Genomic DNA, 142032 nt, shown 5'->3' on the forward strand with positions numbered 1-142032 from the left:
TTGAGTTGAAACAATGGAAGTCGAACTCGCCTCAACTGTTAGAAGCACTGGGCGAAGTTGAACCAACAGAAGACATGGAACTCTACAAGCCAGAAGAGAAGACAGAAAGGGTGCTGGGTGTCATTTGGAAGCTCAACACAGACGAACTCACCTTCAACCTCAACTTGGCACGCGTCGCACCAACACTCATCAGTGGGAAGACACCGACGAAGAGAGAAGCGCTGCGAGTGGTCATGTCACTCTTCGATCCGCTCGGGCTCGCATCACCTGTCACCATAAGAGCGAAACAGCTGCTGCAAGAAGTATGGCGAAGAGGCACGTCGTGGGATGACGAAATAGATGAAGACCTGGCTGAGCAGTGGCAAGACTGGATGAATCATCTGAAGAGCCTCAGCAGCGTGGCAATCCCAAGGCGTTACCTACAGTACAACGACGCCACTTCAATCCAGCTACACGTGTTCACCGATGCAAGCGAAGCAGCCTACTCAGCAGTCGTCTTCTGGAGGACAGTGACACCGGATGGTGAAGTCAGCCTATCGCTCATCATGGCCAAAGCGAAGGTTGCGCCGCTGAAGTTGACGTCCATCCCGAGGTTGGAGCTCCAGGCAGCAGTGATGGGTACAAGACTCGCCGAAACAGTCATAGAAGAGCACGAGAGAAAACCAGACTGCAAGGTGTTCTGGACAGACAGCAAGACCGTACTCACCTGGATCCGAACAGGAGCACGCTCATACAAGCCCTACGTAGCACATCGCCTGGCTGCAATAGAAGAGTCTTCCAAAGTCAACGAGTGGCGCTGGGTGCCAACGAAGCTGAACGTAGCAGACGACGCTACGCGAGACGTGCCAACATCATTCGACGAGAAGCACCGCTGGTACAAGGGACCCGACTTTCTCTACGAAGCAGAAGACCAATGGCCCGTCGAAGTGTCTACAGAAAAAGAAGAACCTTCTGGCGAAGAGAGAATACACCATGTCATAGACAGAAGCAAGCCGAAGCTTTCACAAGCCTTACCCGAGGTGTCTCGCTTCTCAAACTGGGACAGACTCCGGTACACCACAGCTCGAGTTCTGCAGTTCATCGAACTCTGTAGAGCCACCAAACAGAGTGTCAACTACAGAAGGACAAGAAAGAACACAGAAAAGGACCCAAACTGGAAGAAGACGAACAAGCCTGCGACGAAACAGAAACAAACAGTGAAGACAACAGCATCGTCCAGCAGGAAGTTTCTCCCAGTCACTGCAGAACATCTCCGAAGAGCCGAAGAACTCCTGATGCGCTCATCTCAAGAGGACTCCTTCGGAGAAGAAATAGAAGTCTTGAACAATAGCAAGACACTTAACAAGGAGAACCGCCTACACCAGCTGAGCGTCGAGTACGTCAACAACACCATCAGACTGAGAAGCCGAATTCAAGCAACAGAAGGCATAACAGAACATCTGAAGAGTCCAATGGTGCTCGACGGTGACCACTCGACAATCAGACTCTGGGTGAATGCAGTGCATCAGCAGCTTCACCACGCCGGCGTCGAGACGACAGTGAACGAGTGCCGACAGCAGTACTGGGTGCTACGCCTGAGACCTGTAACAAGAATGGTCATACGACGCTGCCTTTTCTGCCGAATGAAGACTCAGAAGCCGCCATACCCCAGGACTGGAGACCTGCCGGGATGCCGCCTAGCTCATCACAGACGTCCCTTCACATTCACCGGGGTAGACTACTTCGGGCCTCTCTCCGTGACCGTCGGCCGAACAAGACAGAAGAGATGGGTGGCCATCTTCACCTGCCTGACTATGAGGGCCATACACCTTGAAATCGCCGGCTCACTCAGCGCAGACTCGGCGGTGATGGCACTGAGGAGAATGATGGCGAAACGAGGGTCTCCAACTGAAGTCTGGTCGGACAACGGCAGCAACCTGAAGGCAGCAGACAAGGAGCTGCGTCAAGCACTCGACGAAGCAACAGCAGAGGAAGCAGCCAAGAAGACAATCTCCTGGCGCTACATTCCACCCGGGGCGCCGTTCATGGGCGGAGCTTGGGAGCGACTGGTGCGCTCCGTGAAGACGGCGCTGACAGCAACACTCCACGAACGCCATCCTACAGAAGAGGTCCTCTCCACCCTGCTGGCCGAAGTGGAATATACAGTCAACAGCAGACCACTGACTCACGTCTCAGTCAGTCCAGATGATCCAGAAGCGCTGACACCGAACCATTTCCTGCTGGGAGGTCCAGGACGTGTACCGCTGCCAGGTACATTCGACGAAGAGGATGCGGTCTCCAGATCTACGTGGCGAGCTTCGCAGCGATTGGCCGACATCTTCTGGACGCGCTGGGTGAAGGAGTACCTGCCGGAACTCCAAAACCGGCGGGAGCCGCATGGACGAGGCCCAGCGATCCAGAACAACGACCTGGTGCAAGTCGTCGACGCCAACCTGCCCCGAAACGTGTGGATCCGAGGCAGAGTCATCGCAACGTATCCAGGACCAGACAACGTCGTGCGCGCAGTGGACATCCGGACCAAAGGCGGAGTGCTGAGACGGCCGGTGAGGAAGCTGGTGGTCCTGCCTGTATCGACGGACGACGCGCCCGCACCGACAGACAATGCGACATAATCGCACGGCGGGAGGATGTGCGGGACGATATAGTGCCTAGTGTGTGTATTGATTGACAATTAATAGTTTAACAGTTATTATAGGATTTTATATAGTATAGATAAACAATGCTTAGCAAAGTCTTATGTATAGTATATACTTAAATAGCATGTAAACAGTAGCATAGTTATGATAGGATTTGTTAAGATTTTACTATGTAAATAACTTAGATTTAATAGCCTTTGATAAAGATTTAATAAATAGAAATAAACAGAGATAGGAAATAAAAAGTAGACAGAGAAAGCAACAGTGATAGAGCGAGATAGTTGTAGAAAGGGATAGGAATAATTATAGAGCGAGAGGCGCGGCTCTCACTACGGTATAGCCCGGAGTCGAAAAGACCCCTCTGAGTAGGCCACACCTCTCAAGCTTGCTCTCTCCTGATTGGTCAATGTAAAGATCCTCTGATTGGCCAGCCAATCAGATGGTCTACTTTTTTATGGGATTTTCAAATAAATACTGGCCCGGTTTTGTATGCCGGTACAGTTCTCCTCCAGACCTAGCGGTAGCAGTACCTAGGAAATAAAGAAAATAGTGCTTCAACAAGTGTTTTCCTGAAGAATTCCAACCAATCCAGCATAGTGAGATGTGCAGAAGCGCACAAAAATGGTTATCAAATTTTTTAAATAACAGAAAGTTTTATGTTAGTTATAATAATATACTTCATGGACCTAACTCAACAGGTAAAGGCCTTATGCAAGGTGCATCATTATCTCCAATTTTATTCAATTTATATACCTCTCAAATTGAGAAATATGTAACGACAAAGGATGTAAAAATTTTACAATTTGCAGATGACTTGTTATTATATAGTGTAAATAAAAATGTAGAAATAGCTGTAAATAATGTTAATTCAGCATTGACTCAGGTGCAAGATTATTACCAAAACACTTTAAAATTAAGTATTAATACCTCTAAAAGTTCATGCATGGTATTTGGTGGACCAGTAGATGTAAACATTAAATATAATTACTTAGATGTTCCAATTGTAAGAAATAAGAAGTTCCTAGGAGTAATTTTTGATACAAAACTAAAATTCGATGCTCACATTAACTACATTTGTAAAAATGCATTAAAAAGCATTAATTTGATTAGATGTTTAGCTGGTACATTTTGGGGTTCAGATCCCAAAGTTTTGACTTTGTTGTACAATAGTATGGTTAGAAGTCATTTTGATTATAGTTGTCTTGCGTATATGCAAACTAATCCATCGTTGTTGAAAAAATTGCATGTCATTCAAAATATAGGTTTGAGAATAATAAGTGGAGCAATGCGGTCTACACCTATTAATTCAATGGAAGTAGAAACATGTATCCCTCCTTTGCCGGTGAGACGTGTTTATTTGGCTGAAAAGTTTTGTTTGAAGCAACTATTCGCTAACTCTAACTTGGTAAACAAATTATTACTTCCACAGGATTTATTAAAAGTTACTGAAGCATCAATTGAAACTCTACAACCTACAGCGGAAGCACCACAGAATACATTTACAAGCACTTCTTTGTGTAGGGCGATTGTCTAAAACCTGCATCAATCATTATTACAATCTCAATTGTTCTGATTGGCTGAATTTGTGCGATTCTTTTTGCAACAATGCATTGTGGCCAATAGTGAGCGAGCATTAACCAATCAGAGATGATTGCGATCGTGACATTGTAGCTGTCAAACAACCGCGGTAGGGCCACCGGTAAAGGACCTACTATGTCAATGATTATGACTTATATGCTTAGTATTGCTAGTAAGATAAATGTGAATGACGTTTGGCCTATGTATGATTGCCACTATGATGTAATAAACCTCGGAAATAGAATACACATCACTGATATTAAATCCAATTTAGACTTCCTATTGTTCATTGAAGAAAATTGTAAAAATCATTATAGGATATATTCAGATGGTTCTAAAAATGAGAACTTTGTAAGTTCTGCTTTCTATGATTCACAGTTAAAAAAATGTAGATCATATAAATTAAACTCTGACTGCAGTGTGTTTACTGCTGAATGCGTTGCCCTGTTCAAGGCATTGGAATATATCAAAGAAGAATTAATGTGTAAAATTAATAACAGACTCGAAAAGTGTTCTTTTAGCTATAAATAATTTTAATTTTAGTAATTATAAATTAGTTTATATTATTTTCCAAATTAAAAATGTACTACTTAATTTAAAACAAAGGGGAATTAATATAGAATTTGTTTGGGTACCCTCCCACAGAGGCATAACTGGAAATGAAGTGGTTGATTCTGCTACAAGAAGAAGTAATTTTTATGAAGATTGTTCAAGTAGCATCAAAGTGCCATTTACGGATTTATGCAATACAATTAAAATAAGACAAAAGAAATTGTGGAGTGAAGTGTGGGATGTGACTAAAGAATAAAGGAAAATGGTATGCGGAAATTCAAAAGGAAATACCAATACAACCATGGTATTTCAAAACGAAGTGTGAATCTAGAAAATTTACATCATTAATGAATAGACTGAGATTTGGTCACTGTCTGGTGCCAACACACCTGAATAAAATAAAAATACTAAACAGTAAAAAATGCAACTATTGTGAATATGAGGAGGCTGATATTAATCATATGATACTCAAATGTCCAGCTTTTGGCATACAAATACTTATATTAGCAAGTGATATAAATACACTATAACACTATAAATATGGAACAAAAACAAAAAATTGATTTTCCCCGCCATGTAAACAGACTAATTAGTTATAAGCAATTTTGTATTTTTAGTATTTGTAAATTTTTGAAAGGCCTCAAAGGACTGTTATCCAGGGCCGTAAAATAAATTAAAAAAAAAAATTACGTTTACGACGGTGACTTACGAATCTTACGATCTGTCATCTGTAAATTGTAATAAAATTGTTTGAAATAGCGTCATATATTTGTGAACTGTGTAGTCTAAATAATTTGATCAATTAATAAATATGGGCGTGATAAGAATAATTAACACCACAATACGATGGTAAAACGATAGTTTGCGATGTAGCGATTTTTGTGGCTTGCTTAGTGGTTAGTTGAGGTTGAGGACTAGTAGAGGTTTAGTAGGTCGATTAAGATAGTAGGTCGTGTAGGTGTTCAATCGATATGTGGCACGAGCAGGCTGTGTTATGAATGAGGAGGCTCTGTTGGCGCGGGCTTCCGAGGAGCGGGAGCGGATCTTCCAGAGATACGAGAGGGGGCGTGAGAACCTCGCTGGTCAGATCGATCCTTGGGAGGATCCCGAGTTTGAAGATTACCATAAAACTGATCGGTAATCCATATTTATTTACTCTTTAATCACCTATCTTTATATTTAAAAAAAAGTAACTGACTGACATAAGAAACGCGTCCCAAACTGCTGAGTCTACAAACTTAAGATTTTGTATGTAGGTTCTCTATATAATATGTACTTTCACTAAGGGAGGATTTTCAGAATTGCCACATGAGGAAGCCTTACAAATATTTTAAGATTATAAGAGGTCAAACCGACTTTGACCTTGTTTGAAAACCTAAATTCACATGGACAAAGTCATGAATAAAAGCTAGTCAATCATATAAAAACCAAGTCTATTTTTATAAAGCTTTTGTGGCTTGATTGACATTTATGTACATGTATATTGATAAAATGTTACCTCTATCTTATAATACCTATTATACTTGTGGTTCCAAATGTCCACTCAAGCTTTAAAATATAGGCTTTATTCCCTGAATCACCTGAGAGTACATTATAAGTATATATGCTAGGTGATGCCTGCAACTTCGTCTGTGTGGATCAAGGTTTTTAAAAATGCAGTGGGAACTCTTCTTTTCCGGGATAAAAAGTAGCCTATGTCCATTTCCGAGATGTAAGCTAACTGTTTACCAAATTTTATCAAAATCTGTTAAACTGTTGGGCCATGAAAAGCTAGCAGACAGACAGACACACTTTCGCATTTATAATATTAGTATGGATAATATATTATAATGTATGTTTTTATATTTTACCTAAGTCAAAGCATTTTATCCTTGTTTCAAACAAGTAAAGAGAGACAACTTCCACATGTTTTATATTTTTATGGTGAATAATATAAACAATTGTTATTTTTTAATATTAAGTAATAACAAGTAAAAGAGTAGGCAGATCAGTCGATGTTAAGTGATTACTGCTGCCTATGAACCTGCAGCACCAGAGGAACTAGTAGAGAAGTTTGTTTATCTGCCCCTTGAATAGCTCCATATTTTAGTTTTGAGGGAACTTAGTCGATGTACTTGTTATTAACTCTGCTATATGATGATGTAAAGTTGAGTGAGAAAAAATTCCTGATTCCTTGCACTGCGATTGAAATTGCAAAATTATTGTGATCATTTGTAGTGTGAATTTATTTGTTTAATTAAGGACTTGATATAGCAAGCGCCCAGGACGCGTACACAGGAGGCTATGAAGACAAAATGTATGGTACTGTATATAACAATATGACTGTGCTTCATTTATTTTACTAGCTTATGCTCGCGACTTCGTCCGCGTGGACTACAAAATTTCAAAACCCTATTTCACCCCCTTAAGAGTTGAATTTTCAAAAATCCTTTCTTAGCGGATGCCTACGTCATAATAGCTATCTGCATGCCAAATTTCAGCCCGATCCGTCCAGTAGTTTGAGCTGTGCGTTGATAGATCAGTCAGTCAGTCAGTCAGTCATTCAGTCAGTCAGTCAGTCAGTCAGTCACCTTTTCCTTTTATATATATAGATTACATACATGTATTTCATTCTATACCTAGAGCACCATACATTTTATTTTCATGAGACTATTTACCATGGACGCACACCCTAGGTACTTGCTATAACAAGTCCTTTAAGGCCATTGCGATTTTGCATTGTAGTTATAATGAAATATTATGTGACGTCAAATACTAAATTAAGTGTTACTTACTACAACTTCAACTTCACTTCAATGAAAAATATTTTAGACTAGCTGATGGCTGCGACATCTTGTCCGCATGCTTATAGGTTTTCAAAAATCCAGTAGGGCGATTGTCTAAAACCATCATCAATCATTATTACAATATCAATTGTCATGATTGGCTGAATTTGTGTCATTCTTGTTGCAACAATGCATTTTAGCCAATAGTGAGCGAGCGTCAACCAATCAGCGGTGATTGCGATCGTCACAGTGTAGTTGTCATTCTCCCGCCTGACTTTAATTTTCAAGTTAAGCAGTTTTTTGACTTAATATTATAAAGAAAGAAACCAAAGGGCTATGGATTTAATAAAAAAATGCCATACCCCTTCCAGGTTAGCCCGCTTCCATTTTAGATTGCATCATCACTTACCACCAGCTGAGATTGCAGTCACAGGCTAACTTGTATCTGTATAAAAAAATATAAAAATATTATTATAGTATATTTATATATATATATATGTGTATTTGTCATAAAAATTCAACAATATTCTAAATTTACTTTTTGAACTATTAAAAGGATGTTAGTAGCATGGCACACCATCATCAGGTAGCTAGACAACTTGAATCACACCTTTAGAGTTATATATGTAGATCTAATTCAAAATTTAAGGATTTCAAGTTTGAGTGGTAAAATGACTTTGGATGACCGTTTCTACTGACTCATAAAAAAATTACCCATTGTAGTATAGAAAAAGACAAATTTTGTCTATTTCTCTCTATACTATTTTATTATGAGTTGATGGAAATGGTCCTCCAAAGTCATTTTATCACTCAAACTCGAAACCCTCAAATTTTGAATTAAGTAGGTCTCTATAATTTTATTCTAAAAGTGCATTCTAATATGTTGCAGTGTTGCATTGTATGACAAGTTTCGATAAGTTTGCAGATCACTGAACAAGCATGCTATTTACGCTTGTTCTGCAAACTTATCGAAACAGGAAACTCTAACTATAAACAGTTAACATTTTAAATACCACATGATTGAACTAAGTAGTATTCCTGGAAGAGAAATTGAATAAACTAATTCTCAGCAAAAACATTGCATTGTATAGGAACTTAATAGTAGATTCACATCACTTTGTGCTTGGGTCATCAGTCTTTGAAAGTAAAAAATATTCAATTATTTAACTAGTTTTTACGAATACAACCTAATGAAAATGTTATTTTTTTTCCAATTAAGTACTTATAATAATATGATGATGATGAATAAAATACAACCCTAAGGCAGTGGTCCGCCCGCCGGCGATGAACAAGAAACGATTAGAACTAGAAACTACAAACGAGTTGGCGATCAGCGGGAAGCGAGTGTGTAGTTTCGATAGTTTTGTCGCCGGGCTATAAGCGAGTGTGCAAATGCGACGAGCGATTACTCGTGTCATTCGCCTGCGGTCGCTCAGGCTAACATCTGTAGACTAAAAACTAACTAACAATTACTTATAAACTAACAACATTAAACTAAATGTAGGTAGGTAAGTAAAAAGTTCGTTATAGCACAGGGGTGTACATAGAGTAGTAAAGTAGTAATTTATTTGTTATCAAATTCAATAATTGACAATCAAAAAGTATGGGTACAATGATAAAATGCTTTGATTTTAGTCTATTTGTTTCAAGTATGTTATGACCATTTTCTTTGCTTGTAAGATGGTAAAAAATAGTAAATCAAAATTTGACCTTAACATTTCTATAAGAGTAGGTAAAGGCACTTACCCATAAAAGTACATGCATTTACCTAATATTTTTATGTACTTTGAATACCAACAACTTATGATATTTCAGATATGGCTTTATTCATGATGAGCGACTCCCACATAAGACTGCACCACAAAAAATTAATGTGGAAGTTGAGAGGGAGAAAAAATGGGTTAAGATGCTCGGATCCTGGGATTCCCCCACCACAAAGGAAAAAATTCATAGAAGAATATACAAAGGCATTCCAAACTCTCTACGAATAAAGATATGGTGCAAGCTTTTAAATGTTAATGGAGCGAAGTCTGAGACCCCAGGAAAATACCAGGAAATGCTAAAGCTAGCAAAGCAGTGGTCTACAGATGTTAGACAGATTGATTCTGATGTGAACAGGCAATTTCGTGAACATCAGTTCTATAGAGAAAGATATTCAGAGAAACAGTGCTCATTGTTTAACGTTCTGTGTGCTTACAGTATGTACAACTCTGAAGTAGGGTATTGTCAAGGCATGTCTGGCTTAGCTGGTGTCTTACTTATGTATATGGATGAGGAAGATGCATTTTGGGCTCTAGTGATACTTTTATCAGACAAGAAGTATGCCATGCACGGGTTATATGTCGAAGGATTTCCCAAGTTAACAAGATTTTTAGAACATCATGATAAGATATTGTCAAAGTTCATGCCAAAACTAAAGCATCACTTCGACAAGTATGGCCTTGATGCTATACTCTACTCGCTTAAATGGTTCTTTGTGTGTTTTGTTGAACGAGTGCCATTCAGTTTATGCTTAAGAGTGTGGGATATATACCTGCTCGATGGAGAGAGGGTTATAACTGCTATGGCCTACACGATTCTTAAACTACACAAGAAAGCTATTATGAAGTTGAATGACATGGATCTGATCGTTAATTATATTCAGGTAGTCATTATTTAGCAGAATTATAGCAGATTTTCGAATGAGTTGATTCTCACCCATGTGTTTTATTATTTAGGTTAAACTGCACAAGGATTTTGGTTACGAAGATGACATTGTCATTTATCACTTGGAACGGTCTATGGACGAGCTGAAACGAGCAAAGCTTGATTACCCGGGACCGCCACCGTCGACCGAGCTACCGCAACGGCCTCTAGGTGTATTTGTAGAACCAGACAAGAAATCAAAAATTGGTCAAAGAGCTGAAAATTTTTCAGAAACTGAAAAACAAGCTAGAGCCACAGTGATCTTAAGGTATGTACTCTATCAGCAATAATTAAGTGCGTTTTTCAAAATCTTAAGCATTACCAAATTAGTTTCAATTTCTTTGTAGAGAAGAGGAGATTTTTGTTCCTAGTGACAAATTAACATATAATATATCAAAACTAACTCTGAAGGACACCCATAGTACAAGGTATGATTTTTCTACAATGTGACTAATAAAATGTACTTATTTATTATTGCAGTCCGCTCTGCTAGAGAAACTAAGTTTTCAATAACATAATATGGTAATGGTGCTTATTCGATTGTACACATGTGACATGCTTTAGAACACAAAAAATAATGTGGTCAAATTGTTCGCAGTCAATGGTGCCAGTAGCCACCGCTTTCAATTAATTTATTGTACATCCGAATCAGAACCAATAGAAATATAAAACATTTAAAATTTAGAATTACAGAGCTATTGTTAAATACTCGAAATGATCTTTTTCGATGTGTCCCGTTTAATTTAAAATACTTCAATATTTATTGAGAGATGGGTTTGCGCTTTGCGACAATCATCTTCAGATGTTCACGAATTCAGCGTTATTAAGCTGCGTTATTCAAAAGTAACATAGGCTGAAAATTAAACATTATGTACCACGGATGAAGTCGTGGGCAACAGTTAACGCTTGTTAAAAAGCAAGGATCAGGTCTAGGTTGGAGTGCGTTTGCCTAGAAGATGCCTATTCACTCGTTACATCTATCGCCTTTTGAGCGCTGAGAGTTGAGCGTAGGAGTTAGAACGCGTACGGTGCTGGCGGCTTGTGCTGTAATGAGAGATCATAATAGCTAGATAAAATGATATACATTTAAATAGACGGTGTAATTGTTCCAGGCGTGAAAAGGCGGCACTTGATTTGCAGGAGTTGCGAGTCTCGCAGAGCGATACCGTTTCAGGTAATTTGGAGGCCTCGCCCTCAACATCTCGAACCACATCCAAAGATAGTCTCGACTCTGATCAATTCACGCATTTATGAACTTGTCTATAACATAATCTTTTATTGCCATTCATCATTTCTCGCGCAAATATACTTTGGCCTTATATACTTACTTATCTCTTTTCTCCAAATAGTCTAGTCAAATTAACCGGATTTTCAACTATTTTGGGAAATAATTTCTTAAGTTTTGAAACTGCAATATTGTTTGTGAGGTTTCCAAAAGTGCTGATGGATAGGGGATGAGCGCTAAAGGTGGGATAGAAAAGGTACCATTTTTTGTTTCTTTGTTAATATCTCGCAATCTATTTTGAACCTACCGAAAATTTACTTGAAACAAATATAAAAAAATTAGAGTCGTTACATAAGACGACTATTCATTTCGGTTCTCCAACAGACTTAAGCATATATTCCAATCCAATCCCAAATACGTAATATAAGCATTTTTCATTTTTATAAGGTTTAATTAATAAACAATGGCATTTCTTTCATTTACCTGACCACAACATTAATTAAGTTGTTGAAGCTATTACTTACCTACAAAGTAAATTCCGATGAACTGCTCTCTGGCGCTGATGTGACATTTGCCAATTTAATTCGTTTTAAAAGCATTGATCTCGAAAACTATGATTACCAGATAATAAGCAAAGAAACCAAAAAATATACGTTCATGTACTCTCCTGCTCCTCTCACTCCCCGCTACTCTCTCTCGCTCTCCCTTTATCGATCAGGACTTGGTATGTTCATTATCAAACTCTGGGAGGGTTGGCAAAGGAACATACCAAGTACAACAGTATTTCAAAGTTTCAAAACTTTCGGAATTAAGTCTAAACAAAATATAATATGACTAGACTATACATTTTATTATAATATGATTAGAAAAAAAATATACATAACTGGATTTATTAATATCATGCATGCCTCGTGTAATTAGTAACCATAGACCAAAATACCAAGTATATTACTATTATTCGTGTATTGTAAGTAAAAACTCCTCATAACATACAAACCAATATTACATACAAAATCATGACAGAAGCCTAGATTACCTGCTTATTACTATTCTATACTCAAAATAATAATAATTGTTTATAATACATTGTGCGACTACATTTCCTTTTTTGTTATCATTAATATATTATTTACCTACAAGTACAAATTAATTCGATAATCCCTTTCGTTTTCAACATTTGACATAATTTTTCGATATGAACTTAAATCTAAAAAGACTCAGATTATATAAGTATATGTTGAAAATATTTGTCATTTTTACAGGTTAAAAGATCATTGTAGACAATAGTAAGAGTTAAGACTAATATTAGATATTTTTTGAAGTAATTGTAATATTATATCTTACAATTATAGGTTATTTTAATACTCGTAAAAATTTAACAAGGAAAAATTAAACTGATTAAATTAAAATTTGAACATATTATAAACATAATCGTACGCTTTTTTATTCTTTATAAATATATGTTATACCTACTGGGAAAATACGCATATGTAATAATCCTTTGAATAGAGTATACTTTTATGTTTTAATTAATGTGGGCTGAATTATTTTAGGGAGTATTTTATTCTTTGAAATTTAGCCAGCGTGGTTAGGTTTAAAATTTATTCACGTGGATTAAATTTTTCCGGGAATAAAAGAAACTTAGTTCACTCATTGCACCGCTATCTACCTGCCAGTTTCACCAAAATCGGTTGGGCTGTTTCTTTGATCGACCTGATAATTATATTTATTTTATTTATGTGAAATACTTGTCCATTTTTTAGGTTATTTGATAATTCTAATAATTAAGATCTGCCTTTGTCCATAAATATTTAATTGCAAAGTTGCGCTCTTGACGGTGTGGCTTTCTCATCAATGTTGATTATTTTCTTTATAATATCACTATATCTCACGTTAATTTTCTACTAAGTCTTCACTATATGTATACTCGGCATGATTTATATGTATTAAACTATTAAATCCGGCTTTAAAAAAATATTATTTGCCCTTTCCTTTTTCTTCACTTTGCCCTCTATTATGTGTTAGTAAAATAGTTATAATACCATAAATCTGCCTTTATTAAGAAGAAAATGGTGACAACTGAATTAAATTCAATAATTTTAATTTTGTATTTGTGTGTATATTCGTTTTTTTACTCTTAAATGTAGAAAATGGTGATAAATTAGTTAAGTAGGTAATATCAAATTTAAAAGTGTGGCTAGCCAAAGTATTGCCTTATACGAGTTAATGTGAAACGTTTGTATCAACCCTATGCAAATGTTCGGTACGATAACAAAAAAAGATTATAAATTATATTTGCCAAGAATATTTCGCCCACTCAGTCTCACTAAACCCACGCTACATATACCTACCTAAAAATGTAGTGCAATATTTGTGCTGATTAAAATATATATAAATAAATCAGATAAATGCCACTCAATAAAATTTAAACTGTTTGAATGTTAGACATTTACAGTATTTAGATTAAGTTTTGTTTGAACTTGATCTGTGTAGATGTTTGGATAGAGTACTAGACCTACCTCATGCAGGGTTTTTTTTAAATTTAGCATTATTTACTGTATGCCTCTCACTAATTCACAATATTATTATTAGAGTTTTTTCTTATAACACTTTTTGATAAGTAGTTCTAGATTTTTACTAGTAGTCGTTTTTGTAACTATTTCATATTTATTGTGATTCTGTATATAACAAATCACAATAAATATGAATTGCTTGGAAACATGACTTGACTTTATACTCGTATAAATTCCTTATCAGTGAAAATCTTTTAAAAGGAAATTAGTTTGCCCCTGAACGAAGTAAAACTCAACTCGAAATCAAGGAAAAGGGGTTGCTCTCAAAAATCAGAGTTTTTCCGTAACTATATTATAACTAAAAACCGTTCCATAGTTTTATCAATTCATAAAAGTTTTATAAATAATATAGTAAGCTAATATATACTTATTATTTTTAAGAAAAATTGCAATACAAAAAAACCCCATGTCTTGTGTGTCTAAATCACAGTTTTGGGGAAACTTTGGACTTTTGTGTTCGGCCCGTTTTCTTTGTTTATGAGCTTATTATCTATTCTTTACGCGCTAAACGTACGTATAGCCTGACCAGTGACCAGAAATACAAATAACTTGCTCTGGAGGCGCCACTAGTATAAACATGGTCTATGGTCATAAAGTATTTTTTATACATGGTCTTATTGATATATTATGGCGAGGTATTTTATTTTTCTGGCCAGGCTTTAACTTACGTAAGCTTAATTTATATTGGAGTATCCTGTGATTGCTAAAGTCTGAAGTCGATGGTAAATAATTGTATTTATTAGACAACATTGACACTGCATATTGCTTGCAAGTTTAGGTCTGACATCCACTAGGTTGCCGAATCGAATTGCAAGAGATTCGCTTCCACATGCTATTACTATGAAACTGAATTGATTGAGCAAATCGCTCGCGCATTGTAAATATCGGAGGCGAAATGTGATTTGATACAGCTTGGTGGACGTTAGCTTTTATAAGTACCTATCCCACATTCCGCACAGAATTGACTGAATAATTTTGTGTTTGCGATTAGTTTATGTGATTTGTGCACTAGCATGTTATTATTGTGGTACGGAGGTGGGTTTATGTTATTATTAACAATGTGCAGATAAAATACCTTTTCAGCTTATAGTTGATGGCGACTTACTTTTAACCAAAATTCGCACTAATCAGCAATTTTCCTAATATTGTACATTTATTAAACAATTAAGGATGGTTCTGGTTTAAAAAATACGTTCTTCATACATTAAACTATTATTGTCATTAATCTATTCATGTACTTATCTATTTCATTTATTAGCTTTATATGTCATCCAATTATTGTTGAAGCTATATTGGGCAAACTTACTTCATTTTCATGTAACTTGTATATACCGACCTGGTGTTACTGGTATATTACAGGAACGGTTTTAACGTAAATCTCTGCTCAAAACCTGATTGATGTCTTGGCTTTCTGTACGTTGCATAAACCCACCCCCTATCATCACATATTATTACATTGTTGCTTTTATGTAATGATATTATTTATATTGTGTCATTACTTGTAACTTGTAAGTTATAATATGCGAACTAAAACAATTATCATGCAGGTAAAATTAGTTAATGAAGACAATAATTCAAAATAAAATGATTTATATAATTGATTATGTATTTTATTAGTAATAATTACATCACTAACATTACTATAGTTAACATAGCCAAAGGGGGCACATTAAATATATTTTCTAATTTTAGTGTTGCCGCCCGTTGTGGTATGAAGATATCCAAAGTAGTACAAACAAAATATCTAAATTATGGTATGTCTTAGAAGTACCCGTAGGTACTTTATTTAGTTATCACATAGAGTATGTGTCATGCGTATACAAGCACTGCAGTGTATCCTTTCGCTTTTCTTTAAAATTAGATTATACCGTGTTAAATAAAATATCATATTCATGTATGATTAAAATACGAAAAATGCTTTTTTGAAATATTGTATGTCCAAATTATCCAGTCGAAGCAAACATTTACATTGTAATTTGTTTTCCTTCAGATGAAAATGAGACCTACGCCGTTCCGCTTCACACATCCCAAGCATCGATGAATATCCGACAAGACGTTCCTATCCCTTTTCCAATTTATGCGGCCGATAGCGATGCTGAAAACCAAACTTACCTCGTTAAAATAGATAAGAAACGAAAAAAGAATCGAAGAAAACATTGATTTATGATATGTAAAAATGCAAAAATGTAAATAACAAAAGCAATAAAGTTTCTTTGAGTTCGTTTTATTATCAGGTTAAGAGCAGAGATTTTTTGTTTTATACATTTGCATGTGGTGCTTTTGGCACGATGTTTGCTTGAGTGTGTGTGCGCGCAACATAACATTAAGGTAAGTGTACCGTCTTTTTTGCATGTATTTTGTTTCAATTTGCTCACACGCTAGATGTCATTGTTAGGATTTGAATCACACAAATTGGGAGAATAATACTAATCGCACATCAAACCACGCGCCACGAGCAATGCATTTTTCAGTACTGAAAAAGTGAAAGACGTCTTAAATACAGGTAGATCAAGACAAGAGCGGATTTGCGCGGGTAGGTACTATACGGAAAGGCTGAGGAAAAGTATATCAGTGATCCAAAATATGTCTTCCTAGTTTGGTTTATGACTTTTATTAGTGACCTATGTTAGTGACACATACTGATGACAGAGCTCTAGATGGCACCACCACAATGCACTTCGCCAATGTTGCGACGCGTGTTGTGACTAACTCCTTAGCAGTCAATAAGTTTGAATCCTACAATAAATAGGAGAGCATCCGCTGAATTGTAACCTACTCAACCATGCATTGCATTCGGTGCGTGCAAGTTTAATAATTTATATGAATATTTGCAGTTTGGAACCACCTCCTCCTTTTATTTGCGTTATCAGATTTTAATTCGCTTCATTATACCTAAACGATTATATTTCAAAAATATCACCACAGTAGTAGTAGTAGTTTAGAATTTATTTTTGCTGTCATATCCGCCGCATTGGATTTGTTATGATGTTATTTCATCTATGATTCAACCTATGAGAGACAAAGTCAATAATATCGTATTTATCTATCGATGTATTTATCAAAATGTAATGAGCAGTTTGAGAAATAGGTATAAGTCCGATAAAAGTACATACAAACAGACATATTATCTTCCTCGACCTCAATTTCTATTAAGCACGGCTGTCGCGGCATAAGCATTTCTGGCAATAAAAAAAGTTTGCCCCGCTAAGGAAAATGGTGACGATCTTATTAGGCGGATATACAAGCGTCCTGGTAAAAATACAGCCTATACCTAATGTTGCGGGCAATTTGATAACGGTGGTGCGTGCCTGAGATAGTAGTCGATTTTTGTGCTTAATTCATGTATTTACAATTTTAACGGTATAAAATTGTTAAAATAGTGTTATGTTCAGATCACAGCGGTGTGGCCAGTGCGGTCCGATGCGAGGACTCTGTTTCGGCGCTGGGGTCGAGGCGCTCGCTGGCCGACACGAGCGTCACAAGTACAGCCGACCTGAGCGTGTTCTCGAGCGGCCGCTCCCACGCGCCGGACAACTCGCTGGACACCCACAGCAACATCAGCGACGACGGCACAGGGTCAGATGGGTGAGATATTTACGTAGATGCACTCGTAGACAGAGCCAGCGCGAACAAATAGAGTGGATCGGAATCGAGTCTTTTTGTCCCCACGTTTCCACTAGCCTCTACAATAAACAAAAACCATGTTATAAAGCAAAGTCTGTTAAATATTATATCACACATAGTAGGGCCCTGGGTATCTTATTTGTATACTAGTCGATGCCCGCGACATCGTCCGTGACTAACGTTGCACTGCCCGTTCCGCGCGACACTCCACTAGATTGGGAACTCAGGCCTACATTTATAGTGATAACACATAAACTCACACGTGCATGTGCATTGAGGGTAAATAACGATCCCATTCACAATTTGTCGTGTCTTATTATACTGAACCGAACAAATCACAACAAAAGGTCTAAATGGTTTTCGGCTTTACTATAGCGTATTTATTGACAGAAATAAGTCTATAAAAATCGGACTGCCAGAAGTGGGTTATTTTCACTATAACAGGCAAAATAGTTGACAATGTGTGGCAGTATACGAGTATGTAAGTAAATGAAGACTGCGGATATACTCTTTATGGGGTAATCTCTGTTTTATTGTCCTCTTGGAAGTGCGGCCAGTAAACACCTGCACCTCGATTGCGGGAAACCTGCATAAATCATTATTACAATCTCAATTGTTCTGATTGGCTGAATTTGTGCGATTCTTGTTGCAACAATGCATTGTAGGCTGTAGCCAATAGTGAGCGAGCGTCAACCAATCAGAGGTAATTGCGATCTTGACATTGTAGCTGTTAATATCCCGCAATCGCGAAGCTGATAACAGTCCTCCTGTAATGAAATCTTTTCTTCGGTAAAGTAGCCAATTTCGGGCAAGTGGGAGAAAAAAATGCTTACAGATTTTTTGTTGGGATTTGTTTTAGGCAAGGTGATTTTTTCCACTTAATTGACTCGTCTATGCCTTAAATTACAACAACCTCACACCCGTTTGTAATCTGCATCGCATCTATCCTCGTTTTGTGTGCGATTCCGTTAATTTTACTCCAAGTTTTATGACATTTTATTCACCAGTAGTAGTTCAGTAATTTTAATACTAGGTACTATCAAGTTTTTAATATCTCTTATATTGACAATACCACCCTACTAAATATACCATATATTTCCAACCTATATACCGATGGCTCCTATGTATAAGGGTCAAAGTGAAAATCATTATAATAAACGAGAGGCCCCCTAAATTAAAAATTGATATATATTTTTAAAACTATGTACTCGAAGCTTATGAAACATCGCAGATTATTTTAATATTATGATATTGAGACTTAGTAAAAATATTTGTGTTTTTTGTATTTTTGACTTTTAGTTATTTGCTGTTGCAAAGTATCTAAGGTATCTAAGGTATCTAAGGTATCTGTATCAAAGGTGCTAAAGAAATATTTCTGTTATTACAGCTTAATCATTGCTCCATTTTGACTAATACTAAGTATTTACCTGACATATGGTTGTCGATTGAGAAAAGAAAAACGCGTGTATTTTTGTAAGTGTAAAGTGAAAAAAAACACGATGTTAGTTTAGCCCTTATGAACATAGTATCCATTGATATATCTAGTTACGTAAAAATTGGAGAATTTGAATGTTTGTGTTTTTCTTTACAGTAGTAATTCTATAATAGAACTAAGCGAGAGTAAGGTCTAATATATCAAATGGATTGTCCCAATACATAATAATTTATTGCTATACCTCTTTAACAAAAATTATGAATATTATTAAAAAAACACCAAATACATAGATAGACAGACTGACTGATAAACTAGCTTTCTTTTGTGTAATATTAGTACTTATAGCTTTGTATAAATAATTTGTGTACTATAATTATTATTCGTAATGGACATACGGCACTCAAGGTGGGGTCAAAGGGCCCGCAGCAAAGCGATCCGGTGGCAGAGTTGGCGGTCTCAAACTAAGACATATACTTAGCCACTGGGACTCCAACGAGTTAAATAAGACTGAATCTTTAGCAGAAGCCGTGGTAAGGGTAAGGTGGGTTATTCACTCACTACCCTAAGCAATCTACAACATTACTCAAGCTAGTTATGCCGCAGCGTCTCTAGTACGCGTTCATATCTCGCTACCGATTGCCTAGTTTCAGTTGTACGACGAAACTGTTATATAAAATATTTCATTTTGTATAATTTATAATATTCGTAATTTGAATTTAGGTTTTTTTAAAATCCCTTCAGAACTCTTTGTTTTAACGGGACAAAAAGTAGCCTACTATGCGTATCCGCGGGATGTTTAAGCTAACTCTGTACCACATTTCGTCAAAATGGGATTAAACAGATGGGCCGTGAAAAAGTAACACACAGACAGACACAATTTCGCATTTATAACATTACCATAAAATTTCTCTTAGATAATTTCAGATTTATAATGTCAGCTCATTACAAAAAAAAATACTTATTTATGCGTGATAAAGCTGTCAAATTTTCTCGATAAAGAATAATTAACCGTAAATAGCTAGATTTTACATTGCGATTTAACTTCTTGCCTCGTTATAATTTATGATATTAAATAATTGTTTTTGGCCTTACTTTACAGCCGTCTAATTGTAATGTAAATACTTTACATTTATCAGTCTCTTGGAAAGAATTAATTACAAAAAATACTTGTATGGTAATTACTTTGAATCCCTTGAAGTCGTTGGCGAAAAATAGACGAATACATCCTAAAGATCATTGCCATATTTTACTAGTATGCTTTGCTCGCAGCTCTTTATTTATTAGCGCACACTATGCTTATGTGCCATTTTCCGTGTATTTTATTTAGATCCTAGAATAGATAGTATTGTTACGAAAGTTGCTATAATAGTAAATGCGAAAAAGTGTCTCAATTAGCTATTTATAGCGGCATAATCAGGAATACAAAGCATAAATTAGCATACACTTTATACATGTTATGATTAGATAGCTATTGCATTGAAAACTAGTTCAGCATTATATATTATCTTCAGCATATATTATGTTTAATAATCTCGCTAGTTATGAATCAAGTTTTTAAAATTATTAAGTCTCCTAAGTAAGGAACTCCTAAATTTTCCGGGATAAATAGTAGCCTATGTCCTTCCCCGGGTTGCAAGCTACCTCTGTACCAAATTTCGTCGAAATCGGTTGAACGGTTGAGCCGTGAAAAGCTAGCAGACAGACAGACAGACACACTTTCGCATTTATAATATTACTATGGATGTGTAATTTTGTTATGTGCACATTTTTTATGTTAGCTATTATTCTGGTGGTTTCAGATCGGGGATTTGTGGTATGAGTATACAAAGAGCGCCGTCGACCGCACATTCCACTCCGCGAGGCACGCCGCACCCGCCCTCCGTGTCGCCCCAGTCTGAGGACGTGGTGCGCATCCACGTCACGTACAACCCACTGACCGCTAGTCCCTCGCACTTGCAACCGGTTAGTCCATCCTACAAGTCCTATGCCGACGAACACCACAAGCCTGTGTCGCTGGGGTTCTACACGAGCAATGGCGCTACCAACCTGTCCTCTGATAACAGGATCAGGATACAGGTCTCGTCTGATGAGCTTCTGACTCCCGTTGTCGACTCCGGCCGCATTATAACTCAGCGCTATATTGAATCTCACTCGGGAATCTACGATATAAAGTAAATTTTGATCTGATATTGTTTTATAATTAGCCTTAAAAAGGTAATATTATAATAATTCATTTACTCTTGAGATTTATACTAAAATTACATTGAAAGTGATTTTCAAAAACATAAATACCGAATGTTGTTTGATGGGAGAAAAGTTAAAATTTATTTTTATAACGTTAGTATACTTACAGTATAAACTCTATATAGCGAAATTAAAGGGACCGGGTATTTTATTGCGTTATAAAGAGTTTTCGTGCCGCGTCGTTAAGATAACGTGAAGACAATCCATAGCAATAAGACAATAGTAGAAAGTACAGTAACTAAATCCGTGTGAGGCAATTACAACAAACAAATGAACACATTTCTAAGAGTTCCAATATTTGACTATATCAGTATAGTCCGTACAAAATAACTCCAGCGCCATTTAACTTTATGGGTCAATGTCATGACAAAAGTACGCTTCACCTTTAAAATAAGGACTAAAATCGTTCTTTTGACATGAAATTTGACATAAAAAGTTAAAATGCCGCGTGAGGAGTTAAATTTTACGCGTTATATTGTGTTTGAAGGTCAGTGATATTAAATTTTAATGACGTATTGTTTCGCTATATAGTGTTTTTCGATATAAGGGTAACAATGTAAACCAAACGAAGCTTAGGATTTTATACGTTTTAAGGAGCTTTTTGTTAAATAGAAGTTCGCAATATAGAGTTTACACTGTAATTTTATAATTTTATTATTATGTAATTTTGTCTGGTTGCTGCTGCTGCAGTAATGCCATATTTTAAGTACAATGGCACTCATTCCATTATTGCGTGTTTGTTTAGGTTACGATAATTCCTGAAGTAATAAAGTTGGTAATTGTTCATAGATTAAAAATAATTATGTAACCATATCGTGTGTCTAGCAAATATTGTTAATATTTGTTTGTACAGTAATAGATCTCTGAAACATATTCACTAAAATATTTTAACGTACGTAGTTCATTATTATCTATCAGAAGTATTGTGTAAAGACATGTTGCGAATTATATTAATAAATCTTGCTTATTTATTGCTTTTTAATTGTGATTTCAGAATCTCAGTTCGTTAAGAGAAATCTCATTTTAGTAATCACTTCTTTGTATGCAAAGTCAATTAATAGGAATGTAGTAGTCGTTTTACCGCCAAAAATAAACCTTTAAATTGTAGCGCACCAAAAAATTACAAAAATTTGTATTGGTTTTTGTATTTTAGTTTAAATTTTAGCGCACCAAAAAATTACGAAAATTTGTATTGTTTTTTGTATTTTACTTTTAATAAATACCATATGAGTTATTTTTATGTACAGAATTTTGTTATAATTCTATTACTGTTTACATTTCTATTACAAATGTGCGCAATATGATAAGAGTTAAGTATCCAAAGCAATTCGAAACGTTGCAACTGTTAATGACATGAATGTATAAGGTATCATCTAAATGGCCACTAACACGCACACAATGGATACAAGGTTAAGATCATACAAGTTCACATTTTGAATTACTTAGATGAAAATTTCCAGTTAATAAAATAGTAAGTGAAAGTACAGTAAAATGTTGTAGATCGCTTTTTCTGTGGTTTAGGCTTCTAAATGTACAGTATTACCACGTATATATGTTACAACGATGTACCTGCCAACAATGGCTTCGCTAGACCAAACATGGACGTCGGCCGCCGATCTCAGCTTTGCGAGGCCCATTTGCAAGTCAAAAATCCTAAATTCTGACTATGAGTTTTATGTTGTAAAACTCATGTTTTATTACTAATCAAATGATGACAAAAAGGCAGATAAACAAACACAATTTAAAGTAGATGAACTTTTCGGCTTTAGCCTCACTGAATTGTTTCAAGATTGTGGCATAACTACCCACTAGCCGCTATTTACGCTTCAATTTATAGAACTGATATTTATAACTTGCATAGTCTTGCCAGACGACTCTGCGACTCTGAATAAATACTACTCACGCGTACAGAAATAATTTATGAATAACTAAAGTTTTAATAATTTGTGAAACACATTTGCGAGGCCCCCTTAGGCGCGAGGCTAACGTCGTCGCCGATGCCTAACGCCGCCATTGCTCGCAAAGTTGTAATTTTACTAGGTAGTCGCTAAAGCATATTGCATTAGGGATAATTCACACTTACCACTACCACACCACATCGCAGCGACAAAAGGGGTCAGGCTTATTATGTCGCTGTAGGTTTTTGCAGTTGTGTAACCACAAAATGTTGATTGGTTGCGTTGTCGCTTGTATTTGCTATGTGGCATTGTGGCACTGTTTGCAAAGAAACATACGTTGTGTTTGCGATGTGGCCGGCCACTAGTGCGTGGTGTCGCTGGTGGTTGCGTTGTGGTTGCGATGTGGTCGATGTCGCGCACACATTTGAATTTGGCGTCAAAATGTTCGTGTGAATCGAACTATTTTGTTGTGGTTGTATTATAGTTGTGAATCTTCCCTTACAGCCGAATTTGGAATACGTGTACGCCATCGTTGCATCCGTGGTTTTTTCGTGCTTGCTTCGATTCATTCGAACAATCGCTTTTTCTTTTATTTTTGTAACCTGACTTACAGTTAACTAAATACGGAAACGTACCTTATTAAGATAAGGTAGAGCGTCTCAAACGCTGTTTTTACATTAGTTGTTTGGAAAAAAAATTAAAAATCTGTTACCTTTCTGTATTCCGCCTTTAATGCAGAAACGTCTTTTTATTAATCTTAACAATGACTTTATGAGCCTTGAGGTTTCCACTTGCTATGCATGCAGACGAATTTTGCCGACGTAACTTATATTCGTGGTTCTAATATTATGATCATACGATTGAGCTGAAAGCTAGTTATAGAATAAGATCAATATCAAAATATAATATTTACATTTAACTAAGCTAGAAGCACTTCATTTAGGGTTATATACAATATAATTATATTTATAATTAATAGTTGTTTGTCTTAATAATAATTGTCAAAGTGCCGTCACAAACTTTTTTGGTTGTGTTTATTTGAAAACCAACAGTGAGAAATGCAATAATATCCATTGAATAATTGTATTAAGACATTTAGAGATATACACTATATTATAGATATACAACTATAAATAATTATTGGTGTATTCTGACTCCTGAATGTCAAACGCTAAGGCCTGAATTCCTCCAACCCTGACGTGTGTACTATATTGATTGCTATCAAGCTTCACAATGCGACGCTGACATACGTATAATACGTACTTCTACGCTTGATTTCACTGTCGAAGAAATTCAGGTTTTAGTGGATGCGTAAACACAATAAATGAATTTCACTGAATTTCGAATAAAAGAAACCCCAAATGTTCATATAATTGTGACCATTGTGTCTTTCTGTGATTTTGAACTACATAGTTTGATAATATTATGTTGGTTTAAAAGCTGTTATTCATAATATTACCAAGTAAAAATATATATATACCTATATGCTATTTTTTTATTGGTTTGAACAGCGAATTTGCGTGTACACGTATTTTGTTTATTATTTTTTGCTGTTTATGTCCGCCGCAAAATTTTGGCGTTACTCTTTATGATTAGGAATTTATAGAGGTATAGTCTACTGCCGTATGATATAATATTATATGATAAATAATTATTATAAAATTTAATTAATATCTATTGTATATTATTTAGTATTTGAGTATGTCATTACAAACAAATTTTGTCTTGAAAACGAAATCCTGGGAACTCATTTTCTGGGATAAAAAGTAGCCCGGACTTTGTCGGCATAGATTTACGTTTTTTTTAATCCTGTGGGAATTATTCGATTTTTCGCAACAATAAGTAACCTATGTCCGGGATTTAGTCTCGGGAGTCTAAGTCCTCGGGACGCAATCTCTTTACCAAATTTCATCAATACAGATGGGCCGTGAAAAACTAGCAGATAGACAAACAGACACACTTTCGCATTTATAATATTAGTATGGTTCATAAAATATAATTATGTACTTATATAAATGTGTATTTAAGCAATATGTCGTAGAATATTTATTATTTTAAAGTACAAAGTAGAGACTTATATTGGGTATTGATATTAATTGCTTGTATCCTATTAAGACATTTTCAGGGTACCGTGCCAAAAAGGGTAAAGCGGAACATTATGGTGCGACTATGTCTATCTAATAGCGCAGATTATATCAGTGACTGCTAATGCTACCGCGGGGTGATTACGGAATTTTATTGTTTGTTGAATTGACCAAATGAACGATTCTTTCCAAACTACTGAGTCGTCGGTGGGCGAGTATGACTAGTTCTTGACCATTTTTTTTCATTTGAGGACATTAAAAAAGCCTCCACGTGATCTTTAATTTCATTAACAATCCACTAAGTAAGCACTATTTATTTATATTTGTCATATCAACATACATATTTAACTCGTTTCAGACACGTCTAGACTCGCGACATTCTTCATTTGGACTGGATCGTCTTCATTTAGACTGGAGCTGACTGCAAAATTGCAGTTTAAAGTTAGCTTGCAGTTCAAGTCCAGTCCGTCTGTCTGCACCCTTATTCTCTTAGTTATACTTCCAACATCAATGGTTATAGCCACTTTAAAAAATATAGTTAATTACTACCTTTTCTCTTCTTCCAGATTTTTGTTCTTTAAAAGTAGCTTATTTTTATTTATTTTATTTTGTTTTTATTTTTCCTGTACCGAAATTGTAGTATTAAATTGTATTTGTAGTATTAAAAAAATCTGTGCCATTTTTACTTGATTAACATTGGATTATAATAATATTTACTACGTATTTCATGTACGTCACTTTCCATTCTTAAATTTTTATTTTTATTATTGTACTAGATGATGTCCGCGACTTCGTCCGCGTGGATTTAGGTTTATTAAAAATCCCGTGGGTACTCTTCAATTTTCCGGGATAAAAGTTATGGATGAGATAATATGTTCTTTCCCGGGATGTAGGCATTCTATGCCAAATTTCATCAAAATTGTTTAAACTGTTGGGCCGTGAAAAGATAGCAGACAGACAGAAACACTTTCGCATTTATAATATTAGTATGGAGTATGGATTTAGTGTTTATTTGTATCTATATAATTAAGTACTATACTTTTCAAATATAATATTTAATTTCTTATTTAATAGGTTAAGGTAATTTGAAACAGCGATACAATACTGTTATTTAACTTTTTAATGTAAACGCACTTTTCATTTTTTTATTTTGTATGTAAATAATATGATGAATGTTTTTAAATAACATTATAATGAGTATAATTGAATAATTATTATGAATGATTTTTGATTAAGGGTCCATTTGATCTTTAGTTATTAAGTATTTAATGATCCAAGGTGGCAGTAGCATGTTTTTAATTTCACATCTTGTTTACTAATTAGTAGAAACAAGTACGAAATATTCTATTATTTAGGAATGGTAGAAAGAAAAATAAATTGATCTTTTTAAGGTTTCGTGCCAAAATGGTAAAAAAGTAAACACTTATGATGAGACTAAGTCCGTCCGTCTGTCTCACTTGCTTATGGTATCGACTTAAAATTTGGAATAACTTTCAACCTATTGCAATTGAAATAATTCAAAAATATTTTTTCTCTCATTTATTTACATATCTAATTTTTGTCATATTTTTAACAAATGCTTATAAAAATGACATAATAGAAAAAAATAACTGAAACAACAAACAATGAAATAACAGAAACAACAAAAAAAAGCAACATAAAAATAAAAAATAAAAATTACATAAAATGGGTCCCATTAGTAGCGGGGTAGAATCCAAGCTGCACGTGATCAAGGCTCAAGAGTGAGGAACCTCCTCACAATGCGTGCCGTCTCAATCACCATTGCCTTCTGTATCTTACCCTTGATCCAACAGCTAAGCGATTAGTTCCTTAAGATGTTGGTCGAAATTATTCGCAATAAGACCATGGACTGATACAATAATCGCTGAGTCAACACTCCACATGGCGGTAATCTCGTGAGCCAGGTCTATCGATCCAGGTATTTCGATACTTCAAAAATATTATTATTACAATTATTGTAATATCTCTATCTAAACGAAACTTTGAAATAATGAATTGAGCTAGGTTTTTTGAGGTAGCTAATGTAAACTTTGCACGGAAAATAAATCATAAGCCCTGACATCAGATTCAATCTGATTTCTAAAAAGTTGTGCTAACTTTTTAGAAATCAGCAAAAAACCTTTCCAAACTTAGTAAAGCAGTTCCAAATAAAAGGGATGACACAAAAAGTTAAAATGGCGCGTGAGGAGTTTAATTTTACGCGTTCCATAGTAGGTATACTGACTCATGTCATCACTTATGATCTTTGAATAAGGGGGGAGGGGGTGTCATTAAAATATATTTACTTCACGTTAGATTTCCGTCCAATTTACGTTTGAAGTAGAAAAGAGTCTATTGATAAACTTGTGTCTGAAATATTCTTTTATGTACCTAAACTGCGTTTGTTAAATAAAATTAATATTTTGTAACCGGATAATTAATGAGCGAGATTGTAAACTGAAGATCATAGTCACGATTTGACGCCTAGACACGGTTAGATTATTATTATAAACTATCGAAAATTTATGCGTTATAGCGTATATTTTATTGTTTGTTCCCCGTAATAATACTTTTCTAGTTTGTGTTTATATTACTATTACTATTATATAAAGAGGTAATGTCGTTAAGTTTGTTTGTAGGGGGTAATCTTTGGAACTACTGAACCGATTTTAAAAATGCTTTCACCAGTAGAAAGCTACATTATTCCTGAGTGACATAGGCTATACGGGATCTTTAAAAACCTAAATCAACGCGGGCGAAGCCGCGGGGATCAGCTAGTATATTATAAACTAACAAAGCTTACAATGATCTGGAGGTGGATACATTCATCATCATCATCATCATGATCAACCTATTGCCGGCTCACTACAGTGCACGGGGCTCCTCTCAGAGTGAGAATTGTTTTGGCTATAGTCTACCACGCTGGCCATGTGTGACTTCACACACCTTTGAAAACATTATGGAGAACTCTCAGGCATGCAGGTTTCCTCACGATGTTTTCCTTCATCGTTAAAGCAAGTGATGTTTACTTACTTAAAACGCACATAACTTCGAAAAGTTAGAGGTGCATGCTCGGGATCGAACCCCCGACCTCCGATTAGAAGGTGGAGGCAGACGTCCGAACCACTAGGCTATCACAGCTTACCAAGACAATATTGATAGGTACATTACCAAGTCCTGATATTGGTAATATCATAAACAACTTTACAAACAATTATTTTTTTCTAGAAATTATTATCGATTATTTCTCAAGTTTTCAATATTGAGGTATTAGAAATTTTTGAGTCTTAAAATGGACAACTTTGAGTTTATAAATATAGAAGCGATATTTCACGGTTCACTGTATAAACGACGGCAGTTTATGTATTGTGTATGTTAATTGTATAGTTAATAGTATATAAGATATATCAATAAATGCAAAAATAAATAATTACATATTTTTTTTCTTCCTGGAATCCTAATCTTATTCGCAACTCGTACCCGCTGAGTAGAGTAAACCCGAGGCGCAGTGTCTTTATTGCCTACTAATCAAAGCTTTAGAACTAAGCATAAGGATGGGTTTCCACTGAAGCGGAGCTGGGTGGAGAGGAGCGGTCCTTGAATTGCCCAACCACAGTGCATCATTTGCATCCGAGCAATAGGTACTCTTGGCTTTGGCGTTTTTCCCAGCGGTATTTCAAATAAAAAGCAATTTCTGTGAAACTGTTCTGTATTCATAATAATTGTAAAACTATTGGAGACAATACATTTTGGGTTTACATTTAATCCAATTAAGTTAATGCAACAAGGGACTCCGCATAAAATAATATACCTATTATAAATAATTATTTTAGAATATAGGAACTTTTCCAGTTTTATACAAAAATGTTAATAATATTGTATAGATCTTAAAATATCATTGTTTTTTAATAAAATAATACGACCATGTTTAACTAAACCGTAGTATACCAGTTGTATAATGTGTAAAAGCTAAATAAAATACTTCAATATGAAGGCACAAAACATTTAGGATACACTTCTTTTAAACTTTTAAGTTTTAACCCTATCGCCAGAGTGAACTAGAGTAAGGGAACTCTCGGTCTGATCCTGAATCGATCGTCGATTCAGGATCGTCAATATTAGGCTATGGTGACGTAAAATCAAAGAAGAATAGGGCTACCTGGGTCAAATGTACTAACATTTGATGCCTGCCAGTGAAGCCTTGACGTTTTGTTAGAAGTTCCCTAACTGCGAAAACGATACGATAGATTATGATTCATGATCACAATTGCGAGATTGTTTATAATTTATTTAATTTGTACCTGAGCATTTTAATTCGTAAATAGGTATTTATCTAGTCCAATTCCAGCCAAGTCTGGCTAGACAAGGGCTACACCTATACCTACAACAATTGAACTTTGGTACAACTGCAATAATTGAACTTTTGTTTTCATTAAAAAATTTGACAGCTACAACTTAATGATCGCAAATTCGCAATCATTCCCGATTGACTGACACCCTCACTAACTGGCACAAAATTCAAATGCACAGATGCGGCTATAAGGATACCATAATATACATAATTCCTTTTGTATCTTCCTTCTCTCTGTGTTTTTTATTCTTTAATGTAATCCTTCTTGTGGTTGTGCAAATAAAGTGTATTTATTATTTATTATTATTATATATCTGTGATATTATGTATCTGTGATACTGGAAACCAAAAATTCAAATACAGCAAATGCGACAATCGCATTATGATAATCACAACTTCCCACCTTAGTCCTCCTGGCACTGGTTATGATACAATTTTTAGAGAATCATCAAAATTCAAAATACTAATATAAGTTTACGAACCTTATAATTAACTATTATTACATTTCATCAATAAATACAATCCGTTTTCAAATCTATAATCTGTACGTACAAAATACAAGGCCTCGACGTTTGATTACCTATTATGTTATTTATAATTATATATTATCACATTTCATGGTGATAGGTAACATATGGTGTTCATTCTTTAAGTGTCTACACACTGCTAAACAGTAATGGCCAACCTACAGGTCGAGATAGCAAACGGGGTATTGGGGGGGGGGGGGGGCACACCCGCTCTATCCACCCGTGTGCAGGGCGTCCCTACCCCGATTGCCATCTCAAACTGTCGCGTACTAATCGGTAGTTTTACTATGAAATTGTCATTATAAATTCGGTAGGCTAGCTGATTTATCAAATCGCACATACTTAGGTACCTACTAAGTACAGAAATAAAATGTATTTGTTCAATAACACTTTCTGTTCTACCTTGCACTATAGGTATACATAGGTCATAAAAATATTAATATTACAATTTTATTACTGATCGTAATACAATCATAGATGATTTTATTTTAGACAAAGATATTACGATTTGTCATAATATTATTATGAAGTTGTTGCTCACTATGTAGATATACCTATTGCAATTTTTGTACTATTATTTATTTAATTCTGAGTGAAATAGTAATACACGTGTCCTACAAACAAATTGTTCACTTAATAACTTTGAGGAAATAATGGTACTGATTGTGAGCGCAACTAAATTTTAGACTATTCGCATCCTACTAAGTAGTCATACTGTATATACATATACTCATATCATCATATTATCATACTACATTTTTTAGCAATATCAGAAAGAGAGGGATGCAAATACTCTAAATTTCGTTTAGAGAAAGACAACAGAATAGGCGCCAATATATTCATCATCATCATGATTAACCCATCGCCGGCTCACTACAGAGCTCGGGTCTCCTCTCAGAGTGAGAAGAGTTTTGGCCATAATCTACCACGCTGGCCATGTGCGGATTGATAGACTTCACACACCTTTGAGAACATTATGGAGAACACTCAGGCATGCAGGTTTCCTCACGATGTTTTCCTTCACCGTTAATTACTTACAACGCACATAACCCCGAAAAGTTAGAGGTGCGTGCCTGGGGTCGAGCCCCCGACCTCCGATTAGAAGGTGGACGTCTTAACCACTAAGCTATCACAGCTTCGCCAATATATTAAGTACATAATAATTCAACGCTTTTTAACCATATTCCAAAATAGGAGGTGCTCATTTTGGAGTATATTTCTTCCTGTGTACCTACCTATTTATTAGAACCGGTTTACGTGTTATTTTACTCGATACAAAAAGCTCTCTAGATGGTCCCATTATAATATTCGCTTTGGTTTAGTAATTTTTTACCAGCTTTAATAATAATAGGTATAATTTTGTCTTCTTATTGTTATAAGCGCACATTACGAAAATATAGCAATGTGACTTCACTATAAAGTTAAAAATAAAAATTAATTGATTTAAAAACAGACTCCAAAAGCTACTAGAAAGTATAAAAATATTTTATGTTTGTACCTACACGTAAATACTAAATACCTAATACCACTTCAAGTAACTACTGCTCCGTTGTTACTTGATTTTCCTTAGGTACCTAGTGCCTATTAGGGCTATAGCCTGTATAAAGACTTATTATCTCTACTCTGTACCTATAGTTTTTTTAATAAGCTGTTTTTTAATAAAATGGATTGAAAGCAGTTTGTCCTTAATCTTTAGTTTTAAGCACTTATCTATCAACTTTAGACTTTGATATAGCGTACGTGTAAAACTCATATCTAGACGTGCAGAGCCTAAAAAAATTATTCTCAAACGTTAACCTGAGAGCCTGTATTAAATACTGAGGAGGTGCTTGGTAAAAGCTGAAGCAGATCTCATTTATTTCAATATAAATTCAACTAGTGGCAATCGATCTGCTTGGATACAGAAAGTTATATACCGCCAACAATGAGCTTTACCTATAAAACTGAAATTTCCCAGTAGGTACTTGGTCTATTTAGATATGTGACTTACTTAAAATTACATAATATGAAGACAAGATATATATTATACATGGCATACCTATATAATGCGACTCAAAATCCTGGTTATTCCATCTTAAATTGTGAATGCATAAGGACCACCCTTTTGACAGTTTAACACTAGAATTCATAGTCAAGATAGGGGCTGGTGCACTATTATTGTGTCATGAATATCACCAACAGATAAATGTCCACTGCTGGACATAGATCTCTTATAGAGACTTTCACACGCCATGGCCTGAGGAATTTCGGACGAGAAGACACCTCGAAGCTTTCCGAACGCTGCCCAGCCGAGTTTTCGGCGGCTGACCTCTTTCTGTCATATTGTGTCATACACAACCTTAAGGGGACTCAGTTCGGTGCTTTCTTCATACAAACGTAGGAGGGAAATTACAACAATATTCGATATTGTACACACAAAACTAAGAATTATATCGATTTATCTCGTCATTATCTAGGTTTATTGATATATAAAACACTGAAAAAAGTATTGATTTAAAAGTTACGAGGCTCAAAAGATTCCTATTTTAACACTAAATTAATGACAACTTTGGGCGTAAATAAATAAGATTAGGGATATGAAAATTCTAAAACAATTTATCATTAGACGTAGTTTATTTATTCATTAGTTGAAATAATTTTACTTTGCAAACATAAATTCAGCAGTTTTTTCTCAAAAATACTTTTCCTGAACCCTTTTCGCGCGCTTGATTTCGGTGAAAATCATCGTGCCTCTCAACTTTCACATACAATGTCAAGTGAAAAGCAAACATGTTACCCACGTGCGCTGCCAATTTCGGTCGAGCGTCCTGCGTCACCTTAATGCATTGCATAGAGGTTGTGTATGTCGTTTGAATTATCCTCTAAAGAAGCCCCTGTCTTGACTATGAATTCCAGTGTCAATTTGAGCACAAAGTAATTTTCAGCTTTTATCAGTCTCCTCAAACATTTCCTACGAGCCCTTGAACCACGTACGGCCAACGACAATCCACATTCACCTTTCAAAACTTTTCACACATCACGCTATTTGGGAATGCAATTGAACTTTTATATTTACTTAAGTATTAAGTAACTACTCCAATACACACTAAATACTCAACTGTGCCACTCAAAAAAGACCCCTAATATTTTTAAAAATGATAATAATTCCAACGCCTGAGATAGATCTATTATTTATGAGTAAAATATTAATAGCACCACTTCAAAATAGCGTTGTAATTACCAGTACTTTAGTATTGCGTAACGGTCGCTACAAAAATAGTCTCACCAAGTTTACCATTAACTTATTAAGTGTATTTATGTATAAATAAACGCGAAACATGCACTTGTTATCACTTTCGTATTAAACAGACTCAGAATCATGCCTGCTGGACCTGTTATTACGAGCTGTATACTTTAATTATGCTGATAACAGCATCTTTGGTTCCGAATATGAGCGCAAATAGACCGAAAACTAAGACGAGGAGGTTTTTCCAGATAAGGAGTTTCATTGGTCCAAAACCAATGTCCCAGTAAGTGATGACCTCAATGAATGCCGGGGCTATTAGACCTAAAATGGAGAAACAGAAGGCGCCAATGACTCCCATCAGAGGTCCAATAGACGGTACTGCGACAGCGAGTAACACGCACGCAGTGACCATGAGAGTGCGCATGGTGTAGTCGGCGAGGTCGGGCCTTGCCGTGAACTTGTCCTTTATGCAGTTCCACATAATTTCCACGCATACGAAGAACTGAAGACCGAAAGTGCAATAAACGGCAATAGCGATGGCGATTTTGACGATTTGAGCCAGCCTGAAAATAAAATTATAAAAATAAAATTTCATAAGTGAACATAATGCCAATAGTGTCCAGTGGTAAGTTTTCTTGCAGAAATTAGCTTGTGCAAGTCCATTACACTGAGTAAACTATCTCGCAAGAAATTGTGGAATTTACATTTCAATGGGAATCTCACAGAAATTGATATGGGCATAACAATGCCAGCTAACTGTTGCAAGAAACCCTGCAGTAGATAGTTGGCTTTAGATAACATTTTGCAAATGCAACAAATAGCCATAATTATAAAGTTGCAAAAATAAGTAACAAAAACAATTTTACTATGACTACGGTAGGTAACTTAAGTTTTGTGAAAATGTACAAATATAAATGTCTAGATACATACACTTCATATATTTTCGGGTCATCAGGGTGAGGTACCAAGTTAAGGGTGATGGAATCTTGAACGTCTTCTCCGTATCTCAAATATCCCAGGAATCCGAGTAAAATATATACCAGAGTCACGCCTGACATTCCCTTATTCAGGACTCCACAAATTCCAAGCATTGAGCGAGGAGTCTTCATGGAGTTTTCTAATGGCATCACTACACCGATGGCTTCTATGGCAAAGATTGTGAGAGAGAAGAATTCTGGCCATTCTTTAACAGGTTTTATCATCGACACCTTATCAAAACTGAGCTTTGTGGTCCCTACTAAGAAGTAAAACGTGATTCCAAGTCCGAGAGCCATAAAAAAGTTGGCAATCATAGAGACTGGGGCCAGGTACTTCAAGTTTCTGATCCAAACCATGAAAATTAGAGGTATCAGCAGAAAGAGAATAAATAATCGGATTCCGAGGACTTCTTTTAGATCCGTCTTGTAGAAGTGGACGACCTGTGGGGCAGAAATTTGAGCATTACATACCCTGAAAATCCCGATAGGTACCTACTTAACAGTTGAGGTAGTGTTTATATAAACCTGCGACTTCATTTGCGTTCAATTTGAATGTGTTATAAGTACATTCCCTACATCTAAATAGTTTTCTTGAAAATTCAAACATTCTAAATGATGGCGGAAACAACATCGAAATTGATTTCCCGGGATCAAAAATAGCCTACTTATGTCGTTCTAGTCTCCAGGTCATTTGACTATAATCTGTGCAAAAATCACGTCGAGTCAAAATTTGCGGCCTGATTGACGGACAAACCAACAAACAAATTTTTCCCATTTATAAGTAATTTCGACTTGCTTTATAATTACGGTCGGTTAAGAGATTCTCTATTATAAGACGAAACGATTCAACTAGCGCACAATACCTAGGTATCGTGAAACTTTTATTTACAAAAAAATGAATGAATGTAAGTAATTTGTTTGTTTACCTGCATTATGTTTTTGGCGATTATGACGGTGTACACGGAGCATGTACCGAAGTACGTTATGAAGAGACTCACGACGATAAATACCCTGAAAAATAATAAAAACAAGTGTTCACCTAATTCACTTTTGAAACCTATTCGAAGTAGGGGCGATTCTTGCAACGAATGCCAAAAGCAGGGTTGGCAAAACAAGTGTTATAAAAATATTTTATATAAAAATATATATATATATTTCCTTGCCAAAAGACCTTGATTCCTTCTGGAAACTATTTCCATTGGTCGTTAGTCGATAAGAAATGCATTCAGAGTTCGAGAGAAAGAAACTTTGGGATGCAATAATAATAATAATTGTTAGGTCCTAAGTTAGGACTCCAAGCTTGAATGGTCAAATATAAACATTTTCTGGCTCATTCATTTTTTTTCTGGAAGATCAATACGATCATGGTAAAATTAACGAGGCATTGCGTCAAAGGCAGCAATAATTTAATTTATACATTGTTGTTGCGTTGCAACTTACACCAGTTTTAAAAGCATCATAATTGAGAGTGAAGCCCTACGATGCATTGCGTTGCAACGTGACGCCTGCTGGCGTACTGCTGCATCATCCTACCGATTTTTCCGAGGATTCTGGACCGATTTGCAATTTTTTTTTTCAATTGACAGTGAAAATTGGGTTTTTTGTTAAATTTAAAATTTTATACTATACTAGATGATGCCCGCAACTTCGTCCGCTTGGATTTAGGTACTTAAAAATCCCGTTGGAACTCTTTAATTTTTCGGGATAAAAAGTAGCCTATGTCCGGGATGTAAGCTAACTCTACACCAAATTTCATTAAAATCGGTTGAACTGTTAGGCCGTGAAAAGCTAGCAGACAGACATACAGACAGACACACTTTTGCATTTTTAATATTAGTATGGATTAAATTATATCATCATCATCATCATCGTCAAAAATAAATTATAAAGGTATTAAACATTTTTAATTTATACCTAAAAGTGTTAGCCCATTTTCTGACAGGTTCAGGTCCATTGTCGAGCGCAGCTTCTCCAACTTCAGGAAAACTCATGGCGGTTTTGCGCGTCTTTTTGTACAGGACATGTGCACAGTTTATCTGAGGAAAGTGCAACATAACACGTGGTGAAAACTACACGTACATTTAAACTACGTATTCGATTCTGAATACAATATTTTTGAAATATAAATTAAACATTCGCTTAGATCGTAATTTACACCTACTTATACAGAAAATTGTACTAACAATAAGTATAAAATATAGGTATATTCATGGCATATTCATTATTAGATAATGATATGCAAATCAATCGAACGTCAACCCTTCTATCGGTCGATCGCTAAGTCAGTAGGTAGGCATGGTGATGCACTACGAATTACAATACAGAAATTTGTTTGAATCTGTAATTACACTAATGTAATGCATAATAGGTAATTACTATAAATACATGCACCTAAGTACCGACCTAGCTAAGTTACGTGACAAAAGTTTGTGAATATAATATACATGTAACGTCTTGTCAGATAATGCAATTAGCGCGCAATTCGAGTTATTTTTGTCATACAATCGCATAAATAATTTAAATAGTGAAAATTTCGCTGATCATGGTGAATGTACTGTTAACTATGTCATACGTAATTTATTATAATAAAATGCAGTGGCATATATATGTATTATATATATATAACCATTTTGTACTACATAGTACAAAGTTATTAGACGAAATGGTTTTGAGTTTGCCTAAGTAGGTACTATGTAATGACAAATCATAAACATAATACGAATAACTACTCTAATTTATTAGGTTTATTATCTAATGAATAAAATACACACAGCGGATGTTAGAACAGAACAGGAAATCGGCTTATAAGACTACGAACAAGAAATATTTTTATGTATATAAAGAGCAAGCTGCTTTTTCGCATTGGGGTGTAATCTAAATTAAAAATCTGTGGCTAATTACAACTTTTATAAAATACCTATCTGTTTTATTACAAACTAGCTGATGACCGCTACTTCGTCCGCGTGGATTTACGTTTTTTAAAATCCCGCGGGAACTCCGCGGGAGCTTGCAATGTCTAAAGTCGCCAAGCTAGCTCGCTGGGACTAACCCGCCGCCGGGTCAGTAACTTTGGTGTGCAGAGTACTTATTAACAGAACAAAAGATTTTATATGAAGACGGGCACACTATTCTGTCATGGCCTTCCCAGATTCGCACTGATGCTTGGGGTGTGCTCTTATCAGTCGATCGTCGCGTCAGAATGCGTTGCAACACACATGCACTTATTCATATTTAAAAAACTAGGAAACTTTCGCTACAGCATTTAAATCTTTAGATCGACTTACAAGGATATAAGAACAGTGTGTGCACACGACAGCGACCAAAATAGTGAAGAAAATTCCAGAGATGATTCCCGCGCTCGCAAAAGCTTTGGGCATAGCGAGGATACCCGTGCCAAGAGAAGCCTTCAGCAGATGAGTGAGTGTGTCCATGTTCCTGTAAACGTAACACAAATGACCGTTTTGAAAAGAGAACCGCCGAGCTGCTAGTTAGTTAGGTATTATCGTATGTATAAAATTACTTACGAAGTGGGGTTGTCCAACTTTCTTTCCACGAAGGGATCAAATTCACCGGCCTCGGCATCTTTCGCTTCTTTTGTTAGGTTATATCTGTAAACAAAAATAAGTTATCAAAATAACATAGGTAAATGGATATATTGTATAACTTATTAGTTACTAGCTGATGCCGAGGACTTTTTTCGCGTAGATTAAGTTTTTTTTAAAATCCTGTGGGAACTTCCGGGCTAAAAGTGGCCTATGTGGCTCCAGGTCCTTAACTATACCCATACCAAAAATCAAGTCGATCCGTTACTCTGCTGCGACGTGATTAAAGGACAAACCAATAAACCAACAAACAAACACACTTTCGCATTTATAATATGGGTAGTGATCACTAACAGCAGATACACTCAGTGGCGGATTTGCAGTCTTGGCCGCCCTAGGCCCAAGGCCGTGTGTGCCCAGTAGATATATATCAGCCACCCCTTTCTCAGCATCCATCATATAATATAGACTACATAATGAATTTACTTTTTTGCCAACTTTAATCACATAACTCTTATCATGACATCGGTGAATTTTTTGTCATGATTGGCCGCCCGTCCCCAATATCTGGCGCCCTAGGCCCGGGCCTACTGGGTCTTCGGGCAAATCCGCCACTGGATAGACTAAAGGCAGCTGCTCGACCCGCTCGGCAGATGTACCTACCGTAGACGCTGGCTACTCAAAGCAATGAGGTTTTTTGTAGCAGTCAATGAGCTTCAGCCCAAACCGTTTAGTGGGAGAAAGATGTAAACGTGCAGATATCCATTTGAGTCATCAAGACCGGTCCTACTTACTGTCTCGTATTCGTAGGGTAGTAGGTAGCTACAAAGTAATTCAATGATTCCTATGTAAGTCCCGCAAATTGCTAATGCCGGTGGCCGCCATTTTAGAGACGTCAGCGCTAGACTGAAGTTTCGAGCTGATGGTATATTTTTATTTCGGCTGACGTCAAAATGACGTCATTTCGATATTAATGAGACAAAACTCTACAATGTATAATGCCACTAAAGAGACTTAACCTTACCTAGAGAGGTATTTTATAGAGGAGAGGTATATGCCATATTTCCGATTACCGTCGTCGGTTAAAGTGGCTCCCAATACGCTTTCGCCGCAATTTGCATATTCTGACTGTTCTCTACAATGTTCTTAATACCTCTTCCCCTGGTTATCTACGAGAGCGATTTCAACTATCCCGCCCTCCTACTAGACCTATGCGGTCGTGTGTCTCGAAAAATCCTCTCGTCACTCCCCGTTGTAACACAGTCTTCTATAACAAATCTTTCACCGTACTAGCTACCCAACTTTGGAACTCACTTCCTGAAAATGTCAGAGAGAACTGCCACTCAGTACACTCATTCAAATACAGAGTGAAGCAGTATTACCTATCATTAATATAGAGTATTTTATATATTATATGTATTTATATTTTTCATATATTATGTATATAATTATTTATGATAAGTATTATTATATATAAGTTGATTTGGGTATTTATTATAAGATATTTATGTAGTTTATTAGATTCTAGTACCGTAGACCTATTCCACGTCTTGATACGCCTTACTCACAACCTTGAATGGGAAGCTGGAAGAAATCTCTGTTTAGAGATAAGCATTTCCGATGTAACTTAATTTATTATTACTTTGTAACTACAATTTTTGGTACATGAATAATAAAAAAAAAATAATAAAAAAATATGCTATTAGCATAAAAAAGTTCGCAGAGGCGAACTTTTTTATGCTAATAGTATTTCATCTTCTACACCTATTGAAATAGTCAAGTACAAAACCCGGATATTCTAGAGTCTACACATTGATTTTTTATGCCTTTAACAAAAATTGCACAAAAACGGCTGGAAGCTAAATCTTATTAGTTTAATGCATCATTATTAGCATAATTCTATGTCAATATGTATTTTGGGGCTACTTAAGAGTATAACATAATTATGTCTATACCTATTATGTATTTAAGAAGCTGTGATAGCCTAGTGGTTAGGACGTCGGCCTTCTAATCGGAGGTCGGGAGTTCGATTCCGGGCACGCACCTTTAACTTTTCGGAGTTATGTGCGTTTAAAATAATTTAATATCACTTGCTTTGACGGTGAAGGAAAATATCATGAGGAAACCTGCATGCCTGAGAGTTCTCCATAATTTTTTCAAAGGTGTGTGAAGTCTACCAATACGCACTTGGCTAGCGTGGTAGACTGTGGCCAAAACTCTTCTCACTCTGAGAGGAGACCCATGCTCTGTAGTAAGCCGGGTTGATCATGATGATGTATGTTGGAGCTACTTAAGAGTAGCTATGGGTGATATACCCACTATGTACAATTTTATTTAAGTAATTTCGTATCGATATTCACAAGGCTTCACGTACCTACATTTCCGTACGCCAGAACATTTGTAGGTCAACTTTTTACATATAGTAAGAATGAGGCCATACATAACAGTGAAGCCAATGAAAACTGGTAAGTAAAGTATAAAGAATTGCCCTATTTCTTATCTTTATTGACAAAGTTCTTGTCGCGAATTTTTTGTATGTACCGAATATAATTTTAAACTTGTATGATATTTAGGATATTGTCACTTGTTAAACTTTGAATACGTTGCTTGTTTAAAAGCAATCAAAAAGCCTTATAGAAAATATTTAGTTACAAACTAGTGTCCTGCGCACTCAATCTCTCTTTATTTTCGACGAGCTGTTGCCCGCGCTTCGTCCGCGTCCAAAAAAATTTTATACAAACCTTATCCTGACAATAGTGGACACAACAAAAATAGAATTATCCAATTTGATGCAGTCGTTCGGAAGTTATGCGTGTACATACATTTCAGCGATTCATTTTTATTTATATAAAGAAGACAAGGTACATACGTACCTACCTATACTGGCTACAATAATAAAAATTGTTGGATCAAAAAGAAGCCTTTTCTATTTAAGAAGATTTAGATATGCGTTGTACGCATGCATCGTGTAATTTGATTATCTGTGTCGCATACAAACAAGCGATATGGATCGATGGAAATATGCATCCGGGTTCTATAGTCTTTACGCGAACTAGATGTCGATACCTACCTAACTTCAATTACTTTGACAAGTTATCGTAATTAAATTATTATTGTAATGTTAGAGTAATGTGAGTAATAATAATCTTAATTAGATATATAGATAGACTGAACGAGCGAGATGTGAGTCTTTATTTGAGAGAGTTTAAACTTCCTAATTGCCAATAACCTACCTATAGTTATTAAAGTTGCTGCTTTTACTCCACTCCTATAGTCATCGAAACAAAAAATAAAAATCTGAAATACCTATCTCTCAATCTTATATAAATTTATCACATACATACATAAAATAAATAGGCTAGGTGGAAGGCATGTCGAAACTCGAAGGTTACAAAACGTGGATCGCCCCGAACTTCGGCTTAGCAGCCGAAGTTCGTGGCGAACCACGTTTTTATAATTATTGTTAAGTAGGTACTTACGTCTTGCTGACGATTTTTTCTTTCTTTTCATCGTGTGGCAGAAAAGTTTCTAATTCTTGAGGTGGTGATAGCCCACCGTTAGACTCCTGTATGACAAAATGAAATACGAATAAGAAAACAGAAATATTCCAAATGGGTACATATAGGTAGGTGACTACTTCGTGCCTTTTGCAAAGCATAATTTAATAATATTTACTTGGCTACTTATTTTCGTGCTAAGCTTTAGTTAGGTTCTGATCTGACAGATAATAAATATTAAAATTACTGAGTTTGTTGTGGGCTCTTCTCAGACCTGGGCGCGTTTGGAATTGTATCTTACAAATCCGACATCTGACCATCAAAAAGAGTAATTTATTACCTATTTTGAATAAATCATTTGACTTTGACTTTACGTTACGATTACCGTTAAATTTTAACTTTTACATGGAATATGTAGGTATGAATACTAACTTTTGCAACCCACTTTGCTTTTTATTGGTGGTGAAAATGTAATAGAGCAAGATCCCCGTAGCGCCAGATCTGCCCTATTTTCTGAGTAACAAAATGTGTGAGATAGAGTAGTCTTTGTATGTACCTTTAATGTTCGGTTATTTGGTAACTTGGACCAAGGGCCAATTTAAATATATTAGCTGCTAAATGTTCGGAAAAACGTTGCTTACTTTTCTCAAAGTCTGAGTGCTGATTATAAATGTTAAATAAAGTCACACTAACATATCGCTACCCAACTTGTGTTTATTATTTATATTCGTATTTTATTACAATAACCATAAGAATAGTATTGTATTCTATTTTTTTCTTAGAATAGTAAACATTTATTTATCAAACGCAGTGAAAAATAACATTTTAAAAGCAAAATATTAAGTGTAGCGGGTGTAGCGACACTAAGTCAGCGAACAAACTTTAATAATACTGTATATTGAAATAAACAGCATTTATCACCACCATCATCATCATCAATCAATAGACGTCCACTGCTGGACATATGTCTCTTGTAGGGACTTCCACACGCCACGGTCTTGCACTGCCTGAATCCAGCGGTATTTACCTATAAACAGTATTTTTGTTTTATGTACAAGGCCTCTATATCTATTACTTTATAGGCGCTTACAGTAAGTCTCTGAAATCTGTTTGGTAAGTAGCTTTGCTGAAGAGAGTGCAAAAAATGGAGCTAGGTACTCTTTTCAAAATAAAATACTTACATAAACCATTTTCGTTGATCTTCTTTATTAAGTCGATACGATAACCTGTAACAAGAGAAAATGTACCTAGTTAGAATTAAGAAAAAACGAAAGTAATGTCGTCACTAATTCTGCAGCATTTACTTGAAAGGCTATTTTATTAAGTATAAACATTATAAGAAGCCTGACTTGTTCACATACAGTGTGAATTATTCACAAACATAAAAAAAATTAATTCAAAGTTTTACAAGAATGAAACAAAGTGGGGTGTCGTGACGTTGTGGTTGGACGGGCTTCCGTGAGTTCTCAGGATTTAAAAAAAATTATACCTACAGGTCACTCGTGTTACTATGATGATAAGAGCGTAGAACACGTCAATGCATTGCCTGCAATTTATACCTGCTCGTATTTTATGGGACACCTTATACCGTTATAGCATATCAGGTAGGACGACATTGCAAAATTTTACAATTTGGTACAGAAATCTTGTAAAATTCAGTGGTAAAATTCATGAATTAAATATCTATGTACGTACAGTCCAAGACAACCGAAACACCTGAATTTATCTTTAGAACCTTGATAAGATATAAGGACCTAAATCATTGTCCTTATCGGTTTAAGCCACTCTTAGTAGATCGATTGGTTATCGGATTAAAAGAAAACGATCCCTGATTTAGGCAAACGGCCTTATTTAAATCATCATCATCATGATCAACCTATTACCGACTCACTACAGAGCACGTCCGGGTCTCTTCTCAGAATTAGAAGGGTTTTGGCCTTTGAGAACATTATGGAGTCCTCTCAGGCATGCAGGTTTCCTTGCGATATTTTCCTTCACTGTTAAAGCAAATGATATTTATTTGCCTAAAACACACATAACTCCGAAAAGTTAGATGTCCGTGTCCGGTATCAAACCCCGACAGGCTATCACCGCTTATATAAATAATATATAAACATACCTTACTTACATAAGTATAATAATGTATTAGCAAGCAAAGGGCAGGCGGAACGCGGGTTTAGATGTGATTACCGCGGCCCATGAACATTAGAAGCAGACTTTAGACCAAAGGAACCGCCAAAGCACTCCACGTTTTTCGCAAATTTATCGTTTTAAATGTTACAAGTACCTATGTATGTTTCAGAAACGAGATACCTGTTTAAAAAATATTTTGATAATTTTCATTAAATTTTTTATTTTTAAAGGCCTAGGATAAGTGAGGGAAATTTCAAAGATAATATTATAATGCTCGGGGCCACATTAAGGTTAACATCAGTGCCCAACAACGTCAATACAAGTGACACAGAATTACCCATAGTAAACATTTAGTAGGTGCTATATTAGTATTCAGGCGACTGAGTTCTTGACAAAAGTAAAATACCCAAGCACTTTAGTTATGTAACGGGACTTTTTAAACAAAGGATTTGTGCATTCAATATAATGTTTTGTTTAAAAAGGAACCCTTATAGGATCACTTCGCTGTTTGTCTGTCTGTCTGTCAAGAAACCTACAGGGTAGGTACTTCTCGTTGACCTAGAATCATAAAATTTGGCAGGTAGGTAGGTTTTATAGCACACATAAGGGGAAAAATCCGAAAACTGTGAATTTATGGTTACATCATAAAAAAAGTGCGAGTCAGGCTCGCGCAATGAGAGTTCCGTACTACAGTCGTATTTTTTCGACATTTTGCACGATAATTCAAGAACTATGATGCATAAAAATAAATAAAAATCTGTTTTAGAATGTACACGTAAAAACCTTTCACATAATACCCCACTTGATATAGTTATCTCACTTCGAAAGTTGAAAATACCAATTATTAGTTCATGACCATAATTTTTTTTTGTGTGATCTAACCCTAAATTCGGTTTTCAGATTTTTCCCCAAATGTCAGCTATAAGATCTACCTACCTTCCAAATTTCATGATTCTAGGTCAACGGGAAGTACCCTGTAGGTTCCTTGACAGACAGACGGACAGACAGACAGACAGACAACAAAGTGATCCTATAAGGGTTCCGTTTTTCCTTTTGAGGTACGGAACCCTAGAAATGTGTTCATGAGCAAATAATTAGTATTTTCATCTTTTAAAGTAAGATTACTATACCGACTATACCGAATGGGGTATCATAATGAAAGGGCTTTACCTGTACATTTTAAAAGAGTTTTTTATGCATAATAGTTTTTGGTTTATCGTGCCAAATGTCGAAAAACTACGTCTGTAGTACGGAACCCTTGGTGCGCGAGTCTGACTCGCACTTGGCCGGTGAAATTTAGTACAGAGTTAGCTTACATCCAAAAACAAAGTCAAATAGTTTATTCAAAATAGGTAATAAATTCCACTTTTTGATGGTAGGTTGATGCATTTGTAAGATGATGATATAGTGCTGATCCATCCAGGGGAAGGACATATAGGCTCCTTTTTATCCCGGAAAATTAAAGAGTTCCCGCGGGAAAAAACCTAAATCCGCACGGACTAAGTCGCGGGCATCATCTAGTTCATAATATTTTAGACCTAGGTAATTTGAATAATTAGGTCTATGTAGACAGACCGTACCTACCTAATCAAATGGAATATTTAGTTCTAAAGTTAGTCTATAGCTCGTTCATAGAAGTACTGAAATGAAGTCATCAGTATTGATTTTATGTGGGAAAGTAGTACAACAGCCTTTTCGTGCTTGTGTTGAGTTTCATTTCTTTTAACTAAAACCCTATAAATCTATAGGGTTTTAGTTAAAAGAAATGGTAGGTGCTACTTATCAGATTCTGCATGTGAACCAAATGAATGAACAGATCCATTATCAGTAACAGAATAACATGTAGGTAAGTAAGTATTTTTTTAAATGTCCTCCGATTTGTGTCGGTGGGTAAGTATTAGAAATACTAGCTATTGCCCGCGACTTCGTACGCGCGGATTTAGGTTTTTAAAAATCTCGTGAGAACTCTAATTTTCCGGGATAAAAAGTAACTTATGTCACTCTCTATACCCATACAAAACATCACGTCAATCCATTGCACCGTTGCGACGTGACTGAAGGACAAACCAACAAACCAATAAACCAACAAACAAACACACTTTCGCATTTAAATTATGAATAGCGATTAATAAATAAAATGTAAGTAACGGGTTGCTACTACCTACGTACCTGCCACGCCCACGATTATTAAGATGATTTTGATTTAGTTAGGTATGTATATTGAATATACTATATTCCCGTTGTCACCACACGACCAGTTGCATGAAACTGGATGAAAATATCGATAATTTAAAATAATCGTACCCATCAATCGTGGTAGATAGATAGATAGGCTTTTTAGAGTTCCGCACTCAAAGGGTAAACACGGAACGCTATTAGTGTCATTCTGCTGTCTGTCTGCCTATCCGCATATCACCTAGGGCTGTAACTCGTAGAGAAAATACGTTACAAACTGAAATTTTTGTATTTGGTGTAGAACGGTGACCCAAATCCGAAATTAAATTGTTTTTCAGGGGGTCGCATGAAAATCGCACGGATTTTTTTTCGCAGGTACCCAGCTTGTGGGGTAACCCAGGGTATCATTGTCTAGAACTCATTGAGTACCTACAGTACAAATATTTTTTTAATCTTAAAAAATAAAGAATTACGGGAGATATCAGTTTTATACCGTTTCTTGTGACGTCTTCTTCTTCATACACCAAAATTACTAATGTTGTTCATAAATGTACGGAACCGACGGAACCCTAAAAAAGCGAGGCCCGACTCACACTTTTTCCACTAACACACCGCTCGCTGCCTCGAGTAAGCTGGTACACGTTTCATATTGAACACGTAAAACGAATGAGGTCAACGATCGAGTAATCAAGCATTTTGACTGTGATGAAAAACAGTCAAAATGCTTCTTTACATACGTATTATTATTTTGCTGAATGTACCTATTATGTTTATGATTCTTACGCTGGCCATACACGATCAAGTTTACCGTCAAGTTTGCAGCGGACTTGAAGCGGCGTCCAGTAAACTTGATGGTGTAATAGTTAGCAGTGTGCATGATATAAATAATTTATTATTCTTATTATTAAGCCTATATTTATTTATTTCCTTATCTTTAAATACAATATACTTTCTTACAACTACCTATTTATTTATTCTACATTTTGTTTTTACCTTTACTTTATGTTAGTTTTGTTAGTACATACCTATGTTATTTTTTGTTTTGTTTTTATGTGTGAGGTTCACATGTTACATTATGTTACCTTTAGTTAGTAAAAATAAAATTACTTATAACTAGAATTGTTACCTACTTTATAAAATTATGTATAAATAATACAACACACAAAATATTTTTTACTAGTTGACCCGCTCAACTTCAATCGGATGGAATTTCTGAGAACCTTTAGTGGGGGGGCATTACAGAGAAAACCTACATGTTTTAACTAAAGTCAAAACCATTTATTCAAACTAAATGATGCCCGCGACTTTGTCCGCGTGGATTTAAGTTTAAAAAATCCTGTGGGATCACTTGGATTTTCCGGGATAAAAAGTAGCATATGTCACTTTTTTCCTTTCCAAGTTTCCAAGTTTTTAACTGTATCTATGCAAAAAATCTCGTCAATCCGTTGCTCCATTGCAACGTGCTTGAAGGACAAACTAAAAAACAAACACTTTTAACGCATTTATAATAAGGCTAGTGGTTCAATTAAACTTTTACTTATAAGTACTTTTGAATCGTCAAATGCATCTTATCTACCACTGGTAAGTCAACTTGTCATGCACTGTCAAGTTTACTGGAGAGAGGCCGCCAGAGTGAACGACGCCGCTTTAAGTCTGGTACTTATTTATCTACTCTGAAGTTAGGTCAATAACCTACATTCTAAAATTTTGCCTTTCATCGCCCACATTCGTTTTTCAGATAAATCAATGAAAAGTTCCGCTACTTACTTTCATTTGAAAGAGTAGCTTTTTGCTGACATGTTAGAATAAATAGGTAGGTACCTAATTACCTACTTTACGCTCCAACAAACAAATTCTATTCTTATGTCACTTGAAAATGCAAATTACATTACATACCTAATGGACTAAGAGCCAGCGCGTGCCAGACCTTTGTTAATTTATAAAAGCTGAAAGTTTCTCTGCGCATTGCCCGCAATACTGGGAGGAACGTTTGTATGGATCGTGGTGGCTTTGGGAGATAACAGGTAAAACTGTGCTAATGGCGAACACGGCTGTTTCCCATATCGCTCTCTCCCGCACTCTTCACACAAACGTAGTTTGTTTCTCATTTGAATCAATCAAACTCAGTGAAATTTTGTGAATAGGTACGTTATAGAAACAAATAGCCGTGTCCATGAAATGAAATGAAATAATTTATTTGTATGAATATGGGAAGACAAGGTGTTTACAATGGAAACCCTGACATATTTTTTTTGGACAAAGGATGTATGTACCATGTTTGCCAGATTTCCGTAAAATGTGTAGTTTCAAAGTAACATTTTTTTTTTTTTTTTTTTTTCCTACCATAAAGCACCATTATAAAATGGCAGCTTTATTACTACTACCATCTAGCCTATGGGCTAATAAGTAATATTATTCTAGCTTAAACTTCTACTTATGATTAATTTTTAAATCTAATTTACAGTCCAATAACTGTCCTTAGTTTATTCTAACACGTACTTACAGTTCACTATGTTCTTGTGACCTAGAAAAATAAAGTAGCACAAGCACTATTACACAAACGCTGCACTTATGTACTTTTTAACACTAATTCGAACGGCTTGGTTCTTTTGAGCCTCCTTTTGATATCCATGTTATCTAGAAGCTTCACAGCCTCCAAATTAACATGATGGCGAAGTCGATGTTGGTGAGCTTCTGCGTACTTTTGGATGATTTTGTTTACGAACTCTATCTTAAGGTCCCTGTGGAGATCGTGATTTCTTACATACCAGGGTGCATTTGTTATTTCCCTGAGTACTTTGTTCTGGAATCTCTGTATTACTTGAACATTGGTCGGTTTAGTACACCCCCAGAGTTGTATACCATACGTCCATACAGGCATCAGAACTTGCTTGTATAGCATAAGTTTATTATGTAATGAGAGCGTGGAATGCCTTCCAAGCAGCCAATACATTTTTTTGTAGCGTAATTCTAACTCCTCACGTTTCTTTTTAACATGAGCTTTCCATCGAAGCTTTGCGTCAAGCGTCATACCCAAGTACTTCGCTGTATTTACGTAGGGAATAAGTTGCCAATTTAGATAAATTGGGTGATATTTTGGTAACTTATTGGTAAAATCTATATGCATAGATTTCGACTCGTTTAGCTTAATTCGCCACTTTATAGTCCAATCGTTGACTTTATTTATGGCAGCTTGAACTTTTTCTACTGCTTCTTCGTGACTTTCTCCAGTTGCTATTATGGCAGTATCATCAGCGAATGTTGCAATAGTGTTATTTTCTAGTGCTGGAATATCACAGGTGTATAATAAGTACAGAACCGGACCTAAGACACTTCCTTGTGGTACCCCAGCTTTAATTTCCTTGAGTTCAGAATACGCATCTTCTTGACGAACTCTAAACCATCTATTTGAGATGTATGATTCAAGAATATCTGCAAATGACTTTGGTAGCATATTTCTGAGTTTATAGATAAGCCCTTCGTGCCACACTTTATCGAAAGCTTGCGCTACGTCTAAAAAGACTGTAGAACACACTTTCTTATTTTCTAATGATTTCTCTATTATGTCAGTAATTCTGTGGACTTGATCTATCGTTGAGTGTTTTTCACGGAATCCAAATTGGTGATCTGGTATTAATTTTCTCTCCTCTAGTATAGGTTTTATTCTTTTGAGTAACAGTTTTTCAAATAATTTTGAAATAACTGGTAATAAAGAGATTGGTCTGTATGATGTTGTTTCATGGGGTGGTTTCCCCGGTTTAGCGATCATAATAACTTCAGCAACTTTCCATAACTCAGGTACATGTCTTAGTCTAAATGATGCATTTATGAGATTGGTAAGTTTCACTAAAGCTTTCCGAGGTAGGTTTTTTAAAATTTCTCCGGTAATGAGATCATATCCTGGAGATTTTTTTTTGCTTAAATTGAACTTTATTTCTTCAGATACTTCCTTTGGTGTCACAAGTCTGATATTTTGCAGGTCATCTTGTCTTTCTTCATTCTCACTGAACTCAATTGTATGGCCCTCATTTGGTTGGAATATATCTTCCAGATGCTGAGCGAATCTATTAGCTTTTTGAATGTTATTGATAGCCCCCTAATAGCCCATTTTCCATTTGATTCTTTAATAGGTGGTATATGTGTGATAGGTCTTTTTAGATTACCTGTTACTTTCCAAAGAGAATAGTCAATTTCTCGGTCATTGGTCAAGCTTCGTAGGTAATCATTTAACTTAGTGTCATTATGACTTTTGATTGCTTTCTTGATTGTTTTCGCGAGTTTGTTCAGTATTCTTTTGTCTTGTGGCGATCTCGAGGCATGCCATTTTTTTCTCTGCTTTCTCTTTGTTCTAATGAGCTGTATAATTTCCTTAGGATAGGTGGTACCCTTACTCCTTTTTTTATCGATGGCGTATTATTCCAGGCTGATTTTTGTATGTCTGTTATAAATTTAGCTACTTCCATATTGAGCTGGTCTTGGCATTTTAAGGGGACCTTTAGGTTTATAGTACTGTCTAACTCTATTTTAAAGCTTTCCCAGTCTGTATTGTTATTCACTAGAGTTATCTTGGTTTCTTTGAATGCAATGTTATGTTTATTCAATATTAACAATATTGGTGAATGGTCCGAATTCATGTCATGTTTTCCTTCAATATTTAGGTACCTTGGTGAGATGTTCTTAGTTATAAAGAAGTCTATCAGATCTGGAGTTTTTTGAGGATCAGTAGGCCAATAGGTCGGCATACCTGTACTGATCGCGTCGCATCCCAAGTCTTTGATCGCACTCAGCAATTCTTTACCTTTTGTTGTTGTTAGTCTGGAGCCCCAGAAAATATTTTTGGCGTTAAAATCTCCACCAATTATAAATCTGTGTCCATATTGTCTCAAGAAACGCACGTATTCATATTTTTTTAGAGAATGCCTTGGTGGGCAGTATATGGCTACAATTGTAATTGGGTATCGTTCTGTTTTAATATTTACTGCCACTGCTTGGATTTATTTACTTTCTTCGTAGTGACAAATACTCTCTTTTATTATAACAGCACTACCTCCTCTGGCTGAATTATTAGGATGTAGGGCGTGATATACTCAAAGTAACATGGGCTCAAGGATTTGTATGTAAATCTTATTGAAGATATTCTTCAGGTGTGATTTTGTTAAATATTTAAGTAAATAAGGAATGTTTGTAAAAGTATGCTAAGGTAGATGTCTCATAATATTAACAAGTATAAGTTATAGTAGCACAAGGGCTACCGCTTTATAATATAGTATGTACCTAGATAAATTTAGTAACATTAACGTAACTGTTTCAGAGATTTCTATGATTTAACGGGGCTAGAGTAAACTATACGAGGCGCTACCAACTTATTAGGACCCGGCCGGCGCGGCGATACAAAATTCAGGATCCGCACGTCTTCTTTACTGATTCTTGGGGTCCTCCTATTGCCCATGCGTCCAACATTTATTTCTTGGGATGTGATTTAAACATGTGCTACCGCTAGTCTGTTAGGGTACGGTAATGTTATGTTGACACATCACTACCACAGATATTATGAATGCGAAAGAGTGTTTGTTTGTTGGTTTATTGGTTTGTCCTTCAATCTAGGGCATAGGTAAAGTTAAAGACATGGAGAGTGAAAAAAGCTACTTTTAATCAAAGGCAAAGGCTCCTAGACCCCAGCGTACCTACCTACGCTGGGGGTCTAGAAAACTTTTGCCACTCCCTATCGCCAGCCCTGGATAATACAATCCGATAACAATATAAATATTGTAATCGGTAAACGTCACCTGCGCAGCAAGGCCGATTACAGTATGAAATTGGTTTTATCGCTCGAATATACCTAATAAATAAAATAACGTTTATTTACGTAGTAACAGTACGTATAACAGTAACGTTCAAAAACTATGGTGCATAAAAATAAATAAAAATCTGTTTTAGAATGCACAGGCGAAGTCTTTTCGTATGATACCCCACTTGATATAGTTATCTTTAACAAACTCACGGATTTCAGATTTCAGATTCCAAATGTCTGCTATAAGACCTACCTACCCGCCAAATTTCATGATTCTAGGTCAACGGGAAGTACCCTAGTAGGTTTCTTCACAGACCGACAGACAGACAACAAAGTGATCCTATAAGGGCTCCGTTTTTAGGGTTCCGTACCTCAAAAGGAAAAACGGAACCCTTATAGGATCACTTTGTTGTCTGTCTGTCTGTCTGTCTGTCTGTCAAGAAACCTACAGGGTACTTCCCGTTGACCTAGAATCATGAAATTTGGCAGGTAGGTAGGACGAGACCAGTGCTCTGCAGTGAGCCGGCGATGGGTTGATCATGATATGTATAAATGTATCTCCATTCCAAAGTCAAATCCGTCTAGTAGTTTTTGCGTGAAAGAGTAATAAGCATCCACACATACTCGTACATACAAACTCTCGCCTTTATAATATTAGTTTGATACTGAGTTCTCACAGTAAGTTTATCAATAAAGTAGGTATTTATTATCTGATGTCTGTGGTCTGGTTGATACAGTTGTAACAACGATGTCACAATAATAAAGCACAATAATGGCACTTATGTATTAATATAATGACGTGGCTAATATACGTCTTTAACAAAATGCCGGTTTCCGGTGCTTTAGGTCTCTTCTCATGTGATGTGTACAAGGTGTTATTTTGGGAGCAGTCAGTGAGGCGAAAATTACCTAGTATGTAGAGACAGAGGAGTTTGAGTTAAGGAAACATGCCGTCAATTTTAAAGAAAAGGAAAACTCTACAGTGAGGGGAATTGTTACTACTCACCAGTAGGTTTAATGTAGAGTTGCAGGTTCCATAATAATCATATTATTATGGAACCTGCAAAGCATACTTATAGTACTCAACATGTTGAAATGCCAATCGGCGAGGGAACGGTTCGGGCGAACGCGGGTGACGTGCGGGTGTGCGGGGCGTCTCATACGCTGATTGCCATCTCAACCTGTCGTGGACTATAGTAACTACTAACTACCTACATTCGGCAATAACCCTCCAAAGTCGGTAAGCATAGGTACCAACTCTATTTATTTCGTTATTTTTTTTGAGATTTTTAAAAATTATACAAATGGTTACTACGGTAAATGTTGTAGAATAGAACAACCCTCTATACATATCTGTAATAATACTTATCTAATACGCAAGTAAATATAAGCATACACAGTAGGAAAACATATTGATTGGCGTCACAAGATAACAAATGTACCTAAAACCTAATTACATCTCAAGTTATAAGGAAAGAACAATAAAACAAAACACAGTCATGTGTAATAAAATATATATTATGTAAATCTACCTGTTGATGAGTTCAAGAAAGAGTAAAGTAAGTAACTTTATTATAATACTTTAGCCATGAAAGAAAAATAAAATCGTGAGATCGTGATTTTTATTGCTACTGCTAATTAACTTAAAATTAAAAAGACACGACGTTGTCTAGCGTTAAGCATTTCTGGAGTAGTAGTTTTACTTAGAAAACATCTAATAACATTCAAAAGTTTTTCTGGATTTATGGGATTATTCATTATTTGTATCAGAATTACGGAACTGAATAATCATTATTGAATAGTTACTTATATCATGCCAGCAAAATCCGTCGTCTTTCGATAGCTTTCGTTTATCTTTCAACCTTTTATGACAATATACCTGCTAATTATAATAAAGATAATTATGTCGTTATGCAGTATTTAGGTAATATGGAATATGGAAACAGATACTGAGATGATTAAACTGATAAAAAGGATTAAAAAGACCTGTAGGTGCACATGAAATCCTAACAGTTATATATTTCTAGCTGATAAATAAAACTTTGCTATAACGGCGATGACTTTGCAATCCGCAAAAACTCAATGAAATCTGCTGAAACTTTACTGAAATTGAAGGGATTTGATAGAAACCACGACCTTTGGCCTCATTTTTAGCACATTTTAGGCTTGAAATTAGTTCATATTTGCTTTCAGTGGACTAAAGTCAGTCAAAGAAAAAAAAGTATTTTGATCAGTAGTTTAATTGCATAGTTTTAATCTCCATCTCCTCAGTGTTATTAGAATTACTTAGTACCTATAGACTAAATAACTACTTCAGTGAGTATTTGTATGTAGGTATAAATTTCAAATAAATTATTTCCAATCCAATCCAATCCATCAGCCTGTTTGCGTCCACTGCTGGACATAGGCCTTTCCAAGAGCACGCCACCAAACACGGTCCTCAGCCTTCCTCATCCACCCGCTCCCCACCACCTTAATCGGGAATAGCAGGGCTGCCGGGAACTGGGGGCCTTTGTCTGTTGGCGCTGCTCATTAGAAGTAATGCCCATACTGACCACGCTGGGCAGGCGGGTTGGTCAGCGCAGGGCTGTAGGCCATTTCGCACCAGTGACGCTGCTGCCCGTCTCTGGTCTGTGTTATTTAAAGCCAAGCCATTTGGAATGGTTATCCCGCCATTCTTCGGTCGTCATATCCTCGTTCGCTGATTCGCAGGGGGCACCGCGTGCTAGTGAGGTTGACATTTGGGGTGTTAAGATGTTAGTGCACCCCCTTACCCCCTTATTTTAAATTAAATTATTTAATCCCTATTATTTATCAAATTTCAAACTATGTAATTAAATAATTAGGTATGTGTAAACAAAATTGTTGCCTAATTTTATGCCGTATTATTTAAAATTATTACCTAAGTGCAAGTCTGAATACACTTGGGAATGCGATAAAGAGTTTATAATTTATGATAATTAAGTAGGTCTAATGTAGGTAGGTAACAATGTACTTATCAGAACTAATTATAATAATGATCCTGTGATTTGAATTATAATAATATATTGAAAAATGGAGAAAGTAGGGGGAAGTGGGGCAGATAGATGCAATAGATGCAATTAATACACCAAAGATTTTTCTTTTTGGATTAGTGATATTTGAATCGTGGCCTGTGGCCCTACCGCGGTTGTTTGACAGCTACAATGTCACGATCGCAATCATCTCTGATTGGTTAATGCTCGCTCACTATTGGCCACAATGCATTGTTGCAACAAGAATCGCACAAATTCAGCCAATCAGAACAATTGAGATTGTTATAATGATTGATGCAGGTTTTAGACAATCGCCCTGCTGGTGACAACGCTAAAACATGTATTTACATGTATTGCACATACGGTAGTAACCTCAGCAACATCCAGTTGTTTTTTTTTTAATTTAAACACCTGTAAACGTGTTTTGAGTACATCTAAGTCAAAAATAATGCAGAAGGTAAATATATTTTTGTTTCGACTGTTTTGGCATGTATTTTTTTTAATGTTTGAAAAATACCGTACCGATGGGTTTGATTGTCTACAAAAAGTGATATATACAATATATATATGTATCAAAGTTTTCAATAAAGTACAGAGCGAAGCGAGCGAGAAATCATCCTACCTAAAAATAGCTTGGGAGTCCTAGAACCTATTATTTTTAAACCAAATTGGTTTTTTTGTAAGTACACGTAAATTTTTAACACATTAGGTACAAATAAGTAAAAGTAGTAATCTGTATTACACGCATTTAATTATAATTTATGTTAACTAGAGCAAAGTACTCGGTATAAACTTCTGTTCACCTCATTTGAAACTAAATAAATATCTAGGTCACTTATTATGAGCGATCGTTGAAAGTGCTTTATATTTCTGGCCTGCAATAAATAAGATATTCTCCCTTAGCACGAAAGTAGTGGCCATCAAATTGCTATAGTCGCAATATGTCATCAATCATCATCATCATCAACCCATCCCCGGCTCACTACAGAGCACGGGTCTCCGAGCGAGAAGGGTTTTGGCCATAGTCTACCACGCTGGCCATGTGCGGATTGGTAGACTTCGCATACCTTTGAGAACATTATGGAGAACTCTCAGGCATGCAGGTTTCCTCACGATGTGTTCCTTCACCGTTAAAGCAAGTGATATTTAATTGCTTAAAACGCACATAACTTCGAAAAGTTAGAGGTGTAAGCCCGAAATCGAGCCCCCGACCTCCGATTAGAAGGCGGACGTCCTAACCACTAGGCTATCACAGCTTATTATGCAATGTGTATGAGGCTGAATTTATTTTCTTGGTACCTACATGGTATCATGTAGCGACTCTACATTTACGAATGTATGTTTATAAGTACAAGTATAATAATATATTATGAAGACGTTGATAAGAATGTGGAACATTATTATGAGTTAGTAAATAAATTAGTTGAGATATGAATTTAACGTTGGATGAAACCAGTACCTCACTGGATAAAACTATAAAAAGTGAATCGTAGTTTGTACAATCGATAACAACATGTGCAGGCTTTTGTCTCGGTTTGTGACGCGTGTTTTTATCAAATTATAAACTGTAACAATTCGACTTGGTATTGACCTAATCGATGGCGTATTGATACGTTGAAGATGTGAAATACGCAATAGGGGCTTGGACTGTAGTAATAAAATAATGTGATTTTTTATATAGCGGTAGTAGTATGCAACTATAATAATTATAATTAAAAAATATATGATTTTATCATAGATTAATTATTGTCCTCGCTCCGCTCTACGATTTTATTTATTTTTAACATGAACATTACGCTGTGCGAAAGGCCGAAAGGTGATTAATGAAGTCAAAACTCAAACGTTCAAAAATCCATAAACGACATTTTTTTTAATATTTTGAAATTAGTAGAGTAATTTCTGCGGGAAAATATTTTTATGTTAAAAAAATGTATAATATTTGTCGTTTACGCCTTGTGACGTCGTTAATCGCTTTCCGTCCAGCGAGACGTTACTAATTTCTTATTTTAAAAAATCTTGTTTTTTAATATTATCCTCTTTTAGGTATATACACGGTATATAGGTATGAGTGACAGAGACAACGCTCTACAAAGCCGAAATGTCATTTTAAAGGCCGATGTATATTACTTTCTGCCGCGGACGTACTATACACGTGTCTTACATATTATTATGCATTTTAATGTGGTCAATTTATTATCTAATATTATATTGACGCAATTAAGATTTCATTAATTTTATAGACTATTTAGTTATCACATAAGTTTGTTTCATATATCGTTATATACTTATCATAATAAATAACATAAGTATTGTAAGTATATAAAGCTTGATAAGTAGGTATTAGTAGGCAATGAACTTGCACTAGTGCCGAACAATCTTTATTATTTTTATTAATAAAACTTGTTCCTAGCTGTAAGCACAAAATAAATTTTTGTGTTGTAGCAAATCTATCTCTTTCTATTGTAATTCCTAGAATACATTTTATGTATACACCCGGCCACGTTGTACTCTAGCTCATTCTGATACTTAATTTTATTATGTAGTAAAAAATCCCGTTCCCATAGAACCTTCGGAAAAAAATATACAAATTAGTATGAAAACACAAAAGCTGTGATAGCCTTCCTAGTCCGCCTTCTAATCGGAGGTCGGGGATTCGATCCCAGGCACGCACCTCTAACTTTTCGGAGTTATGTGCGTTTTAAGTAATTAAATATCACTTGCTTGAACGGTCAAGGAAAACATCGTGAGGAAACCTGCATGCCTGAGAGTCCTCCATAATGTTCTCAAAGGTGTGTTAAGTCTACCAATTCGCACATGGCCAGCGTGGTAGACTATGGCCAAACCCTTCTCAATCTGAGAGGAGACCCGTGCTCTGCAGTGAGCCGGCGATGGGTTGATCATGACGATGATGATGAAAACACTCTTCTTTTTCAGCCAATCCATCGAATACTTTTCAAGTTTTTCAGAAAAAAACATACGAAAGCTGAATTTTTAGGGTTCCGAAGGGTGCCAACCTGATCCTATTACTAAGCCTCGGCTGTCTAGGTCGGTCAAGTGCGAGTACGAACTGTGCGAGTTGGACTCCATATTTTATACTTAACTTGACAGATTTTTTAAAAGATGACATAAATAGGATATGGAACGAGAGTGTGTGGCCTTCAGCAAGTGTAATTTTTAGACTTGAAAGATAGCTGCTAACCAAGATAAATATTTATTAAGTAAGTATATTATAGTTTCACTTAAAAATATTCTCTTCTTCCTGTGTCGTCGTTCACTCATCTTTGAGAGTTTTATTTATAGTCGAACTAGCTTATGCTCGCGACTTCGTCCGCGTGGACTACACAAATTTCACCGCCTTAGGGGTTGAATTTTCAAAAATCCTTTCTTAGTGGATGCCTCCGTCATAATAGCTATCTGCATGCCAATTTCAGCCCGATCCGTCCAGTAGTTTGAGCTGTGCGTTGATAGATCAGTCAGTCAGTCACCGAAATTTAGATTATCCACTATCGACTCCGACTCTAATCAGGCTTGTTGGCTCTATCTACTGCTAGTGTTTTTTGTAAAAACGTGAAGTCAGAAGCCCGTGATGGAAGTCCCGTATAAAGTAAGCCTACAAAGCCGAGTAAAGCGAATGCGAATGAGAGAAAAGAGAAAACAAGGTAAAGCTGAATGAAGGGACGACGGAGTGTAGCTTTTCGTGTACCTAATCCATTTAAAACTTGATCTTTTATCATAATAAGCATTTCATTGGAATAATGATGTTATTATTTCATATTTTAGAAAGTTAAGAGAAGCCACTTTCCCATTCCAATGCGAGGACGAGAAAGAGGTATCCAATCCAACTACCACCAATCTCTTCAGGAGAGCTGCCATTTTGTTTTCATTACAGACAAACAGACACAATTAATTTTTATGATGGTGTACAGTAAAGCATATTTCAATTCAATTTAAATTTTCAATTCACAATGCATCTCTGGCGTAGGTATATTTTTTGTAAATGAAAATGGAATTGACGTGCTGCGATCGTATCCTACGCGACCCCAGATAAGAAAGAATGTAAAAGAACTATGTACAAGGTGTTTCTGGTTCTACAAATACAGCATAATTATTGCATAATTGTAATTCGATGATTTTTATTTGCCGATATCCAGGTCCAGAGTATGAGGTGGCTGACACTAAAATGTGTCTGGCAGATGTTTGGCCCCTGCGATTGTTCTGGCTGCTTACAAAACTATTGAAATTGTTCAATGAGTTATCATATTATAAAAATTAAGACTCAGACTCTGTTATTTGATTCAGTATTAAGATTGGACTTTACCGAAAGTGCAATAAGTGCTGGTATCATTTTCACAGCTCATGCAATACTGATTATGAAGAACATATTTTATCAATATGCTGAGGAGTGGATACATATTATCTAAATGTTAAATTTAACTGAAAGACCTAAATAACCATTGCGTTAAACAATTACGAGTATGTATGTCCATAAAGACTAATGTATAAATAAAGTGGATCAATGAAAGTCGTGTAATGACGTGTAATGGTCAGAATGAGGTGTGTGTAGTTGGTAGACTGAAGACTGACTGTGAATGGAATCCGGAAGTCATCGACCTCAACTATTATAATAATTGCCCTACTGAAACAATGCATGACCATTTCTTAATATCACGTTGTAAGTTTTAACCAATAAAATGTCTTTGGTTGTAACGTATCCAGTAAAATTTTGAACTGTACGTAAGTAAATGTTACAAGGAAATTATGAAACCATACCAATGATATACCTACTCGTACACCTTACGGAATATTCTAAATGTTTGTTTATTTCCCTGGCGCAGTGGTAAGCGCTGTGGTCTTATTAGTGGGAGGTTCCGAGTTCGATTCCTGGCAGGGATTTGGAATTTTATAATTTCTTAATTTTGGGTCTGGTCTGGTGGGAGGCTTCGGCCGTGGTTAGTTACCACCCTACTGGCAAAGCTGTACCGCCAAACGATTTAGCAAGCCGGTACGATGCCGTGTATAAACCAAAGGGTTTATTAAAAACTGCCATACACCTTCCAGGTTAGCCCGCTTCCATCTTAGACTGCATCGTCATTTACCGGTGAGATTACAGTCGTGGGCTAACTTGTATCTGAATAAAATAAAATAAAAGCATTATGTTCATAAATACTTCATCATCGTCATTATCAATGTCATCGTCACTTTTTTTTTTTTTTTTTTTTTTTTTTTTTTTTTTTTTTTTTTTTTTTTTTTTTTTTTTTTTTTTTTTCCACACAAACAGAAAAAAAACACAATATTGGTTTCTTCGTGCTCGTAAGCGCTTGGCGGCTTGTCTGAGCACTGCACATTCCTCTGTAGTCTTATACTTACATACATACTATACATACTATTAATGTAGGTAGGTAGTTTTAAAATAAAATAATTATGTCCGCGTATACCAGCTTCAATTTCTGCATACGAGTTGGACCTCACCACGCCAAAATGTACCATGCCACACTATAACCATCATTATCTTTCTTACCTTCTCTACCATAGGTAGGTATTAGTTTCCTTTATAATTTAACGTATCGAACCCAGTATTTCTAGTTTTAATGCCAAGGTTAACGATTTCTGTACTCTAGTGGTATAACAAAATAATAGTATCTTTTCATCCAAATCATTTAGTTATTTGACGATTGAAAAATCGGCCCTAAGTAAGTTCGCCCTATGTCGCTCATTAAAAGGCAGCAGCAATCACAATTCTATGAATTCCTTAATTATTTTTTATTATTATTATAGTAAAAGTACAGTAATTAGGAACTACTAATCAGTAATCGGTATACACTACGCGGTAGAAAATAATGTACCTACATCGGCCTTTAGAATGACATTTCAGCTTTGTAGAGCGCTGTCTCTGTCACTCATAACTATATGATGTTTTGTCGGTCTCAAGTCTCAATGATAGAGACAATGCTCTGCAAATCCGCTATCTCCTTCTAAAGGTCTATATACATTACCTTTCTGCCGCGTAATGTACTTCTGTTCACTAGAATTATAATTCTCTCAATTTTTTTTAAAATTATTGTATTTTACACTTTGTTCAAACTCTACCAAAGGTGTACTCGATTCCTAATAAAAATTCATGACTTAAGTAACACTACACGCGATTGTTTTCTTTATAAATACAAAAATATGACAGAAACACTTACCGAAATTTTTACCGTCGGACACAGCAGTAAGAATTCATGAAATTCTATAAGTTTTAAGGTTAGAATATAAACAAAACCACTGAGCCACGTGTATTTATAAATAGAGTGAAACACACAACCAGCACATGGGCTGGTTTAATACGGAATGAGCGTTGGCACTTGGCAGTTGGCAGCTAAAGCAAGTATGGATGCGAAAGACCCGAGGCAAGTGAGACCGAAATTGCGTCAGTGGGGACTGCGGAGTTGACCGACACGACGCGACGATGTGGCGATGCGATATGATGACGAAAATGCGAACATATGGCGAAGCTTTGGTTACACGACTTAATAGAATAGGAAGGGTGCTTCCTTCGTGAGGACTGAGGAAGCATAATAGAACTATAGAAATAACCCTTATAACAACACGACTAATAATATCGTATCTTTATATAACAATGATCTATACGAGGTAGGTATTGTACTAATGCATGTGACATCACGGTAATATTATGGTAAAAACATGTTGCAAAATAATTAATGTCTAAAATATTCTTGAAATAAAATGTACACTTACTTATTATGATAAGTGTCCGTCATTCTTGTTCACACGCATATTGGTTGGCACGATATAGCTAGCTAGCTAGGTAGATTGTATTAGTCACCGGCATTATTTTTAGTTCTCTCATTATAATAAGTAGGTAGGTACATTTTCCAGTAATCTTGTAACATAAAACTGTGTCAGTTTAACGTGTAGGTATCTGTTAGTTTCCTACTTACTGCCTACTAGTAAAAAGATATTATTAGTCAACAACTGACAAATAATTTTTTTTTTCATGAATGAATAAATTTAATTAAGTAGATATTTACAATTATTCTATTCATCATCATGATCAACCCATAACCGGCTCACTATAGAGCACGAGTCTCCTCTCAGAGTGAGAAGGGTTTTGGCCATAGTCTACCACGCTGGCCATGTGCGGATTGGTAGACTTCACACACCTTTGAGAATATTATGGAGAACTCTCAGGCATGCAGGTTTCCTCACGATGTTTTCCTTCAGCGTTAAAGCAAGTGATATTTAATTAATTAAAACGCGTATAACTCCGAAAAGTTAGAGGTGCGTGCCCGGGATCGAACCCCCGACCTCCGATAAGAAGGCGGACGTGCTAACCACTAGGCTATCACAGCTTTTTTTGCTTATTCTATTAAAAAAACAAAAAAAAAAAAACATTAAATTAAAACGAAAATTTGCGGTTCTGTGACTGGCTGATGCAACGCAGAACGCAGACCTAGTTCCGACTTGTGGGTTACTGGAATGAGTGGGGATGTATTACGATGCCTGAAAATGAAAACTATTATTTGTGTTGCGTCATTCTATAAGAATCATTGTTTTACTTTCAGTTCGATAATTTTATGTGTACGTAGGTATCTACCGTGAATTCCTGTTATTTCTATAACGGTTCAAATTTCTGACCAGACACTTAAACTTTTAAACTTTTAAATTTTAATGGTGTCTGGTAGCGGGCTGCCATGATACCTACTAGTGTCTGGCAATGCATGACGTCATTTCTAATACTATTCTGAAGAAAATGTAAAAAAATAGACTTTATAATTTTACATAAGAAGAAGAAAGGAGATTTACACCTTTACCAGGTACCAGTTCTCTCCAAAAGACACCATGATCCAAAAAAAGAAAAACTTTCGTCCTAGTGTTGGGGATCACAATACGCAGAGAAACATTCAGCTTTTATTAAATAACGAAGGTCAGGCATGCGCTGGCTCTTAGTCCATTCTTATATCAATATATTTCTTATTTCAATAGTTCTTTCGTATTTCTTTTAAAAATAAATAAAAAATTGAATGTACCTGTACGTACCTACCATAAGTAAATTGAGCGGCGCCATCTTTTGAGATTCAATCAAATCAGTAGATACTGTAAGCGTGTTGCATAACTGCTGCGGTGGAGCTTTCTACTTACTAACTGAACTGCGCAAGTTACAGGAGTGCTTTATTTCAGCGGGGTGGTTCAAAACTAAAATTCTTGTTTAGGAAACCAACCAAAGATGACTCTTACAGCCACACTCAGGGACGTTCATTAATTAGGTCTCAAGCTAATTTCACACTATGGATTATTATAGATTATATTATAGTCCGGTCAATATTGGTGTTCCCAACATTCGTACCAATTTTTAGCTCTGCGAATTATTGTAACGTAGAATGTATATTTTGACCGATTTAATAACATACATATATTATATCCCGTATATTCTCCATAATGTTCTCAAAGGTGTGTGAAGTCCGCCAATCCGCACTTGGCCAGCTTGGTAGACTATGACCAAAACCCTTCTCACTCTGACAGGAGACCCGTGCTCTGTAGTGAGCCGGCGATGGGTTGATCACGATGATGATGATTATATCCCGTAGTGCAAAATGAGTTTAAAAATACAACAAAATATAAACTCAAGGTGCTCAAACTCTCAAGATGCTGCTGCAGTGGTACTGCTCCATTGCTCATCTAAACGGTGATAACTGATAAGTAATCACTGATTACTGGGGGTCTGCCGATTTTGAATACATAGATATCGTGGTTATCAGGTATAAACTTTATCACTATACTCCAAGTTCCAACTCCTCAACCTCATGCTGCAAGGGTAGCTATAGTACATGACAAATCAAGATCGGAATCGGGGTGGAGACGCCCCGCACACCCGCACAGCCTCCGCACTAACCCGGTGCGGGATAGCGTGGGTGACGTGTGGGTGTGCGGGGCGTGCCTCCACCTCATACCCTGATTGCCATCACGACCTGTCGCGTACTATACTGTCTGCTTATTAAACCGTGAAGACTCTATAAACTACAGTCTTGTCAGCCATTCTGTAATTTTAAAAGAATCTCCACACAGATGTTCCCATTTTAGTAAATACTAGTTTATCCCCGCAACTTCATCCGCGTGGACTACACAAATTTCAAACCCCTATTTTACCCCCTTACGTGTTGTATTTTCAAAAACCCTATCTTACCGGATATCTACGTCATAATAGCTATCTGCATGCAAAATTTAAGCAAGATCCGTCCAGTAGTTTGAGCAGTGCGTTGATAGATCAGTCAGTCAGTCAGTTAGTCACCTTTTCCTTTTATATATTTAAATAAATACAATAAGTACCATGCAAAAAAGATAGGTCCTTAGAAGCAGACAAAGAAACACACTAAACGTCAAATATTTCATTAGTAAAGGTTGTGCTTTCATGATAATAGAGAGCCAGCGCGACTTTGTTGTGTGGTGATTGCACATATTGCCTGCTAGTAGGGTGTACTTTTTACATAGGTACCTATTTACACTATCATTGATATTGGATGTATTAGTTATTCCCCCCCCCCCCCTGAAGTCTGTTACGTTAAAATGGCTTATCCCCGCTTCCCCTCAGTGCAATGCAACTTATTGATTTTATCTGAGAAGCACGTAGGTAGGCAGCGTAGGCGTAGGGAGGCTTGATGGAGGCACGTGGCTTTGGTAAACAACATCTCCCTTCACAGCCCTTGCCTACACCTTGCACCTAGGAGATGCAGTCGAGAGCGTAATTATGATAGGCGTCCGATTAATATTATACCTACTAGATCAATAACTGGACCAACGAAATATCATAGAATCGTATAATTGCAATCAAATCAAATTAAAACAAAAATCGCTTCTAAAGCGCTTATTGTTTTTAAAAATCCCGTGGGAACTATTTGATTTTCCGGGATAAAACGTAGCCTATGTCCTTTCCCGGGAAGCAAGCTATCTCTGTACCAAATTTCGTCAAATTCGAACGGAACGAATAGATGGATAGGCCGTGAAAAGCTAGCAGATAGACAGTAATGACAATAATATACCCTAATTACCTATTCATCCAAGCCTAAGTTCTAAGAAATAAAGCAAATAAGCAATGGGGCCAACATATTTACGCGTTACGCGTCAAGTTACAATGAACGGACAATATAGTACATCACTGAGTGAGGAGGCTCCTGCGGTAGTGGAGTGGTGCGGGAGGGTGACAAGTTGAAGAATCATTGAGCTTTCACGTCACATTATCACACCCTCCCGCACCACTCCACTACCACAGGAACATCTGTTAAGCGTTATTCCTGTAGCAAGTAATGCGCTGATTGAAATATCAATAGTAGTATGGCAATTTTTACTTATCTTTATTTTGTATCTTCATTTTATAATACAGGAGAATAGTAGAGGATGAAGTAGATAATGTTTGGTAATTATCTTTTTCAAAAATGCACAAATACATCATCAAACATCAATATTTTTATGTTTACAGGAAAGATTTAGATTTTTTCATCTTTTTCTTTTTGGGATAAACTGTCCGACAATTTCTACATGGCATGCAGCATGGCAAGTCATCTTCTTCGCATTGTATTTGTTTGCAGGAATGCGTTGCTGGTTTTGCTTTGGCAGGCGCTCGTGGAGTCACTAACTCTACCTGAATATTAATAATATCAATCTATAGGTATTTTAGTTCTTACCCTTTCTTAAATTAATTATTATCTAAATATATAAAATGAAAAAGTGACTGACTGACTGACTGATCTATCAACGCACAGCTCAAACTACTCGGCGGATCGGGCTGAAATTTGGCATGCCGCTGGCTATCATGACGTACGAGTAGATATCCGCTAAGAAAGGATTTTTGAAAATTCAACCCCTAAGGGGGTGAAATAGGGGTTTGAAATTCGTGTAGTCCACGCGGACGAAGTCGCAAGCATAAGCTAGTTGTCCAATAATTCCACAACATTTTTGACGAAATATATTAACATTGCTAAAAATTTTGTCGGCAGATTACTGATACCTACTTATTATTAGAATAATTCTTCGACCGCGCGGATTTAGATTTTTGAAAACCCCGTGGGAACTCTTTGATTTTCTGGGATAAAAATTATCTGGCCTCTGTCCGTCGGCAGGATGTCAGCTGTATCAAATATGAATTCTGTGATTTCGTACAACTGGATTAAAAATCCCGTAGGATCTATTCAAAATTTCTTCAAAATCGGTTAATAAACTGATAGGACGTGTACTGATAGGCAGACACTTTCATTTTTCGCATTTATAATATTAAGTATGATGGATGTAATTGATTACTCGGAAACGGATCTAACAGCATAATTAAGATTATTAATTTACTTTATCTGGAAAAGCATCATTCCCGAGTTACTGCCGGAAGAACTCTAAAGATGCCGAGCAAAAACTCCGTTGGTTGCGCCCGGGTTAGGACTGCTAGGTACCTCATCCACTGATTCGATCTTGACAGGTACTGAGATAGCTTATAGAGAGAAACATAGGGTACTTCATATCCTGGAAAATCAAAGAGCTCCCACAGGTTTTTTAAAACCCAAATCTACGCGGATGAAGCTATCCAAATATGATTTCTAGGTAACCTCAATGTTTCCAGTGCGATTGGGCTCATCAGTTTGCTTGCCGATCTTCAACAAGAACACGTCCTTGTCCGGATGAAGCACCTTCTGCGCTTCTACGCCTTTCGGAGCGTTTTTAGGCGTAACGTTACATGTGGTGCAGAGGTTATCGTGAACTTCCTTCTTGCTATAAGTTAATTCTGAATTGAGAGCGTTCCTCTGTGTGAGAGCCTCGCAAATATCGTCCGGTATCTGGTAAGAAATGAACAAGGATCTAGAACTATCATTTATCATTTTAGTGATGATACCCGACATTCAAGATGATAGTTGCAAGGAATGCATTAGTCGCTAGCAAAGAGGCACTAATCATTGCGGTTAAAATATGTTGTTTTTATTTTTACACTAGCTGATGCCCGCGACTTCGTCCGCGTGGATTTAACTTTTTAAACGTCCGGTGGGAACTATTTGATTTTTTGGGATAAAAAGTAGCCTATATAATTTTCCAGGTCTTTAACAATACCCATGCTAAAAATCACGTTGACCCGTTGCTCCGTTGTAACATGATTGAAGGACAAACCATAAACCAACAAACAAAAACACTCTCGCATTTATAATATGGATAATGATGTACCTAGCTACTGTTTATGAACCTGTATAGCTTTGTGTTGCCCAGTGGATGCATTTCCGCGCTGCTGAAAAGTAGGAATGTGAAATTACAGCGATTCCGACAAGTGTCGGTTTTATAGGAACCAAACTCAATGAAGTGTAATGCAGTTGCAGAATCACTGTTTTCGCAGACACACTCTTCATTTTAGCTTTTCAGATCTACGGAGTGCAATAGATTTGCGTAGGTAAGTATAATGGCTAGGAAAACAATAATTAGAAATTACTCTTTTGGAGACAACCGCTGAAATCAGCTAATCTCAAAAGAACAAATTAGTGCTGAATCACATTTTGTCCCTTTTTCTTACGGAAAATACTAGGTCGTTTTCGTTATAAAACTTATTAAATAACGAATCAGTTAAAAATATATTGAAATCGTCACTACATAGCAATCTCTTTTTTATGTGACTACTTTTAAAGGTATTTAACAATGTAACCTGAAAGTTCAGCCTATTAGCCGGCGCCCCGTCGTCTTTCCCGGGAAACCCACAGGTCTCTGAGCAAACTGAACGATCGTCGTCACAAGTACATAGATTTTGCAGCTTTTGTTGAGACGGAGTTAGTTTGGATGGTTTGGAAGTGCTCTTTGGTATTCTAATTTTTACCTTAAAACGTTAAATATATTAATTTACTATTAAATCTAAAAGCACAATCCTGTTCTGCGACTAAATAAAATACCTTAGTACAGAACTACTGGAAATTTGTTCTCACTATTTCTGTGATTTTTTTGTGAGGTGCAGTTTTTTTGCATCTGAACCTGGACATGTTGGGGACATGGGACCTTCAACGGAAAATAAAACTGGAGACTGACTTGTAACATGTTGATGTAATGTATCGAGTTTTTGCTCTCAACTCTCAACTCAAGTCAAACCAAAGACTGACTTATAACGTTAGTTTGTAATGTATCATTCGCGGCGAGCGTCGCGTGCTCCACTCAACTGTCGGTATTTTCTAGAATTTCCTTTGAGTGTTACATTACAAGTCAGTGCAGGTTTCATTTTGATCATTGAATTTTGATTAAAAATGGAACACACTTGAGCCAAGATATCGAATGATACATTACAAACACACAGTACAAGTTAGTCCGTGTCGCCTAACATTTGATTGTAACAAAATCGCCTCGAATGGTACATTACAAATAAACCGTACAAGCATCGTATTTAAGTCAGGCTCCAGCTTTGGATGATGCGCTCAAAAAATTCCAGCTGAAAATAATAGCAAAGTAAACCTCGTTTCCATTAAACATGGCACCGATCTCCTCATAAGGTTTACGTGAGGTCTTTCCATCGCCGGCTTTACTCATTTTGGAATAGCCTAGTTTTGTTTAAATTCACTTGTACAATTTTCTGAAATTTCGAGATAATTATCCAATATGTATGTCCAATATATAAGTTGCAAATTTGGCATTTATTTGCCATACAGAATAAGACAGAACTATAGACAATTATTAAAAAAATCGTAATTGATTAAAAAAAAACAATTATAAACAGACTGTTGACCAAAGAAGTTGGAAGTACTACTACGTACACCTATAAAGTGAAGTGAATGATCCTCAGACCAAGATCACTTTGCTATCATGTTGCTATCACTATAAGTTTCTTCGTTTGTTCCGAAAATCATTGGAAGATCTTGAATGAATGATTATCCCTAGCCTCGATGTCCGCAGGTGTCTGCAAAAAGATCCCATTCCTATTTTCCTAAAATAACAGATATGTATGAACTGGCATCCTACCGAGCCCATAGATTTAGAGGTAACCGAGAAGAATTTACACTTACTTATAACTTTCGGCTTTTATTAAATACCTTTGAAATACCTCCTCAAGTTTGTCATGGTATGGGCTTGCGGATTAGATGCCTTTAGTGAGCCCTTTATTATATTTAAAGGATGACCAGTAAAATAAAAAACTTCACCAGTTGCGGAAAACCAATTTCTTCTACTGAGAACACTGGAACAAATGTCAAAGGAATCTAAGGAGTATTTGTCTTCATGCCTTGCCATCCACAAATCTCAGCACACTTTTAAATACTTAATAAAAGTTTTCATGTGGGTCTAGGTCTCAGATTGGGAACACCTTTGTGCCATCAGCACAGATGTCCGTGTGGAAAAGAGGAATTTAAAATCCATGGACTCTCTTGCCAAAGGAGCTCTGGAAGGCTGTTTAGGCATGGCTCTCGTAACGATACTATCAAAAGGGCTCTTGCCACCATTGCCATTCCTGCGCTCATTGAGCCGGCGGAATTAGACGGGATGGTGGCAAGAGACCTGATTGATTGACGCTGGTTCTCTGGTAGAACCATGGTTCATTTTGCCGATAAATCAAAAACTATTATGGACAAAATATATACCTAACCCCCACTTGGTATAGTAGGTAATCTTACTTTGAATGTTGAAGTGTTGAATTATTTGTTCATGAACACATTTTTTTTATGATGTGACCACGAATTCACGGTTTTCAGTTTTTCCCCCTTATGTCTGCTATAAGACCTACCTACCTACCTGCCAAATTTCATGATTCTAGGTTAACGGGGAGTACGCCGTAGGTTTCTTGGGAGACACGAAAGACAGACAGACAACGATGTGATCCTATAAGAGTTCTGTTTTTCTTTTTGAGGTACGGAACCCTAAAAATAATTGTAAACGAGACCCCAGTGCAGTCCAGTGATGTCATTGACAAGACAAGGATCTGTCAATTGTGAATTGATAATGTCGGAAAAATTATAGGATTTTCGTGGGATTTTCATATTTTTATTAATAGATATATTGTTGGACATCTGTTGTGCAAACTTAATGATTTTAATCCTATAGATGTTTTAGCCTTGAAAGTGGATTTATTTCCTTTTCTTCTTTGGTTTGTTACAACAGCAAGGGTCAACTTCCGGTTCACATTGAACTTCTCTAGTATCCAGTCGGAATGGAACGGGCTTCTCAGGTCTTTTAGGCGTCACCAGTTCTAGTTCCATCTTGCAACGACGGTCACCGTTTGGTCCTAGTTTTGCGACCTTAAGCCAAACATAAAAAATATAGTTAATCATAGACCTAAAAATTAATATCTTTTCTCTGCAAACTTTTATCAATGAAGGGAAAAAACTGACTGCGGTCTATTTTATAGAGAAATCGGAGAAACCAATAAGCAAAATCTCAAGTTTCTAGACAACGCAGCGGTTTAAAATGAACATAAGTCGATATGTCAGCCAGTTTATAATACCAAGCTATTATAATTAAACTTTATCTGCACAATTTCTGTACATTTGATACTTACATATTTTTTTCAATGAAAACATTACAATTTTAAACAAAGATTACATTACAATAGAACTTTTTTTATCGCAGGAAGCTTTATTATCGATGTAGAAGCCAATGCAGTCTTTTATTTAAATTTTTATTTGTCTGTCTGTCTAAGCACGTTTTACGCTTAAAGTACTGGATGGATTTGAACGCAACTTGGCATACTTAGTACCATAGATTAATTATTGGTCTCGCTCCGCTCTCTTAGTACATATTCAATTACGATTACTCCAGGTCAGTATATAAGTACATAGTATAGTTTTTATTCCGAAAAACAATACTGATTCTTCGGGATAGGTAATATTTTTTTGTCGATATAAGGTACTCCATAACTCCGTAAAATTGAAAATTGAAATTGAAATAATGCAAATATCTATGACAGATTTTATCTTTTTAATCCATTAAATTCAATTAATTGCTTATATAGTATTATGGTTCCAGAATTTTTAGATTTGCCATTAAGTACACTAAACATTGTGTAAAAACACACTTGTTAAGTTCACGCTATTATTTTACAACAAGCTTATGCTTATGCAAAAATCCTTTCTTAGCGGATGCCTAATAGTAGTTTGAGCTGTGCGTTGATACTGTTAGACAATCAGTCACCTTTTCTTTTATATATTTAGATTAATTAGTGATAAAGTAGCGTGGAAGCAACCGGCTCAGCTTTCAGTTGCCCACAAGACGGTGAAGTAAGTTGTATTGTTACATACAACTTTGTATGATTTGAATACAGAAACTTAGTTTCTTGACGGCTTTTCTCAGTAGGATTTGCGTTTTGAACCGGTGTAGGTAGAGTCACAGACGTAGCATTTGTAACACTAGTTGTCCTACATGAAATAAATAAAGTTTGATTTTGAATTTTTGAAAATGACGACGCAATCATAAAAGATTATTTAAAGAGTTACAACAAAGTACCTTCAGAACAAACACATCTTTTCTAGGATGTATAACAGCCTGTGTTTTACCGGGGGCGGGTACACTAGTTGGCACTGGGTTACAGAGCCAAGGACACGGATTTGCCCTTGATTTAGATTGCTTTGCCTTTCCATGCACTTGTGTACCTTTTGCATCCATGATTAAATAAGCAGGTGCATTTATGATGTCAAGAAGCTTGATTCTGATAATGATACTTGTAAATTTAGATATTTTTATACTTTTACTGTCGATAATACATCATTATGAAATAATACCTAAACTAGCGGCACGCTATGATGGCCGGTTTGACGTTTGTCCGCTCATGAAGTTCCGTATTAATTGATAACGACTTTGAAGGAAATAATTGTATTACTTTATTGACGATAGTGATGTGCAGAGATTCATAAATTTTATCGAATGTAGTTTTAGGTTTAGGACTCAAAATTTATTTATTAAATTGATTTCTTAAATGTATACAAGTGTAGAAAAATCAGTTTGCACCATTTAAGGGGTGAATGTACTTGTGAATATGAACAATTTTCACTATGTGGACAAACCTCTGAAATCGCAAAAAAATATCAATAAATTTTTAAAAATGGAATCTAATACGATCGTCACATAGGATCGCTGGCTAGCACAACTACTACCTCCGGCAAACTCGCGTCAATGCTCAATGCAAAACAAAGCAGTTTCGAATTGACGTTGCTTCGAAAAGTATAAACTGTCAGTGCAATGCGATTGTGATATAGTTTTGACCTGGCTTTGGATTTCAAATATTGATACTGCATTACTGTTGACCCTTGCTCGTTAATTTGGACTCTGTTCAAGCCCTTTGTTGTGGATTTCGTCGATATGACCGAACGTACGCAGAGAACTGTTCTAAATAGTCAGACACGTGAGTTCCTAATACGCCTTCGTAACTATTTCGATCGTGAAGCTCAAAATGGAGGGCCAATTTTACCTATAACGTCAGTGGTTGAACGCGTAGCTGATGCGCTTAATATTGGACAACGAACTGTTAGACGGATAACTAAAAAAAAATATGGCGAGACTGGCACAGAAGAAAATAAACTTCACACACCAAAAAAGAGGAAAACGAGCAAAACCAGTCGTAGGCATCGATAGCTTTGATGCCGATGCTATCCGAAGACATGTTTACGGCTACTATTTACAGAAGGAGTATCCAACAAGAAAAAGTTGGTGCATTCACTGAAGGAAGCTGGATTATTCTTCGGTGGGGAAAGTTCTTTAACGAAGATTTTGAAGACCATTGGATTTCGATACAAAAAATGTAACAAACGCAAAATATTGATGGAAAGATTTGATATAGCGATGGCAAGGTATACTTTTTTACGGCAAGTGAAAGAAATCAAAAATTGGCAAAATGTTGTGTTCTTGGATGAAACATGGCTTAATGCTAACCATACTGTAGGCCGTTCTTGGAACGATGACACAGCAGCATCTACTTCCAAAGTTCCTGTAGGAAAAGGATCGCGACTTATAATTTGTCACGCCGGAACCATCAACGGGTTTGTCGAAGGTTCTCTCATGGCTTTTGCGTCAAAAACCACTGGAGACTATCATGAAGACATGAATGGAGAAAAGTTTACTGAATGGTTTACCTCAATGTTGTGTAGCCTCCCTGAACCATCTATTATAATTATGGACAACGCCCCATACCACTCGATGCAAATTGACAAGCCACCTGCCCAATCCCAAAAGAAAGCTGATATCGTCGCATGGCTTCGTAAAAATGGCGTAGATGCAAACATGAATATGTTAAAAGCGGAATTAGTACGTCTTTTAAAAGAAAACAAACCAACCAAGATCCGATACGTCATTGACGAAATAGCATTAGAACATGGGCACAGAGTTATACGGTTACCGCCTTACCATTGTGAGTATAATGCGATTGAGTTGGTGTGGGCTCAAATTAAGGGATATGCTGCAAGACACAATACAGAACCCCCATTTACCACAAAAAAAATGCTAAAATTATTAGAAGAAGCTTGTGAACATGTGACTAAAGGAGACTGGGAAAAGGTTGTGAATAGAACTGTTAAATTAATAAGGGAAGATTATGAAAGAGATGTGAAAATAGATAATATTATAGAAAACGAACATATAATTATTAATGTATGTGATGATAGCAGTGACGACAGTGAAAATAGTAGTATGGACGAATCTGATTAATTATGGCCTTTTGTGGCACCTTTTTCGGTATCTTTTGTATTCATATGTTTCTTGTGTGCATATAAAGTATGTATATTCATTTTCGTTCAAATATTCAGTTCGTTCAAATAAATTAAATAAACATATACATTTTTGTTTTATTAAACCTATTTAATCAGGTACAAAAACAAAACTTAATTGTTTTTTGTTCGAGAATAAATTGACATTCCACATCACTATTGTAATGTGTCAAACCGGCCATCATAGCGTGCCGCTAGTGTAATGCATTTAAAAGTCTATAAATGATCAGTACTTTTCAAAATCGCTTCAAACAACTTCAAACTCATTTCAAACTTCATATAGCGTAGGTAGTGATTATATTCTCTTTTCTGATACCAAAGAGAAAACAACTTCTAAACATCGATATAAATGACAAGATATGCCCAAGTGAACAAAAATTTTCACGTTTTTGGAACCAAATAAATCAGCGCCACCTCTTAGATACTAATGAACGACCCGTTTGAAATCCAGACGTCACTTAGGTTGCACTGGTGCTAAAGTACCACTGAATCGGTGCCATTTTGTTGTTCAATAGCCATGTCCATACGAAGTAATATATAAGTCAATGCTTCTGAGCAAGATCCCACTGCCGCCAGACGTTCTTTATTTTTTACTTACCAGACGTTACTTATTTTTCAAACAAAATCGCATTATTTTGTTTGTTCAATAGCCCTGTCCATACGAAGTAATATGGAAGTAATATATAATATATAAGTCAGTGCTTCTAAAGCATAAGTACATTAAGGTTACAGAGTGTGGTAAGATCCCACTGCCGCCAGACGTTCCTTATTTTTTGAGAACCAAAATGCGTGGGATTAACAATTATCTGATCTACAATTTTTGTCTGAGCTAATTTTATGATAAACTTACCGTTTTGCTGGTAATTGCGAAAAACCCGTTTTTGTGACCTTTGACCCCGAGTAATTTTTTTTCCAGGTGTCGGATCGATGAGGACTTTTCACATTTCATTTATAATAGTGTTTTGAACAATCCTACCAATTTTCAGTCTAAATTGACCGGGCATTAGCCTTGTAACTTTAATGTACCTAATTTGGTGAGACCAGATTCTAAACGTACCTATACATCATATCATTTTACTATGAATCTATTTGGTCTGAGTTATGAATATAGTAAGATGGATTCTACTAGGTACCTATCTATATCCATAATACCATTAACTGATTTGTCCCAATTAAATTACCCGTTAAAGTATTATTATTGATAGGGATTCACCGTATCTCAGTCTCTTAGATTTGCCACAGACCTGTCCTACAGGATGAATATAAATTCAATGGTTCTATCCTAACACGCCTAAACAAGAGTGAATAGGCATCTTCTAGGTAAACGCGTCCCATCTTAGGGCGCATCATCACTATCCATCAGGTGTGATTGTGGTCAAGCGTTTGCCTAAAATTAATTAAAAAAAACTACCTTTATATCCAAAACGAGACCCTTTTTTTACGACCACGCAGTATTAATCACGACCAGCAACGACGCGCCCTCGCTTAGGAAAATATTCTATTGATTTTTGTACTTATAGACAAGATATCTTAAAATAAAACAATTCTCATATTTATTGTAAGTTTATTAAATGTTTTGTTCGTAATATAATAGACCATCAAATTGTTTAAGTTTAATGATTTGCAACTATATATACCTACAATGTAAAATTAATTATCAGCAGCATGACTACCATGCACTCGCACATGCTTTAGGCGGTTTGCATGAAGTAGATGAGCAACACTTCCGTGGTAAGACCAAGGGTGGTGTGGTGCAACACCCGATGCAAGGGCCAGGTACGCTACGACATCGAACGACAGGGCACGTTTTTGAACGATTGCAACATGGTGAAACCCTTTTGTGGTGCGATTTAATTCTAGGTTGGCTGCGAGACCTGTGGTGACGCTTACGTCCGACAGGACACAACCGAAGACATGGTGAACTTTTGCAAGGCAAAGCGCATGCGGGCCTTCCGCAAGGTGCTGAGCATGAAGGTGGGGGACAAGGTTTACACGGGTTGCATGGACTGCCCCAGCAAGCTTGTTTGTAACACTTTTTACAAGGTTTGCATGGCAGTGTGCGACATGGTTGTCCACATGGCTTTTTCTTACAACATTTGGACTGTCCCGCGGGTCGGCAAACTATCAGCTTACATTTTGATGGACGATAAGAACTAGATGGAAGGCAAGGCATCGGACACAGACCGCTGCACGTCGGTGGCCGAGAGGGTGGTGGGGTCCACTCTAACATCAATTCATTTTTTGCTAATGGTGCCCCGGTCAATTTTCTAATAACTATTTCAAATACCCCTCTTCTTGGATTATTCACTGAGGTGACTTTTACTGGCCCTTGTTCCTCTCCAGATGATGCTAATATACATTTTGGTCCTTGACAAGGTTCATTTCCATGAACGGGACATGATTCCTTAGGTCCAATTCTTATATGAGAAACAGTCACCGTCATATCTCCTTTAGTCATACCTTTTAAAGCTGGACAGGGTTTTCGCTGTTTCTCATCCTTTATAGTCACAGTTTTTGAGGTACCTATAGTGGTTGCAGCTCCTTTTGAAGTCTTAGTTTGTTTTGCCTTTGACTCTGTTTTTAATTTTTGTACAGATGTGTTTGAACCTGATGCCAGACTAGATTTTGATGATTTTCCATCACTTTTTATTTCGTGAGTTGAAGTTTGGCTTTGTTTTTGTAATTTTGTATGTGAACACGTAGATCCCATCCCCTTTCGTTTACTTTCATCTTTTTTTCTTCCAAAAAAATATATTTTGGGGTTTGTTAAGTTATCTGGCACTTTTTTATACCCACGATATGGTAATGTTGATACAGTGCAAGTTGAACAGTAGTCTGTGGATATAGCAATAGAACTTACTGAATGAGGCAATTCGTTCGAAACTTGAAAACATTTATTTATTGATGCTGTAGCTTGTGTGCTTGAAGTTCGATTGCGGCAAAAGTTATCTGATAAAATGTATACTGATGTTTCTTGTATACCAAATAGGCCTGTATTTGAAATATTATTAGTATGTCGAATAGGTGGGTTTATAACCGATGAATAAGATTCCCAACCATATTTCGATTTATTAAAGAAGGACATTGAGCGTTTACTTGACTCTGTTTTTAAAGACGTTGATTTCAATTCGGGATCGAAAGTATATAGTTTATGTCTTTCAGAAGAAACTCCATATACAGAGTTTAATACTTTTAAATAATCAAAAACACTCAACTGTGTTTTGTTATTATGTTCTTTAGAGAAATCGTTTTGAGAATTATGTTTGATATTTATCAATGTCTGTTCATTCTTCAATTCTCGGTAAGACGGCATTTTCAGCCAGGTACCTATGTAAGAAATAAATAATAAAGAAATTAGTTTTTTAACACTGGAAAAATTTATTACATTAGTGAAATAATACAATATTAAAATAAAATTTTGCATAACATAATACCTACCTATTTAATTATTTAAAATAACATTTTAAAAAGTAGAATGTGCACTGGTCTGATTCAAATTTGATTTTATTCTGAGAAATCAAGATCTAATATGGCCAAAAAATAGGATCTCTCGAGTGCGGATGAGACTAGTGCACAAGTTACTTGCATCTAGAATACACAGGGCAACAGGGAGAGCACGCCGGCACACATTGCGCGGTGCGTGTATCTTTAACTGGCACCACCTTCTCCTGTGTCATAACAGGTGTAATAAATTGATATTCAAGTTTTGTTTTTCTTCCGGGCATTTCAATAGTCTTGCCAATTCTCATTTTTATTACTTGTGATGGAAAATCGTACACAACGCCTGGATAATCATGTGCTGTCGTGGGCATAAGTTGACCAGGTTCGTCTCTGGCTAAGTCTCCCACTCCATCCGAAGAAAAATTAAAGTGTGCACGTTGGCTGTGGCCCAGGTCGCAAGAATCCATAGGAATTTGGAACACAACCTTGTTTCCAGTGGGACAGCAATCTGCGCAACAGTGAATATGTATGTACTTTTTTCATCATTAGCTAGGCACAATTTAAGATAAACTAAACTGATTATGTAGATTGTAGTTTAATTATACAATTACAATTGATAATAAAAACAAATTTGATGGAGACAATCATAGGGATTTGTCTCTATTCACTAACTTAAAGTAAGTAAGCATATAGGTTAAATATAAATATTTGCTTTCGGTATCTATAGTGCGCGACAGGTTGAGATGGCAATCGGGGTATGAGGCGGGTGGACGCCCCTCACATCCACACGTCACCCGCGCTCGCCCGCACCCCCGGTAATTGCAGGGGCTATGCGGGTGTGCGGGGCGCCGGAATTCCGATTGCTATCTCGACCTATCGCGTACTATAGGTCATTTTACATACGATGATTTAGACTTTAAATTTATAATTTTAAGCAACTTAACTGTTTATAAATAGAAATCATACGGTAATAAAATAACAAATGAAAATTGTAGTTAACAAGGGATGTTTTACAATTTCAGGGGTGTAATGTTTTAAATCAATAACATTTTTTAGAGATACATATAAGGTAAGAGATATAAGGGCAAACCTATCAACGAAGTAAATGTAACGAAATTTTTAGGACTGAATATTAATTGTAATCTAAATTGGAAAGAGCATATAACTCATATTTGCACTAAGTTGAGCCAATTCTCCTATGCGCTTTATATGTTGGGTAAAACGGTTGATGTTTCGACACTATTAACGGTTTACCATGGATATGTCGCCTCACTGTTGAGATATTGCATTATATTCTGGGGTAATTCTACAGAAAAAGAGGCTGCATTCAAAGCGCAAAAGAAATGTTTAAACCCTTAGGTTGTAAACCCTATTTTAAGAAATATAATATTTTGACCATGCCATGTATATATATTTATGAGACTATCATTTTTATTAAACAAAACTTGAATTTATATGAAAACTTCAATAGTAAAAGGCATGTGCTTAAACTGCGGCACCCTCCTAGTAGAACCGCTCATTTCTCCAAAAGTTTTTTTGCCACTGGGCCACTCTTGTATAATCACTTGCCCAAATATATAATTGAGACGCGAGAACTTCGTTTATTTAAGATAAAATTGAAAAAACTATTGTTAGAAAAGACATATTACTCGATTAATGATTACCTTGTAGAGAAATTTTAGTTTTATTTTAATTTTTGACATTTGTAACATTATCATTTAAATTTGTATTTTTTTGTGACTAAGTATTTAATTTGACTAATCAAAACTATGTAAACGTTGTTCGGTATATCATAAGTCATAACATATTGCATGCTAATAGGCAGAATTTGGCTGTACCTTTTTGTTTTGTAATATCTGCACTGTTTACCCATATTCGCAATAAAGAAATTTGAATTTGAATTTGAATTTGAATTTGAATTTGAATACATATTATATAGACCAACCCCTAAAAAAGTTTTTTCTTTCCCTTTTGTTTTTTTAAGCGTCGAACACAGCAACTACAGTCAATATCTGATTGTAGACAAGAGTTCATTTTCGTAATGGGAGGTTTTTTATCAGGTCCTTTGGGCGTGACAAGCTCGAGCTCTAATTTGCATTTCTTTTCATGAACCATCGCAGTTTTCGCTACTTTTAACACAAATACGTCTCGGTTTGGTAATTCAAGATGTGGTTTGCCGTCACCACGCGCCAGAGCTGCTTGTTGACTGTGCTTGGCCGCTTGAGTACAACCTTCCGTTGTACAAGTAAACTGTGTTTCAGCAGGTTGTGCTCCATGACAACAAATGTTTTCGGTAGGAAGAGCCAAACTTATCTGATTCTTTCCACAGGGTGGCTCGCATGGTCCGCCTTCTGAAGCTCCTTTAGTGTAAGGACATTGCATCATACAATGTGTTTGACTTATCTTCTTAATAATTGAAGCACTGGCGGGGACCTTTATCTTTAGCTCGTTACCACCAAGAGTCGTGCCTATCTCTTCGAATTCCTTTGTGCGACCTGGCCATCAAAATTTTTCCATTGACTAATAATATGTTTATTTTTGTGTAATGTGTGCACGCCTTGGCTAACAAATTTACAGCCTATACCTATCTAGCTACTATTATTAATATGCAAAACTATACAATATAGAAGAAGAATATTATAATCTTAGAAATGTTACTAAATATTTAAGTTGTGCTAACCTTTTGGCACGTGTAAACAATACTGGTCAGTGTTTCGACACACCATTTGTTCCTTGGGCTGTGATTTAGGTCCCGAACAGTAACAAGGATCATCAGGATCTTCGCAAGGCGTACTGTTATATGGATCTCTAGCTGCAAACAAAATCAAGCTACAAAAATTTCAGGATTATGTAAAAAATTAAATTGAGCATGTTTTCTACACTGATTTACCTGGCGGACAAACTCCACTTCCACCTCTAACGTTGCAAAGCTGTCCTGCAGTAGTTTTAGAGAGTCGTGCTGCACCGCATGCGCAAGGATCTTGCATACTTTGAAAATCCTTGTTCGGTGCGCATGATCTATCGACGACAGCAGAACCTCTTTCAGCTCCGAGGTTTAGTGGACCTCCTGGTCCTTGGAATTTAGTGATAATAAGCTTTCCGAAACAAGATATACGCAAAAACATGACGATTTCCCCGGTTTCCGAACCATCTGGTCCGAGAATCCGAAACGAATCTTTAAGAGCTTGATAGCTAACATTCGTTGGATCTGCCAGAAAGGTTTGGCGTGCTTCCACGAATTCTTTTGTCATATCAATTTCACATTCTCCCATTATTATTTTAGTGGGAAGGCAACCACATGGCAGGGATTTATAAACTGATACTTTTATTGGATATTTGGTCATTGCTTTCGAAATATCACTCTCAGTGAGGGAAAACAGGCAGGATTTTCCATTGTTAAAGGATTTTATAAATGGACCGGTACTTTTTGCTATGCATTCTCCGGGCTCATCATCACATATCTCTAGAGGCTCGACTCCTGGGCATTGTATGTTGATGCAAGTTCTGAAATCCTTATCAGAAAAACAAGGACTTTTCACAAATACTACTTTATCAATGAGTACCTCGAGGAGGAAGAGGCCATCGTTTTGATTCGGCATCGCTGTATTAAAGGGGATGGGAACTTTATATTTTTAATTTATTTTGCTAAGTCGTGTTCAACATACTTGAAATTTGAATATCTAGAAAACAAAAAACTGGACGTCATTCAGATTGATTCAATCATTTTAAAAGAAAAACCCTAGAAAAACTCGATGCAAGGAGGTTTCATCTATCTAATATCATGCTGGCATGCTATACGTCCTGCAAATTGCTAAAGCGCGTGGCCGCCATTTTAGTGACGACGAGTTTCGAGCTGATGCACGAAACTTCAGTATAGGTTTAGTATGGGTTCGTGAGCTGATGGTATATTTTACTTTATTTCGGCTGACGTCAAAATGACGTCATTTCGTTGTTAATGAGACATGGTTCCAGCGCAATAGCAATTTGAGGGACTTATATCTATCTTTAAGACTATAGAGAACTTAATAGAGAATAGCTATCTTTATACTTAATTTTTTAGAAAAATTATTATATTGACTATATTACAATTATACCCTACATTAAATAATTAAAAAAAGTATTCAAATAGCCCTAGTAGATTTTCAAAAAAAAGTTATTTAGAAAATATTAGTTCAAACAAGAGTTATATAAATAGAGACACCGTGGAGACACCTTTTTCGGTAAGTACAGAAAATGGCACGAATCAGATGCATCAGGCGCGTCGATTGCGATTGCGATTATTTTTTTGTAGAAGAGATTGCTTTTTTGTGTGCAAACTTAAAGCAAAGTCACATGTCAAAAGCTGGTATGGTAGTTCTTCTGTATATACACTACTTATCAAGGTATCAGCAATCTCTACCTATATACTTACTATATACCTACTACTGGGAATTTAAATAATGACGACAAAATTATAACGGACAGTTTTATTGTCCAAAACAATAAATTATAAAAGGCGTAAAGATCAAACGATATTTTATTCAAACGTTATTTTGAGAATTTACGCATGATACAATTATATTTAACTGGTGGATAATTTTCGTAGTACCAATTGCAAGCTTCATTTTTGAATGGTCGTCCCACCCTGAAAAAAGAAATTTTGATAAAAGTTTCAGCACGTCATCATGCTTAGAGACATTCACGTCAGAATTTTATAAAGGGTTGGACCAATGCGGCAGCTTGAAGATCCACTAAATATAAATATGTTTATTAAAAAACCGGCCAAGTGCGAATCAGGCTCGCGCAATGAGGGTTCCGTACTACAGTCGTATTTTTTTGACATTTTGCAGGATAATTCAAAAACTATGCTACATAAAAATAAATAAAAATCTGTTTCAGAATGTACAAGTGAAGACCTTTCATATGATACCCCACTTGATATAGTTATCTTACTTAGAAAATTGAAAATACTAATTATTAGTTCATGACCACAATTTAATTTTTTTTGTGTGGTGTAACCACAAATTCAAGGTTTTCAGATTCTTCCCCAAATGTCAGCTATAAGATCTACCTACCTGCCAAATTTCATGATTCTAGGTCAACGGGAAGTACCCTGTAGGTTTCTTGACAGACAGACGGACAGACAGACAGACAGACCGACAGACAGACAACAAAGTGATCCTATAAGGGTTCCGTTTTTCCTTTTGAGGTACGGAACCCTAAAAAGTAAGTATTTGGGGACCAGTAATGCCCACGTTCATCTTTACGTCTTCAACAACCGATAGATTGACCATCTATAAATATGAAATTCAAAGTCCTGAGTCCTGACTGACTGACTTATATATCCACGCACAGTCTAAACCGCTGATCCTAGAGACATGAAATTTGGAGGGTGTGTTTCACCCCTAAGGGGGGTAAATTGGGGATAAAAGTTTAATTTCAAATTTCGTCAAAATCGGTTGAACAAATAGGCCGCGAATGGCTAGCAGACAGACATAGAGACAGACGGACAGAGAGACAAACAGACACACTTTCGTATTTATAATATTAGTATGGATAAAAAAATCAGTTTCATTTACATACTCATCCATTGATTGGCGAATTTCCTGTGGCATCAACGTAGCTGTAAGTTCAGGATAGTACCGCCATCGCTTCTGCATTGAATCTGATGCAGTTTCATATTTATTTCCTTTTGCAGTAAATTTCTTGGTGCATGTGTGACAATAAGTAGCCAAAGGTTTCTAAAAATACAAAAACTATACCATATTGGACTAGGTGGACGGACGACATCAGACGAGTCGCAGGGAGCCGCTGGATTCAGGCGGCGCAAGACTGTGGCGTGTGGAAGTCCCTATATAAAATACCTATGTCCAGCAGTGGGCGTCTATCGGTTGATGATGATGATGATACCATATTGAACCTAAGCTAACAAATGACTTCATTTTATTCAGCGTCTTATTAAAAAAAAACTGTTACAGTTTTTCTACTTACAATATACCTATCAGTAGTTCATAATTTAATAGAATAGATCTTTTGTCTTCACGGTTAATGAGGAGTAGAAACGTGAAATTAAATGATGCACAGTACGCGGCCAAAAGTAATGTACATCGACCTTTAGAAGGAGATAGCAAATTTGTAGAGCACTGTCTCTGTCGTTGAGACTGACAAAACGTCATATAGGTATAAGTGGCAGAGAGAACGCTCTACAAAGTCGAAATGTCATTCTAAAGGCCGATGTACATGACCTACTTTCGTTCGTACTCTTCAAGTTATGAGGTGTCTTGGGACACCTGACAAAAGCAAAATATCCTGCTCCTCATTGCCCAGACAATGGAGATACCACGTATAGTTTACGACATGTTGAGATGGCAATCGGGATGATGACGTCCCGCACATCTGCACAACCCCCGCGCTAGTCCGGTGCGGGATAGTACGGGTGACGTGAGGGTGTGAGGGACATTCCTCGCCTTATACCCCGATTGCCATCTCGACCTGTCACGTACTATACAGTCGTTTTATTTTTTGGAATATAGTTATGAGTGCTTTCATTAATAGTGTGGCTCCTAGAATAATAAATACTATAGAACGCTGATGAAGTTACTTTTGTATGAAAACCGCGCGAGCCGCTTCGCACACTATCTTAAAGAATCGCGTATTCAGCACACAGCCATCGCGACTCTACTATTGGTCAAAAAATTACAAGCAAAAATCGTCTGTATCTTCTTAACGGTAGGGTTGATTTTGAAGTACCATTCAAGTATTGTATTGCCAGCTATGATAAAAATTTGCACAATAAATATTTTCAGTTCTTAATATCATGTTCCAAGCGTTGATAATTATTGTGCTTATTGTGCAAACATCTGAAAAACATGTTTCACTATATAAAGTACATGTCGCTCAAAGCAATCACTTTAAAAATAATTAATTAAATTATTGTGAAAAATTTTGTACGTCACTGGCAATACACAAGCCACTGACAAATAGTGATGTGTAACAATTGGAAGTCGATATCGATAATAATTATCAATACGTCATAATTATTGGCTATCTTAAAGGGCAGTTAAAGATGGTATGGCATTGTTAAAATTTATTTACATACATGACGATTTCTAACTGACTTTCGAAAAAAAGGTTCTCAACTCGACTTATATTATGTAGGTATGTTAAATATCAGTCTGTACCTACCTAAGTCACCAATCTTCTCGCTTCAGCCGAGATCCTGTACTTACAATTTCAAAATCAATAATGGTACCGGAAATGTCTATAATTTAGTCATACTGTAGAATACTTAGTCAATCCATGATATACCTGTCTTGTTTGGGCACAGTATAAAATATGCAATCTATTGTTGTCCATCATCATCATGATCAATCCATCGCCGGCTCACTGCAGAGTATGGGTCTCTTCTCAGAGTGGTTTGGTCGTAGTCTACCATGCTGGCCATATGCGGATTGATAGACTTTATATAAGTATTTTGATAGACTAGATAGTTAATAGATCAGTCTGTCAGTCAGGCCGGAGGAAGTCTTACTATATAAATAGATCTACTATTGTTGTATTACTACCTACTATAAATTATGCTATAGTACTTAAACTTTTTTATAACAATAGGTACTACAAGATGTTTAGCCTTTATTAACTAAAATACACTGTCGATAAAATTATCGACACACGCAAGCCCAAAATTAAGAGCGTTGACGCGTAGGACCACTTCGCAAGTTCTTTGTTTGTTTGAAAATGAAGGAAATTTTTATATGAATTTGTTTTGTTTGCTGGCCATCTTTTTTTCCCGACCGCAGCGATAATCCTTGAAGATACCTAGTGTATATCCCCTTATAACAATAGCTTCTAATCTACCTACAAGAATAGGAACAGAGACGGTATTAAAAGCCTTGGTGAGATCAATAGTCACGCCTACTATTTTGTTCTTAGCTTCTATACGATTAACAATTTGATCAGTCAGAAGGTTGATGGCATCTTCTGTAGACTTTCCCTTCCGGAAACCAAACTGATTCTCAGATAATATGTTATGTCTATTCAAGAAGCTGGTTGGCTGGTTGTTCAGAATTTTTAGGATGACATTTGAAAGCATTGTTAGCACTGAGATAGGTCTATAATTTGTAATTAAGGTACTCCTATAAATTTTGTACAATTGTGACTTTTAGGATATTTTTTCTGAAAGAAAACCTTCAAGCTCTGTGCACATGCAAAGTCTCAAAAAAGAGTTCCATACAAAAATGTTCTAGGGAGCCTTTTGAAAATTAAAAATAAATTTTGTATGGATGTGAAGTTTTTTTTCACTGGTTCACAAATCACCAGTGACCCAAGGTGTCGAACATTTTTTGTTTCGTAACCGTCTGTCTGATAGTTTTCAAGAGCCTTAAGGGTATCCTAGTCGGTTTTTCACGTCTGGCTATCTTTATAATCTTGTTGCCCTAGAGTTTTCACTTTTACGCACACGGAAAGTTTGCTCTGCTTGACCACGATACGTGATCATCATTAGCTATGATTGGAAGACTTTTGAAATTGGCACAGCTACGAAATTGTTTCAATTTCGTAGCTGGGCCAATTTCAAAAGTAGCCTGTGATTTAGTAGGATTTACTAAAAGACCATGCATAACTGCACAGTTCTTTTTTTGTTTTGATATTTCTAGGTCATCTGTAAGCAGTCATTCGTATTTTTATGAGTGTGTCAAGAGTTGGGAGAAGGTCATTCTATCGAAAAACTCTTCTCATAAGGCTTTCGGTGGCTTTAGTGCCCACAAGACAGTTCTTATATTCTTCTAAGTGACACTGTCAGACTATTCGTATGGATAGCTTCTCTTATTGTAGGCATTACGAGATACTCGTGTGTTTCCGATGTTTTAGTAAACCACTAAAACAAACGGGGCTTTGAGTATTTACTGTGTGAAAGACTGAGTTTTGATATCACTGTAGTTTTTGTATGTTAGAAATAAATGTCTTTGTTAGAAATAACCCGATAATCTGTTTATTATATGTGTTTTTCGTGATTATATGTTAACTAAAGACGCACTGTCGGACTAAAGTCGCACTCAAAATCGTATAATTAGTAAACGTCTTCCGCAAGAATAAGGATTTGATAGGATTATTATTTTTCAATAAAATTTATAATTCATTTGCAATAGATCTTTAAGAATCTTCTTTCTGTTCTTAAATATTTCAACCTTTTTATTCGTTATTACTCCTAATATCTGTAGCACTTCGCACATGAATAATTCCTAAAAAATCGGTAATTGTGTATGAACGCTCTTAACATTGTCAACCGATATAATTTTTCGAGATTATGCCTCGATCTACAAATATTTTAGTAGATTTTCATCTTATGGACGAAAGAAATTCCTTTATTTACCCGGACTCACATTCTTATTTCGCATACGCCTTATAATTACAGTAAAACTCTGCATCTTTTCGAGTTTTGTACGGCAGCTCTAATCACGGTGACAATTGGGCAAAAATGGCCCATAGTAATGTGCTCAAAAGACTTTGATATGAGCGTTTGCTCATATCCGCGGCTCGCCTACCCCGCCCACATGCTTCATCAAGTAGAGGGGGATTCCAACATCAATGGTGTGGCTCCACTTCGCGAATGTTCCAAGTTCAAAAAAATTGTTATTAAATACTTAAAGACATGTCTAACGTACCTGAACATTCTCAGTTTGTTTCAATCCATCACAAGCATGCTGGCGTCGATATTTTACACATTCCAGGTCATACTGATACGAACGAGGAAATACATCTTGATGAGCTATTGAAGTATGGTATTATTAGAATTATGTAAAAGGAAAAATTGTAGAACTACAATATAATAAGTAGTGTAGGTGTACGGAACCTACGTTGTGAATATCATAATCAGTACCCTTATTATAAATGCGAAAGTCTGTTTGTTTGTTGGTTTGTTGGTTTGTTGGTTTGCTGGTTTGTTGGCTTCAATCACGTCGCAACGGTGCAACGGATTGACGTGATTTTTTGTATGGGTATAGATAAAGACCTGGAGAGTGACATAGGCTACTTTTTATCCCGGAAAATTAAAGAGTTCCCACTGGATTTTAAAAAACCTAATTCCACGCGGACGAAGTCGCGGGCATCAGCTAGTAATTCATAAGTTATGTAGGTACTTCAATAGTGGCTAGTGAAATCGTAAGAAGAGCATCTATTCATATATTTAATTTTAGAACAGTTTTACAATAGTTATCTTTCTGTGTTATCAGATCTTCGCTAAAGAGGACTATTAGGTATATTATATTCTGCTGCTAAAGTTGCTGGCGCTTGGAAATATCACCGAGAACTTCTTAGATGAAGGAATAAAGCAGTTATACTTACCCATAGACAGTAGAATCCACCTGATTATTCGGTGAAATCCAATTAGGGACATCATCATTATCATCAACCGATAGACGTCCCCTGCTGGACATAGGTTTCTTGAAGAGACTTCTACACGTCACGGCCTTGCGCCGCCTGAATCCAGCGGCTCCCTGCGACTCGTCTGATGTCGTCCGTCCACCTAGTGGGGGGTCTTCCAACGCTGGGTCTTCCGGTGCGAGGTCACCATTCCAGCACCTTGAGACCCCAACGTCTATCGGTTTTGCGAACTAGCCATGCCCACTGCCACTTCAGCTTCGTAATCCTTTGAGCTATTAGGGACAACATATTTTCAAAAAACTTTACTTTAGCTAAGTAATCGTTGTCGGCGTAAGTAATTAGGTTCGATATAAAATATGTAAGTAAGTAGGTACTTAGGCCACCCGCATAATTTCACTTACGTGGCAATACTTTCTCCGTAGTCATACCATAATTATAGTAAGCATCTGTTAGCGTATAAGCGTTGGCACCAGGTTTGTCCACCCAAAACGCTTTGTCTTTTTGAACCATCTTGTCGATTACAGTATCCGTTAGGTCATTTATAGCTGCTCTATAATAATGGTATTAATGACGAATAGAGCCTAATCATCATCATCATCAACCGATAGACGTCCACTACTGGACATAGGTCTCTTGTAGGGACTTCCACACGCCACGGTCTTGCGCCGCCTGAATCCACCGGCTTCCTAATACCTTAGTTAGAGCCTAATACCTTAGTGGTTAAAACGTTTGCCGCCTATTTGGAAGATCGAGGGTTTGATCCCGGGCACGCATGTCAAAATTTTCGGAGTTCCCTGCGCTTTAAGTAATTACTTACTTGCTTTAACGGTGAAGGAAACCATCGTGAGGAAACTTGCATGCCTGAGAGTTCTCCATAATGTTCTCAAAAGTTTGTGTTGTTTGTCAACATTATGACTGCACCAATTCTCTGTTTGTCCAAGTGATTAAGTAGGTATAAGTATAAAACTGACATATCCGTTTCAAGTTAACCCCTCACTTACCACCAGATGAGATTGCAGTACAGGGCTAACTTGTAATCGAATAAAAAGTAAATAATAGGTATAGGTGCTAATTACCTCGGCGGTACTTCGTCTAAATCTTTTGTCAAAGGCCGGAGAAACTTATTGATTGTTCGCTGCGTCAAACGAGCCGGCTGGTTAGGTGTTAAACTCTCATCAGTCGTTACAGTTGGTGAGACTTCATCTAATGCGTATCTGTAAATTAATCCATACCAACAGTGTTTCCATACTTAATATTGCGAAAGTGTGTCTGTCTGTCTATCTGCTTGCTTATAACGGCCCGTCTGTTTAACTGATTTTTGTCCAACCGAACTTACAATACGTGGCAGAAAATAATGTACATCGTCCTTTAGAATGTCGTTTCGGCTTTGCAGAGCGTTGTCTCTGTCATTCATACCTATGTGACGTTTTGTCAGTCTTGACGACAGATACAATGCTTTACAAATCTCCTTCTAAAGGTCGATGTACATAATTTTCGGCTGCGTATGTAAATCCACGCGAACGAAGTCGCGGGCATCACCTAGTTAAGTATAAATGGGAAAGTGTGCCTGACTGTCAGTCTCTCTGCCTGCTAGATTTTCATCCATCTGTCCATCTCTCTGACACTCATACCTATATGACGTTTTGTCGGTATCAACGATAGAGACAGCGCTTTACAAATCTACCATCTATTATCCATCCATCTAAAGGTCGATGTACATTACTTTCGGCCGCGTACTGTACCGAGTTTGTATCCAGTTATCCAGTAGATGGATATCTATGTAAGGCTACTTTTCATACCGCAAATCAAAGAGTTTCCACGAAACTTGAACCAACCAAACCATGAAGTCGCAGGCACCATCTCCGCTTCAAAACAGTGATTTATCAGTCGCAATAAAAAAAGTAAAAGATTTTTTGAATTAGGCATACGATTTAATTGTAAGAAATATAGGTAACTAGCTGATGCCCGCGACTTCGTACGCGTGAATTTATGTTTTTAAAAATCCTGTGGGAACTCTTAAATTTTCTCGGATAAAAAGTAGCCTATGTCCTTCCCCGGGTTGCAAGCTACCTCTGTACCAAATTACCAAAGCCGTGAAAAGCTAGCAGACAGACAGACAGACATACTTTCGCATTTATAATATTAGTATGGATAATGGTGCAGATAATAATGTATGCTAAAAGCTGAAAATGATTAGATAGGTACCAGAAACCAGACATCACACCATCTCTCCTCATCAATATAGAGCATTGATCAGACTAAAAAAACCGGCCAAGTGCGAGTCCGGCTCGCGCAACCAGGGTTCCGTACCGCAGTCGTATTTTTTCGAAATTTTGCACGATAATTCAAAAACTATGACTCATAAAAATAAATAAAAAATTGTTTTAGAATGCACAGGTAAAGCCCATTCATATGATACCCCACTTGATATAGTTATCTTACTTCGAAAATTAAAAATACTAATTATTAATTTATGACCACAATTTAATTTTTTTGTGTGATGTAACCACAAATTCACGGTTTTCAGATTTTTGCCCGAATGCCAGCTATAAGACCCGCCTACCTGCCAAATTTCTTAATTCTAGATCAACGGGAAGTACCCAGTAGGTTTCTTGACAGACCGACAGACAGACAGACAGACAGACAAAAAAGTGATCCTATAAGGGTTCCGTTTTTCCTTTTGAGGAACGGAACCCTAAAAATCGTTAGGTGAGTTTTAGTTTAATCTGTTTAGTTTAATCTGATCAATGCTCTAGATTGATGAATAGGGTCATGACTGATGACTGGTACCTTGTACCTACGTAATTATTTTGTAGCTTTTAGTATACATGATTTGTATTCAATAATAGGGTATTTGACTCCAATTTTTTATTACTTTATTATAAACTAGAATAAAAATAATGACGCAAACTGAATAACAAATAACAAAAAAGTTATAAGCATTTAAATATTTCTGATTAGACAGAGATAGCGATACAGCAGTTTGACGTCACACCTACTAATGCCATAGTAGCTTCGTGCGGTTTCATATAAATTTTCGTTTTGCGAGAAAGGGATAGAAGACCCTCCCACTCCAAAATTAAAAATGCCTGTAACTTTGTAAATCTTTGTTGGATTTTAATATTTTTTCAGTGTACGTTATTATTTATATCCTAGTTTATAATAAAGTAATAATATTTATCAAATTCAAAAGTAGGCAAATACCCAATTAGTAGTTCATTCGAGAGAACATTTTCATATAGCTGCCCACGTTGTGATTATATTACACTCTTTGTAGCTGCCTTTTAGATGTAATGGTTGCTAGAGAGACTAGTACTTAGTATCTATGAGGACTAACTAGATGCTCAGTTTGACGCCTACTCAATCTATATTTAGAGAGAAGGGTGAAAAGGCTACATAATATACAAAATGAAAAGTATATTCCCTGCCCTCTTTATATTATATTTATATTTATCTATCTCTTTATGACGTTGTTAAAGTCATGGCCCCATGGGTCAAGCAAGTCAAGCCTTGGAAATTACTGTATGGATTACTAAAATTATTGGCTTACGGATTAATTAAATGTACCTATTAATTAAATACATACTTCTCTGGAACATAACCACTAAATTTTGAGACATTGCTTCGTGGATATTCTGGATGTGGCATTTTAAATTCTGTAAAAGTAAGCAGTGAAGAAAAACGAATACTTATACATTTGATAACAACAATTTTAGGTCTAGGATTTGGTTAGGTAAGTCAAGCGATTAAATAATATGATCTGTAAATAAAATCATCCTGTTGACTGTTTTTGAGAGACGACCAGAGACTAGACCGTGGTTGACGTGCACTGCATTTGCATCTTATTTGCATCAATTTGCATCGATGCATTTTTCAAAAATACGTACTCTGTCTACGGGTCTCAGAATAAGGACAGGACAGGACATATCTGTGCTACGGGTGGTCTACGGCTACGTGGAAAAAAAGGAAAAATCACAAAAATAAAAATAAATTCCTAATTTGACACATTTGATGTCAATCAAATCGTCGTCGCCGTTGTGAAGAATTTGCTTTCCAATTTCAGTCAGAGCTCATTATTATCATTAAAATATAAGCGAATGATGTTTTTAAAAATATTTTTAATGTATTTAATGCAAAGCGGCAGCTGTAGTGCAGACATGGACATGTTTCAAAGCTTGTATGAAGCGCAAGAACAGGGGGGTAAAGCAATGGCCTGTGTATCGGATATTTCGTACAAGAACCTCCGCTCATGCCCAGGCGTCTTATGGCGGCAGTCTTGGCTGCTCGTGGGTGCCTCCTGTCTCAAATATGCAAGCGATACATATGTGCAGAAGGGGAACTTTAACTGCACTAGAAACAATTCAACCATAGCGAACGTGCAATGTGACGACGAAATGTGCATCCGATACGTGATAGCGATTTACATGCATCCACGATTCCCGGCGATCGACCTGGCCATGCTCCGCCTAGATGCTCCCTTCTCCTCCCAAACGCGCGCTTTTAGTTATGACTTGGAACGAAAACTGGATGAATGGGAGAAATTCATTACGGATTATTATAGCACTACCACCGAGGGAAACATCCAAATAAAACATTATCAAATGTACACTACTCCCGTAAAAATGTTTGTGATTACTGTTATACTTCCCACTGTCTCGTTTGCTTTGTTTTTCTTGTACGTTGTGTTCTATACTGGTTCTTCTGACAAGGCATTAGGCATACCATACATAAACCTAACAAATAAGGAAGAAAACCAGAAAAGTTACTAAACCTAATGAATTAGGACACCGTAGGTATTACTATAATAAATTACATACTAGGTAGATACCTAAACTACCTACTAGGTCTAGGAACAACGTTAGGGTTTTACCTACTTAGTTGAAGTTTTAATAAACAGCAATTTTGTAAAACCATTGTTTTAATTCATCTAATTTGTTATTTATTTATAAGGTTCCTATTTCCGATAAGCAATTATGTACCCACTTACCGAAAGTATGTATCTATATTATTCTAGAGGAGTACCTACTTACCACATTACTCATAGTAGAATCGCTCTATTGACAGAATAAGTAGGGAGGTCTATTTACATCGCAACTGGAAAGTATCAGTAGATTAACCCGAACACAGCAGGAAATATTGTACGTCGGCCTTTAGAAAGAGATAGCGGTTTCGTAGAGCGTAGTATCTGTTTTTGAGACCGATAAAACGTCACAAAGGTTTGAGTGACAGAGACAACGCTCTACAAAAACGATATCTCATTCTAAAGATCGATGTATATTATTTTCTGCCACCTACTGTAGATAGTTAGCAGGGACATAAACAAAATCCAGGGCTAATTAAAATACCTATTCATAAGTTAAGCTTTGTGTGTACGGTTAGATTAGAGAAAAATGGGACTGCAATTCATTTTAAGCATTGCTTAATTCAAGTTCTTATGTATAATTTACAAACAAAAAATCACAAAAATCACGTACTTTACGACCACCCAGATAATGCAGTTACCTCGACTTCCACTTCCCCGCACCTAGCGTTGCCAGGCGTCCGGATAAAGCCGGACACAGTCAGGCTTTTCGGTTGCCTGTGCGGCCAAATTAGGCGGTGTCCGGCCTGTCCGGCTTTTGTTAGGCTTTTTAAATTTGACCACTCTTTACATTTTTCTACAACAGTAAGTAAAGAATGATAATTAAAATAGGACTGGTTCATTGAATTTTATTGTTCTTGCATTAGAATTTAAGACGGCTTTATGGTAAATGATCAAAAAGCCCTATTTTTCTTTGTTGTGAAAAAAATCGTGTTGTTTAGTTACTAAAAATTAAGGTGGTCCGGCCTTTTTACCCAAATGTCCGGCTTTACTGACTGGTCTGTCCTGCTTTTCGGTTTTAGGACCTGGCAACCCTACCCGCACCGCACACCTTCGAGTAGCGTTAGCACACAACGCTGACAGACCTGTGTTCATTAAAATATATTACCTCAGTACTATAGTCAGTACATGACCAGATTTAAATTCATGATCCTGTTTACTACTGGACTAAAAACTGCGAAAACATGGTAAACTCTTTAAAAAATTGCTAAAATTATGCTTACGGAATTAATACTTTGTATGGAAATGGATATAATATTATCAAATAAAAAACTCTCTCTGGAATTCAAGCGATTAAAGCCAGAAAGGAAGTTTCGTTTCAAAAATATAGGCACTTAATTTTTAAGAAATCATGAATGTAATATTACATCATCCAAGTTTTAGATTGTTTTAGTTTTACTAGACCATAAAATGTTATCAAAAAGGTTATCTAGCTTAAGCACTAGATCTTCCGTGGTCCGGTCAACTGTACCATGGATAATTTCTTTTATCCATAGTCCGGTTGACCGGACAACTGAACCGGACTACGGGTAAAACATCAAATAGAAGGATCTTACTAGGCGCCAGTTCTAACTAAACCGTAAGTATATAAAACCATCATAAATTCTTTGACATCAATACGAACACTTTGGTATAGGTATAAAATTGATGTATTACATTACTATACACTCGTACATGGTATTCATATACCATGTACGATTTACTAAACGTTCATCTATAAAAATATTAAATATCATAACTCATAAGTAATAAATAAAATATTCTTTTTTGTCAACTGTACCATTTTCCGTGGCTATGACGTCATATTGTAACGATCGCGAACTGCATTCTCTTCGTGTTATATTTGGATATTTGACATTGTTTTGAATATAACGCGTAAAATTTAACCCCTCAAGTCACGCGCCATTTTAACTTTTCGTGTCAAATTTAATTTCAAAAGTACGATTTTAGTTGGATTTTAGTCCTTATTTTTATTTACCCATATCTATACAGTCCTTGTTCTGAGATATCTATATATCTATGTATTTACCATTTTATTTACCTACCTCACCTACCTACTTTTGATATTACAGTTGACCCAAGAGTTTAAATGGCGCGTAAGGAGTCATTTTGTAAGGACTATATTTTCTTTAAATCCTCAAATATGTAATGTATGTGTATGTGATATGTAAATGAAAATGAATATAGTAGATAATCAGGATAATCTATGGGTGTAATGCACTATTTTCAGGGATTGGAAGCACTGCTGATTGGTTGCTTTGAGTCCTTCTCTGTGTACCAGTGGTGTACCAGTACCTAGTGATTTACACTCTTTGCTCAGTACAGTGTAAATAATCTGTGGTGGAGATACTTAGAGGTTCGGTTCGGTTTCCCAGTATTTCCACTCTTGGGGATTTCGCCCTACTTTAGGGCGAATCGACTACTATTACGTACGGCATAGGGCGTTAATTAAGTATAGTATAGTGACAGGGATTTAGGGTAATTTGGGGTAAAAACGGACAGGTGGTAGCCCTATTTTTTATACTCACCCATTATTTTTTATATTTTAAAAGGCTAGGAAAAGGCGGAATCAAAAATGATTTACTATGCATTACGGGATAACAGCGTATTCTCCAAGCTATAAGCTTTTCACGGCTCAAGCGTTCAACCGATTTTGACGAAAAATTTGGTTAAATATAATAATATAATAATAATAATAATGTTCTTTATTTCAGGCAAAATGTACCCATATTATTACAAAAGTCAATAAAATTATAAATAAAATAAAAATAATTAAAATCTACAGTAAAAGTAATAACAAAAATAAGTACAATAATGTATTATTGTATAGTATTTCTATCATTATTTTCGATTCGCACTGCGATGCTGCGTCAACCAATACCGGTAGATGGCGACATCCAAGTGCTCACACATCGCCCGGAGAATCTCATTATTAGAGTGGCGTAGTCGCTCCCAAAAGGAAGCTATTCTGGAGCGAATAATCGCGAAGAAGTCGGGCATTCTTGCTGATGCGAACATGATGGACGCACTACAAAATCGTGGTAGTTTCATCAGGATGCGGTAGGCATCATTGTACTGCACCCTGATGGCACCATACGAGCGTCTTGTGTAGTTAAACCATAGTTGGCAAGTGTACAGGTTTTGACAGAACGCTCTGAAAAGAGTGTTCTTAACTTGTTCATTGCAGCGGAAAAATCTACGCGCGATCATGTTGCATCTTACGGCAAGCGCCCTCCTCTCGCGCTCGATGTCCTTATCGTCACTGAGATTCTCCGTCAAGATGTGGCCAAGATACTTAAACGTCGCCACCCTCCGGATTTCCACACCATTCATATACACTGGAGGGACACTGTCCGGACCCTTTCCACATCTAAATACCATCATTTCCGTTTTGGAAACGTTATATTTAAGTCCATGACTTAAAGCGTATTTTTCACAAATACTTAACAACTTCCGTAGCCCCTTGATAGAGGGACTGAGTAGCACCATATCATCAGCGTAACTTAAATTGTTAATACAAACTCCGCCGACATGACAACCGATTTTGGTGCTTCTCAGTTCCTCTATCAGGCTGTTCACATAAATGTTGAAAAGGTCCGGCGATGTTAACCCGCCCTGGCGTACACCACATTCTAACCTATAGTCGTTAGAAAGTGTGTCGCCCCATTTTACCTTGTTGCTTTGGTTTTCGTACCAATATCTCAAAAGATTTATAACATTAGATAGCACTTTATGCTTGTTGAGTTTCGACCATAGCAAATTATAATTTACCAGGTCAAAAGCTCGGCTTAGGTCCAAAAAACAGGCATATATACTAGTGTCTCTGTTAGTATAATATTTGACAGTGTTTTTCAGGCTGAAAATAGCAGAATCGGTTGAGACATTGGCACGAAAACCAAATTGCGCATCGTCGATACTAACATTTTTCATAAGAAACGGATGTAAAAGTCTTTCGAATATTTTACCAATTATAGTACCCAGTGATATGGGTCTATAATTGCTCAATTTAGACAAGTCTCCGGTTTTGTTTTTGGGGATTGGAACCACCACGGTCTTCATTAGATTCTTAGGTAAGTAATTAAATTTAATACATAAATTGAAAAGCGTACACAAAACTTGGCTAATATCTTCGCTAGCGTTGAGCATATGCTCGACACTCAATCCATCGTGACCCGGAGACTTCCCACGTGTCATTTTTCTTATCACGTCAACAATATCTTTAGGTGAGAATTGTAGGGTCTCAGTCTGCGTGTCCGACGGGGAAGTGTCGTACGTATTATGCTCAGCTCCTTCAACGTTAAGTGGTTTCACCTTAAAATGACTGGCAAATAATTCGGAAATTTCCCTCTGTTCAATTATATTTTCAACACTATGTGGCAACCGGGGTTTATTTTGCAACCTCTTTGTTGCTTGCCAAAATTTTGGAAAATTTTTATCTACTCTATGTGCAGCTAAAATGTTCATTCTAATCTGATCTTGGTTGTTCTGACACCATTTAAGTTGACTTTTGAATTTTCTACGACTATTTACCATATCATTGTAGACTGGACCGGCTGTCGGCCTGCCACTCTCCAACCAACTTAAGTAATATAGTCGAGCTATTTTATGACTTTGGCTCACGTGGTAGTTCCAACCCACCACTTGTTTCCGTTTCCTATTACCATCGCAGTGCGAATCGAAACTTAAAATAGCAGCTCTTCTTAAAATACTTACAATTTCATCATAATAACTATCTATTAAAAATAAGTGTTCAGTGCAAGTAAAATTATCACAGTTTAAACATTGACTAGAATAAGTAACATTTTTTAGATTATCACAGCAATATTTATTGTACATACTAATCTGATGAGGATTTCGTTGACCCCATTTAACTTTATTTACTAAGCTTCTATTTTCACTAATAATTTTACTTACAACTACGTCAAAATTACATGTAATTATCAGTGGAAGGTGGTCCGACCACCCCACGTCATAATCTACGGTTACAGCGGTGACCGTTCTCCGCGCGGCACTTGTCCCTATGCAATGGTCGAGCCACCGCGTCACGCCACTGGCATCACTAACATATGTATACGTGGACGAGTTCTTTCCTAAAAACTCATAATCCACACACTCTAAGGAGTGCTCCGCACAAAACAAAGTAAGCTCGTCACCAAACCTGGAGATGCAATGGGCATTGAAATCTCCTAAAGCAAATGCAGTTTCCGTTTCGTTGTCATCAATAATAGCCATTACATTCGCAAGATTGGTAGTAAATTCGGTCAAGTTTTCTTCCACGTCCGTCGGCATATAAACGTTTATAATTAGTAACTGACGGTGATTGCCCAGCTCTAGTCGCACCGCTGCTAACCTGTCCGTAGGGCACTCCACTATAGAAGCAGTAGGAAAAACAGATTTCCGCCATAACAGAGCTAGGCCTCCATACGGTCGCCCCCGCAGTACGCCAGCCGCAGTGTCAACTGATGATTTCGCGTAACAGCCAAAGTTGTCATCAATTTGGTGTATAAAGTCAAGATCGTGTGGGAGGAGCCACGTCTCCTGAAGGGCTACGATGTCCGCCTCTCGACACAAGGAACGCACATGTTCTACAGACCGCTTAATTGAGCGACAATTCAATGAGACCATTTTAATATTAGCTAAAGTTGACTTTATATTTGTTTGATGTACTGTCATAGTCTGGTGTGTTTAGTAGCGGTATTGGTGAAGCGTTCTTTATATCTTCTAAACACCAAACCAGCAGGCCAAAACTTTCCATCCAAAAAGGTTCCCAGCCTGCTGGCAGGTATAGTAATTTTAAACGAATTAAAAGACGTTTCTTTATTTTGCTTAAGTTGCTCGACACTGATGCATTGTTCCCCTCTGTCTGAAATATGCTCCAAGATGTCGTTCACAGTAACCGACTTTTTCGCTCGCGATACATATATGGAGCATTGGGAGTCAGCTACCTGTATTCTACACTCTGTGTCCGAAGTGCCACGCATATTTTTTGATTTTCGTTTCTTATTTACCACAACAGTAAATGAATCGGTCTTATTTTCCGGCGGTAATTCAGTAATTTTACTTGATGCGTCGCTCGCCGCCACTAAGTTAGTAGTCGGTGCTAAGCCAGTTTGACCCGAACGCATGCCTTGCATACGTGCGCTTGTCGCTCGGCGCGGATGATTAGAGTTAAACACGATGTCGCGATAACTTGGCGTATGCACTGTTTCTGCACCGTTCGCTTGTGTGCGTGTAGGCGATGGTACCGCTACAGGCTGAAGCGTTTTAGATGGCGAAGTAGAATTAGTTCTCTCCGGTGACACCGATACCCGGGGAGTACTCTCATTACGCTCTTGACACGATGTACGAATTTCCTTAAGCTCGGTAATGAATTGCGTTTTGAGTTCCATGAGCTCAGTTTTCATAATTGACATATCTTTTAATAATCGAGTGACGTCCACATAATCAAAAGACACAGGTGGAAGCCGACTCAGATCCCGTGCCACGAAATTTGGTAAACTTTTTGGGTCTACTTCCTTCAACAGCTTGATTACATCCTTGATACATTTCTTCTTTTTGTCGTCACCCTTTCGATGAATATTTCTCAAGTCATGGGTGCATACACTGTATAGGGTACTTTTGCCAGTTTCTATTTCCACATCGGTGTAGTTAGTAGCACAGATTTGTATGATACTAAGCTCATCTAAAATATCTATTTTGTTTTGTACGAAACATAAAAACTCGTCAACTATGACTTGGCCCGCCATCGCTTATGGATTGGACCATACGTCAGAAATACATTTTTATCGGTGATCACTATACGTATGTACTGCATGCACTACGAGTTACGACAGAACTATGAACACGACCGATCGTCACCACGCACGCGCCGGACTTATATAGCTTGCATCCCGGGGAAGGACATAGGCTACTTTTTATCCCAGAAAAATTAAGATTTCCCATAGGATTTTTAAAAAACTAAATCCACGCGGACGAAGTCGCGGGCATCATCTAGCATTTTATAAATACTAACAATACTCTGCTTATGGTAATAAACATTTAAGGCAGGTTGATAATGAGAAAATAAAATTATATTTTAATTTTTATTACAACGTAGTGGTACTTGGAACACACAGAGTTTGTTTGGAAACCATTTTGTTGAACCAGAAAATATGACCATGCACAATGTTAGTTACTTATTTAATATAAAAAAAATAAAAAACCAAGTTTATTTGAGTACCTAACCAATTTTACTAATGCAATGTATTTAGTATTTAAGTGTGATTATTACTAATAAAAAAATAACTCAGTTTGTGGTAAAAGCACATCTGTCATCAGTGGGGACACGTTTGCCCCCACTGATGACAGATGAGAGGTGTTGCCCAGGTATTAAATTATTCGTATGGTTCAGTTCGTAAGTGATATTAAAAACGTGAAATTATGCTGTTAATAATTGAATTGATGTGAAGTAATTGATTTATTCAAATGCGCCCTAAATCAGCGTATTTATTTATTTTTACAGTAATTTAGGGTACCTACAATTTCTATAGAAACTAGGGTAATATCAAAATTTTTAGTGGAAACACTGTTATTATCTACGCTAGTACCTACCTCCTACTACTTCGTAGGTTTAATAATTTTCTGAGTCATATCAATATCGTATCATACAATAAAAGGCATTTTTGCTAAAAAACAATGTCTAAAAACATAGTGTTTGAGGGATGGCTTACAAAATCGCCCCCTTCGAAACGCATTTGGAGAACGGTGAGCTAATCTTACATTTACTTTATTCTTAATATAATTTGTTGACAGATTGAGGAGGTATTCCTTGGTCAGTTGCGACAACTTACACTGTTGGAATTTTTTTGTTGTGTTACTTAAATTTTGGATAAGTTAGGGAGTTATATTTCAAAACTTATTGTATCAGAAATGGCGGAGAAGATGGTTTGCCTTGCGACAATCGGGCGAGCTTCCCGGGCAATATTTCTTAGATTACTATGCCGACCGCAATTGCAGACGGCTCAAGGGTACGATCAACTTAGATTTCTGTGAACAGGTACTTATCAACACCATATCATTTACATAAACATTTCATGTCGCCGACTTAAACAGTGGAGACGTGCTGTTGCCGCCGTGAACGTCAGTCCGAAGTTTGGTTCCTGGTTTATATATTTAGTGTGCATGTGGGAGGTTGTGTGGCTTTAGCTGCCTTGACTTGCCTGCAGTCTTACGGTGACACTGAAAGTCATAGCACACCTCCAACTTTCAGTTATTTGCATTACATCTCAGTTTGCATTAACATACAGTCCTCATAACTATCTAATGATATAGTTTAAATGTAAGTTTTTTTTTCATTTTGCTCTTGTTTTTTTTAACCTGCTTCAAGAAAAGGATGTTATTTCATAACTAATATTGTTATTCTCTTGAAGATTTCAGTTTTAAGTGATTAACATAGTGCAATGTTTGCTATAGGTGGATGCTGGATTGCATATGGAACGGGGCAGCCACGGCTCATTAGATCCTAAGCTGAGGGGCTCTGTATTCACAATCCAAACACAGACCAGGACTTACCACCTTGAAGCAGACTGTGAAGCAGATATGGAGCGGTGGGTGGATGCTATCTGCAGAGTTTGTGGTTTACGAGCTACTGAAGAAACACCGACTGACACCACAGGTAATTTTTTGAATAATTTGATTAATATTTTTTTGTATGAACCGTTGACAGAGTGTGCTAGACACTATAAGTTTTTTCAATTTGTTTTCACAATTTTGTTTAGCACTCACAGTAGACGATGAGCTGTGAGATACCTTCGCTGAAATAAAGAAACATTTGAAGTTGTAAAAGCTGTGTTGCGAATTATTATTATAAGACTGTATTTAAGTTCGCTGTTAGATGCATGTATTAGAAAAATTGATGCCCAAGCTCACTTCTTTAAGATTTAATTTAGGTCTGCAAAGATCTTTTCTAAGTCTTGCGTCAGAATACATAATGCTTACAACTTACTAAGAATACTCTTTACATTGTTACTATGTTTGAAAAATATAATCTACTAGCTTATGCTCGCGTCTTCGTCCGCGTGGACCACACAAATTTCAAACCCCAATTCACCCCCTTAGGGGTTGAATTTTCAAAAATCCTTTCTGGATGCCTACGATAGCTCTGCAGGCCACATTTCAGCCTGATCCGTCCAGTAGTTTGAGCTGTGCGTTGATAGAACAGTCAAATAAATAGATGTACAAGTAGATGTATATACTTGTACATCTATTTATTTGACCCAACATAATCATAACAAGACTATAGTATGCGACAAGTTGAGATAGCAATCGGGGTGGGGACGCCCCGCACACCCGCACAGCCGGTGCAGGTTAACCTGGTGAAGGTAAGCGTGGGTGACGTGCGGGTGTGCGGGGAGTCCATCAGCCTCATACCCCGATTGCCATCTCAACCTGTCGCGAACTATAACAGTGTTTATCTTAGTCAACTGTACCAAGAAACAATTTGCCATGCCGGCAATGTTTATACAGTACAGTAGTATGCAGATTTGACTAAATATTTGTCCATAGAAAATATTTAAAGATGTTTTGATTCATCAGTGTTCCAGAACATGTTTACACTTTCGTAATGAATGACTATTACTTGCTGACCCTGCCTGCCTTACCTAATCTATTCTTAGTAGGGTCCACATTGTAAAAGGACCCATTGATACATTTGAAGTTTCTAGACCCAGCAGTTTGAGCTGTACATTGATATGTTAGTTAGTTTATCTCCATATCTCAAAAGAAATAAGAGGAAGAAATATAATCTTATATGATATTCTATCTATCTGTCCTGTCTGTCAAGACCAGTCAAGGGAGTCAAAACCCATAGAGTACTTCCTGTTGACCTAGAATCATAAAATTTGGCAGGTTTAAGTCCCGCAAATTGATATTATGCTGGAACCATGTCTCATTAACATCGAAATGACGTCATTTTGACGTCAGCCGAAATAAAAATATACCATCAGCTCGAAACTTCAGTCTTGTGCTGACGTCACTAAAATGGCGGCCACGCGCATTAGCAATTTCCGGAACTTAAAAATTTCTTGTACTATGGTACGGAAGACGATTGTTCTGTTTTGATCTATAAGCAATATTGATATATAATATATTTCTTGTACTATGGTACGGAAGACGATTGTTCTGTTTTGATCTATAAGCAATATTGATATATAATACACACAGATAATAATACAGAGTTTATCACTACATAGTGTAAATTGAAACTAGTTAGCTGCTTTTGTCGGTTTCAAAATGCAGAATATGTAAAATAAGTAAATTCAGAATAGAGATACAGTACTTGTAAAGAAACATGAGCTTGCCGCCGAATAGAAGTTGTAATGGTGCGGCGGATGTGTAACTTAATCCTGAATACTATAGAATTACATAAATTCTTCAGAGTATGGTTTCTTTATGTATTACAGAGCCTCGCATTAATTGTTTTAATAATTTTAAGTATCTAATGGCATATAATTTTTTTAATATAATATAGCTGCAAAATAAAGTATGTATTTTTATTAAACCTCAAAGATATTTATTGCGAATTTTCTGTTAAAGTCACAGAATATGGAAAATATGTAATCAATATGCAACAACTTACACCCATATGAGTTGTTACATTTTTCCCTATTCTGTAGCCCTCAAGCGTAGCTTTGAAGCGAAATTTTGGATGCAAATTGAGAACCTCGTCCTTTTTAGACGTTGGCTATAAAGCGAAATCAGCGAACGCATGGCACCTCATCTGCTAGAAGCTTCACTCATGAGTGAACATACTTATATATTTTTTTATTTTTCAAGGCGAAGAAATTTGGTATAAACAATTATAATATTAAATAATAATAATATGACATAACCCGCTAAATGCCTAAAAATGGCACGCGACGCGGCTTTGAGTATTGACTATGCGAATAAGGTGTATTGTCTAATTAAGAGTGGTCATACACTGGCTTGAAGTAGTCATGACCACCCACTTCAAGCTGCGACTGCGTAGCGACTAGCAATCTTCCTTTTACTGTCATACATCGAGCCCGCTTAAGCAGTTGACAAAGACTGTTCGGGCAGTACAAATAACAATTGCTTAAACGGCCCATGTTTGACCATTCTTAGTAGGAAGATAAAAGTTCTATCAGTCAACTACTCGCATTTTCTTTTAGGAATTTATCAAAACCACTCAGTGACTGTAGGAAATCAACAGAATATTGCATTGAGAGTTGCAAATGAGAACAAGCAAAGAAAAGCAGCAAATAATAGGTCTATGAATAATATGCAGTATAACACAGTTTCGGGCCGGAGCGATCAGCATCAGCCACTAGTGTCGATTTCCTCTCCCATGACCAATGAACAATATGAAGGTGCAGAAAGCACCGGCCCCTATATACCAATATCAGAATGCATAACGGGAGTTCGTGCACAGGTATCTATTTCTTTAAATAATATCAACATCATCAACTACCCATTACCGGCTCGCTACTGGGTCTGGGTCTCCTCTCAGAATGAGAAGGGCTTAGGCCTTAGTCCCCACGCTGACCAGTAACCAAGTGTGGATTGGCAGACTTCACACGTCTTTGAGAACGATTGCTCACGTTTCCTTGACTGATAAGCAAGTGATATTTGATTGCTTTCATTGCACGGTTCTGAAAACCGAGAGATGCGTGCCTCGATCGATCGAACCTTGGTCCCCTGATAGGAGCCTGACGTCTTAACCACTCGGCTTTCACTGCTTGATTTTATATACTTCATATAATCTTATTTTTTTTCTTCCCGATATATAAATAATTTTGTATTTCAGGATGTACAGAACGCATTCACTTTTGATTCCAACAATATTGTCATAACCATAAGCGCTAAAACAGCATTCGAAAAAACTGTTAACAATAGGCGCATCTATTTGAGTCAGCCGCAGATTAGGATTAACAACGTTGAGCTTTCGGAAAACGACTCCAACTTCAGTGAAGACGAGTGCAGGTCACTCAATGTTAGTCAATCTAACATCGGTAAGTAAATTATTGTTTAATGGTAATCGCACGCGGCACGAGCCACAAAAAGAGCCGTAGAAGGATAATGCCTATTAACTTGCACTGCAGTGAAAAATGCGCAGTATATGTCTTGGGTGCCTGTCAACTGTAGCTGAACAGCTGACTTCTTCGCTATCTCAGTTTTCAACGATGAATGATATCCACCGAGCTCATTTGACATTTGTTTTTGATCCATTGAAGGTTTTGTACGAAACATCATTTTAATATCGCTCAGCGAAACAACAAGATAGAGGCAACCAATGTCATATGAGCTCAGTGGCTATCATTCATCTTTGTAAACTGAGTTAGCGAATCAGCTTGCACTGCAGAAAGAGTTGTGTGATATGAGGGATAGGCCCTTACGGTGTCGTTTTGTTAATCTTAAAGGCCGGTGAGGCTTGACGCAGAGCATTTTTCACTGCCAAACCAATATCGAAAAAACCGGTCAAGTGCGAGTTGGACTCGCATCCAAAGAGTTCTGTACCATTTTACAAGAAATAACACCTTACTTTTTTTGTGATATAACCACAATAGTTGTAAGGTGTGTGTAATTATAAGATTTTCTCTGGAGATATAGAACTCTAAAAATCAATTACTAGTCGGACTTTCCTTTTTATTCTCATCATCATGATCAACCCATCACCGGCTCACTACAGAGCACCGGGTCTCCTCTCAGAGTGAGGGTTTTGGCCATAGTCTACCACGCTGGTCATGTGCGGATTGGTAGACTTCACACACCTTTGAGAACATCATGGAGAACTCTCAGGCATGCAGGTTTCCTCACGATGTTTTCCTTCACCGTTAAAGCAAGTGATATTTAATTAATTAAAACGCACATAACTCCGAAAAGTTAGAGGTGCGTGCCCGGATCGAACCCCCGACCCCCGATTAGAAGGCGGACGGCCTAACCACTAGACTATCACAGCTTATTCTCAGCTTTTTTTTTTAATTCTCAGCTACTAGTAATTGTGCCGTTTGATATTCAATATTATTTCAACGTAGGTAAAGTCGATCATAGTTTGCAGTGAAAAATGCTCTGCGCCGCGCCTCGCGAAATGTGCGCCGGCTCTAAGGCGCAATTTATACAGAAGTCGCGGAAAAACCCCTTGTTACTTTAAACAACTTTGGACGTGGCGGCGGTGTCTGTCCTTTATACTAACGTCAAATTGGCCTTACTCAATGTACATGACTGCCATGTCTCTGTTACACGCTACTTATATAAATCGCGCTTTATCTAGGCTTTTATTATTTGTCAAATCACCGTGTCATTGTTCTAGGGGACTGGACAGTGGCAAAAACATTTACTAAATTGGCTTTGGCTCCGCAAGGAAATAATGCCTTGAGCGTAGATGGTAATTACTTATTTTTATTGATGACGAGCTGACTTCGGGCGCTGAAAATTATTTTTTTAATGTGGGGATGTACTTGGCGCCATTTCTGATGTCTGTCTATAAACTAAATTTAGAGTATCTGCATCTTTTTATGAAAAATGAATTTTAAACTAATAACGTAAAATTTTAGTACTACTCTACAGATTTTTAAACACTATGCTCTAGACTGGCGCTTAGTTTGACAGTTTTAAATATAAATTAAATTTGCCTGTCCTTTTCTTATTACATTGGTAAGAAAAAATGCAGAAACTCTAAAATTTGGTTGCCATCAGAATCAGTATCGATAAAACTTAAATGCGAAATCTCCAGTTCCAGACTCAGTGATTTAAGCTATACGCTGATATAATATGTCGCTTAGACAGATATTACCCGTTGTAGATTTAATTTAAAATATTCAAATTAATAAAAATCTTCAGTTGTTAAGTATCAATTTAATAATAGTGAATGTACTTTTAATAGGACCTCCAGTACCACCCCGGCCACCGAAAACATTTGCTATGAGCAAAGATTTTTCACAGAAGGAGCTGTTACAGGCTAATAAAATTATGGAACCCGTCGATTTTCCTGAGAATAATGTAAGTACCATAAAACATTTTCCTCATCATTATTCTATAGTTACGTTGATTTGTGATTTTGTTTCTGAAAACTTTTCCCAAAAGATATTCCTGTGGTGGTTGTAACCAGTTCCCTTAATTCCTAGCCAAATGAACCCTATAATTTTCTGTGGAGCAATGTTCTTGAATGCAGTGTTTTGTTCAAGTTTGACCACCCCATGTGATATTGTTAAAATATACAAATCTTTGCAATACAATGAAGAAGAAATCTATTGGGGATATCAGTAAAAAATCTGCACTATTGTTGATAGTATTGTGCCATGACTTGCTCTATTTTCAATAAGTCTGTAGATTTTAGGAAAGTTTCTAGCCCTTATGAAATGTAGTAAATTGATACCTTATTTGTTTAAATCGGATAGCAAAATTGACCCAAATAATTACAGGCCAATTTCGATTTCGTCAACTCTTTATCTTACCAATCAACCACACATGAACACACACATCCACAATAATATTACATATGCGAAAGTGTGTCTGTCATTCATCCGATTTTGACGGTAATGAAATAGCTTGCATCTCAGGGATGGCCATAAGCTGCTTTTTGTCTCAAAAAATGAAAGAGTTGACGAGGCTTAAAATACCAAAATTCAAATGGACAAAGTCTCGAGCATCATCTATTTGGTACAGAGATAGCTTTCGTCCTGGAGAACGGACGTACTACTTTTTATCACGGAAAATCAAAAAGTTCCCAAGGGATTTTTAATAAACTAAATCCATGCGGACGAAGTCGCAGGCATCATCTTATATACATAAACATGAACAACATTCAAACAGTTTAAAATATATCTTGAAAGTTGAACTGCTATTCCACCCGACACCACGCCTCCTTGCGTCAGATGTGCGCCTACTAGGCCACTACAACAACAAACTAATTAGTGTAGTGTTTTTGGTCATAGAAAATGCTATGAGATGTTTTGATTTGACTCAGGTAGCGTCGTATCGGGTCGGATGGTGATTTACAAGTATGTTCTGGTCCCGATCCGTCAATCATTTTATGGCCGGTAGGCTAAATCGATAGCCGTTCGTTGCAGTTATTCGTAACTCGTATAGTGCCCGGCAAAAAACTTGGGCATGCAGCAGCGTAGTGGGAGAAAGTTGGCGAATCCGGGAAACGAAAGTCGACGTATCAACCAATCGCATGCACTCGCGCCGACTGATCAACCAATCGCGTGCACCCGCCATTCGCCAGCCAATCACGTCAATACTCAAGTTGTTTGCCGCAATCTATACTATTAATTATGTAAAATACTTCATGGTCTTGAATTAGTAAACGGCTCCCGAGTTATAGGAATTCATGGTCGGGCCAAAAATATTAATAGGGTTTTCTGTCAAGAAATTCTCAGTGACTGTCTGGAGTTGGGAAGTTAGTGTTACGTCTCCCTGCCTCGGATGGCACGTGAAGTCGTGGGTCTTGTGTCTGATTACTCTGGTCGTGTCGGGTTGCCGTCTCGTCAGAATGTGAGGAAATAGAAATAGAGAGATTTTTTATGTAAACAAACTTTTAGAAATATCTTTGAATCATCAAATGCATCTACCATTCGATTGATTCGGAATGCCTTTTCTACTGAGAAGAGCTACCAGCGGTTGCTCTTTTCAATTATTCAATCAAAAATTATATTAGGGCATCTATAAAAGTAATTGCAGTCTCGCACATCGCTGGAGCGAGTTGCGAGTCACATCCATGCTCTTTTACCATTTACTTAATGTTCAATTTTGTAATATAATGCTTTTTCCAGGAGTATACTTTTAAAAGATTTTATAAATTTGTGTAAAGGCAAGTCTAAGTTTGCGATTTTTTTTGTAAAAAGTTACAATCAGTCACTCAAACAACTCTCGGACTAGAGGAGAAGTGCAGGAGTTGCAAACCTATTACGGTTTCTATTGCTTTGGCCGCCGTGGCTGAAATTCGGTTAGGTTTTTATGTATTACCATTAATTATATATTATTATATGCATCAGCCGCAAAGGTTGCGCGCACCCGGCCGGTCATCGCACACCCCACCTTCTCCCGCCCGCTCTGGTATGGGGCAAAGCGTTCCGCGAACCGACGATGAAGACGAGGCTCCTGCTGGACATGTAAGTTACAATTGACAAAACAAAATAGTCTGTTGCGTCGCTGTTTACCAAATTACCAATTAGAATGTCGGTGACGGCAGTTTAAAATAAAAAAATACTGGCTCTTTTTACAAGTCAATGAAACCAATGAAGCTTGTAATTGTTAAACTTTAATGGTGTCTGGCAGGGGGTTGCCGTGACATACACTTAGTCTGGCAATGCATGACGTGATTTCTAATACTATTTCGAAGAAAATATAAAAACATTAGACTTTATACTTTGACATAAGATTTTTTACACCTTTATTACCTGTTTTCTCCCAAAGCCACCATGATCAAAACAAACCTTCCTCCCTGTGTTGGGGACAATACGCTGAGGAACTTTCAGCTTTTATAAAATAACGAAGGTATGGCACGCGCTGGCTCTCCCTCTGTTGGCGTAAAGAAGTTTCATGTCGGTGACGCGACCTTGAAGTATTTACCCATCACAAAATCGCCCAACGGGCCGAAATAAGTTTTTAGTTCAAAAGGAGAGAGGTTGGAGATCCCTTGCATGTGAGAACGTTCTTATTATACACGCAATCATCTAAGTGATGGTTTGACTCAATTACCCGAGTGAAAAATGAGTACTTAAGCAAGAATACATTCTGAAAACTATTGCAGGTTTTGAATTTTTAATTCATAAGCGCGCGACAGGGGTCATATTCATAAGTTTTGATTTACGCTGGAACAACAAAATCCGACAAAGCGGCATGCTAATTCATAAGTTTTGATTTACGCTGGAATAACAAAATGCGATAAAGCGGCATGCTACAAAAGGAAACATTAATGTTGCGGCCGTATGCGGCAGTATGCGGCAGTCTATTTTATGTCGAGATAGCATTTGTACTTCGTCCACGTGGATTTAGTTGTTTTAAAAATCTCGTGGGGACGCTGTGATTTTCTGGGATAAAATGTAGCCCTATTACCGTCTCCAGGATACAAGCTATCTCTGTGCCAAACAGATGATGCTCGCGAGTTCGTCCACGTTGTTTTTGAGTGTTTTGAGAATTCCGTGCGAACTCTTTGATTTTCCGGGACAAAAAGTGACTTACATTCTTCCCTGGGATGCAAGCTATCTCTGTACCTTTTGTCAAAAACGGTTGAACAGATACGCCGTGAACAGCTAGTAGACAGATAGACAGACATACTTTCGCATTCATAATATTACCAGTATTGATGTGTAGTTTTAAGGATTAAAATAATTAATAATATGTAATAAATTCTTGCAGTCCACGCAGTACTGCAATTTGATGTCACTACCGCCGGCAGTCGATCGCGCGCTCAAGCCGCGCCATTCCAGTCATACCATCGGCAATTTTAGCAACATCTATGGACCGGTAATAAGTGGTTTATTTATATTACGAGTACACACATAAAAAGAAAATCTGACTGACTGACTTACTGATCTATCAACGCACAGCTCAAAGTACTGGACCTATCAGGATGTAATTTGGCATGCAGGTATCTATGACGACGTAGACATCCGCTAAGAAAGGATTTATGAAAATTAAGCCCTAAGGCGATAAAATATGGATTTGAAATTTGTGTAGTCCACGCTAAGGAAGTCGCGGGCATAGGCTAGTTACGCGTATTTAATCAAACATGCATATACCAATTACAAAATAAAATAAACTTTGGCTATGTGAAACTAAAACCAAAGTATTTTCCAAAGATATATCATATTACAATGATTAATACACATTTGTTTAATACAATCTGATTTGATATAATGTGATTTTGAAAATCTAACTGGAAACCAGAATTATCACCAACTTAATTGAAAGTTCATGGAATGTCGTTCTATGACAATACAACGCTAGAACTTTGGCTCCACGTCCTCAATTCTGATGCAGCTAGAGTATTGTTCGCCTAAATCGCGAGTGCTAAGGATCTGTCAATTGCGACTTGATATTGTGGATACCAACATTACCGTCAAAGATCGGGTTACAAACAAATTTTTCAAACCTGATGCTGCAAGGGTAACGGTAAAGGGTAACTAATGTTGTGGGATAAATAAAACTGGTGAACTTAAAAGTTGTATGTTAATTTAATAGCTTTATTACGGTTCAGTACAGTAATTTTCAGTAGATTTTTGTAACGCCATGATAAAAAGTATTTCGCACATTTTTTTACGTTCAAGCAGTCACTTAATATTTGAGAAACTTAAAGGCACGCAGTGCGCTTGATTGCAGTTGCCGGCGCACGTGGGTTTATCTGTCTGTTTTTCACCTACCATGGTATGATTGAATGATGTCATTCAAATAGTATTTTATTATGAATTTTTATTAACAGGTCGCAAAGAGAGAAGAGTGTAAATCAGATCGGCTACAGTACTTAGACTTGGACCTTCAGCCTTCATCCAAACCATCTACATCCAACGTGAGTTATTACATACTACTTGTATTACGTGCTTATAAAATTGCCCTTTTATATAATGTTATTTTATATTGTCTTTTTTATATCATGTCATTTTATATTACATCATATGCATATGCATATGCAAATTACAGTATGTACGCTAAATTCATACTAATATTATACATGCGAAAGTGTGTCTGTCTGCCAATCTGATGAACCGATTTTGATCAAATTTGGTACAGAGATATCTTGCACCCTAGGAAAAACATAGATTCATTTTATTCCGGAACTGGATTAAAAAAACCGCACCGAAGAAGTTGCTGGTATTATCTGCTTAAAATAGAGATAGCGTGCACCCTGGTGACGGATGTAGACTACTTTTTATCCCATGTGATTTTTGAAAACTGAAACCTACGCGTACGAATTTACATCATCTAGTTTTAAATAATAGGCAATTTAGGTGGCACAATGACACACGAAAATTTATTTTCTCAGTCTTGATTTATGCATTCGATCCGATACGTGGCCGTTGTACTATTCTAGTACTAGTATTGGACTACTTTTGATCGAGAATAGTTGGATTCGGATCGGATGCATGCAGTGCGTAAAGAGCCTAATAATTATTGTTTATTTTTTCCAACAGTCTCAGGATTTACGGAGACCCAGCATTGTGCACGGCAAGTCTCTCTCGTCCGATGCCGAATCCGCCTACAAAACCGTCGATTTCCTGAAGACCGAAGCATTCAACATCACTCGGCAGGATGCAGAAGCTTCTAGAAGTAACCAACAATGATTAAACCCTGTCTATGCGAGAGTGTACAAAAAGGTTTTTAACCCAAACGATTTGTTTATACGTTAAAGACATTTACGCTCTCTCATACTATTAAATACATATAAACTTTTTCTTGTCATTTTAAAATTAGAAAATTAGTATTTACTGGTCGTGCGCATAATTACTATAAACGAACATCACAATTTGGGTGCTCAGACTTAACAGTGCGTTCACGATCTATGGACAATTCGTGTAATCGTAATATATATTTTATAAGTAAATAATTATTTATACCTTTAAAGTATTATAGTGAATATAACAAAGTGCCAGGTTAATTGGACATAGGAAGTGTTCGATAATGAAAAGATGTAAGGAACCATTAAGCGCTGATCCGACTGCTTTGCTTTGACTTGCCGATGTCTTTAAACTCGTTGGATTCAGTCGCCAGTCGAAATCATACTTTCTGAACCATCACTATTTGTCGTGACATATATAAAATTGTAAAAAAGCATTTATCAAAATCTTTTATCTTGTTGCTAATGTCCTATTTTCACTCTGCCACCATTAACTTATGTGGGGGAACTTCACTGGTATGTGTACTTGCATGCATATCTACTTGTTTCTTTGTAAGGGCTAGTGGGGCTAGAAATAAAAGTGCTTATGTGCTTTATATTGTATAAATAATAATGATGCAAATCAGTCAGAATTCTCAAGCACAAAATAATATATAGATAGCGAGAGAAGCGAATGGAGGAGATGGCGAGCGAAGCGAGCCGATGACATCTGTACCGAAACAGAGGTCGAGTAGGTGAAGCTAAATGAAGATATGGAGCGTATTTTCTGGCGTAGCCCATTTAAAAAGCTTGATCTTTTATAGACCAAGATCCCAGTAGTGCCAGATCTGTCTTATTTTCTGAGCAACAAAATGTGTGCGATAGAGAAGTGTTTGTCGTAGTAGTAGTTCGTAGAATATCTGCCAGATACATTTTAGTGTCAGCCACCTCGTATTCTGGACCTTTGAATTGTGTCTGGCAAATGTTTGGCCCCTACGATTGTTCTGGCTGCTTACAAAAACTGTTGAACTAGCTCCCTGAGTATCATATTATTAAAATTAAGACTCTGACTATAAGTAAGATTGAGTTCTTTTTTGCGTGCTTTAAAGCGTCTGGCGAGAATAAAGACCTACGAAAAGTGTCTGGCAGTATTAATTATTAACAGTAGTAACAGTAAAACGTACATAAGAATCAGCACCCAGCCTTAAGAAAAGTGAGTAATGTTTTTTCACACATTTAGCAGCTGATATCTTTTAATTGCCCCCTTGGCTCAAGCTAGCAAATATGCGAGCGTTAAAAGTACGTACAAACACTACTCAATCCCGCACATTTTGTCACTTAGAAAATGAGACAGGTCTGGCTCTATTGGAATCTTGCTCTACTATCTTTATCATCACCATCATGATTCTCAGTTTATCTGTGTTTCATGTTAAATTAAGTAAAGAAATTCACGTGAGGCTTTGCTGTAAATGTTATTTCGACTTAATAATCTTTTGTAAATATGTATATCACAACTAATATTTGTTTAAATAAGGTGGTCTAGCTTATTTGCGGCGAAGTATAGAGGTCCAATAATTGCCTTTATTGAATAACGTTGCTTGTCGGTAAATATATTGTGAAATGGGTAGTACTTAACTAATGAAATTTGCGGGCCTCCGCCCTCCATGTATCGAAATAGGTACCTATATATAATTATACAGGTTTTTAATAGTTGATGTGTACAGCGCCATATTATTATAAGTAAAATGGTCGTTTTATTATTTGAGCTACTTAAGACTATTGTCTTTTACATTTCAAATGAACTTGCGGTCCCTTATAATCCCACTGCTGGGCAAAGCCCTTGCTTCGGAGGTGTTAAGGACATCATTATAAATATTGACATAAAATACAGCTTTATACAATCCCAATGTCGGGCAAACACCTCTTTGAGGTGCTAAATAATATATACAAATATAACTATTCTTTGTTATTCATCCAGCTTGCGGTATATGTCTTTGGGGTAATATATTTGATATTTGGTATAAAGTAACTGCCTCATAATCTAACCACTATTGCGGGGAAGAGCAATAAGTTATTGTGTTATTGAGAACAAAAGACAAAAAGCAGCGGCCTCATCATAAATCCCATTCGTGGCTAATAAAATATTTATCAATGAGGTGCTAAATTACATGTGCATAATTTTTTTTAACATTCAATTCTAATAACAAACTTTACTTTTATCTACATCGGTAAATCTAAATATAAAAGGAAAGGGTGACTGACTGACTGAGTGAATGAATGACCGACTGATCTATCAACGCACAGCTCAAACGACTGGACGGATCGAGCTGAAATTTGGCATGCAGATAGCTATTATGACGTAGGCATCCGCTAAAAAAGGATTTTTGTAAATTCAACCCCTAAGGGGGTGAAATAGGGATTTGAAATTTGTGTAGTTCACGCGGACGAAGTCGCGAGCGTAAGCTAGTAATATAAAATAATACTTTAAAATATTAGCGTACCTAGTACCTACCCTATATATTATCTATTAAACATTACTGTATTCAGTTTAAATGCATGCTATTGTGCGAAGAAATGTAATATTATTGTACAAGGATGGCATTTTTATGGAAATTAGTTACAAAGTTATATAACAATATAAAGACATTTAAGGAACTATGTGTATTGAAATTAACTGAGATATGGAGCTTTAAATTATAATGAGACAAATGCGTCGGTTATGTATTATTCGGTGAAGTGACTTAAGGAGTATTAAAGAGAGATAATATTAATAATTATGTTCTATAAAACGAGTTATTATCAAGTGTATATTATTCTATATTTTGTCATTACAGTGTACACTCTATATAGTGATATTTAGGGGCCGGTTATTTTATTGCGTTATAAAGAGTTTTCGTTAGGAAAGTAAGAGAAAACAATGCAATTTTGTTAATAAGTAGTTAGCAATAAAGTGATAGTAGGAAGTACAGTAAGTAAATTCGTGCTAGGCAATTACAACAAATAAATGAACACATTTCTGAAAATTCCATTGTGTGCGTTCGACATATTTACGACTATGTCAGTATGGTGGTCAAGGTCAGTGAAATTTGCTACGCTATATAGGATATTTCAATAGAAGAGTAACAATGTAAACCAAACAAACCTTAGCAATTTATACGCTTTAATGAGTTTTTCGTTAATCAGAAGTTCGCAATATAGAGTTTATACTGTATGTCAGCATCGGTGGTGAAGTGCATCAACAAGTTGATACAACTTTTGAACATCAACAAGTTGAACAGTAGATGCGCCTCGCCGCCTCTCAACTCCGTCTGTGAATCTTGCGCCTTAGTAGTTAGTACCTGCCTGAATTTTATCTGTTTATGAGTCTGATGCCGGTAATTGTACTTTCTTTGCGACTTATAGACATACTAGATCTGATTAACAATGATTTCTCTTAGATTAATTTTAAAGTGCAGTTTTGCAAAGTTTAAAAATAACTTAAGCATCGTTAACAAATTGACCCGTAGCTTGAACTGTATAAACTGTAAATAATTATATCTCCAACTTTTTAAAATTCTGTAGTCTACCTTTGACTTTTTTTAATGATTTAAGGTACATATAGATTTAAAACGTTATATTCACCTCGCCTAATATCATATGTGCAAAGCACATTGAACAGACCCAGGTCGCTAACTTGAGATTGGAAATAGTAAATTATACTGGCGAGAAGCACGAAGAAAAATTTCAAAATATTACCTTAATAAATATATAAATTATTAAACTGTGAATTAAATAATTATTAATGTTCACTGTGCCTCTATAATATTACGCACAAGTACATATTATTAAATAAGGGCATTATGAAGAAAAAGTATATCTTCTATATCGTGTATCATGTGATATGTATAAAATAATACGCACAATATTATAAAATATTTTAAGAAGATAAAATTTGTATATTTATTTGGTTATAGCGTGTGTTAAATTAATACTATTTGGATGCTAGAAAACTACACTCGAATCTGACTACAGCTTATTGTTATCAGATTTAAGGCTGGTTTTCTAGATTTCGGTTAGTCTTAGTAATGGTGGCCTTTTAGACCAGGTAGAAAATATCAAGTGGCTAACAGAGCCTACAATAATTATTATTCTGGGGAGAGCAACTTTTTCCATCACATCGTAGTATCTTGCGCAAGTAATGATATGGTCTATGCAGTTTTCATAGTTTTATGAAATCAAACGCACTTATTGTAACGCGTAAAACACGCACAATTTATAAATTAGCGGTGTTATATTCACATCTCTAGTATTTTCTAGTATTACATGTATTCAATGTGGTATTAAACATTTAGAATATTCTGTAAATATAAGAACATGAATATATTATATACTGTATTTACAAGTATTATTATAACGAATACAAATTGTATAAACTTACAGTACCGGGCAGGAAATATTGTATATCGAACTCGAGATTTTGACTTCGTAGAGCGTCGTCTATTTAAAAAAAAAAAAAAAAAAAAAAGAGCGTCGTCTATGTCACTCATATCTCTATAAACTCAACTCAGTCGTTTGCCACATTAATTTAATTTGGACCAAGATCAATTAGCGCTGCTATTTTACAGGTTAGTTTTCACGGAAAGTGAATTTAAACAATTATGATTGTAAGTGCGAAAATTCTCTTTTCGTGAAACGTAGCAAACGATTGTTTGCTACATTAATTGAACTAGATGTTAAAAATGTAAAAGAAACCGACTTCATTTACTATTTGGTCGACGTTGCTCGACTAGTTTCGAACGCTAAAAGAACTTGATGTTTTATCCTTTATAACACGCGAGTGTTCTCGCTAGACCACTATTTAACTCGCGTTGATGACAATTAATGCGGGAATTTTATATTTTTCGAACTTTACTAATGTAGACTTTTCTTCATGAATATTCACAGGCTACATTGTAAGATAGCAATTGTTACATAATACACGAAAATACTTTTCACTTGCTATCTGTGAACAGCCTCGACGAAACATCACATAGAGATTAGAGATGGACTATCCATCTCTATATTGTGACGTTTCGTCGAGGGCTGTTACATTCAACGAAACCTATTGCACTCAGTTTCTCAGACTAACTAGTTTCTGCAGATTTCTCACGAACTCCGTAGTCTAGCGGTAACATATTTGTAGACGATCTATATTTAAATAATCTATCACTACCCATATTATAAATGTGAAAGTGTGTTTGTTTGTTTACATTTATTGGCTTGTTGGTTTGTCCTTCAATCACGTCGCACAGGGGCAACGGATCGACGTGGATTTTGCGTGGGTATAGTTAAAGACCTGGAGAGTGACATAGGCTACTTTTTACTCTGGAAAATCAGAGTTCCTAAGGGATTTTAAAAAAACCTAAATACACGTGGATGAAGTTATTCTGATAATAGCGTAGGCTCTTTATCATTCATTTTTAGCGTTTGAGATAAATTATTAAATGCGTAATGCGAATGTTTTTCAATGATAAAATTTTAAAGCAAGATGTGGATTAGTGATAAAAGCTTGGTAAAAGATGAAATAATAATATATGAGATGGTTATTCATTATCTATGTACATATTTTGCAGCCTGTGTGAATTTATTTTTTGAATTTGAAAGGATTAAATTAATTATAATAAATTAAGGCTTTATAATGGACTTTGCTCAAATGTATTGCAAGTAATAGAACTGAAATCTCAAAACGACGAACAATTTGGACATTAGTAGGTAAAAAAATTACATTACACAAATGAGTGCAATTTGTAACTGTGAAAGTTTGTAGTATACATGTATTTTTAACTAAACACAACATCATACTTAATATTATTCAATACCTATAATTATTTTTAAAATATGGTTTAGTCGTTAGTATACACTGGAAACTAAAATTCTTGCTGTTAAAATTAGATTGCTGCAACTGCAAGTATTACCTATGTGTACATGTTATAAAAATTGCGACATAATTCAATGCATGAATGTATTGTTTTCTTTATAATTGAATGTCTATTTATTAGAATATAGTCGTAGAAATAAATTTGCGAGCACTGAAATTGTTTGTTAACACTGGAAACTAAAATTCTTGCTATTAAAATTAGATTGATGCAACTGCAAGTATTACCTATGCGTTTATAAAAATTGCGACATAATTCAAAGCATTATAATGTATTGTTTTCTTTATAGTTGAATGTATATTATTCGAATATACTCGTAGAAATAAATTTTCGAGCACTAAAATTGTTAGAACACATTGGAATCTAAAATTATTGCTGTTAAAATTAGATTACTGTAAAAATTACGACATAATTCAAAGCATGAATGTATTGTTTTCTTTGTAATTGAATGTCTATTTATTAGAATATACTCGTAGAAATAAATTTGCAAGCACTAAAATTTACGCACCCTAAGACATATTTAAATTGGATTTACATTGCTGACGATCATTCTTGCCCCCGTGTTGTGAGTTCTTGCGAGACAGTACAACCGCGTTTAGATCATTCAAATAGTCATGCAAGAAAAAATATCTACGATATTTACATGCAAGTTTCGCGCAACTGTCGCTTACCTGCGTGCAAGTGTTGTGCAAATTGAATGCGACAAGCAAACTGTCGTACAATCTCTGTTGCAGATGCTTGCAACTAAATCCTTGTAGGAACAGGAGTGCAGTTAACTTGCACATATATTTTTGATGGGAAGTTTAAATGAAGAGTAATACACAGAAAATCTGCCAGCTATTTTTAAAGGTTGACCTAATGTTACTGTCCTGTAGTTTCTGTAAAGCATTTTCTGTGTTGAAAATTGAAATGGAATTATGTGACTGTTAGCAGTAAAAATAAATAAAAGTTACGAAAAGCGTAATTTTCTGGTTTCCGAGTCCATGTTATTGATTTCTTTAACCATAGAACAATAATTATAATGTTAGTGTATAGTGTAATAGTGTAGTTTAGATTGACGGTTTCATGATAGTGTGTTTTAACTTTAAATTACCCACATTAATTTGTGACTATTTTAAAAATATTATTCAGTAAGGATGACCTCCCTGGCGCAGTGGTGAATACTGGTCTTATAAATGGAAGGTTTTAGGCTCTATTACCGGCAGAAACAATTTGGAAATTAATAGCTAGCTACCGCCCTACCAGCGGAGCCGTGCGGCTAGGTAACTTAGCGTTCCTGTAGCATTGGATTAATAAAACTTTCCCTTCCACCTTACGGCGGCTACGCACTACACACCGTGAAAATGTGTTCCTTTTTTTTTTGAATGGTAGCTCATGACATAATACCATACAAAACAAAAAGGAACGTATTTTCACGAACTCGGATCGGATGAGTGCGTAACCGCGGTAAGCCCGCTTCCATCTTATATTGCATCATTACTTACCACCATAATATGAGATCGCAGTCAAAGGCTAACTGTCAACGAATAAAAAAATCTAGTGCTCCAGTTATTTTCCTTGTAATTTATTATTATTATGTATGCATAATATATATAACAAGTTGCCATTAAAAAATGTATTTTTTGTATTATACCTAATTTTATTGTTTACCTTTATATTCGTTAAGTTGGACCACAGAAATGTATTATATGAGTTGACTTATTTTTTAAGGTTTTTAATTATTACGGCATATTAGTATTATACCTAGATACGTTAAGTATTGTTTCGTGCTTATTTCTGATTGAAAATTTTATAATGTTTATAGAAAACGTTTATTGTATAAGTGTAATAAAGTTGTTCAATGTGATGAGTTGTTTCAATGTATCCTATTGACTATTCTGAGATAGACTGTGTGATATTATCTTCACCCATTGAAATGCAATTCTCGCCATAGTTAGGTACACAAATGGCAAGTTCAGAAGTTTTGGAGTAGTATACAGGTGAATGGTGTTGCTCGCTTGTTGGACGTTGAAAGACTTTTTTCTGCATTTGTCGAAGATGGACGTGGACACTGCTTTACGTTTGTGGATTTTACACTGAAGAAGACTGATGCAACACAACGGCACGAGCTTTCGAAATGGCCACAATCGCAAAAACACCGTCTCTCATGCGCTCAACTGAACAGCGTGCAGCAAACTTGTGATGTGATAGTATAAGTCACGCAAATTGCTAATGCGCGTGGCCACTATTTTAGTGACGTCAGCACTATACTGAAGTTTCGAGCTGATGGTATATTTTTACTTAAATATACGTCAAAATGACGTCATTTCAATGTTAATGAGACATGGTTCTAGCGCAATAGCAATTTGCGGGACTTATACCTATGGTAATTGGTATCTGAGTGTTGTTGCAAAGGCAAAACTGCACTTGTCAGCTGACACGGATCACGGTGCCAAACATCATAGTGAAATAACATTATTTTAGGAAGATCTGCATCAAAATAATAATACTATAAGTAAAGATTTTGGTATACATCATTGTTCCTACCATTAGTCTACTTTTTCTATTTGATTTTCGAAGAAACAAAATTGTAACAGCTGCCTTACCACAAAAACGTTAGACCCATAGATTTAGCAAGATAATAATTATTGATATACTATAGGTAGGTACTAGTATTTATTAATTCCATGGGTAAACCTGCCCCCCGATTGTGTAAGAATAACTATTTCATGGCTATCGCAATCGTCAAGAAATTCTGCCCTTTGATTGGTTGATTCGCTGTTTACATTTTTTCACAGCCAATCAAAGGGCAGAATTTCTTGACGATTGCGATAGCCATGAAATGGTTATTCTTACACAATTCCGGATCCGATCATCTGAAGCGATATTAAATTGGTTAAACTGACTTAATTGGGTGAAACTGACAAAACACTGTGTTTAACGTCAGTTTAACTATTGTTGTCCCATACAATCCGCGCCTGTAGTAAGACTGCTATAGTTTGATATTTTTGTTTGCAAACAATTTTCATTTCATACACAAATCTCCTCGCCCGAAGACTTGATGAGTTTCAATCTCCAGAACGAAGGGTTTCGAAAAGGCTACAGTACCGTAGACCACATACGCACCTTAAGGATGATTATACAGTAGACAACATAATCTCCCACTCTGTCTTGCCTTTGAGGACTACGAGAAAGCCTTCAACTCTATCGAAACTTGGGCTGTTCTGGAATCATTGCAAAGATGCCAGGTCGATTGGCGGTATATTGAGGTGTTGAGATGTATTTATGATTCTGCGTCAATGACCGTCCAAATCCAGTCTCAGCAGACAAAACCTATCAGCTTGCGAAAGGGCGTTAGACAGGGGGATCTAATATCTCCAAACTGTTTAAAAGTGCAGATCTCGAGGAGATGCTGAGTAACCTAAGCAACTCTTCCAGACGTGTCGGTCTCTGAATAAACTTGGACAAAACAAAGGTAATTTTCAGTCAACACGTTGTCCCGTCACCGATAAGCGTCGAAAATGTTGGCATCGAAATTGTTTCACAATACAAACTACCTTGGCCAAATCATTCAATTAGGTAGAAGCATTTTCGACGAGAAAGCCAACAGAAGAATTCGGCTAGGTTGGGCAGCTTTTGGGAAATTGAGTCAAGTCTTCTCATCGTCAATTCCTCAGTACCTGAAGACGAAAGTTTTTAACCAGCGTGTTCTTCCCGTCCTCACCTATGGTGCTAAAACGTCGACACTGGCATAGGGCCTTGTTCACAAATTCAAAGTCGCTAAAATGCTATGTTAGGAGGCGAAAGGGCTGTTAGGTGTTTCCCTGAGGGATAAGATCCGAAATGAGGAGATCCGCAGGAGAACCAAGGTCACTGACATAGCCCAAACTATTAGCAAGCTGAAGTGGCAGTGGGCTGGTCGTGCCTGTTGTAGAGACGATGGCCGTTGGAGCCGGAAAGTCCTTGAGTAGAGACCGCGTTAAAGCAAGCGTAGTGTGGGACGCCCTCCAGCACGATGGACCGACGATATAAAGAGGGTGGCGGGAAGTGACTGGATGAGGAAGGCTAAGGACTAGGTGTGGTGGCGCTCTTTAGCGAAGGCTTTTGTTCAACGGTAGACGTCCACAGGCTGATGATGATGATGATGATGATGATACAAATGCATCGGAATGTAGGTAAGTATGTCCTCTTTTCCAACATGAAGGCTGTTCACTCACTCAAACTGATGGCTATGGTGGCATGCTAGGTTGAGAAAAAGGTGTTGAAAAATAGGTTCTCGAACTTTAACCAATGTTGCCGTTTCCAATAGAAGTCAGTGATTTAAAGAGTATGTTCTGAACAAAATGAAATATGCTATGTAGGTAGATACACGTGTTGACTTAAACGCCCATGAAATATGTGTTTGGAACTTGCAGCTAATAAATATGTTATTAAAATTGTATTTTTTAGACATTTTGCATTGGAAAAGCATTCCAATACATAGGTATGTATAATAAAGTATCTATCGGATGTCTACGTTTTCTCGGCGCAAATCAATTGGATCTGTTTCTCATCCTCTTTTCAGCACCTGCTTCCCCCAGGACTTCAGGCATGCGCATATTAGCTAGGTCTTGTTTCGCCCGGGCTAAATCTAGGCATTGATTGCTCTGCTTTGATTCAAAGCTGACGTGTATGAATTTTAATTATTTTTTCAAACCTATGAGTGTTATAAATTAGTGATCAAGTGCATAATATATTAATTAAATATTACAATCTTCATTATCGGCGGTTGCTAAAGTCTATTTGGCTGATCTCAAGAGTCCATTCACAGAATTGGGAAGCTGTAAGTATTTATTTTTGTAGATACCTACCTATTTTACATTACGCAGGGGAAACATGTATTATAAAATATTTTGCGAATTTGGATTTTGTTATGCATTTTTGAAATGCTTGCGTTTGCGAAATGGGCCGAATTTTATTTTGTTATAAAATTATAATATAGTATGATGCAAGTGCTAAAGCTCTGTACTTATATGTACTTGTATGTCTTCTTATTTAAGTGCCTGTAAATTTAATATGAGTATGTCATTCGATAAAAGATTTCTTATTTTAGATTTACATCAGTCATTATGGGGACGGAACAAAATATTAACGAAGAGCTCGCTAGTAAACCGAGTAATGACTTGAGCGCAACTGACCCTCCTGACCAATCTGTAACGACAAGCCAAGACATAGACCAAGCTGAAAATGCCAGAACAGAGCAGAGTGGGCCTATACATGAACGCTGTGTACATGGAGAAATCAATGAGGTACGTATATACAAATAGTATTGATTCTAGGCGTTCCGGGGAAGCTGCGCAGTTGCAAGGTACATCTACGCAGTTGCGCAGTACGTGCAATAGATGGTAAAGAGCAGGTATCTACTTCAGCATGTACCTACTACAATCTAGGAACATAGGTACCTACAGTTGGACAATACGCTGTTTTACACCAAGCGAGAAAAAATCTGAAAACATGTAGGTATACAAGATAGTATTAGCAATAAGCAATCTTTAGTTTCTAAAATTATATAATTTTATAATTATTCATTATAGAGATTTAATTTTTTTACCTATTCTACAAAATACGCACGAAGCTGATGACGCCATGATGAATTCCGACTCTGACGTCACATGGATTGAAGTTGTATGTATATCTCTTGAATTATATCTGATTTCGAGAATTATTTATTAGTACATAACTCAATTAAATTATGGTGAGAGTAAGTCGGCTAGGGGGAGATGGGGTAGATGAAGGGGAAGTTGGGGTAATTAAGAAGGGAGGTGGTGGAGCTGGGGGGTGCATGATAGGGGAGGTGGGGGAGAAAGGCACAGGTAGGGTAAGGTAGGAGGAGGTGCGGCAGATGGGGTAGAAGTGGAGTGAGGTTGGGGTAGATGGGGGAGATGGAAAGGGAAATAGCGGGAAAAAATCGCTACGATTAATTTATATTAGCTTCATCTCCTCCCACCTCTCCCCACATCTACTCCATATCTCCCACCTCCCATATCTCCCACTAATAACTAATGCAGGTTGACATTTCTGTGAGAATGATTTATTTTGGGAAGTCAATATTATATTTTTTGTGTACAGATTTGTACCCCTTTGGACAGGAGTGAAATTTACTTCCGCATAACTCGACCTTACGATATGCAGCCGCTTAGCAAATATTATCTTCGTAAGTTGAATACTACAGTTTTATTATGCATTTATTTTGGATTTATTTTTAATTATTATAAACTTTCTTTAATCTCTTACAGACGAATGGTCCGAGGCGGAACATTTATTCATGTCGGCCATAGAATTTGCAGAGGAAATATACAGCGATTGTAAGTTCAAAATCGTTTTTTTTAACTTCATTATATTTCAGATCGTTTGTTTAGTTAGGTAGGAAGAAGCTAAACTCCTTATCTGTTTCAGGGTCACCATGTCCCAGCCCCTCACCCACTAGCATCGGCCTTTAAGCTCACGAAGAAATCAAAATACTGTAAAGCCGCGTCCACCCTGTTAAAAATCTGCGTTGGACGTTTTTCCACGTAAATACACTGAGAAAAATAAGAATTTCGCCTAAGTAAATAATTTTCGTCAAACACGACGCACGATGCAAGTTTTTAATAAAGTGGACGCGGCTGATTATTATACGTATACCTACTTATTTTTATTTATTTTGTGCCTACTAAAATGTTTGATATCAAATTAAATTATTAGTAGTTTTTAGTTACGGTATATTTACACAGATATTATATTATAAATGATTTAATTACCTTTTGGGACCTTTAAAATATTGTACTTACCATAATAGTAGTTTATGTACGTTCATATCTTAAAATCCTCATTTAGAAATCACAATGTGTCACATATTGACCTACTTTATTCACATATATCTATGACTAGATGATGCCCGCAACTTCGCCGGCGTGGATTTAGGTTTTTTTAAAATCGCGTGAAATATTTGCCCATACTAAAAAAGGAAGATATTTAATAATAATTAATGTAAATATAAAATTCTAAAAATAAATAATAATATCTAAAAAAATACCTTATATTAAATAATTTACCTACTCTAAAAAAATAATTTCATGATAAAATTGTTATTGTAGCGGAGAATACTGTAAAGAATTATTAATCAATTATCAAATAGTAACTAGTAATTAAGTAATATGTTTCCGTTAAAAATATGTCGTCAAATGATGAGTATGATGATGATAGACTAAATTCGCTAACGGTGGCCTAAGGAAGCCAAGTTTCTTAAATTGGCTCCGTCTTCCCTTCATTCAACTTCATCAACACGAGCATTGGTTCGCTACGGATATAGCCAGCTTGCTACGCTCGCCACCTCCGCTCTTCCTCCCCTCAGCCTCGTAGTCTCAATTCATTCAGGACTTCCTTTACGAGCTTCTGGCTTCGCGCAGTACAAAAACTGCATAGGGGAAGGACAGAAAAGACTACGTGGGGTCGGGTTCTGATTCCGGAGTTCATGATTTATGTATCTGATTTGGCTATGGATGGATTTTGAAATTAAAATTTACAATCCAACGTTTCCTTCTTTGCTGTTTATAAAATGGTTTAACGCTGCTCAGCTACATAGAATAACGTTAAACTTGTATACGATCTTGTTTTATAAAACATTAGTGGTTTTATAAAATATCTAATCATAAAGTCATTTGGACGACATGCTATTATATAAGTACCTATTACCTACCTGTTCTGAATTTTATTCGATACTTGTTTAACGTGCTCGTTTAATATGGATCTGTCGTCAATGAAGTTGTAAAAATAGATGATTATATCACGATCATCATCATCAACCGATAGATGTCCACTGCTAGACATAGGTCTCTTGTAGGGACTTACACACGCCACGGTCTTGCGCCACCTGAATCCAGCGGCTCCCTGCGACTCGACCGATGTCGTCCGTCCACCTAGTGGGAGGTCTTACAACACTGTGTCTTCCGGTGCGAGGTCGCTATTCCAGCACCTTGGGACCCCAACGTCTATTGGTTTTACGAACTATGTGCCCTGCTACTTCAGCTTCGCAACCCGTTGAGCTATTTCGGTTACTCTAGTTCTCCTCATTTCTGATTTGACCACGTAGAGAAACTCCAAGCATAGCTCTCTCCATCGCCCGCTGAGTGACTCTGAGCTTTCTTATGAAGCCCATAGTTAGCGACCATGTCTCGGATCCACATATCATCACTGGCAACACGCACTGTTTGAAGACTTTGGTCTTCAAGCACTGAAGAATTTTGGACAATAAGACATCTCGAAGCTTCCTGAACGCTGCCCATCCGAGTTGAGCAACGTTCAGGATGATTATATGTGAAGAGACAATTTGAAGAAGCGTAAGAGATGCAAGGGGCATACATACGCGACGCATTTTACATCATGCCGATGCGATCATACCGTACAAGAGTGCCTACTAAAGCGTTGCGGATTGGAGATTTGTTCAGCAGACCAGTCAGATTATTGACAGATAATAATAATTAACTCTATTATTATCTCTATTTATTCTGGATAGATCTGCTGAACATTTTCTGTGATCGATGGCTGAACACGTTTCCGCTCCTCTCTGTTTTAGCTGACAGGCACCATAATTATCCAGCAGCGTTAGTAAAGCTTGGTCCTGACGTTCCGTGGGCCGTCTCTTCTTATGCCATTAGGGTTTATTTAGACGAACCGTAGCACACCATGGCTAAAAGTACCAAAGCAGTAAATATGCATTGCTCGTGTGTGAATGATCTCTGTGAAATGGTTTTCTAGTAGGGTGTCATAGAAAGGTATGAGTCATCTATCATAGTTTCACTGTACCAGCTACAAGTTACGTGTTTGACACAGGGCTGTCTTCGGTCCTTTTATATTATTGGGGTTTATATAGTTTAGAATATCATGTTAGCAGTTTGCGTTAGATTATGTATATGTTGACCACACGTTGACAACTGTAAATAATGTAAGAAGGAAACTACGTAGTATGTGTGTGTACATTTATGACTTTGATGTGGCCAAAATTATTTGAGGTGGGAGGGTCTGCTCGAACCCGACTGGGTTAGTACCACCACTCCTGTTAAAGTCTGTGCCAGAGTTGACATTTCGCACGTCATGCTACAGAGGTAAAGGGAGAGCCAGTTTTCCTTTTCAGTTTTACCCTATTTTGGTATCTAAGCCTCTGTCTTCACTCTATTTCTCTTTATTAATTTGTTATGTTACTTGGTATTTTATTCTTGATTTTATTTAAATAATAAGTCGTGATAGATTAAAATTACTATTTAGGTAAGCGTTAAAACTATCCTAGGATCACGTGATTTAATTATAAATTAAAAGTTTACGTTTAAAAGCTTACGTCGACGAAACGTGAGTGTTTACTTAACGTAAGCTTTAAAACTACAAACTAGTAACTACTTACTACATACTAACTAGTAACTAGTAAAATGCAAGAAAGTTTCTTACCTACTGCGATTACCCTTCGTCTGATATCAAATTCATGTAATTTGGGATGCGATTTGAAAAATTTGATAAATTTGGAATCTACGGACTCTCTTGCCAAAGAAGCTCTGGTACCTAGGCTGTTTAGGCATGGTTCTTAGCAAGGCTCTTGCCATCATAGACATTCCTTTGCTTAATGAGCCAGCAGGGATTAGTCGGGATGATGGCAAGAGACCTGATGGATTGACGCTAGCTCCCTGGGAACGGGGACGGGTGCTAATGTGGGACGCAACTTGCGTTGACACATTGGCCCCGTTTCATATTAGGGAGACAACATCAAGACCGGGAGCCGCAGCAGAAATAGCTGAAAACGGCAAGCGGCGCAAGTATGCTTCTCTTATCGGGAGTTACATTTTTGTTCCGGTTGCCGTGGAGACCCTGGGGCAATGGAGTCTTAGTGCTAAAAAAATTACGAGACATTTCACCACGATTAATAGCATCTGGTGACAGAAGGGTTGGCTCATTTTTTGCTCAACGGATCAGCCTGGCTGTCCAACGTCAAAATGCAGCCAGTATTTTCCACGTGGGCATGATTAATTTTTGTAGTAATTAACTAGGCTTAGCTTTAAGTTCTATTATAATACTAGCTTATGCTCGCGACTGCGTGGAATACACAAATTTCTAATCCCCATTTTACCCCCTCAGGGGTTGAATTTTCAAAATCCTTTATAAAAAAAAACCCTTTCTTAGCGGACGCCTACGTCATAACAGCTATTTGCATGCTAAATTTCAGCCCGATCCGTCCAGTAGTTTGAGCTGTGTGTTGAAAGATCAGTCAGTCAGTCAGTAAGTCAGTCAGTCAGTTAGTCAGTCAGTCAGTCAGTCAGTCAGTCAGTCACATTTTCCTTTTATATATTTATAGATTTTCTATAAAAAAATGATGATTTGACGTCGGACAAAGCAATCATAATTCATTGCACCAGGGTAGGTAAGAAGTTATAGATATAAACTTTTTTATGTATGTTAGAATTCGTAAGAAACCCTCGTTTACTCATTTCCTAATGGTAGGTAACGGGTAAACAGGAACCTACATATTTGTCGATCATTGATGTTTATGAAATGAATAATTGATAAATACTTATGTGTCCACCAAGAACCCTGAAAAATATACTATTTCATACGAGAAGATGACAATAACTGGATATAATATACTAATAATCTAATATATTAATATATTATATAAAGTTTGTATGATTTAGTATCATGTATGTCGCATAAGTAAGTGTAATTATTAGTTTCAATGTTAAGTAAGTCAGCATGTAAGTAGGTAATTAATGTTTAGTAACTAGAGTAGTAATATTATAGGTATATGTAAGTAAAAAGATTAATGATACGGTCGTATTTAAAGCGGCGACAAATAAATTGTAATTCGGGTGCTTAAAAAGGGAGAGGGGAAGGAGGGCAAGGAGGAGTGGGATGGGAGAGAGGGGAGGGTGGGCGGCTCCGTGGCCCCTTCATTCTACACATTCACTTACTCGACCTTCGTTTTGCTTCGCTCCACTCGACCTCAGCAGTGAGCCCACGAGGCCAAGTGGAGCGAAGAATACTCAGGTTCTCCTTCCCGAGCTTCTGGCTTTGCACCTATATATCCATTATAATATAATATTATATATATCCATTTGCTTATTTATTATATTTGCTGCCCCTATTCCGCCGTTTTTATAGAAACCTAACTTAAGTTGCCTACTTAATTTATTTGTCGCAAAAAAATTAAAACGCTACTGTTTATTTTATTGGGTACAACTATTAGTCGCTGTTTAAGTTTTTAGTCGCCATTAAAGTAAATTAACAACTTGATTACAAATAGCTTATAATATTTATTTGGTTCCCATCGTATATGCCGCAAGTGTTGTACGTTACGGCACGTACGGCGCATACGGTGCTAACATTTACGTGAAGCTTCTGGCTACCTTGCGTACGGTATTAGCGGCATATATGGTGGTGATAGATATAAGTCCCGCAAATTGCTAATGCGCGTACCCACAATTTTAGTGACGTCAGCACTAGACTGAAGTTCCGAGCTGATGGTATATTTTTACTTAAATATACGTCAAATGACGTAATTTCGATGTTAATGAGGTTCCAGCGCAATAGCAATTTGTGGGACTTAAACCTAAGTGATTTTCATTGCCAGCTCAACATAGGTTTTAAAGGTTCCAATGGGAACTGATGAATTCGAAGACATTATCTACAATTTGTTTGAATATATTTTATTAATTACTACTAGTTTCTCTTATAATAATGTAGTAATTAGGTATCAAAATATCTGTGTATTGGATTATCAATAATAGGTAATAAGTACAGTTACGAATTATATTACAAATAATGTGTAATAAAAACTTGATGTCAGTAATTGATTTAATGATGGATAGTTACAAAATATATTAGTGGTTAAAGAATTTTATTCTCAAAAGAAATCAGATATACAAATTTCACTTAATGAGAAATTATAGTAACAAACTTAAGCTACCTACATGTAATATTAAAAAAAATCTTGATGTTAGTAATTCATTTAAGGATAGATTTTGTGCAATAGTTAATACTAAATTGTGCAATACATTACTCCACCTTTAGATACAAGACACAATGGTATAGAATCAACGTGATGCATCTCTTCTAAAATGTTGAACAGTTCACCAATCTTTATTTCAACTACGTAATTTACTTTGTGTAAAGTAAGCTGTGCCTAGCGGCTAAGAAGTCCGCCTTCTAATCGGAGGTCGGCGGTCCGATCCCAGGCACACACCTCTAACTTTTCGAAGTTATGTGCGTTTTAAGTAATTAAATATAACTTGTCTTAAGGGTGAAGGAAAACATGGTGAGGAAACCTGCATGCGTGAGAGCTCTCCATAATGTTCTTAAAGGTGTGTGAAGTCTACCAACCCGCACATGGCCAGCGTGGTAGACTATGGCCAAAACCCTTCTCACTCTGAGAGGAGACCCGTGCGCTGTAGTGAGCCGGCGATCTGTTGATCATGATGATGATGATGATGAAAGTAAAAATTATAAGTAGGAATTAAAGCGTTGATGAGTGCTGATAGCCTAGCTCTAGATCTAGGCTAGGGCCATCAACGGTTAAGATGTCGGCTTCCTATTCCGGGCGCCGAAGGTTCGCTACCGGGCACTTCCAACTTTCGAATTTATAATGCAATTTTATATTACTTGCTTTAACGGTGAAGGAAAACATTGTGAGGAAACCTGCATTCCTGAGAGTTTTCCATAATGTTCTCAATCATATGCCAATCCACACTTGGCCAGTGTAGCGGACTCTGGCCGAACCCTTCTCATTTTGAGAGGAGACCTGGGTAAAGAGCTGACGATGATGAAGACGATGATGACTAAAGCGCTTTCAGTATCGTCTAGCAATTCGTGTTGACTCTGCGCCATTGTGCTTCAAGACATTATTTACTGTGCAACTTTGTTTAATCCCAAAATACCAGTATTGCATTTGGAGCTAGTTGCTATAAAAAAAATTAGACCTATACATTGGGATAAAAAATGGTACATCCGAAACTAAAATGCCTGAACGCATTGAAGTTTGAACCGTTATATTTATAACCGTGAATAAATAATGGTCTACTCTGTGAGATATTCCTTGGCATTTTAACTAAATATCTAGAATGTAAGGCATAAATATTCAGTGTCTACCCACCTAAATATAAAGAAAATCGTATTGAATATTTATAATTTTAATCATGATTACTCTTAGTAAGAATATCTGAATAAATAATATGTAGATGAATAAATATATAATTAATCATGGAAGAGGCGTTCCTATTGTCTACCTATATTGTTTTTATTGATAATGTTTTTATTGATTTTTCAAAATGTGAAAATTGCTTCTCGACTAGAAGTTCTCCAATGGCGCTTATAATTTTTGCCTAAAATACTAATTTACTAATTTTACAAAGAGGTTTTATGTTGTGAGAACTGAGTTTATATGTAGAGGTTAATCTCCGGAATTTAAGATCCGAATCCGATTCAGGAAATTCTTTATTATAAGAAGATTATAAACTTATATGTATAGCCACATTATTCTTGAATGCTTATAGGCTATAAACTCCCGGGTACTATATAGCTAAGTAGTTATTTTACATACATCGTTTGGATCGAATTGATTGAGGTCCAAAATCCTCAACAAACTTGCCAATTTTCTGTAATTTACTTAAAATTTTGTATATTTTCTACTACTTTCGTCAACTTTGGTTGCGTAGCATTGCATTGGTAACGATTTTTAATTTGATGTGTATGCAAGTAATAAATAGTAATACTTAATTAGTTAATCTGATCTAGCCTGACCTGACATTATATTGTTAGTCTAAAAATAAATCCTATTTTTGTCTTCATAAATGAACATTAATAAATTAATGAATGTGCAATTCATAGTTTTAATTATTCCTTGATATTTGCGGATGGCCTGGCTTTGCGATCGTATCTATCCCGACCCCGGCGACGTTTGTATACCTGAACTTCTGATTCATTAGTAAGAAAAATAAATAATTAAAGTTTGGTATAATCCCTTTCCTTGAAGGTGTGATAGGCTAAACCACTAGGGTTAGGACGTCCGCCTTCTAATCGGAGATCGGGGGTTCGATCCCAGGCTCTTCCCAGCGACCTCTAACTTTTCGTTTTAAGTAATTAAATATCACTTGCTTTATCGGTGAAGGAAAACATCGTGAGGAAACCTGCATGCCTGAGAGTTCTCCATAATGTTCTCAAAGGTTTGTGAAGTCGACCAATCCGCACATGGCCAGCGTGGTAGACTATGACCAAAACCCTTCTCAGTCTGAGAGGAGACCCGTGCTCTGTAGTGAGCCGGCGATGTGTTGATCATGAGGATGATGAAAATCCCTTCCATATCCCCTGTGGACCAGCAGCACTGCTCTGTCTAGTCGCTTTCCGTCGACCGACTGTATGAAGTATATCTTGAGGCTCTGGTATTGGTCAAGCCAAAATTATTACTTGGTGCCTTTCTACATTGATGCGCTTGCAGACCACCGATCAATAAAAGAAGAATTAAATAACCATTGGCCGACGTTTACCTTGAGGGCTCACAACAAATACCTGTAGAAGTAGTCCTATGGTGACTCTTACTGTTAGAGCGAGATAGTTAAATGCATTTAAGCTCTTATTAGAACGTGAAGAATTGATCATTTTTTGTCCTTATAACCATGGCCACTTTTTTGTTTGTCAAGATATTTTTGACGTGAGATGTTGACAAACAACGTGAAGTGAGGTTATGTTGATTCAAATATTATTTGAAGAAGTTTTGTTTTGTTTGAAAATTGAATACAATTTTTCTTTTTGAAGTTATTGTGCAATTATAGGTTACAGTATACATAGTTAGGCTACAAGAGCCGAAGTCAACGTAAAATAGAAGGAATACCATTTCAGAAGTAGGTACCTCTGCTTGAGCGAGAGGGAATATAGTTGTACATCTCTAGGTAAGGGTAAACGCACCATTACACTAGACATAGACATAGAGCATGGGTTGGAACTTTCAATAAATGGTGTTTTATTAATGTTTCTTTGTATTACGCATATCTTACTTTGGTTTAGGTTATCTAAATACATAAAAGGAAAAGGTGACTGACTGACTGACTGATCTATCAACGCACAGCTCAAACACTGGACGGGTCGTGCTCAAATTTGCCATGCAGATAGCTATTATACCGTAGGAATCCGCTAAGAAAGATTTTTTGGAAATTAAAACCATATGGTAAAATAGTGGTTTAAAATATGTGTCTATTGTGCAATAAATAGTAAATTGTAGAACAAGGGCATGAAATGGGTTTCATGACCGAGTTATACACTCTGCTTTACACTTCGATCAGTGACAGACCGACGGACGGACAGCGGAAGCGTAGTAATAGGGTCCCGTTGGCACCCTTCGGGTACGGAACAGAAAATATCGTATAGTTAAAAACAGCTCATCCGGCTACCCAACAGAGTCATTGCATTGCCTCGTTGCAAGTCAGCCCTACCCCATTGCCTGGAACGTTCTTCCCCCTAGGCTAGGAAGTTCAGACATGCGCACAAAGGCTAGGTCTTGCTTTGCCCGGGCTAGATGTATCTAGGCACTCAGACTTCCGTGCCACATATTGCAAATCGAGTTTGCTTTTGAAGTGTATTTAGATCACTTTATTTAGTAAAAAAGTACCAAGGGCAAAAGGCAGCTAAATCCGAATCGTTCGAAGGTAAGTTTTTCATGTCCTTTACATCCTTTTACTAGGTATAGGATCTAGGAGCTATGCTAAATTTTGCGAAATCTGTTTATTTATTTATTTTTATTTTTCATATACTGCAATTTTATTTGCATAGTAGTAATAAATTAAGTTACATTGGAAACGCTTATCTCTGAATAGAGATAAGCATTGTAATTTCTAAGAATGTAGTATTTTATTTGCAACTTTTCGACAAAACATCGTGCTGGCGTTTAAAAAATATGCATTTATTAACGTATTTATAGCATTACTGAAGATGGTAGCAGAACTATCTATAACGAATGAAATTACCCAAAATAATACGAGCAGCATGAACGAAATCACTGAAGAGGATGAAATCATGATGGATGTTGATGGTCACGCTAACAATGCCAGCGCGGGTCTCAGCCAGCCTCTTGATGGCAGCGCTATAGGAGATGAAAACGAGGTGGTATGTACATTCGTTAACGATATTTTACTCTTTTACGCTCTTCAAATTTGGCGTGTCAGTACTAAAAGCATAAATTGCCGGTTAGAACTAGGGAAAAAATCTAATATTATATACAGGTACTTCACAAAATATAGTAAAAAAGAAAGGTCACGTTCACGGCGCACTACAAATGGCACATAATATTATGTGACGTATCTACTTCTTTTATTCACATATATATATAATACTATGTAGCTTGTTCCCGCGACTTCTTCTGCGTGGACTACTTAAGTTTCAAACCCTTCTTTTACCTCCTTAGGGTTGAATTTTCAAAAAAATTTTCTTAGCGGATGCCTACATCATAATAGCTACGTGTACGCCAAAAGCCCGATCCGTCCAGTGGTTTGAGCTATGCGTTGATAGATCAGTCAGTCAGTCAGCTGTGCCTTTTCTATATATACATAGATTACTAGCTTATCCCCGCGACTTCATCCGCGTGGAATACACAAATTTCAAACGCCTATTTTACCTCTTAGGGGTTGAATTTTCAAAAATCCTTTTTTATTGAATGTTTACGTCATAATAGTTATCTGCATGCAAAATTTCAGCCCGATCCGTCCAGTAGATAGATGTGTGTTGATAGATCAGTCAGTCAGTCAGCGTGTCCTTCTATATATTATAGTTATAGATTATGTATACGCATAAGTCTTGTTTCGTTTTAGGGTGCTACCGTAGACAAGATATGCGAATATTACATAAAAGGGACAACAGATGAAGCAGATGCTGCAGATGTAGTAGACACAGTGATTATATTTGATACACTGGAGTCTGTGGACGCGGTTAATACAAATGACACAACAGACACTAATGAACAATGCGATTTTATGTCTCTTCGCGTTATCGGTGAGTAGGACCCGCGAGAGGGACAAAGTGGTGGGACCACGGACCTTACGCCGGCTCCACATGTTGGCCCCAATGCTGGCCCCAACACTGTTCGCGCAACGTGTGGATCGGGAAATTAGCATTGACCCCAACTCTCGCGCCAACGTTGGGAGTTGGCCGTTCTGTGTCGGTTTTTTCAAAGAAATCTGCGCCAACGTTGGCAATCCATTCACACGGTGCCGCCAACGCTAGTCTTGTTGCAATACACATCGAGTGCGTAAGTCCACCATCTTCTTTAGCGTGCCATTTCTTGTTTTTTTCATTAAACAAATACAAATTATACGCACTTAGTACTACTGTAAAACGGCTTAGAGCAATTTCGATTTCTGTATCGGACATCTTCACGTTGGCTCTGACGGGACAGAAATGTATTAATAACCTACATGTGGGTGCCTCACGAAAATAACTGACCAACGTGTGGACCCGGCCTTAGAATTATTAAAAAACTGAAAAGGTATAGTTAGATGGTTTTTTGTTTTTCAGATGAATATCTGGAGAGTGAAGATTTCAATCCAACATTAGAGTCAACACAAGAACAACTATTAATTATTAATTGTAAGTTTGAGATATTTATAAAATAAAAATTATATTGTGCAAAATGTCGAAAAAATACGACTGTAGTGCGTAACCCTCAGTGCGTAAATTTGACTCGCACTTGGCCGGTTTTTGGAGCATGAATTAACTATTTTTGGATTTTTACAGGGCTCACTTCACTCAATGGTTTCAACGAATAAAGTCACAAACAAGTTATTGAAGAAGCGTAGGTGCACAATGCGCACACATTGTATTAATATTTTATTTGCTTGGAAAATCCATAAAATAATAAAAATGTCTACTCGTACACATGTAAGCTTGTAAATGTTATTCAATAGGGAGTGTACTGAAATCCGAGAACTTACAATTACAGTTTTAAGTTTTCGGGTTTCAGTTCTACTTGCATACTTTGCTCCCTTGTTTCGCTATTTATATTGTTAATGGTAACTTTATTCACATCAAAAATAATAGTAATACATTTTACACTTATTAGGTATAGATGTGTATGTACCATCAGTACAAATACATATTGTATTTAGTCACGTAGTACAAATTCATTGGACAACGTGAATAAATACAATATGTATAATATAAAAGCAGTGTTTTCAAAATTTTATCAATATATTATAAACTAGGTGATGCGCTCGACTTTTTTCGTAAAAATAATAGTAATACATTTTACACTTATTAGGTATAGATGTGTATGTACCATCAGTACAAATACATATTGTATTTAGTCACGTAGTACAAATTCATTGGACAACGTGAATAAATACAATATGTATAATATAAAAGCAGTGTTTTCAAAATTTTATCAATATATTATAAACTAGGTGATGCCCTCGACTTTTTTCGTGTGGATTTAGGTTTTCAAAAATCCCGTGGGAACTCTTTGATTTTTCGGGATATATAGTAGCCTATGTCCTTCCCCGGATGAAAGCTATCGGTGTTCATCAAAATGGGTTGAACTTATGCGCCGTGAAAGGCTAGCAGTCAGACAGGCAGACAGACACACTTTCGCATTTATAATATTAGTATGGATAAAAACGGTAAGTATACGAAAAACGCTAAAAAAGTATACGAAACTTATTCTTATTTAAATTTGTAATAATAAATATATTATATACTTATTTTTGAAATCCAACATAGCAATAGTAAGATATAATAATTCATTCATATTATGATAAACGCCTATTAATGTTTAATTTAAATAAATGTCTCAGTGTGGTGTTTTGTTTTATTTATTTGGACCAAGGACCTATCTACGCGATACTACATACATAATATAACCTCTACTCCAAGAACAGAAAGATGATTATGAATATAGAAACATTACATAACATAAGTTTGAGGATGGCACACATATAAGATGATGAAGGTGGTGTTAGAAAAGAAAAAATTTAATGTTAATTTAGACATTTCTGTATGTTGATAATTTAAAAAAAGATAAATAAATAAAAAAAACTAAATTTTTTGGGGTAGGTACTCTGCTTAACTATGATAATATTTTCAGATAAAAGAATTATCTGAAAACTAGCTCATGCTCGCGACTTCATACTTTCTTAGCGGATGCCTACGTCATAATAGCTATCTGCAGGCCAAACTTTAGCCCGATCCGCCCAGCAGTTTGAGCTGTGCGTTGATAGATCAGTCAGTCAGTCACCTTATCCTTTCATATATTTAGACTAGCTGACCCGCCCCGGCTTTGCTCGGGTGGAATTTAGAAAATAGAGGTGGGGGGTTGAATATCCAAAAATCCTGAAATACATATTTCTTCATTTGTTGCCGAAAACCCAAATACCAATTTTCATGCAAATAACTTGAAGACGGACTTTCACACAAACTTTCATCCCATATTTAACCCCCTTGGTAGTAGATTTTCCAAAAATCGTGAAACACGTATTTTTTTATTTGTAACTGAGAGCAGAGCTCAAATACCAATTTTCATCGATGTAACTTCAAAAATGACGGACTTTCATACAAACTTCCGTCCCCCATTTAACCCACTTAGGGGTGGAGTTTCAAAAAATCCTTTCTCAGTGTGTACCTACTCTTTACAAATAACACACTTTCCAAATTTTATGTCTCTAGGACCAGCGGTTTAGGCTGTGCGTTGATATAATATATGTCAGTCAGTCAGTCAGCCAGTCAGTTAAGACTTTGAATTTGATATATATAGATAGATGAGCGGACTCAATTAATTTTTAATCGATTTTACTGAATGAATTTTACGGATCAGCCTGGCTGTCCAGCGCGGAAATGCAGCCAGTATTCTTGGCACCATTCCACGCGGTCATGATTTATATAGTAATTAGATAAGGCTAGCTTTAAGTTTTATTTTACTGAATAGCAGAATATTTAAAATTTGAATATGTAGTAGAATATTTAGAATAGCTAGCTCAGTTTGTAGTTATTGATAAATATATAAATAAATAATTAACAAAGCTGTGTAAGTATCGTGTCGTGACCAGAAGTGAAGATTACAGCCATCCCATTTTCATCCTCCCATTTGTACCTAGAATCAATTTCCTCCCAGGACGGAGAGGTCAGGCATGCGCATATAGCTAGGTTTCGCAGTGCACGGGCTATCTAAATCTAGGCATTCAGCATTCTGCGACACATTGCAGTTTGAAGTGCATATAGGTTTCGTAAAAAATACCCTACTTGTTGATTTAACAAATTAATAGTAAAAAAGTTGCTTGAAGACTGGTAACCAGAAATCTCTAAGGGGTAAGCATTTAATTTATCTCATATACTCGTATGCAGTTTTTAAGATTTTCAAAGCCTTGTTGGATGTATTGATTTTTGTGGATGACGCTAAATAAATAATACCTGTTGGTCTCCAATAACTATTATACTTATTTAAGTGATTTATTTCAACTGAATAACCGTGATTAACTTCTTTTTGATAGATAGAATTGCGAATTATTTACGGACTTAATTATCGTATTAAGCCTTCAGTTGCACAGAGCACAGCGAGCTTTTTACTTACCAATAAGCTGCCTTACTTATGAACGTTATTGACTGATGAATTGTTAAACAACGATTTTTCTGTTTCTGTTATGACTCATACTCTTACTCATACTGAGTAACTTGATACTTGAAAGTAAATAGATATATAAGGTAAGGCCATACCATCATCCATTTTGGATAATGTTTTAGATTCTAACAGTCGTTGTTTGCTGTTTTGTAAAAAAGATTCTCATTTTTAGAAAATGGCCACTGAGCAGGCTACTACGAATGATAAAAAGGAAAAGAGCAGTGAATCCGAAATGGTCTGCGAGGAGCAACCTCAAGCAAAAGTTGGAACTGACAAGCCAGCCGATGTCACCATTTCGCCGCCAAACCAACAAACTAATGCGCCAATACGTGAAAGCAGCGTAGGTGATCGAACCGATGCAGTGAGTGATGTCACTTGTTGTTGTACATGTTCATTATTTAGGTATTTTAGGAAAGGTTTGAGTTACTACAGTAACCGGCAGGAAATATTAGAACTTGAGAGAGATAACGGTTTTGTAGAGCATTGTCTCTGTTGTATGTGTGAGACCGTCGAAACGTCACATAGGTATGAGTGACAGAGACGACGCTCTATAAAGCAGAAATCTCTTACTAACGACTATTAAATACTTTCATGTTTAAGTCGCGATTTTGATTGAGTGGATGCAATAGCAATTGCGCCCTAGTCAAATAAATAATGCAGTTAGGTTATTTAAAAGATTAAAACTCTTGATTCTACGCGTTGTGATTTATATCCTCGCGCAAGCTTTATAAAGTTCGATGTGCAATATATACTGCCGAGTGAAGGATGACACCGCCAGAGGTGCCAAAAAAAAAAACTATGCTGGTAGGTACCTGTACTTGCGTAGTCTATATTGTGATGTCTCATTGCGCACATTTTGTCGAATCTCAAGGCACACTGCACCAATCTATAAATAGACAATTTAACTATAAATTAAATGACTAGGTAGAGTTATCTTTGTTATTTATTATTCATTTAAGATAATATCATTGTAATAGTTTCATTAAATGCAGCATGCACAATATCGGAAATAATAAATATTTTACTAATTGTATTTTATTGCCTTAGAGGTAATAAGTAACTAAGTACAATTTACAATTGTATATCAATTTTTGTTTGTTTTTTAGGGTCCGTCTCCTCCCGCCATAGATCGCGTACATGAAATGTATGTGAGAGTTTCACAACCAAGTGGTTGTGAATCGCTTTGCACTCGCATTCTTGGTGAGAAAGCTCATGAAACTTTAATTGTAGGTTGCATATGGTTTTAATAATTTAAAACCAATGATGCTTTTTTATCTCTTACAGAAGATTGGCCGGACGAAGAAGATTTTCTTCCACCAGTCGTTGATTTTTCTGTAGAGGACATGTTACCAGGTTGTAAGTAATTATCCTATACACTATCATTATAAAACGTATTTGTTTTGAAAATATTAATTCACCTTTATCACTATTTTCAGGGTATCGGTCATATTGCGCTTCGCCAGATTGTCACGGTGATTTGTAAGAAGAATACCCCTTAAATTTTATCTTCCGACAATGCCTTTGGATAGATTTCGTTTACTCAAAATTATTCCTCAAAAATTTAATTATTGGTGGTTAAATAAGATAGTGCGAGACAGCTATGGTATAAAGTATATAAGGTTCTTGATTGGTATACACTCGTTATATTAGATAAAAAAATTACAATTTTATTTTAAAATTTTGCATTAACGGGAATGCAGAGTATTATAATAATTAAATTTAATATGTAACTTTTTTTACATAACCTTAATATATTTCATTTTTGTAGATTTCTAAGTTGTAATTTATTTTGTGAGTTATCGTTCATTTATGTGTATCTTATGTTATAGTCCGTAAAAAATGAATCCACACGCGCCATTTTAACTCTATGGGTCAACTGTCATGTCAAAAGTGCGGTTCACCTTTAAAATAAGGACTAAAATCGTACTTTTGATATGAAATTTGACACAAAAAGTTAAAATGGCGCGTGAGGAGTTAAATTTTACGCGTTATACACGAATTTTGCAAATAAAGAATTGTATTGTGTCGTAAGAGAACGGATTTTTGCGTACCTAGTGAATTATTATTTTTCCATGGGTAGGTATATTATAGATCAATTGGATTTTCCATAATTAAAAATCCTTCATAACTATATTGACTTTAAATAACTAGGCAGTATAAAACATACTGCATGCACAAAATTATACCATAGAAATGTATCTGTTTTCGTTCGTAGAATGTTAATGGTAATAAGTCATGTTTTATTATAGCCAAATTACAATTTACAAATATAAAAAAATATTACGGTCTACTATTTAACTCTACAAATATAAATATTCATTATTTTTGTATCTAATTACCTTTCCCTTTGTCTAGCGAGACACTTTGAAAGCTGTTCTTATTTTTGTAGTTACTTTTATGAACTCTATTTAAAAAATGTTTATTTGTATTTTGTCTTAATAAATGTTTAAATGTGTTAATTCGTTTTAATTATAGGCCTGATTTTTCAAGCGTCTAATTATTATTTTAGATAATACTTAGTTATTTCCTTAGATAATATTTTATCTAAGGAAATAACCAAGTATTAAAAATAAAATAAAAATAAAAATATCCATTATTTTTGTATCTAATTACCTTTCCGTTTGTCTAGCGAGACAATTTGAAAGCTGTTCTTATTTTTGTAGTTACTTTTATGAACTCTATTTAAAAATGTCTATTTGTATTTTGTCTTAATAAATGTTTAAATGTGTTAATTCGTTTTACTTATAGGCCCGATTTTTTAAGCGCCTTATTACCTACTATTTTAGTTAATACTAAGTTATTTCCTTAGATAATATTTTATAATAATATAAATAACTATGATGAATAATATAAATAATTATGAAATAACTAAGTATTATCTAAAATTACCAACACCATCTAATTTATTCTAAGGAAAAAAAATTGATAGTTTTTGTATCGCAATATGATTGCAGCTCTGCCAAAATTTCAAATTCGTCGGGTTAAATATTTATATACCTAGTCCGTACAAAATGACTCCTCACGCACTATTTTATCTGTATGGGTCAACTGTCATGTTAAAAGTGCATGCAGTCAATCACCTTTAAAATTAGGACTAAATCGCACTTTTTTGCGTGATTAGGTAAGTAACATAGTACATCCAAACATCCAAACATCCACACTTTCACATTTATAATATTAATTAAGATTGGGATATTAGGATATCAAAATCGTGATGCTGGAACTATTTTGACTCACAAAGAAGAGTATGAGTGCAGAAAACTGATTCTCCACTCCACTCGAAGAAGAAGGTAATGTTAAAATAGTATGAAGTATACCTATTATTTTTTGAATTCCAGGGCTCTGACTAAACGTCCCATCTAGAGTCTTTGAATTGAATCTGAATCCTACAGCTATGGGTTAGAACATGGATTGAATTTCTGTGTATTATTTAGTACGGTGGGATAACGACAGATGGCATTTTAATACAAGAGAGTCACTGTTGTAATCCTATAAATGTGATGCTAGAGATTTCGCAGAGATGTCACTGAGTGTGATGTCCTAGTAGTTAAATCATTAAAAAAATGCCTTTACTTTTTGGTCTATAATTTTTATGGCAAATTCCATACAAAATTTTGCACCTTTGGGACAAAAATCAAAGAGTTCCCAGGGGATGAAAGCTATCTCTGTACCAAATGACATAAAATCTTTTAAACAGATGGGCCATGAAAATCTAGCAGACAGACACACTTTTGCATTTGCACTTATTTAGGAAACTAGGACACTATAAAGTTATAAATAAAGCTATCTAATAGTAGCATGTTTTTCATAAAACATTCGAAATTCAATTCGAAAATGTTTTTGGAAAACATTTGGTCACATCACAAACATGGTCAGCTCAAATCTGACTGAAAATACCCGCTGAGATTTTTGGCTCTATCATTTGTATGGGATTACGTACTAGAGAGAGCACTATACTAACTTCGTTCCGTGGATAGGGTTGCAGCAGTAGTCAACCTCATGTGAGCGTGTTGGAATAAAGTGTTAGTGACAACACAATGACCATTTGACATTTGACTGGTAAGCTCGGTGGGGTCCCTCGAATCGGCATAATAATAGATACGAAAAGCAGGTAACCTTGCGATAATAGTGCACTTGTTGAGTATTGTCCAATGTCCATCTTGTCACCAGAATCGACACACCTAAAAATTAAGTTGGCGGCATCGATATAAATGACAAGATATGGTCAAGGGAACAAAAATTTTCACGGCTTAGAAACCAAATAAATCAGCGCCACCTCTTAGATACTAATGAACGGCCCGTTTGGAATCCAGACGTCACTGAAGTT

The 142032-nt window shown here is 36.4% G+C and overlaps 9 protein-coding genes across 21 annotated transcripts; 5 read left to right on the plus strand and 4 right to left on the minus strand.

Annotated features, from left to right (window-relative positions):
- Positions 1–4875: 4875 nt before the first annotated feature.
- LOC117995827 (USP6 N-terminal-like protein) lies at positions 4876–28747 on the plus strand. Of its 6 annotated transcripts, none has more exons than XM_069509062.1 (7): positions 4876–5903; positions 9347–10175; positions 10249–10484; positions 10564–10644; positions 11329–11390; positions 17395–17599; positions 20873–28747. In XM_069509062.1, exons 1-7 carry the CDS (start codon positions 5761–5763, stop codon positions 21246–21248), a joined length of 1932 nt encoding a protein of 643 aa, XP_069365163.1. In that variant the 5' UTR covers positions 4876–5760; the 3' UTR covers positions 21249–28747. The 6 variants fall into 6 exon arrangements, with proteins under 6 accessions (XP_069365163.1, XP_069365164.1, XP_034839734.1 ...); XM_069509063.1 differs by having other exon boundaries at positions 17395–17590; XM_034983843.2 differs by having other exon boundaries at positions 4877–5903; positions 17407–17599; positions 20873–28746.
- A 243-nt stretch (positions 28748–28990) lies between these two features.
- Positions 28991–60933, minus strand: path (solute carrier family 36 member pathetic). The gene is made up of 9 exons (XM_034983847.2): positions 60718–60933; positions 42601–42645; positions 41402–41487; positions 37905–37988; positions 37665–37815; positions 36295–36416; positions 35307–35391; positions 34334–34821; positions 28991–33966 (listed from the first exon to the last, which is right to left on the minus strand). The coding sequence occupies exons 2-9, from the start codon at positions 42607–42609 to the stop codon at positions 33555–33557; spliced, it is 1437 nt and encodes a 478-aa protein (XP_034839738.1). The 5' UTR covers positions 42610–42645; positions 60718–60933; the 3' UTR covers positions 28991–33554.
- A 4063-nt stretch (positions 60934–64996) lies between these two features.
- On the minus strand, positions 64997–68108 carry LOC117995832 (uncharacterized). The gene is made up of 4 exons (XM_034983850.2): positions 67988–68108; positions 67197–67364; positions 66121–66348; positions 64997–65168 (listed from the first exon to the last, which is right to left on the minus strand). Exons 1-4 carry the CDS (start codon positions 68060–68062, stop codon positions 65001–65003), a joined length of 639 nt encoding a protein of 212 aa, XP_034839741.1. The 5' UTR covers positions 68063–68108; the 3' UTR covers positions 64997–65000.
- A 6751-nt stretch (positions 68109–74859) lies between these two features.
- LOC117995826 (uncharacterized) lies at positions 74860–80294 on the minus strand. Of its 3 annotated transcripts, XM_069509054.1 has the most exons (4): positions 79547–80294; positions 79337–79468; positions 78647–79151; positions 76763–77166 (listed from the first exon to the last, which is right to left on the minus strand). In XM_069509054.1, the coding sequence occupies exons 1-4, from the start codon at positions 80253–80255 to the stop codon at positions 76794–76796; spliced, it is 1719 nt and encodes a 572-aa protein (XP_069365155.1). In that variant the 5' UTR covers positions 80256–80294; the 3' UTR covers positions 76763–76793. The 3 variants fall into 3 exon arrangements, with proteins under 3 accessions (XP_034839732.1, XP_069365155.1, XP_034839733.1); XM_034983841.2 differs by lacking the exons at positions 76763–77166; positions 78647–79151 and adding an exon at positions 74860–76542; XM_034983842.2 differs by lacking the exon at positions 78647–79151 and having other exon boundaries at positions 76763–77164.
- An 848-nt stretch (positions 80295–81142) lies between these two features.
- Positions 81143–91459, minus strand: LOC117995831 (uncharacterized). Of its 2 annotated transcripts, XM_069508577.1 has the most exons (7): positions 91440–91459; positions 90602–90671; positions 88092–88229; positions 87417–87565; positions 86298–86401; positions 82219–82376; positions 81143–81280 (listed from the first exon to the last, which is right to left on the minus strand). In XM_069508577.1, exons 2-7 carry the CDS (start codon positions 90661–90663, stop codon positions 81184–81186), a joined length of 708 nt encoding a protein of 235 aa, XP_069364678.1. In that variant the 5' UTR covers positions 90664–90671; positions 91440–91459; the 3' UTR covers positions 81143–81183. The 2 variants fall into 2 exon arrangements, with proteins under 2 accessions (XP_069364678.1, XP_034839739.1); XM_034983848.2 differs by lacking the exon at positions 91440–91459 and having other exon boundaries at positions 90602–90695.
- An 8020-nt stretch (positions 91460–99479) lies between these two features.
- dos (daughter of sevenless) lies at positions 99480–113478 on the plus strand. 3 transcript variants are annotated; one of them, XM_034983846.2, is made up of 11 exons: positions 99480–99619; positions 99783–99911; positions 100328–100529; positions 103045–103304; positions 103680–103884; positions 105183–105257; positions 105756–105871; positions 107869–107985; positions 109235–109342; positions 110298–110384; positions 111007–113478. In XM_034983846.2, the coding sequence occupies exons 1-11, from the start codon at positions 99551–99553 to the stop codon at positions 111154–111156; spliced, it is 1518 nt and encodes a 505-aa protein (XP_034839737.1). In that variant the 5' UTR covers positions 99480–99550; the 3' UTR covers positions 111157–113478. The 3 variants fall into 3 exon arrangements, with proteins under 3 accessions (XP_034839737.1, XP_069365181.1, XP_069365182.1); XM_069509081.1 differs by having other exon boundaries at positions 99491–99619; positions 99783–99882; XM_069509080.1 differs by lacking the exon at positions 105183–105257.
- Positions 113479–121677: 8199 nt separating this feature from the next.
- On the plus strand, positions 121678–130935 carry LOC117995833 (uncharacterized). Of its 3 annotated transcripts, none has more exons than XM_034983851.2 (5): positions 121678–121883; positions 122154–122349; positions 123170–123254; positions 123337–123405; positions 123497–130935. In XM_034983851.2, exons 2-5 carry the CDS (start codon positions 122170–122172, stop codon positions 123538–123540), a joined length of 378 nt encoding a protein of 125 aa, XP_034839742.1. In that variant the 5' UTR covers positions 121678–121883; positions 122154–122169; the 3' UTR covers positions 123541–130935. The 3 variants fall into 3 exon arrangements, with proteins under 3 accessions (XP_034839742.1, XP_069364708.1, XP_069364709.1); XM_069508607.1 differs by lacking the exons at positions 121678–121883; positions 122154–122349 and adding exons at positions 122456–122556; positions 122635–122725; XM_069508608.1 differs by lacking the exons at positions 121678–121883; positions 122154–122349 and adding exons at positions 122464–122556; positions 122676–122725.
- A 1652-nt stretch (positions 130936–132587) lies between these two features.
- LOC138404494 (uncharacterized) lies at positions 132588–135895 on the plus strand. The gene is made up of 5 exons (XM_069508614.1): positions 132588–132753; positions 133026–133210; positions 133912–134092; positions 134615–134686; positions 134834–135895. The coding sequence occupies exons 2-5, from the start codon at positions 133037–133039 to the stop codon at positions 134863–134865; spliced, it is 459 nt and encodes a 152-aa protein (XP_069364715.1). The 5' UTR covers positions 132588–132753; positions 133026–133036; the 3' UTR covers positions 134866–135895.
- A 1302-nt stretch (positions 135896–137197) lies between these two features.
- LOC117995388 (uncharacterized) lies at positions 137198–140160 on the plus strand. Its single transcript, XM_034983402.2, has 5 exons — positions 137198–137395; positions 137878–138066; positions 138812–138905; positions 138990–139061; positions 139142–140160. Exons 2-5 carry the CDS (start codon positions 137881–137883, stop codon positions 139186–139188), a joined length of 399 nt encoding a protein of 132 aa, XP_034839293.1. The 5' UTR covers positions 137198–137395; positions 137878–137880; the 3' UTR covers positions 139189–140160.
- The last annotated feature ends 1872 nt before the right edge of the window (positions 140161–142032 follow it).

Source organism: Maniola hyperantus, chromosome Z, assembly GCF_902806685.2.
Source record: "Maniola hyperantus chromosome Z, iAphHyp1.2, whole genome shotgun sequence".
Lineage (NCBI taxonomy): Eukaryota > Metazoa > Arthropoda > Insecta > Lepidoptera > Nymphalidae > Maniola > Maniola hyperantus.

What these genes read in the sequence shown, in the direction of transcription:
- path (XM_034983847.2), bottom strand. An exon ending in GAAAAAATCGTCAGCAAGAC is followed by an intron (nt 37,989 to 41,401) that starts GTAAGTACCTAC and finishes TTTTGTTTACAG; the next exon opens with ATATAACCTAACAAAAGAAG. An exon ending in GACCCGAAAATATATGAAGT is followed by an intron (nt 33,967 to 34,333) that starts GTATGTATCTAG and finishes TTTTATTTTCAG; the next exon opens with GCTGGCTCAAATCGTCAAAA.
- LOC117995832 (XM_034983850.2), bottom strand. Translation starts at nt 68,062, where the DNA reads ATGAGTAAAGCCGGCGATGGAAAGACCTCACGTAAACCTTATGAGGAG. An exon ending in CCATGTTTAATGGAAACGAG is followed by an intron (nt 67,365 to 67,987) that starts GTTTACTTTGCT and finishes TAACGTTTTAAG; the next exon opens with GTAAAAATTAGAATACCAAA. An exon ending in CTAATAGGCTGAACTTTCAG is followed by an intron (nt 66,349 to 67,196) that starts GTTACATTGTTA and finishes ATTTCTTACCAG; the next exon opens with ATACCGGACGATATTTGCGA.
- LOC117995826 (XM_034983841.2), bottom strand. Translation starts at nt 80,255, where the DNA reads ATGCCGAATCAAAACGATGGCCTCTTCCTCCTCGAGGTACTCATTGAT. An exon ending in AAGTGGAGTTTGTCCGCCAG is followed by an intron (nt 79,469 to 79,546) that starts GTAAATCAGTGT and finishes TTTTGTTTGCAG; the next exon opens with CTAGAGATCCATATAACAGT. An exon ending in TTGTTTACACGTGCCAAAAG is followed by an intron (nt 76,543 to 79,336) that starts GTTAGCACAACT and finishes TTTCTTACATAG; the next exon opens with GTACCTGGCTGAAAATGCCG.
- dos (XM_034983846.2), top strand. Translation starts at nt 99,551, where the DNA reads ATGTCTAAAAACATAGTGTTTGAGGGATGGCTTACAAAATCGCCCCCT. An exon ending in TCGATTTTCCTGAGAATAAT is followed by an intron (nt 105,872 to 107,868) that starts GTAAGTACCATA and finishes TATATGCATCAG; the next exon opens with CCGCAAAGGTTGCGCGCACC. An exon ending in ACGAGGCTCCTGCTGGACAT is followed by an intron (nt 107,986 to 109,234) that starts GTAAGTTACAAT and finishes AAATTCTTGCAG; the next exon opens with TCCACGCAGTACTGCAATTT.
- LOC117995388 (XM_034983402.2), top strand. Translation starts at nt 137,881, where the DNA reads ATGGCCACTGAGCAGGCTACTACGAATGATAAAAAGGAAAAGAGCAGT. An exon ending in GCTTTGCACTCGCATTCTTG is followed by an intron (nt 138,906 to 138,989) that starts GTGAGAAAGCTC and finishes TATCTCTTACAG; the next exon opens with AAGATTGGCCGGACGAAGAA. An exon ending in AGAGGACATGTTACCAGGTT is followed by an intron (nt 139,062 to 139,141) that starts GTAAGTAATTAT and finishes CACTATTTTCAG; the next exon opens with GGTATCGGTCATATTGCGCT.
- LOC117995831 (XM_069508577.1), bottom strand. Translation starts at nt 90,663, where the DNA reads ATGCCACATCCAGAATATCCACGAAGCAATGTCTCAAAATTTAGTGGT. An exon ending in TTAGACGAAGTACCGCCGAG is followed by an intron (nt 87,566 to 88,091) that starts GTAATTAGCACC and finishes CCATTATTATAG; the next exon opens with AGCAGCTATAAATGACCTAA. An exon ending in AACAAACTGAGAATGTTCAG is followed by an intron (nt 82,377 to 86,297) that starts GTACGTTAGACA and finishes TTGTATTTTTAG; the next exon opens with AAACCTTTGGCTACTTATTG.
- LOC138404494 (XM_069508614.1), top strand. Translation starts at nt 133,037, where the DNA reads ATGGTAGCAGAACTATCTATAACGAATGAAATTACCCAAAATAATACG. An exon ending in TAGGAGATGAAAACGAGGTG is followed by an intron (nt 133,211 to 133,911) that starts GTATGTACATTC and finishes GTTTCGTTTTAG; the next exon opens with GGTGCTACCGTAGACAAGAT. An exon ending in TATGTCTCTTCGCGTTATCG is followed by an intron (nt 134,093 to 134,614) that starts GTGAGTAGGACC and finishes TTTGTTTTTCAG; the next exon opens with ATGAATATCTGGAGAGTGAA.
- LOC117995833 (XM_034983851.2), top strand. Translation starts at nt 122,170, where the DNA reads ATGGGGACGGAACAAAATATTAACGAAGAGCTCGCTAGTAAACCGAGT. An exon ending in TACATGGAGAAATCAATGAG is followed by an intron (nt 122,350 to 123,169) that starts GTACGTATATAC and finishes TTTTGTGTACAG; the next exon opens with ATTTGTACCCCTTTGGACAG. An exon ending in AGAGGAAATATACAGCGATT is followed by an intron (nt 123,406 to 123,496) that starts GTAAGTTCAAAA and finishes TATCTGTTTCAG; the next exon opens with GGTCACCATGTCCCAGCCCC.
- LOC117995827 (XM_069509062.1), top strand. Translation starts at nt 5,761, where the DNA reads ATGAATGAGGAGGCTCTGTTGGCGCGGGCTTCCGAGGAGCGGGAGCGG. An exon ending in GATTACCATAAAACTGATCG is followed by an intron (nt 5,904 to 9,346) that starts GTAATCCATATT and finishes ATGATATTTCAG; the next exon opens with ATATGGCTTTATTCATGATG. An exon ending in AGAGCCACAGTGATCTTAAG is followed by an intron (nt 10,485 to 10,563) that starts GTATGTACTCTA and finishes ATTTCTTTGTAG; the next exon opens with AGAAGAGGAGATTTTTGTTC.